Source organism: Polypterus senegalus, chromosome 2 (assembly GCF_016835505.1).
Source record: "Polypterus senegalus isolate Bchr_013 chromosome 2, ASM1683550v1, whole genome shotgun sequence".
NCBI classification, from domain to species: domain Eukaryota; kingdom Metazoa; phylum Chordata; class Cladistia; order Polypteriformes; family Polypteridae; genus Polypterus; species Polypterus senegalus.
The window spans coordinates 72304499-72448677 of record NC_053155.1 but is presented as its reverse complement, the minus strand read 5'-3'; the positions used below and the strand labels follow the sequence as shown (position 1 = coordinate 72448677).

Sequence of the window (144179 nt, the reverse complement as noted above, 5' to 3'; positions counted from 1 at the left end):
CATTGTATCAAATGACAACTATAGAGATTTGGCCAATGAAAAACCAGAATGGAAGAAGTTTATTGACGAGCGACTACTTATGTATTCCTTTGTTAATGACAAGTAAGTAAACTTTACTCCTCTAATCAGACATGACCTCTAGGGTTTTGGAAAAGCAAAATTAAACTCGATTTAACAGAAAACAATATTTGAATATGGTCATAAAGATGATAGGCAATAACCTGTTTGGTTACTATATGGGTAATGATTCAAATCTAGTCTCTTGGTTTAGGGTACAGTTTTACATAGTGTTTAAGAGATCATTCTTTCAGTATTAATTTCAAATTGTTTATTAGTATAAATAGTTCCAAATGTCACAAGTAAGTTTGTGTTAAGAACCATGTACGTTAATAACATAAAAACATCTTGATGCAAAAAGATATATTACTGAAAGTTGCATGTTAATTCTAATTTCTAAATGTAACTGTTTCTTGAAACTCCTCTGTAATTGTGCTGCTAGAGTTAGATGCACTTTGTCTTCCCTTTATAAAATTACTTTGAAACACAAACTGTTCGTTTTTTTTACCGGAAAAAACATTTATTGAAAAATATATTATGAAAAAAGAAATTCACAAGATTAACTAAATATATACTGTGGACATCTAATTTATATTGAAAGAGAAAATGTGGCATTATGAACAATTTCGAATAGGTTTTGATTTGAAAAAAATAATATAAGTGTATAAAAAACTTCTAACCTTTTTGAAGTAATCATTAGCTTTGGAAACTAAATATATGCTACTTCAGTACGCAACTGACTTTAGCTGCAGGTGGAAGCTCCTGTCGCAGTTTACGCAACTGTTGTTACGGTTCTGCATTTGACCAGAAACATCTCTATCGGCTTTATGACCTTAGTCTCAAAGTCTTTCTCCCATGGGATGACTGAAATCTTTTCCTGAATGAGGAGTGTTACTGCACATGTACTTTGCCAGCATGCCTATGTCGATCAAACACAGGATGCTCTGCAGCCTACTTGTGACTTCATGCTGTAGGAAGATAAGTAAATAAATCTAGGTAAATAACATTCAATCTGGGTTTTATATAAGTAACATATAAATGTTTTTCATATAAAGACCATCACAAACTGAACTTTGCACAATACCTTGACGAGCTCGGTATGCACTGCTAGCTCGTTGAAAGGCATGCATGTGGGGCAGATTCATTGGCAGGACGATACCTGACCTTTATGCTGCTTCCAAACGGTGCCATCTTTCGCCTTTACGCCCGGTGCAGCTGCGATGTTCCTATATGTGAGTGGACGTTTCTTGTAAGGGGGGAATGGGGGCTTCTGTTCTCTTTCTCCGATATAGAATACTGATCTGAGTTCACCTCTGTTATAGCATGTATTTATTTGAAAGCAGCAGTGTCAGATCGGAGGGGACATAAACGTGACTGAGATAACAAAACAATTTAAAAAAACAAAAAAACTAATCTTTACAAGTACCATAAATTTACACTGGTTGTTACAGACTCAAATCAAATGTATGTTTTTATTGTATAGTAGTAACAATAAGAGCAGCTCACTACTCAAAGTGGTAATTCTGAGAAGTGGCCACAATTGAACCCTCAACCTGCTGATTATGAGACAGCAGTTCTTAACGCTGCACCAGCCAATCTGTTGTGTCAATGTCGTACCCTAACCCGATTTCGTTTTCTATATTCTTGAATAAAAGCACACTTGTTTTGTGTTATGTTTACCTTTTGTGAAAGTGTTTATTTGAATACACTTCATGTCAAAATTCTGTCGTTAGTACTATAACATGAAAAAAGTTTGATTTTAGGTATGTGTTCAACATTTCTTGCATTTCTATCATTTCCTGTCATCCTACATTTAAATAAGTCCTTGTAGACACGGAACAAACATGAAATGCATGTGTTCCAAATAACGATATATTATTTACCCTATACAACTCCAGGCATCACACATCTAAAGAAACAAGACTCGAGCTGGGAGAACTTTTTGTCCTTTCTGCAGTGGTGCGGTTTGGTGGGATAGCAGGCTACTTGTGTTGATCGACACCTTTACAAAACAAAAGAAGCTGATGGGGGAGGTGTGAAGGAATTTAAGGTGGCCTGGGATTACAGTTTTTTTTGTAGGCTTCAGGGATTCTACTGTTAAGAGTTGCTAGTATTAACATGAGGAATCAGAGTTGGAATACTGCCATGTGCAAATATAAAGATGAACATTATTTGTGGAATTTACATTGTTTTTGATTGCACCTCCTTATTTATTTACAGTACTGATCAAAAAGGTCTACAAAGGAAATTGTTTTTGAAGTAGTTATTTTCGGAATGTTTATTTGTGTATTATTTATTGACACAATCTAAATTGAGCCTATTAAGGAACAAACTAAAGGATTTTATCAAAACACAGAAAGGTGCCTGCTATCTAAAATATTTTGTTTGGATTGATAAAATGAGCTTATGCCTTATATTGTTGAAGGTTGTATATTGGCAGTTTTTATTTTATTTTATTTTTTTTAACTTTTTAAGAACAGTTAGTGATTTTTCTATGAAAAATTGAAGTATTGAGCATTGAGTTACTTAACATGTGATTGACGTTTAGTTTAGGTATTATCTTTGCTGACTTGTATAAAGGTATTTTAAAAGAGCTGACACAAGTTTATTGTGTTTATAACACAATATATTTCTTATGAACTCTTAGGTTTATGCCACCTGATGATCCTTTGGGTCGCCATGGTCCAAGCTTGGATAACTTCCTTCGTAAAAGGCCTGTCATACCAGAACACAAAAAACAACCTTGCCCATATGGTATGTTTAGACTATGTGTTTTGTTTTCCCTTATTTCCCATCTGAATACATAACTGATTAGAAACAGACTTTCTATCCTAAGTAACTTAATATGCTTAATTATAGAACAAAAATGGGTTTTTTTTTGTTGTTTGTTTTTTTTGCAGTTCTAAACAATATAATGTAGTTAATGTAATGAGGATAAGGATTTTGCAAGTGATGACTTAATGAACTGTTTAAACAAATTTCACAGCTCCTTTAAAAGTGTTTTAAAAGCCAGAAGTACATTTAAAACTGTGACAGCTTAAGTTTTGTTTGTTTTTTTTTGGCTAAATACACACACACACTAATATGCCAGCTGCAAATGTAATTTGTTTTAAACTTAAATCCTTTACAGCAGTTTTGACACCTGCACCGAGCTGGGTGGATGTGGCTATGGCAGTTGCACGTCGGATGTCACATAATCTGAACAGTGCTGCACAAAACATGCAAATAAAGTTAACAGATTAATCTTTCTGCCAGTGTAGCCCCAGGCTGTAAATTTGTCATAAGCATATTAGAGCTATGCATATGACTGTTGTTTGATCTTATTCCGTCATATACTCTGACTGCTTCCGTTCTCTACATTGTTTTCTATTGAACTTTGCCCAGGCTATGAAATAAACATAATATAAGTAGTTTAAAATATGTTAACAGTGGACTCTTATTTTTTAAAAAAAAAAAAAAGTCTGCCATGTTGAGCAAGCTGCTAAAAGCCTTTACCAGCTACACAATCATAGGGATGAGTGTCTTCACACATACACATATTCAACACAATATGCTGGTTTTTATGCTAACAGGCAATAACCTCAGTTACAATTGGTTTTGCCAAGGAGCCATAAACAGAATTCCAATTGTTTAGCTACTTTCAATAGGGATGTAAATCCAGTAAAAATCTGATCTGACTTCCCCATCTTTCTTACTCTTCTGTTCTGGCCAGTTTTAATTGCCCTTTACACATCTGTGTTCTCAATATGCTTTGAAAATCTGAAGCTCAGAAATTAAATCACAAAAATAACTGCAATTGGATTACAGTTGAATGTTTAATATGTAAACAAGCCTCTGTTTTTTTCAAAAAGTAGTGCAATTTTTACTTGAGTTTTATTGCACATTATTGGGAAATTGTCATGTCACATTTCACAATATTGACATCAATTTCTTGCCTGCACGGGAATGAAAAGGTCCTATACCCACATCTTTTTCATTGAGTCTTCCTCTTTATTCACTAACACCCTTGTTTGTCGTAGACTAGGAGATAAACATCTTAATTTAGAAACCATACTGTAAAATGATTAATCATTGCAGATTAGTAAAGTCTCATATAAAAAGTATATTTAGAAACTTGGCATATACTATAGCTGGTAAATGCAGCAGACTTGTTCTTTATACTGCTTTTTGCTTTATGAAAATAGATAATACAGAATGATTTTACCTGTTAAGAAAAGTAAACTCCAGTATTCATATTGTGTAATCTTTTTCTCCCTGGAGAGAGTCACAGTAAGTTATGTTTTATGAATTGTTTTGATTCAGTGATACACTAGTGTTACCTCCAAATACCTTATTCATATGAAGAATGCCCTTTTTCCCCTCACATAGAAAATTCTTAGATATCAATAACATTTCAAAGAGCTGTTTTACTATAATATCTCATTTAAAGTGAATAGGGCTAGAAACTATTGTAACTTTTTTCCTTTGTCTTTTTAGGGAAGAAGTGTACATATGGACACAAGTGCAAATTTTACCATCCTGAAAGAGGATCACAGCCGCAACGCTCCGTAGCTGATGAGCTTCGAGCCAGTGCTAAAAGCACTGCAGCTAAGACTATTACTGAAGCAGGTCTTGTAAAAAGTCACAGTATGCCGAACAGCTGCAAAATTGAGAGCAGCTTTGACGTCAAACGCACAGCTCCAAAGAGGCAATCAGATCCTAGTATCAGGACTGTTTCCCATGAGACAGAAGAAAAGCAAAGTGCCAAAACCAAAGCTGAAATTCGCTCTGCTCCCTCACTTCTGAATAAAAATAATAATCCCCTTCAAAAACCTCAGCCAGCTCCTCCATTAAATAATGTCCTTACTCCTTCTATTCTGTGTTATTCTCAGGAACAAAGAACACCTATGACTGTGTCCAAAAACCATGGAACGGCAAAATCGTATAGTGAGCAGTATCCCAAATGTGATTCCCCGGGTGACATTAGCTATTACTCTATGATAAGTGGCTATAACAAGCTCAGTATTTCAGGACATCAGAGCCCTGATAGACACTTCTCTGTTGATCGAATTAGTTCTGTTGCTTCTGACTGTAGTAGTGAGGGGAGTATGAGCTGTAGCAGCAGTGATTCTTTTGTAGGGTACAATGAACGGTCTTATATGAGCTCCCCAGACCCACTGGTAGATGAAAACATCAAGTGTCATCATCACCATCATCATCCTCGTAGCCGTGCTTTATCACAGCCATTTTCCCATAACTACCATGATGCTTTGACGCGGGTTCAGAGTTACGGACAAGAAGAACCTAAACTTCGTCCTAAGCCACCTGTTCCATACCTTCCACCAAATTTGCAGCATCCTGCAATTAGTGCCCGCTCTAGCTGTCCAAGTGAGTATAATGCCACACAAACTCACCAGCAAGCTCATCAGGCATGTCACCTAAGCAGGGCTTTGGTTACCACAAGAATTGATAGTATTTCAGACTCGCGCCTTTATGAGAGCACTCCACTGAGACAAAGGAAGCCATGTCCAGGTCAGGAGCGCTTTGGGAGTTGGGACAGTTTGAACTATGGAATGGATGCTTATGCCTACCACCAGCCGTATTCATTGCCCAACAAGCCCACCCAACCCTGCTATGAGCAGTTCACATTCCAAAGTCTACCTGAGAACAGGGATCAGGCTTGGAGGATGCCATGGGGTCGCAACTTATCCCAGCAAGAACCCTCCAACCCTTCACGTTACCAAGATATCCGAGACAAAATTTTTGTAAACCTCTGCAATATCTTCCCAGCTGACCTAGTGCGGCTGGTAATGAACAGAAATCCTGATATTATGGATGCTCAGCAGCTGGCTGCTGCCATTCTGGCAGAGAAATCTCAATCAGGTTATTGAGCGCACATGTACAATTCATAGAAGATACAGAATCTTCTGTTTGTCAGCATTAATTTTGAGGAAGGAATGCTTCGACAGCATTCTTCTGTTTAAAGTCTGCACTGACAAAACACTGTTGCAGGCAACTAATTTTTTTGAAATCTGTACAACGTCTCTGTGAAACTACGTCATCACAGCGTTATCTCCTTACATGACATGCCATGCTGTGAAATATGTGACATCTTCTAACCCTTATAAACTTGCATCAGGAGGTAAAATGTAATTATGGTGACAGCTACCCTCTGACTTTACAGATTTCATTGTGTGTATGTTTTCTTTTCTTTTTTTTTTTGCACTTTTCTGTTGTCTGATTGAGCACAGTTTTTTTTTTTTTTCTTTTTGTTTTTGGAAGCTTGCTCTGCAGAGGAGATCCAAGATCTGAGGCACTTTTATTCTGTTATCTAATTTGAGAAATGTTTTGAAGTTTAGGCAATCATTTTTAAAAAGGAAACTCCACTCATTTGTTTCAGGGTAATGGAAGCTAATGCGTGATTAGAACGTTTTACTTATACTCTTTTGCTTTGCCAGTCTTGTAAGCAGACTGTACTAATGCACTTTTTTTGTGAAATCACACTAGAAGCCTAACGGCCTTAAGACTGGGCTGGGATTGGGCAGTAGCTGAATACTGCTATAACTATTTAAAGAAAGGCCTTTATGGCAGGGGTGCTTAAAATTCATGTAGCATGAGGAAGGGTGGTAAGCAGACCTCTTCCAGCTCTGTACACGAGCTTATAAGATGGCAAGCCAGGCTAGAGTAAGTCAGCTTCAGGCGGGTTAAACGACGCTTTTAAATGGAGGAGAGCAATGTGTTCAGGTGCTTTAACGCAGCTCTTATTGTCAGCTTCCAAGAAAACAAGGTCCCTCTCTTGTCCCAAAGGGTAGAGTTTCGTATTATTCTGTTTGTATTTGTGTTTGTCTTATTATTCTCAAAGTACTTTTTGTGGTCTAATTATGTTTGTGTGCTACTTTTATTTTTTCCTTTTAATAAGAGCAAACACCATTGCAATCGCAAAAAGAAGCCTCTTGAGAATATGCAACAAAGTGTTTATAAAGCACTGTAGTACTTTTTAATTTTATTTACCTAAATGAATAAGTTATTATTTTATGATAATTATTTTTTGTACAGTATTGTCTGTTTGTTACCAAGTTAGTGACAGAGTGTTTTTTTAGGAGGTTTGAATCTTGCCATACATTTAGCAGTAGTTATCAGATAAGATGTCTGTGTACCTTAGTTTTAGTAAGGGATGTTCCTGGCATTTCACTTGTGGGCTTCTACTAGCTGCTATTGCAGCTCTTTCACTTCATCGAGAAGCCTGAATTGCACACAGATCCTGCTTCCTTTCCTCTCAGATCTGTGATGACATTTTGCCTGAAAAGATCGGTTTCTGTATTCCTTTTTACATGTCTGCAAACTTGTATTTTCTAAAGTTTTACTAAGTCTTCAGTCTGTTAAAGGGACATTCCTGCCTTCCTGATTATGAGAAAGATTTAAAATGTCAGCCTTTGTAAGATTCTGTTCAGTATTGGTCTTTTTAAAGAGGACAGCTTTCAGTTGCTAGTGGAATTGTACTTAATAATCTGAGCTGTCTGTTTTCTTTAATTTTTACAGAGTTTTGTAACTTTTTGTAACACTGCATAGCATTGAAGCACTTCTGATTTTAGTCTTCCCCATGGTCATTACTCACTACGGACAAGGCAGAGAATGTCCCTTTTTCGAGAAACATTCACCAAGGCCACTGTACAGTTTTCCGTAGCTGCTATCAGCATTGCACTTGATAGCCAGAAAACGCCTTTCTTGTTGATACAAATTGTATCTTTTAAATTAATGACAGATTTTTATATATAAATATATATGTAATGTACAGTAGATATTGACACACACTGAACTGTTATTAAAGATATTTTGGGCAACATTTTATCATTTATTTTTATTTAAATGGGCAGAATTTTCAATTACAGGAGAAAAAAATGCTGGAGGTGGGGGATTGGCTTTAAAATTAGTTGGGATATAATGTCCATCGGCACAGTGAAGTTAAAGTACAGTATTCTAAGCTCATTTTCACTAATAACATGTATTCAAATTCTAAATCTGCTGTTTTTTGGGGTAATATTGTTGGCTTTTGGGGTAACATCCTAATTTACTGGAGTCATCCCTAAACAAAAGCCAAGGTAAAATGCTGCCTGAAATAATGTCCTAGCACCTTCTTGAATAATATAACCTTCATTCTACCTGTGTGGCACTGTGTGTTGGCGCTGGTAGGTTTTGGGTATACAGTAAATGCTTCTACATGGCATTGTGTTTATTGACATTTCCAATAATCTGAACCATGTTCAGTTAAAATCTTTCAGGTGTTTTTTTTTTTTTTCTTTTTAACTGCTTTTTTGTTTTCCGTATGAAAAGTATTGTTGACATACTCTGACTACAGAGTGATTTGAAAATGCTGGCTTGCTGCATTGAATATGGCTTTCTGTTTGTTTTTTTCCTCTTCTAAGCTATGTGTATTTAAGTAACAATTCTGTATAATAAATGTACAAGAGGAATGGGTGGCCTACCTCGGGCATGCTCCTGCCTAGCATTCGACATTAGAGGATAGGCCCCAGGCTCCTCACGCCTCTTTACTGGGCTACGAGCGTTCAGAAAATGCATGCATGCCTGCATGAAAGAGTGAGCGGCCTGTCCAGTCTACTTCACATGTATACGGTGTGTCTGTCTGTCTTTTCTGTGCAGGATGGGAACCTTCACTTATTCTTTAAGTGTGTAATTTTATTGGCCTTTATGAAATTAGTCTACCAGAAACAGAATGTTATTCTAGTGTTTGAAGAAACATGGTAGGCACTATTAAAACAAACGTGCTACATTAATTGTAGGGTGGCATTCCCCTTGGGTTCTTGATACCATACAACCTGCCAGCCTATGTATTGGAAGGCTTCTGTTTGATATTATAGAGAAGAAATGATAAGAATCAGTTGTACATTATGATTGTTCAGTATATTTTATACTGTTCTTGCTACTAAAAAAAAAATGTTCTCACATCTTTGCAAGTTAATTCTGCACCTGTGATACATCTGCTTGTAACTTCCAACAAAATATGCATGGATTTTAGTATGTCAATTATTAGTATTAAGTGCTTTTTAATAAAAAAAACAATTAGCTTTAAATCCATTTGCTGCAAATGAAAATCAAATCAGCCAGCATTTGCTCAAGCTTAACAATAACTCATCAGAAAGTAGGATAAAGATTGTGTGTTGTTTTACTGTTAGTGTAAAGCAGGAGTGAACGGCCGCCTTATCTATCACACTTGACTCCTTAAAACGGTAAAAGTGATCATATAGTGCCTGCAGCTAAGCATGAGATCAAAGCCTTATTGTCGTGCATTTGCAGTATTATTCAGTGGCGCTTGTTACACTTTTGGGCGTCGTGTCCCGGAATTCATTATATTTGTTCTCAGCAGGTCAATTCACTTTCTGTTAAGAAACTAGAAAAGGCAACATTATCACTTAATTTTTAATGAATGGAGGAAATGTATAGAATGGATCTATTTAATACACTTATAGGAAAATGGCTAATTTATTGAGAAATTCATGTGAGAATAAAGTTGCACATCATCTGTTCCTTGACCCAGATGTACAGCTTGTTGTTGTTCAGTTGTGTTGTTTTTCAGCATAAAGTGATATGACATAAGTAGGATAAAAACAGCACAGCATAGAGCTGTGGAGACGTGTGAGCGTCTTGGAGACGTGTGAGACCGTTTAGGATAGAATTCTCTCTATTATGGTGCCACTTGAAATTCCTCAAGGAATCATTTCTCTTTCCAGAGTATTTTAAGCAGCTTTTTCTCAAAACTAAAAATTAAGGGGGCATCATGATAGAAGAACACTTGTGTGGACAAATGGAAGTGAAAATATAAAGTGAGATTTTTAAAAAAAAAAAAAAAAGACCAATAGGGAGGCAAATGCTGGCCTGAGCAAGCGACTTTCTCCCGCCATGATGTCCTGTAGTATCTGCGGAGGAATGCGCATCATACTCTTCAGTTTACACAACCTGTGCATCAGCTCATGTGTGCAATTGAATTACCGTCCGTATACATGCTATGCTTGCAATAAGAGTATAGTACTTGAATTAAGCCGTGCATTTAATATTAACATTAATGTCTGTTCTGATTTTTTTTTTTATTAAGCCAGTTATCTCAATGAATGGAGGTGTGTGACTGTGTGTGTTATGTGTTGCTTATACAGCAGTAAATATTTTGCACCCTGCTCCTTTGGCATAGTAATCTGAGAAAAGTGAAAGGTCTGTGGAGATGTGTGTGTGTGTGTATGAGGAGTTGGGGTTCGTTATCCTAACAGTAGACATTTGCATTTTATCACAAGTATTAACCTGCTGAATGCCATAGCCTTACAGTTATCGGGCAACCATAGCCTAATCTTTAAATGGCTTTTTATACTGGCACATAATTATTTTATAATAAAGAATTTACATGACATATTTTACTACCAAATGGACTTGAACCAAAATTTGTATGCAGTAACGAGTCTGAATGTGTATTTTTATATATACTGTATATAAAGAATGCTTCTTAACATCAAATCAAGCTGGATGTTTAGAGTCTTATTGGTTTAATGTTTAAATCATAGCAAGTGGTTACACTGTTGAATAAGAGGAGTAATACCATGGAATGAGAAAGTATTCAGACCCCTTTACTTTCTGCACACTTTTTTTTGTTGTAGGTTTCATTTTAAATGCATATATTTGACATTGTCAGTATACACGCATTAAATCAAAATGAAAAAAGTGAAATTGTTTTCAGAAAGGATATCAAAACCTCATTCATAAAATGATTCAGACCCTTAACTCAGTATTTTAGTAGAAGCCCCTTTGGCAGCAGTTACATCTTTGAGTTTTCTTGGCTAAGTCTGTACAAGCTTTGCATGTCTTGATTTGGGCTTTTTTTTTTTTTTTGTTAATCCCATTCTTCCCAGCAGATCCTCCCGCTCCATTAGATTGAATGGGAAGCGTCTGCAAACTGCCGTCATCTTCGGGTCTCTCCATAGATGTTCCTTGGCGTTCAAGTCTGGGCTTTGGTTGGCCCACTTGAGGACAATCTGAGGCTTGTCCCAAAGCTACTCCAGCATTGTCTTGCTATGTGCTTTAGGTCACTGTCATGCCAAAAGGTAAACAGTCATGTTCCCCCTCTCTGTATTTCACAGCATACTTTCTTCCCTCAGTTCTTATAAGTCTCCATGTCTCTGCCACTGTAATGCACCCTTGTAGCATGACGCTCTCACCACCAGGCTTCTATGTACGGATGGCATAAGAGATATCGCTTGGGGTTCTTCCCAAAGAGTTCAGCATCAAACCAGTGCAAACTCCAAGTGGGCTGTTGTATGCATTTTCCTCAAGAGTGGCGTCCATCTAGCCATGCAGGCATAAACAACTGACTGACGGAGCGCTGCTGAAATGGCTGTCCTTCTGACAGGTCCTCCAGTCTCAGCAGAGGACTTCTGAAGCTCGGTAAGAGAGAACATTGGTTTCTTGGTCAGCTACATGGTCAAAGTCCTGTTACTCAGTTTAGAAGGATGGCCAACTCTAGGAAGAGTCCTTGTGGTTCCAGACTTCTTCCATTTCAGAATTGTTGAGGCTACTCAAAGCTTTAGAAATGGCTTTATATCTGTAATTTGATCTGTGCCTCCCCACAATTTAATTGTGAAGGTCTCCAGAGATTTCCTTGGGCTTCATGGTTTTGATTTTGTCCTGACATGCAGTGGGAATTGTGGGGCCTTAGATATGCAGGTGTGTGTGCCTCTTGAAGTGATGTCCAATCAAATTTTAGAGCAAACACGACACACCCGAGTACTTATTTGAATGAGAGATTTCAGTTTGTGGTTATTAATGAAATTGCAAACCTTTCTGCGAACATGTTTTCACTTTGTCATTATGGGGTATTAAGTGTTGATTGATGGGCAGAAATGTCAAATTACTCCATTTAAAATGAAATCTACAACACAGTAAAGTATGCAGAGTGCAGAAAGTGATGGGAGTCAGAGTACTTTCCAAATCCACTGACCCAAAGCAAATTTTCTGAGTAAACCCTGACATGTGAATTTGGCAGGTTATCAAGGGACGGACTGAACTGTAATGCTGCACATCCATTCATCTGCTATGTGAGACTCTGAGGTCTGAGTCAGTGCTGTGAAATGGAGTGCAAGAGCCACGAGTGTCAAACACAGCGTCTGCCTTTGAATTCTTCTCATGACTCGTTCTGGGTGTTCATCTTAATGACCCACCAGAAGTCACTGCATGCTGTGTGTTTAGTGTTTGTGGGAGAAAATAAAATGCATTACTGCAGAAAACCATGGAGTCGTATGTTTGTTTTGTGATTTTATTGTTTCAGATCTTTAAGTTAATACATGATGCATACAAGGAGGAGGAGGAGGAGGTTGGGAGCAGGCGCTGATTACAGTGTGTTGTCGCACCCACCACACGCTGACCCACCTGGATGGGGGACTCGAGTGCAGTGGGTGACACCTCGGCACTACACTGGAATAGTGTCAGGTTTTTTTTATGGTGGTTGGAGTTCCAATCCTGCCACCAACCCCCACATTTTCCCGTTAAGTTGGAGGACCTGCTTGCAGCGCTTGATGCAGGTTAAGTAAGGTACAGCATGAAGTCAGATTACATTAGAAATTGAGGCAGGGTTGGGGAGCTCAGGCCCACACAGTGGAGGTCTTATTTTTTAGGCCTCAGTGCTCTGTGTGAAATCTACCAGTGGGCCAAGTCTTACCAGGAGAAAGTGGGCTTCACAGTTTTCTAGGAGTTTGGCAGCGATGGCTTTTAACATATTTAATGAGAAGGCTATGTGGGACATTGCAGCCCTGTTTAGCAGAGTCGGTCCTGATAGAGTGATTTGTGGCTGCCATGGGAATGTTTCAGACATTCTTTTGATGAGTGTGAGGCACAAGAAGAAATGGAGACTTCACAAGTATGTGTCACAGGTTAACAGATGGGAGGCTCAACTCCTGGCTGGTGATCCCGTTTCAAGAATGAAAAATGTAACCCATGTGTTTTATCAGCAATGAAAGAACTGAATGCTGCAGTAGACAATAGTTGTACAAGGAATGAGGAAGATGGCTTCTTAAAGGTTGAAGGCGATGGATAAAAATGAAGAGGGTCTCAGACATACCAAATGGAATCTGTCTTCAGTTTGAAACGGAACACGATGTGCAGTTGACTTTTCTCATTTTACTGCGTCCGACCCTACCAGCTTGTGACAAACGTCAATATCGCACGACCTAACAAGGTTTAAATAAATGTTAGCAAAGATAATATGCGTCTGCAGTGCACCACTATTCCATGTCAAAAAGATGGATTCCAAACTTTATCCGTGGTATTATGAAATGTAACGGACCACCTCCAAAAAAAAAAAAAAAAAATTTCAGGAAGTAAATGCGCTTTAATTTACTTTACAAGGCCCCCTGGTTCGGCGCCCAACCCCCCAAGTTGCGGCTAGAATTATAAAATTCTAGAAATATGTAAAAGAAAAATAAATTATTTAACGGAGCAAAAATCATGAATTGAGAATACAACATGTACTCTTTTACCAATTGGAGTATTCCCGTTAAACTGAGGTCCATTATGCTCGATGAGTATTTATAAGAGACTAAATAAACGATCCATTCGTTTTAGCTGACATTCTTATAGATAAAAAAAAAAAAAGTTTTTTTTTTTAAAAGGAATGACTCATTTAAATAAGAGGAAAAAAAATCACGTGAAAACTAAAGTGGTATGCAATGGTTCATCACAACTCAACCTTCAGCTGACTAAATCACCTAAATACAAACATTGGTATTATAAATAGATTTTTTTTTTTTAAACAATTTCTGTGAAAGAAAGTTTACTTGATCAAAACTAATGTAATTTATTTAATGAAATTGAAATAATGATTTATTGAAATTAAAAACCACGACTTTCTTGATATTTTAGTTTATAATTTAAAAACGGAATAAGAATCAGAAAAATCTAACAACATCACATTAAAGTTCGATAAATTCTGAAAAGAATCATACCAAATGTATATATGTTTATATTAAAATAAGCCTGATTCGAAGCATGACATAAAATCATCGCACTTTTAGGCTTAGGATTTTAAATACAGTGGTACCTCGGTATACATCCGTAATCCATTCCAGGGGCCTCATGTATAACGTCGTGCGTAGAACTCGCACTATAACTTGGCGTAAGCACAAAAGCCGAAATGTGTTTACGCACAGAAAAATCCAGATGCAGGAATCTGTGCGTACTCCAACTTCCACGTTCTTTCGTTACATAAATCCCGATCAGCGTGAAAACTAACGCTCGTGCACGCGCATTATGTAACGCCCTAACTCCTCTCAGAATTACGCCTATTTGAATATGCAAATCAATATAAATCGCCCTTAAGCGCAGCCTTCTGTGAAAAGACAATGGGAAAAGCACGGGGGAAATATCAGAATTTCAGCGAATACCAAGTGGAGGCAAAGGAAAAACATACTATTTGTTCAAATAAACCGTGGTATAATCAACAAAATTAAGTTGATCGAGTGACATAGCGTGTTGGAGAAACTTGAAAGCTCACATTCACAAAATCGCACAGTGCCGGAAATAAAAAAAGAAGTCACATATCAAAGTCGGCGTGAAAAGCCGAGTTGTAAGCCCACTGTCTGAGTGTCATATGAAAGCTTATTAGGGTACAGAGAAAAAAGGCACACGGTGGGGAAAAAGCACGAAATGTCAACTTTAATCTCGAAATTTCCACTTTAATCACGTAGTTTATTTTGTCATTAAAGTAGAACATCATAAACTTCATCTTAAAATTGTTTAATCAACCAGTTTCTCAAATCACATCGTAATTAAAGTAGCACATTAAATGCTTTGTTTTGTATTTGATCTTCTTTGTGCTCTATGTGTGTGAATCACTACTTGCTTCTTAAACCGGCTCTCTTCCTCCAACTGGACACAGAGTCCATTACATTCGTGATATTACAGCTCTCTGAATAACTAAAATACTGAGATGTATACGTGATATCATTTTTATGATGATAGGAGTTAAAGCACGTTATTAAACATGCGTTTCACTTCGATGAAATAATTTATTGCAGCAGTACTCCGGGGCGGCTCTAGGCTTGTGGTGGCACTGGGCAGAGGAAGAATCGGTGGCTCCTTCGCCCGCCAATGTCAGTAAGGAAGCTTATGCACAGTGGATGGCCATGTCCATTGCAGACACTGCATAGCCGCCTCGTGCTCATGACACAAGCATTTAACTTTTGACAAAATTTGTTGCTGTGTTGTTATTTTCTCTTTCTGTTTTATATTCAATATATATTGGCGTAGCCGTCACTGCAGTCAGTGCTTTTCTTTCCCCAAGTAACCGATCGCCATACAATCAGCTCTGTAATAGACGTTAAGCCATCTGTAAGCTTAGCACCGATTCTTCAAAACGTTTAAAGAACATTGAAATATCTTCGTAGTACATCTTTAATTATTCTATCCTTCACGACACTCCCAGTGAAGAATATAGATTATTTAAATGAAGTTAAAGTTTTATCTGTATAATTTAATAAACATATTTTGCTGAATTTCACCTTATAAATGATATCGTTTCTGTTTCTGAACTGCGAGGTCTGTACAGGAAAGGCTTTAAAACATTTTGCAGTGGCTGAGACAGCGTGTGCTTAATGCCGTATACCGATAATTCTCTTTCCGATCAGCTGCTGCTGTGATTCACACTCAGATACAGTGATATAAATACTCCGAGTGGTGCAGTGAGAGTAATATGGAAAAAGATGATCCGCTGTGGCAACTCCTAATGGGAGGAGCTGAAAGAAGAAGAAGAAGAAGTGAGAGTAACAACGCTAAAGCAGTTATGGCATTTGGAATACTATGGCTGTTCCCTGGACCATTATATTGTTACAAGTTAATTACAATCAGATGCATTACACTAATAAACAATATGCGGTTAGTTTCGGTGTATTTATAAAGCGCGTCAGGAAAATAAGGTGTAACCACACAGGAACAGTAGCACTGCTTTGACGCTGGGTGCCGCCAGTCTGCAAAACCGAGCGGAGAACTTGCGAACGACAAGGCATGAGGTACCGTGGAAAAGTGTGTGGATTTACGCCAAGTGTAGGTTTTATACATCGCGATTTGAACGTGGAAAAGTTCTTACGCAACGTTTCTGTGTGTACGCACCGTTTATACATGAGGCCCCAGGTGACTGTGGAGGCCATTTTAGTACAGTGAACTCATTGTCATGTTCAAGAAACCAATTTGAAATGATTCGAGCTTTGTGACATGGTGCATTATCCTGCTGGAAGTAGCCATCAGAGGATGGGTACATGGTGGTCATGAAGGATGGACATGGTCAGAAACAATGCTCAGGTAGCCTGTGGCATTTAAACGATGCCCAATTGGCACTAAGGGGCCTAAAGTGTGCCAAGAAAACATCCCCCACACCATTACACCACCACTACCACCAGCCTGCACAGTGGTGACAAGGCATGATGGATCCATGTTCTCATTCTGTTTACGCCAAATTCTGACTCTACCATTTGAATGTCTCAACAGAAATCGAGACTCATCAGACCAGGCAACATTTTTCCAGTCTTCAACTGTCCAATTTTGGTGAGCGCGTGCAAATTGTAGCCTCTTTTTCCTATTTGTAGTGGAGATGAGTGGTACCCGGTGGGGTCTTCTGCTGTTGTAGCCCATCCACCTCAAGGTGGTGCGTGTTGTGGCTTCACAAATGCTTTGCTGCATACCTCGGTTGTAACGAGTGGTTATTTCAGTCAAAGTTGCTCTTCTATCAGCTTGAATCAGTCGGCCCATTCTCCTCTGACCTCTAGCATCAACAAGGCATTTTTGTCCACAGGACTGCCGCATACTGGATGTTTTCCCCTTTTCACACCATTCTTTGTAAACCCTAGAAATGGTTGTGCGTGAAAATCCCAGTAACTGAGCAGATTATGAAATACTCAGACCGGCCCGTCTTGCACCAACAACCATGCCACGCTCAAAATTGCTTAAATCCCCTTTCTTTCCCATTCTGACATTCAGTTTGGAGTTCAGGAGATTGTCTTGACCAGGACCACACCCCTAAATGCATTGAAGCAACTGCCATGTGATTGGTTGATTAGATAATTGCATTAATGAGAAATTGAACAGGTGTTCCTAATAATACTTGAGGTGAGTATATGTACAGTGGTGTGAAAAACGATTTGCCCCCTTCCTGATTTCTTATTCTTTTGCATGTTTGTCACACAAAATGTTTCTGATCATCAAACACATTTAACCATTAGTCAAATATAACACAAGTAAACACAAAATGCAGTTTTTAAATGATGGTTTTTATTATTTAGGAAGAAAAACAAATCCAAACCTACATGGCCCTGTGTGAAAAAGTAATTGCCCCCTTGTTAAAAAATAACCTAACTGTGGTGTATCACACCTGAGTTCAATTTCCGTAGCCACCCCCAGGCCTGATTACTGCCACACCTGTTTCAATCAAGAAATCACTTAAATAGGAGCTGCCTGACACAGAGAAGTAGACCAAAAGCACCTCAAAAGCTAGACATCATGCCAAGATCCAAAGAAATTCAGGAACAAATGAGAACAGAAGTAATTGAGATCTATCAGTCTGGTAAAGGTTATAAAGCCATTTCTAAAGCTTTGGGACTCCAGCGAACAACACAGTGAGAGTCATTATCCACAAATGGCAAAAACATGGAACAGTGGTGAACCTTCCCAGGAGTGGCCGGCCGACCAAAATTACCCCAAGAGCAGAGACGACTCATTCGAGAGGTCACAAAGACCCCAGGACAACGTCTAAAGAACTGCAGGCCTCACTTGTCTCAATTAAGGTCAGTGTTCACGACTCCACCATAAGAAAGAGACTGGGCAAAAACGGCCTGCATGGCAGATTTCCAAGACGCAAACCACTGTTAAGCAAAAGAACATTAGGGCTCGTCTCAATTTTGCTAAGAAACATCTCAATGATTGCCAAGACTTTTGGGAAAATACCTTGTGAACTGATGAGACAAAAGTTGAACTTTTTGGAAGGCAAATGTCCCGTTACATCTGGCGTAAAAGGAACACAGCATTTCAGAAAAAGAACATCATACCAACAGTAAAATATGGTGGTGGTAGTGTGATGGTCTGGGGTTGTTTTGCTGCTTCAGGACCTGGAAGGCTTGCTGTGATAGATGGAACCATGAATTCTACTGTCTACCAAAAAATCCTGAAGGAGAATGTCTGGCCATCTGTTTGTCAACTCAAGCTGAAGCGATCTTGGGTGCTGCAACAGGACAATGACACAAAACACACCAGCAAATCCACCTCTGAACGGCTGAAGAAAAACAAAATGAAGACTTTGGAGTGGCCTAGTCAAAGTCCTGACCTGAATCCAATTGAGATGCTATGGCATGACCTTAAAAAGGCAGTTCATGCTAGAAAACCCTCAAATAAAGCTGAATTACAACAATTCTGCAAAGATGAGTGGGCCAAAATTCCTCGCTGTAAAAGACTCATTGCAAGTTATCGCAAACGCTTGATTGCAGTTATTGCTGCTAAGGGTGGCCCAACCAGTTATTAGGTTCAGGGGGCAATTACTTTTTCACACAGGTTTGGATTTTTTTTTCTCCCTAAATAATAAAAACCATCATTTAAAAACTGCATTTTGTGTTTACTTGTGTTATATTTGACTAATGGTTAAATGTGTTTGATGATCAGAAACATTTTGTGTGACAAACATGCAAAAGAATAAGAAATCCGGAAGGGGGCAAATAGTTTTTCACACCACTGTATGTGTGTGTATGTATGTATATAGATAGATATAGATATATGGAATGGCATTATTAGGCCACGTTGAGGAGTTTGACATTTCAAATCCGGCCTCATGGGATTTGTATGCAGAGAGACTGAAATTTTTTCTAGAAGCTAACAAAGTAACAGACGCTAACCAGAAGCGTGCAGCGCTGCCAAGTGTGATGGGAAGTAAAACGTTTGAAAATGTTAGGTCGCTCATCTCCCCTGCTAAACCCAGTGTTGGGTCGTATCAGGAAATTGTAACATTGTTAAAAAATCATTTTGCACCCACACCTTTACAAAAAGTTCAGTAATATCATTTTAATAGGAGGAACCAAAAAGCAGATGACAGTATTGCAGCTTACATTGCAGAACTTCGAAGGCTGTCTGAAAACTGCAATTTTGATAACAGTTTGGGTTCCTTGCTGAGAGATGGACTTGTATACGGGGTCAGTGATGAGGCTCTTCAGAGGCGGCTCAAATCAAATTTAACCTTTGCCTTTGCTCAGGAAGAAGCACTTGCACATGAGGCTGCATCAGTACACTCAAAAGAAATACAGGAATCATCTATTAAATTGTACACGTCAGACCACCCGTCAGCTGCAAAATAAAAACCCTATTTCTTACACTCGGACATTTTGGACCCCGCTCAAGGAAATTGCAATAGTTGTGGGGGGAATCACAGATGTGACTGTCGTTTCAGAGAAGCTGTGTGTCATAAATGTAAGCGTCTGCAGAGAGTATGTCGCCAGGGGGCTTATCCAGTGAAAGGCAAGCCAGCAAGTGCAAGTTCATCTCGCAAAGTAGAACAAAGAGGCAGTGCAGCTGCAGAGAGTTTTGAAGATGGATGTGCTACAAGTGTCTATTCAGCAGAAATCATCAACAGTGTGGGAGATCGTTCAACGAGACACAAGACATATACTCTTGTCACATTACAAGGAGGGCCGTGCAGGATGGAAGTGGACTCAGGATGTGAGTATTCCTTAATCTCAGAGGAGACCTACCACACATTATGGCCAGTGAATGCTCCTCCTATCGTACCCTGTGATATTCAACTTGTGGAATATAACAAACAAAATGTTACCGTGTTGGGTGCCTGCTTGTCAAAGTACATTATAGGAAGGACAGGGGTTATTTACGCCTTATTATTGTTAAGGGACTAAAGGCCAGTCTACTTGGTGGAGAGCGGTTTAATCCCTTAGGTATTCAGTTAACAGGAATACACAGCCTTGCCACAGACCCAATACAGTCAGTCCTGAACGATTTTAGTTGTGTGTTTGAAGAGGGTGTGGGCAAATTTAAGGGTGCACCAGTTGTTTTTCAGTCGGACCCCAATGTAGCACCCATACGTTTAAAACCAAGACCTGTTGCTTTTGCTCTCCGCCCCAAAATAGAAATCGAGCTCGACCGTCTAGTGAAGCAGGGTGCACTAGTTTCAGTAACTCATCCCATTTGGGCCACTCCTATTGTTCCTGTATTAAAACTGAATGGTGAGGTTCAAATATGTGCTGACTACACATCCACAATTAACAAGGCATTACAGGAGAACCCATAACAGGTTGGTTCCATCAATCAAATACTTACTACATTAGCAAAAGGAAAGTTTTTGCCAAACTAGACCTGGCACAAGCGTACCAACAATTGCCAGTGGATGATGTAGCCGCAGATGCATACACCATAATTACTCACAAAGGTGCATTCAGAGTTACTCGCCTGCAGTATGGGGTTTGTATTGCTCCTGGGATTCTTCACAAATTGATGGACGACCTCCTTTCACGCTTCCCGGGAGTGATTCCTTATTTTGATGATATTTTAATTGGAGCAGAGACTGTGTAAGCCTTGGCTGAAAAGTTGTATTTAGTACTACAAGGATCTGCAAATGTGGGCTTGAGGCTAAACAAAGACAAATGTGCGTTTGGTGTACCAAGTGTAGAACTCCTAGGGTTCAGAGTTGATGCTGAAGGACTTCATCCAACTACCACAAAAGTTAAAGTTGATCCATGAGGCTCCAACACCAAGTAATAAACAGGAACTGCAAGCATTTCTGGGACTGCTAAACGTTTATCATTCATTTCTAAAAGATAAGGCCACTGTGGCAGAGCCCCCTCACGGACTGCTGGATAAAAATACCGTCTGGAAGTGGTCCGACACCCCTGAGAGAGCTGACAATGAAGTAAAAAAGTTGCTAGTATTGTAGTGCATTATGACTTGGAGAAACCACTTCATCTCACCTGTGATGTTTCCTCCTATGGAGTAGGAGCTGTTCTGAGTCACACAGTAAGTGGTGGGCAAGAAGCTCCAATTGCATATTACACGAGGACTGTGACCAATACAGAAAGAAATTATTCACAAATTGATAAAGAAGCACTGGGCACCATTGCAGGAGTTAAAAACATTTCACGAGTAGCTACAGTATATGGTAGGAGTGTTACAATCATCACAGACCGCAAACCATTATCGGGGCTGTTTAAAAGGAAATGGGCTTACGCCACAAATAATTTCACCTTGCATGCTCTGGTGGTCATTACTGTTAAATGCGTATGACTATGAACTTCAGTATCGCCCAGGGAAAGAAATTACTAAGGTGGATGTATTAAGTCGTTTACCCCACAGGAACCCAGGATTTAAAATTCCTCCAGTATCGGAAGTTCTGATGCTAGAATTTATCTCCAGACCCCCCTTGCAGGCATCTGATATTGCATGCATGACGACGACAGCGGATCCAGTGTTAGCCCGTGTACTGAACTGGGTGTGGAAGGGGTGGCCAATGGAAAAATCAGGGGAGGAGTCGAAGCCATTTGAAAGGCGTCAGCATGAGCTCTCTTCATACAGGGGATGTCTTCTTTGAGGAAACAGAGTAATAACTCCACAGAAGGCACAAACCTTAGTGCTCGCTGCTCTACATGAAGGTCATCCTGGTATGGTAAATATGAAGGCTCTTGCCAGAAGCTATGTGTGGTGGCCTATAATGGATGAACAAATATAATGATGGGTAGCTAGCTGTACTTCATGTCAAACCACACGGCATGCTCCAGCCAAAACTGCTAGTCAGCCATGGGAGGTAACCAAGAGCCCATGGTCTCGATTGCACATTGATTTTGCTGGACCTTATCAAGGACAAACCTTTTTTCTCGTTGTTGATTCCTTCTCAAAGTGGTTAAATACAACTGCGGTCATTCAAATATTGAGAAAGTTCAGGATACAATTGTTTCTGATAATGGTGCACAGTTTACTTTGGATGAGTTCTACACATTATTGGGGTGTAACCTCATAAATCATATCGAGACGGCTCCATTTCACCAATTGTCAAACGGCCAAGCCGAACGCATGGTGCAAACTACTAAAGACGCACTTAAAAGAATTGTGGTTGGAGACTGGCATCTTAAGACTGTCAAAGTTCCTGCTGCAACAGCATGTAACTTCTTGTTCCAGTACGGGATACAATCCAGCAGAACTACTGCTGAGCAGGAAACTTGAAACATGCTTAGATTATCTCCACCCAGATCTAGCGTCAGACTTTTAAAGAAAGGAGGAGCCGCAGTTTTGTAAAGTTACACACGGTCCAACAAGGCCGTTTAAAGCAGGGGATAGTGAGTATGCAAGTAATTATGCAACAGGGCTTCGGTGGATGCCAGCAATGGTAGTGAGAGCTATGGGGTCAGCATCTTATGAGGGCCGAAAAATTGTAAGACACATCGACCAACAGAGGGCGAGTAACTAACTCAATGCCTCAGAAGACTGAGAGCCACATGGAAAAGCATGAAGAGCACAATAACACACAGCCAGCTACGTCCCAACAATCAGCTGATGATAATTCTATGACACCTGATCAGATTCAGGAGGAGCCCACTGACGTTACCCCAAATGAGGGCCTGTCAGATGTTGAACTTGAGCGTCCTAAAAGAATAACTCGCCAGCCAGCCTATCTAAAGCAGGGGTGCCCAATGTGACGATCGCGATCGATCGGTAGATCGCAAAGGTAGTTCTAAGCAGATCGCATTGCATTCAAAAAAAAAAATTTTTTTTAAACGTTAGTCTATCATATCTCCTCCCTATTCATTTGCCACTTGATTGACATACAGGGCGGCCAGTCTGAGATCTCTTTTCTTCTAACACACTGGTCATGCCGCACGCACAACCAAACGCGTGAGCCACTGCAAAACTCCGGCTATCTAAGTGATCTAGTTAGCCTTCCAATTTATATCGACTAAAGAAGGGATTACAAAAACATTGTTTGGGGAGGGTATGGGCTGGATGTGGAATTGGAAGGGGATTTCTTTTCTCACAGTGTCACAATCGAAGTGCGTTTGTCTGATCTGTCAATCTATCATTGCTATTCCAAAGAAGGAAAATGTGGAAAGGCACTTTCGAACTGTTCATAAAAACTACGAAACTGACTTCTTTCCGAAAAGCGATCTGAGAAAGAGAAAGGATAGGGAACTAAAATCGCAGTTAATCGGACAGCCGTCATTTTTCACTCGGCTGAATTCAAAAGCTCCTTGACTGCATTATTCAGCTTTACTTATTTATGCGAGTCAACCTTTTCCCACATGAAGATTATTAAAGGACATGCTAGAGAGATGACAACACACTGACTGGCCTAAAGAGAAATGGCGTGACATTTTGTGAACTGATGAAAGCAAGATTGTCCTTTTTGGGGAGTCTAGGGGCCGCAGACAACCCTCACACACTGAATTCAAGCCACAGTACACTGTGAAGACAATGAGGCATGGTGGCGCAAGCATCGGGATATGGGGATGTTTCTCATGCTATGGTGTCGGGTCTATTTATTGCATACCAGGGATGATGGATCAGTTTGAATCCCTCAAAATACTTGAAGAGGTCATGTTGCCTTAGGCCAAAGAGGAAATGCCCTTGAAATGGGTGTTTCAACAAGACAACGCCCCAGAACACACCAGTGAAGCAGACCAACAAGATCGATGTTATGGAGTGGCCAGACCTTAATCCAATAGAAAGCTTGTGGGGTGACACCAGAGGCAAAACCAAGAAATGCACAAGAATTGTGGAATGAAATCCAATCTTCTGGGGCTGGAATACAGAAGCTGGCTGACTCCATGCAACACAGTACTCAGAAACAGCGGTTACACAACTAAATACTAGTTCAGTGATTCAAAGGAAAGCAAAATCCTGAAACATTTTTTCAGTTTACAAACTGTGTAAAGAATGCAGACACTGCTATTTTTTGAACTGCACTTTTTATCACTTCCTGTAAAGGACTAACATGAATCCGATACATTTTTCTTCATGTTTTGATTTGGAATAGAATGTGCAGTGTTCCCAATGCATTTGTGTGTATGGAAATAAAAGCTGTTAAGATTTTTGAGCTTTATTCACTTTTTCAAACACACTGCTATTATTCTGAACACAACTGTACCCTATTGTGAGTTGGGTTGCTATGATTCGCCATCTCTACTGGCAGGGCACAAGGACAGCTCTGTAATTGTTGTGCTGCATCTAGTAGACCGTGGGTTATCCTCTGCAGGATCAGGCTTACTGCGTAATGTGCTTGACATAGTGGGCTTTAGTCTGTTCTTCCTCACACTCTCCTGGGTCTGCCACAACAGTGATTCCGAGCCCCTGGTGTTCTTCTAATTTGAAGAAGGGAGCTAAAACAGGACAAGTGCCCATGTCGTGGCTGCTATCTCATGTGCTTCAGTGCTGAAGTAACAGCTCCTGTTTAGAATGAAGTCTTGAGACTGTACCTTCCTTCTCTATACAGTAATAAAGTATCTGTATTTTCCTAGGAAACCTGAAGTCACCAAGTCTATAACCCAAGCTTGACAATACCCGCATTTTTAAAAAAAAAAATGCAAAAAACATTCCTTAGACCTTAGATATAACTTTTTTCACAGAAATAAAGGTATGAACACAGAATAAAAAAAAGAGATGTTAGACAAAGGTGTGATTCCGAATGCTTTCGCCACATCATTTTTCTTCATTCTGGAATCTTTTTCTAGGATTGTTAACTTTTTTTGCAGTGTAAACTCATGCCTTTTTTTTTTTTTTTAAAACCGCAAACAAGACTTGAAAAGCACTATGAAACTCAAACAGGGCAGAGCACTGACTGTGACTTCAGCTATACCTGCATGGTGTTGTGTCTGCGCTCTCGTCATGCCTCACCAAGGGCCTCATGTATAACGCCGTGCGTAGAACTCGCACTACAACATGGCGTAAGCACAAAAACCGAAATGTGCTTACGCACAGAAAAATCCAGATGCAGGAATCCGTGCATACCACAACTTCCACGTTCTTCCGCTACATAAATCCCGATCAGCGTGAAAACTAACGCTCGTGCACGCGCTTTATGTTACGCCCCAAATCCTCCCAGAATTACGCCTCTTTGAATATGCAAATCAATATAAATCGCCCTTAATCTCAGCCTTCTGTGAAAAGACAATGGGAAAAGCACGGGGGAAAATATAAGAATTTCAGCGAATACCAAGTGCAGGCAAAGGAAAAACATACTATTTGTTCAAATAAACTGTGGTATAATCAACAAAAGGAAGTTGATGTAGTGACATAGCGTGTTGGAGAAACTTGAAAGCTCACATTCACAAAATTGCACAGTGCCGGAAATAAAAAAGAAGTCACATATCAAAGTTGCCGTGAAAAGAAGAGTTGTAGCCCACTGTCTGAGTGTCATATGAAAGCTTATTAGGGTACAGAGAAAAAAGGCACACAGTGAGGAAAAAGCACAAAATGTCAACTTCAATCTCGACATTTCCACTTTAATCACGTAGTTTATTTTGTCATTTAGTACAACATTATAAACTTCATCTTAAAATTGTTTAATTAACCAGTTCCTCAAATCACATCGTAATTAAAGTAGCACGTTAAATGCTTTGTTTTCTATTTGATCTTCTATATGCCTGTGTGTGTGAATCACTACTTGCTTCTTAAACCGGCTCTCTTCCTCCAACTGGACACAGAATCCATTACATTTGTGATATTACAGCTCTCTGAATAACTAAAATACTGAGATGTATACGTGATGTCATTTTTATGATGATAGGAGTTAAAGCACGTTATTAAACATGTGTTTCACTTCAATGAAATAATTTATTGCAGCAGTACTCAGGGGCAGCTCTAAGCTTGTGGTGGCACTGGGCAGAGGAAGAATCGGTGGCTCCTTCGCCCGCCAATGTCAGTAAGGTAGCTTATGTAAGGTGGATGGCCACGTCCGTTGCAGACACTGCATAGCCTCCTCGTGCTCATGACGCAAGCATTTTATCTTTTGCCGAAATTTGTCGCTGCGTTTTTAGCTGTGTTGTTATTTTCTCTTTCTGATTTATATTCAATATATATTGGCGTAGCCGTCACTGCAGTCAGTGCTTTTCTTTCCCCAAGTAACCGATCGCCACACAATCAGCTCTGTAATAGACGTTAAGCCATCTGTATGCTTAGCGCCGATTCTTCCAAATGTTTAAGGAACATTGAAATATCTTCGTAGTACATGTTTAATTATTCTATCCTTCACGACACTCCCAGTGAAGAATATAGATTATTAAAATGAAGTTAAAGTTATCTGTATAATTTAATAAACATATTTTGCTGCATTTCACCTTAAAAATGATATCATCATCATATGTAAATACGCGCTTTATAAAGTGGCCCAGGTTGTGAGATATTATAACTGTAGTGCAAGTTTACAGTGGGGTGATTGTACTTATAAGTACAAACAGTTCTACAAGGAGCACTTGACTGAGTGCATTTAAAGTTCTTGGGATGAAACTGTTTCTGAACCGCGAGGTCTGTATAGGAAAGGCTTTAAAACGTTTTGCAGTGGCTGAGACAGCGTGTCCATGAAACTGTATGCCGATAATTCTCTTTCCGATCAGCTGCTGCTGTGATTCACACTCAGATACAGTGATATAAATACTCTCAAGAGTAATATGGAAAAAGATGATCCGCTGTGGCAACTCCTAACGGGAGGAGCTGAAAGAAGAAGAAGAAGGAGAAGTGAGAGTAACAACGCTAAAGCAGTTATGGTATTTGGAATACTATGGCTGTTCCCTGGACCATTATATTGTTACGAGTTAATTACAATCAGATGCGTTACACTAATAAACAATATGCGGTTAGTTTCTGTGTATTTATAAAGCCGCGTCATGAAAATAATGAGTAATCACACAGAACAGTACCATTCCTTTGACGCTGGGTGCTGCCAGTCTGCAAAACCGAGCGGAGAACTTGCGTACGACAAGGCATGAGGTACCGTGGAAAAGTGCGTGACTTTACGCCAAGTGTAGGTTTTATACATCGCGATTTGAACGTGGAAAAGTTCTTGCGCAACATTTCTGTGCGTACGCACCGTTTATACATGAGGCCCCAGGACTGGAAATTTCACAACCGACTGTCTCTTTCTTTGAAACAGCCTGTTGCAGGGCTCCTGAGGCTTAGTGTGGGATTTTTGCAGTTTTTATCATAAAAGCATTTGTGCAATGGCATAATTGCACATTTGAAATATTTAAAGTAATATCCACAAAAGTCAAACTGCCTGAAAATTAAAATAAAAAAATAGGAGCAGCATTAAGTATATTTTGTTATCTCATTATTATCTTTGGTGCCTATTTTTGGTCAAAATAACATGTTATACTGAAATTTACATTTAGTTTAAACAAAATTCATTTAACTTGATGATGTTTGAATGTTTGTCTAGGCCCGCAAAAAGTATTGGTTATTCTAAAAAATTAGTTAAGTCTGTATTCGCTATAACATGATTTAACCTGTATATACACGGGTGGCCAAAAATAGGTTGTATAGGAAAAGGCATTTTGGTTATGATTATTACAATGGCTTTATTAACTCATAATATTGGCACAGTGCACTTCAGTGTATATAGGTATATGGAAAAAAAAAACAGAAGCATGCACGTTTGTTTTTTATTTAAATAGAAATACATCTAATGTCTCATTTTTAAATAAAATGTTTTGCAGTTTAAGAAGCACTATTCGTTATACAGGCATTGTCAAGCTTGGCTCACATAGTTTCACAAGGGACAGGAAGGTGAGACCAGGTTTCCAAGGAAAATGCAAGTTACATTATTACTGTATAGAGAAGGCAGGTACAGTCTCAAGACTTCATTCAAAATATGAGTTGTTACTTCAGCTCTCAAGATAGTAGCCTCAGCCCTGTTGGACTCTGGCAGTGATCTCTGCGTCATCTGACATGACATGCTCCGGCAGATATGTTCATGGAGATGTTAAATAAGAGTATGAGACTGTACTACTCCCTCTGAAATATAAGGGAAGGAATTTTAAAGTTTGACTTTTTAGTGAAATGAATACCTGGATGGAGCAGAACTCTTTAAAATTAAATTGCAACGAAACTGAACTACTGCAAATTGGGACTAAAGTGCAACTTAATAAAATGAGCTCCTTCCCAGTCCATCTTGGCAGTTATCTCATCAGACCTGCCTCTACGGCAAAGAATCTTGGTGTCATTTTTGATTCCTCCCTTTCTTATTACACATAAATCACATTAAGAAACTTTCTTACTTTCACCTCCATAACATATCCCGTGTTCACTCCTTCCTCTCCTTTTCTAATGCTGAGAAACTTGTCCAAGCTTTTATCACATCCCGCATCGATTACTGTAACTCGCTGCTGGCAGATGCCCCTTCTAATATCACAGCTTATTCAAAACTTGGCTGCAAGAGTCCTTACTCGTACCAGCAGCAGCGAACACACAACACCCATCCTGCTCCGTCTTCACTGGCTCCCTGTGTCATACAGAATCGAATATAAAATCCTACTAATAACCTACAAAGCCTTAAATAACCTCGCGCCAAACTACATCAGTGACCTTCTCCATCACTATGTGTCTGCCCACCCACTAAGGTCCTCTGATTGTGGCAATCTTGTTGTGCCCCACACTAATCTTCACTCCATGGGTGACAGCAGGGCCTTCAGCTGTATAGCGCCCAGCCTCTGGAATGACCTACTGAAATTAATCAGGTCAGCTGACTCCATGAATGCTTTAAAAAATCAACTCAAAACTCATCTGTTCAGGAAGGCTTTTAGCTCTACTTGACTTTATTCCCCTTCTCTCAGTTTACTTCTCTGTCAAGATGCTAATATAACCTGTATGTGTGTGCGAGACCATCAATTATGATGTCTGTTAGGCTTTTTTTTTTCTCTGAATTCACTGTCGTAATCTTCTTTATTTCTTTATTTATTTGGTTTGCACAATGCTATTTACTGTATACCCTGCCATTCTCTCTTATATTCTGTAAGTGCCTTGAGCATAGGAAAGGCGCTATATAAATAAAATGAAAGGCGCTATATAAATAAAATATTATAATTTTTAAGGTAAATTATTTTGAACTCTAAAGAAACTGACACAAAAAGTGTGTGATAAAAGAAAGTTGAAAGCAAAAATTAGCTAGAAAATACAACAATTTTATAAGGTTTAGTTGTTTGCAACTAACTTGTTACATTTACAAAGGACATGAGCATTAGTTTTATTTAATTGTAATAATGAATTGTACAAAACAAGACAAACACATTCCAACATAAATTTGCTGTTGCTGTGTTGTACTTGTATGATGACTGAGAGAATCATTAGTGACTAAATGTTCTTTTACCAATATTGTTACACTTTCAACAAAAAAGAATCCTAAATTGAACCAGTCTAGAGTCACAACTCTGCCGGTTCTTGCACATATGCTCTAAACGTCTAATAGCACCAGCAAAATAAACTCTGATGACATCATGCAGAAAATATACATACACTTTAGGATTTTTTTTGAGCACCACTAAATCCATTTGTTTGTGCTCTCAAATCAGTCTGAATGATTCACTGGAAGAGTCTCATTCAAAAACAATGAATTGTTCACGAGTTGCACTTCCCTGACTGTCCTACTGAGGTATCTCCCAGTTGTACCCCCTCCTTTAAACACTCCCAGAGTAGGGCACTGATATGTAGAAATATCCAGATGAGGAGCTCCAAAGGATTAAAGATGAGAGGAAATAGGGAGTGACGCAAAAGAAGTTAAAAAATAGTTGGTTTGTTAATACAGTAAAAGTTTGATGAAAACTGTAACCACATTATTTTCTTCATTTTACTTTCATATGCTAGATACACACATTTTTAAGCCAGATATAAATCGCCATAATGAGCTGGTATGGCAGAACCTAAAACAAGCACATCCTACGTGGCCATCTCCAAACGTTATTGCGTTGATGTTGAGAAGGACTTGGATTTACATGTGAAACAAAAAGCCAAAGTGACAGTTACTGCATATTCACTGCACCAGGTGTGCACATGGGGCATTAGAAATATGTATGGATTATGTTTATTCATTTAAGGTACTTTTGGCAGAAGATCTGATAATATACACTCTGGACACTGGATGAGAACAGTTGTGAATAATCAAGTAAACACTGCATATGACACGAGTACAGGTAACTATTAAAATTTCAAGACATTTAACTTCTGGAATAAAGTGAAACAATGCAACAAAAGTAAAGTTGACATATTTATTATTAATATTATATGTTATTTGAAATAAGTACTTGAATGCACAATTGAAATTTTGAAGGGTTAAATAACATTTGTTGGGATGTGGGAGAGAAGACAAGGACCACTGTTAAGGTGGAAGTCAATTTAAATACTCCATTCTGCCTGATGTCTATTATTACTTTATTTCCCCATAAAGAGCATATTATTATTATCTTTTTTTTTTTTACAAAAGAAATTATACTCTTTTACAGGTAAGTGCTAACACAGTTAATATAAAAGACTAAATCTGTTAGTTAATTCACTCTATGGAATATAAATAGCAAACTTAACTAATCTGGAAATTCATACCTTCTATTCACATTTTTGTACCAACAATGGTGTTTATAGCTTCGCTGGGAGATCTTTTATATATTTTTGTTATTTTTAACATACACAAATTGTAGATTTTCATTTTGCTTCACAAAATAACTGCTTTAAAGCCGGGCAATTGCCTTATTTAAAATGCATACAACACACCCAAACATATGTATCATGAATAAAGAAAAACAAAATTACATGTCTGTTCTTAAACATATTACGCCAAAAATGAAGAAAAAAAAAAAACTTATTTTGATCCAACTGTAAATAAAAGTTAATTTAAGATATGGATATTATTATCAATTTCAATGTCATTAATGCAGAGGTCTACGCGCTTAATAATAGCGAAGCTGAACTGGCTGTCAAGAGAGAGGAAACTGCTTTGGTTAAAGGGGTCTCTGTACCTCGATTCTTGTAACGCTGAAAGGAAGTCACCCCCTTATCCCTACCTCTCTTTTTTAATCGCAGACTTTATGATAAACAATTCTACACAAAACAATTGCCTGCTCTAGATAAAACCTACTTGCAAAGAAAACAAATATACATACAAATACACAAATTACTTAAAACTATTAATTACAAAGACAAATTCAAAGCTCAAAGTTAATTGGGTTGAAAAGATACATGGGCAGACTGAAATGGTGTGCTAAAAAAATATTTAGGTCTTACGATTAAATGAAAGTAGAGACCTTCAGGATTCATCTTTGAGATGTAGTAGACCGCTAGCATAAAATCGTGCAAAATCATTTCTTTGCAGTTGTTAATGATGTAATGCAAGGTATTCTTCTCTTTACAAATTGTCAATCCAAATGTAAAATGCCACCATCCAAATTGTTTTGGTATTGCTGCAAATGAGTAAGCACAGATCCCTCTCCAAAAATGCAGAGGTTAATTATAAAATATAAAATCCCTCTTCTAAATCTAATGAAGAAAATGTAGAACAATGAATATATGTTTAGATATAATATAGGCCTTTATACAGTTTTATAAAGATATATAAATACATTTCTAAGCAAACATTTTGCTGTTTTAAACAAAAAAAAAAAAAAAAAAAAACAAAACGTTCAGACACATTTTTAAATCAAAAATATTTCAGTCTCACTAGCTTATAACACTTTGATATATGTTAGAGTGTGTGCTTCTATTTATTTGAGTGTGTGCTTCTATTTATTTTTTCTAAATGTCTATGACTACCCTTTTTAAAGTTAAGTGACAACTTCTGCATTATGAAAAATATGGGCTTCTGCCAAAATGCACAGTTTCAAATGAGATGATCATGAAATGATGTTAAAAAAATAAACACAAACAGGTACAAATGAAAAAACGTTAGTGATGGATTAACAACAAGTGTTTCACTGGCCAGTCATCATGTCTTCTATTTTGAGGTAGTGAACTGTCCCTTCCTTGGGACTGATGTTTTCACATGCTCTCCTGCCAGAAAGGTATGGAAATTCACTTAATTTTTATAGAAAAAGAAATATTAAGTCCAGACTATGCCCCTCAATAAACACTTGCATTTAGCTTTTCTGTGCGTCTACAGCAGGCAGTACATACAGTCTGATGAGTCGATTTTTAATGTAGGTGCCTCAGTTGACATTCCACTTGATAATTTGAAAATCTACAAAAAAGCTAACTGCATTCCAAAGCCTTTGTGAGCAAGTAGGCAAAGAAAACCATCTACAATGACTGGACATTAAACACTGTACCTGCCTCACTGAAATGTGTAACTTATATTGACTTAGATATTTGCTTTAAAAAATAAACATTAAACAAAAGTAAACTGAACACATTCAGTCAGAACATATTTTCTGCTCCAATCATTAGTTAAAAAAAAAGGCTCCTTACATATTTTTACTAACATACAAACTTGAACCCACTTAAAGCATAAGGCAATACCACTTTTCTATTGTAATTGGCCCTTCTTACAATTAGGAATATAAATGTATGTATACAAACAAATTCTGTAGCCAAGTAAACTGAATAAAACATGGTCAATATTTTGGCAAGGCAAGGAAGTAGTTGGGATAGTTCGGCAAACCCTGCCCGCCTCACTACTGGCAGTATTCAGCAGTACACAAAAAGCAAAATGTAAAACGGACCCCAAGCTTTGTTCATGCTTCCTCTTTTTTCACATCGACTCAAACTCATCAATCCTTTGCTTTGTGTTCCCTTGTCGAATCTGTCTCAGTGTTTTGTATTTATCGCGGCCTGCTTTTACATTTTCTGCATGGAGGACATCGTTTTGTGTTTTCTTAGTATGATCACGGGCCTGGGCAAGTTCTGAGCTGAGTGCCTATTAGAAATAAAGAAAAAAAATAAATTAGTGAACAAAAAGAGAAAAAACACACACGCTACAAATAAGTGTTAATGTTAGCAAAAGTAAATATATTTTGCTATGCAACTCCCATAACTGACTGACAGGTTTTGAGCCTTCGTTTTGTGTGCTACATTTCACAATGAAGGCTATTGAATTACAGACACTCTCAGTGTGCTTTGCACAGATTCGAAGTTCAGTAAAACAGAGGAGAAAAAAAAAATATCACAGGAGTGCAACCTAACTGGATGCATCGGAGATCCACCACATGTAATGGCTATCGTTTAAGATATTCTCTTGTAGCTACACCAAGTTACTAAGGAAAAATGAATTTGTAGTGCAAGAAGGACAATGCTTTAATTATATTGGAACATATAATGTATGGTGTGTATTACTAGCTTCACCTTTACTGATAGTTGCTACGTATTCACCGATGTCAAAACTAGTCAAGCTTAAATTTGCAACACAAAAAAAAATGAGTAGAAGAAAATTAATTGAAGTTTAGTTCAGTGTTTTGGGTTTTTTTATGCTTTGTTAAGTTTATATAGAATTGCCACAACTGAAGACTCTCCTGTACATCCTTAACACTGATAAAGGAGGTCTTCCACGGAGGACGCTGTTCAAAGGTTGAGTGCCGAGGCCAATGATATACTTCCTTCTTCAACTTCATCCATCATATATCATGATGACAACCACCATCATACACATAAATCAGGTGACTTTTTGGCACAATGGATTCCAAGTCAACATTATCTTTCTTAATGTCAGCAAAACCAATGAACTGGTTATAGACTTTAGGAAGCAAGGCGAACACAACACCTCCATCTTCATTAGCAGGGATGTGTGGAGAGTGTCATCACCTTTACATTGCTTGGGTTAACATCCCTGATGACCTGAAGTGACCACAACACATCTTAGCTACAATCAAGAAGGAACACAAACATCTTTAATTCTTTGTGGAACACATTCTCGGTGGATGCATAATAATGTAAGTTACCAGCAGCTTAGCTCAGGACCACAAAACACTACGGAGGGTAGTAAAGCCGGCACAAAGTGTTACCAGAATACAGCTGCCATTTGTTCAGGTCATAAATAACACACATTACCCTTTAGCAATCAAGCCGTTAAATTCGGGGACAGTTTTTGTTCTGAGGTAGTAAGTTTACTAAACAATCATTTACAATTACAAAAGCATGATGGATTCTTGCACTATGTACAAAGTACATTTATATATTAAATTTAGTGTAGGAAGCTGTACTCATTCTAGTTTTTTTTTTATCTGTTGCTGGTATTGTATTATTGTTACTAGCCTGTGTAAGTAGTAATCTCATTGTACTAAAGTATGTTTACTATGTACACATGACAATAAAATAACTTCAAGTTACATGTTAGAATTCTGCCACAGGTGTGAAAACAAAGTGGAGTGACAACTCGTGAAATTTGGGTTTTTAGCCAGGTTTCATTTAAGCAAGTTTCCCCCAGATCTGACCACCTAGACTGTGCAAGTCACTTACAACTAAATGCAACATGTTTTAAATATTTCCATGATGGCTGTTTATTCCTTAATAGAAGATATGCTTCTACACAAAGCACTATTCCAAAATATGATCAGCTTAACTTTAAATTCTAATTCATTTTATTTTGAAAAGCTCAATTTAAACAAATAGAAAAGTGGTGGCTCTGAGGCTAAGGATCTGCGTTGGTATCCTGAAGGTTGCCGGTTCGAATCCCTGTCACTGCCAAAAGAGATCCTACTCTGCTGGGCCTTTAAGCAAGGCCCTTAATCTTCAATTGCTCCAGGGGCGCTGTACAATGGTTGACCCAGCGCTCTGACCCCAAGGGGTATGTGAAAAACCAATTCATTTCCTTCGGGATTAATAAAGTATAATAAAATTAAAAAGATAAAAATAAAAAATTATTCGAGCATTCAAAGTACATAGTAACGCCTGCACATGGGGTTATCTGGAATAATCAACTAAAAGTTATTCTGTCACTGAAGGTAACACCTTCCATAAGATTTAAGTACAAGGAAAAAAATGACTCAGGTTGCACGTTGTCCATAAAAAAGTTTCTACCTTTTCTAGCTCTATTCAAGTCTGTAATATACAATGCTTTTCCATGATACGTCAAGCAGCTATGCAAAATTGTAAAATTAACCTAACTGGTCAGTTAATTTTCTCATAATAAAAAGTGGACACAGAGAGAAGATTTAAAAATGACAGCTATCCTCAAGTAAGTTTTTAAAGTCCTATTAAAAAGGCTAAAAATGGAAAAAAGTCAAACCTGCAGCTGTTTCTTAACACGCTCGTTTTTCTGTGTTTCAGTAAGACGTTCCTCTTCACTACGGTGGTTGGCAACACCTTCATTGGAGAGTTCAGCGCTAGCTTCAGCACTATTCTCATCTTGTTCATCATTGTCATTTTCAACTGGTGAAACCACAGCTGCTGGAGGAGGTGGAGGTGGTGGTGGGGGTGGGGGTGCAGTCATAACAATCTTCAGTTCCTCCTTAGTTTTCTCCAAGTCGTCTTGTGCATTTATTGCCTGCATGAAAATATGGCATTAGATTAAAAATGTAATAACTAAATTGAAATTAACAGTAAACAGAAAATAAAGCAGAATTTCTTCTTACATAATTATGCACCCTTTACCAGTGTTTGGTCTTAAATGTTTGAAAACGCACGGCATATTGAGTTATATTCATTCACATCCCTTTGTTAGCATGACAAATATACCTAAAGTTTCATAACATCATGAATCATTTTGACCATATTAAACAAGTGCAAAAATAAAGGTTGTTGATTTATTAAAAGGATAAAATTATAAAAGCTTAAAAACTGGATATAAAACAGATAAACGACTAAAAATGTAAAAACAGAAACTTGCGTATCAAGAAAGCTTAAAATAAAATCATCATACTGGAAACAAAACAACTAAAATGTTTCATACATATTTAACCAGGGACTGCAGAGCTCAATAAAACAAAAAATATTGCAGAAATACAGATTATTGTTAAATAAAAATTACTTCATCACAAAAGGTCACTTTTGGTATTGAAAAAACAGTCTGAATATGGTTTGAGATGCGCAACAACAGATGTATGCAAACAGAAGTGCTTTATTTGGGTTCATCTTTATTAATTATTGTTGAGCGTAACAATATCTCAGCTCACCTTATGATATAATGCTACCCTGAAAGACAAGGCCTGATAAAATGGATTTCTTAGATCAATAACTATATTGATATATGGGCAGCAACGATGACCGCTACATATTGTAACCATACTGCTGATATGTTTTAAGTATTAGACTTTCCTAGAAAAACTCTTAAAAGACAAGAAAGTTTAACTGTATGATGTTTTCACATTAACATGTTTAAATTTAAACAGGTTAAATGACTTATTTATATATTCATATATTATGAACTCTCTGGTGATTACATCAAGTATGTAATTTTTTAGGGTATTGATGAATGAATAAATGAATTAATGCTCACAAATGTATAATCACCTGCATTAATGAAATTAATTAAACTGAAACGTATGAAGGTAAATCAAAGTAAAGGTGATTTGAAAATTACGCAGTAACCGCAATGGACAGAAATGGACACAATACAAATTGTGATGACTTATGGATGTTCCCAACATGCACAGTGCAGTTCTATGCCATTGGTCTATTTGAAGCCAAGGTCAAATGAACATGGTTGCTCTGCTGTAGGATTCCATCATTGTTCAACAATACACTGTAGTGAGATGTCTCTTGGTAGAAGGAGTGAAGCCTGCTGAAATTCACCAAAGAATGTTGGCTCAGTACAAAAATGGAAACAGCACGACTCGACTAAAAGTTTTTGAATGGGTAGAAAAGTTTAAAGCGAGAACAATAAGTGTAACCAACAAAGCTCGATATGGTCAACCATCAACATTACACACACAAGCTCACATGGACAAGGAGAAGACAGAGGGATTACATTGTCCACTGTTGTTGTAAATTTGGATATTATGGATCTTGACATGACATAGTGTTAAGACACCTTGGGGTACTATAAAGCTTGTGAAAGATGGGTATAGTTTAGTGATCTGCACAAGCCAGTGTTTTTGTTTGAAACTGATACCATTTTTAGTAAGATAAAATTACATTGATTTAAAAACATAGCCAAAAAAATTAGTGTTTATAATGGTTATTACTGCTTGACATTACTAATTTTTAATTTATTATTCACATATGGCTGCAAAGCTCCATTTTCAGCAGCAATTCCTTCTTTAAAGTAGTCAAAGACTAACATATAACAAAATCTGTGTAACCGTTTTCTCCTTCTTGAAGAGAAGCCATTAAATTTGAAAAAATATTTTGTGTTTGCATTATAAAATATTTTTTAAATGGAGTGTCTGTACCTTGATAACCATCAAAATTCTTTTATCCAGAATATACTCACTATTAAAAGACACTCCTTTGAATGGCACAATACTTTTTTTTTTTTTAAATCAAAGAATTCTTCAGGAAGAATGTGAATAAAATGCGTCTAATGTGTGCAAAAACAAGATTCCACTTTTGTGGTCCTGAAAGTGAATTAATGCCAGCAATTTCAAAAATCTTTCAAGATATTGCTCCAGCAGATGAGAGGACACCCTAGGAATAATTTCCTCAAGTTTCAGAATTTACACAAAACTCTTTTTTCACTGACAGTTGAATATGCAGATATTCCAAGTAACTTTATTTGTAAAGCTATTATTAGTGTGCAGTGCCCTCCACTAAACATTGTTACCCTTGGTAAATAAAAGCAAAATGGGCTGTGAAAATATTGTCTTTAGCCTCTGATCCTTCACTCAAATATTAACAAAAAACCAAACCTTTAAAATAAAGGTTCATAAAACAAAGACATGTATGCCACACGTATTGGCACCCAGTCTTTCAATATTTTGTGCAGCTCTGATTCATCTACAATACTTAATATGTTAACATTTGGCAAACTGAAGGCACTTGATTTTTTTCACTTGTTGGTAGATGAGACATTTTTCTGACCTTTCCAAACAACTTGTGGATACTGTAGGTGGTGTATAATTGTAGACGTGGAGACTTTCTGGCCCCCAAAACCCAGCTAATTCCTGAAATTCTCCAATTGTGATCTTTGAAAATTCATTGGCCACTTGAAACATTCTCCTTCCTCTCCATGGGGTCAATGTAGATTTCTAAAGCTAGTGGAGAAGTACTTAATGTTCATAATTATAAAACTATACAGCTGAGACTTTGAAAGCTGCTGTTATTATTTTCTATCTGTGAAGAAAACAAATGTTAATTTAATTCAGCCCCTACTACCACGCCACCAACTCATCAATCATGTATTATACCCATTTTACAAAAAATATTTGTAACTTTAACTGTTCCATGTAATAAGTCTGCTTTACTAGTTTTCTGATTGACATTAACAAATTTTTAACTTAAAGTGTGGGACACACAAATACACTGGGTTGTCCATCCGTCCATTTTCTAATCCTGGTTTTTCATTAACAGTGTTGATGGATAGGGAAGTCTATCAAAACAGCTTTAGGTATGAGGTAACCGGTCAACTTCAAGGTACACTGAGAAAACACACTAATTGTAGGACAGTTACTGTGTCAAGAATTAACTACCATACTACTTTGCAGATCTATCCCATCCAAAACATTTAAAATACAGTATTAGTAGTACCTTAAGCTGCCACTCTGCGGCCTCTTCTTCCTTTTTTCTCTTGGCATCTTCTAGTAAAGCAATTTTGGCAGTGAATTCTCCAAGTTCAGCAGCCTAAAAGTAGCATCAAGTTTAAAAATTAAAGAGTGAATACTTTCACTAAAGCATCCAGCTATATACATGCTGTTATTTGACATTCTTAAGCTAAGTGAACGTAAAAATACTATAAATCAAAAATATACTGAAGATAGTAACTTTTAAGAATACTGTATTTGGAAAATTTACACAAAATGCTTGGCATGTATATTTTACATTTTGTATGTTGTAACAATTCAGTAAAAGCATGTTTTATTATTTTGCTTATTTACAGACCAACAAAAATACAAACATATGTTGTAGGAGTACAAAGTAAAAACTTAAAATTACAAATTTAGTAAAGAACAGAAACCCATAGTAAAAAAAAATAGGATATTTTCTCCTTATATGGAACAGAGGTATAGACATTACATTATTTCATCAAATCATAAAGGTTTTCTATCTTAACGTTAATTAAATTAACAACACACTAAATATAACAATAACAGGCACAGTAACTCTCTGTATGTCTACATAGTCATGGCCAATAAAACTGGTGAATCAGAATATTACTTTTGAAACTTTGTAATCTATAGCATGTTTTTTATTTACTCATGAGTTACTAGACTTTACATGTTGAAAATATCTATGATCCAAAAGCAAATATAATTAAAAAAAAACATTAATAACACTATATTCGAATAAATAATACACTGTACAGTAACTTATTTAAGTCTGTGCTTTTCAAGAATGGTTAACTCCTCTTGTTTTTTGAGTTACATACTAAAGTGATTTAAAATAAAATATTATCTTTGAGTTTCCTCCGGTTTCCTCCCACAGTCCAAAGACATGCCAGTTAGGTGCATTGGTGATTCTAAATTGTCCCTAGTGTGTGCTTGGTGTGTATGTCCTGTGATGGGCTGGCGCCCTGCCCGGGGTTTGTTTCCTGCCTTGCGCCCTGTGTTGGCTGGGACTGGCTCCGGCAGACCCCCCGTGACCCTGTAGTTAGGATATAGCGGGTTGGATAATGGATGGATGGATAGATATTAACTTTGATGGCCTCATGGATCCAGTGTTTTGAGTTCTAATTCTTCACCTTGTTATCATAAGGATTTATGCACATCTACTCAAGGTAATGCTCAACTGCTTACACTTTCTGTGATGGTGGAAGTGTTGAACTATTACAAAGCAGCCCTTTCATTCAATAGAAAATGTCTTCAGCCTAAATGGTTAATCAGACTCTTATTTGTCAGGGTGCCTATTGTGTAGCAGCAAGCCATCGTTCTCCTTTCTCTCAGCCTTTCTCCACCTATCCCTCCTCTGAGTTAATCCAAATTATCCATTTGGCTCTGCGGAGGAATTGGATCAGGGCGTCAATACACAGGCTGCTCACCATAAGTGTGAGGGTGCCTGTTAAGCAAGTAGTATGCTTATACTCTCTCTTTCTCAGCTTTGCTACACTTGGCCTTTGCCCAAACAAATACATTAAGAAGGTTTGGAAATGCTATGCTTTCCTTTTTCCTACAGCTGTCCATGCAGCAGCAAGAGACGTGCTACAAACAGGACCCAAACATTTTCATAAGCGCTTCATGCTTTGTAGATGCACTCAGAGTAACAAAAAGTAAAAACATTAATAACCACATAGCAAACTACAGCACCAGCTGGCATTGCTCCCAAGGAGTCAAGTTTCCTTTTGGCGCTGCTTTAATGGTTCTCTGTCCTGCCAAGGACTTGCGCACTCAGTTATCAGTACTAGACTAAAAAGAGTGATGCTGATGCTTCCATTTTATAGGGTACACATGCTCTGGATTTTGATGGCCCTTATACAATTGCCCAAGTGCTACTAGGATTTTGTTTTGCTGTTGGTGTTTACTCTTGCTGTGATAGATGTGACCATTACCATGATAATAATGTATAAAAAAGTACATGTGACACCCAGAATTGTTAACTTAAGTTTGAATATATTGCAAAATACACTTTAATTTCAATAGCTGAACTTTATTTTTTGACTAATTTAACAGCCCTACTGCACAACTAACCTTTGCCTAAAATTTGAAAAAGTCCTTAATATTTCATCATGCCAAATATTTGAGTACTAGTGAAAGTTTTCGATTATAGTTAGCTTAAAAATTCTGTCAGATTCCTAGATCAAAGATGAACTCTGCAAGAAGCATGTGCTGAACATATAAAAATAAAAATCGCTCCAATAAGAGGTAGGAACAGCAGCATATGCACAGCATACTAATGCCAATAACTTTATTACAAAAATATATTCAGTATAAATTAAGATTCTTGTATTAAATTGTGTCTAACAAATGTGGGACCTTTCACTCAAAGAACCATTTCATTCATAAGAATATATAAAAATAGACAAATCAGGATCGGAGTTAAGATTTTTTCATAACATTGTGCCTGTCATTGTGGGGGACATGAATAATCAAAATTTAAGAGTTTGCGCAAAGGTGCATGACACCTTTCATACATCACAGAAATGACCCAATAAAATGTAGCAACTTGTTTAACTACTGGCTTTAAATTATAAAGCAATGCACTTATTGCTGTTGAAAGACTAAGAGGAGGTGGTAGTAAGTCTCTTTACTTAAAGTGTGAACAGCAAGGCTTTACTTTAGAGTGAGATCTTGGAACACTCAGGTTCACACTTAGTTGTGTGCTTACAGATCTCCCTCTTGAATCTAGATCACAAGTTTGCTATAGGATTCAATCTCAGACACAGATGGCTATTACAAATAATGATTTTGTAATCCTTAAAACATGTTTATTTTGATGAAAATGTGAGGTCACCATCATGGTAAAATGCCCATTAACAGTCAAGTAACAACCTCCTGGGAGAGAAAAACAGCCAACAGGGTAAAGTATTTTGATAATTATTAGAATTTATTATGTCCATGATCTTAACACTAGATGCACCACAATCTAAAACAACTGCTGTTTTTATTATTTTGTCAGTGGCCATGTCATTCATATTTCTGTCCCTCCTTGACTTTTTTCTAATTTGCTACACTACATATCCCCATGTTGTTGTAACCCTAAAAATATGCTCAGAAAAAGTGATTGATGATACTTTTTTTTTTTTTTAATTCTTTACCCGGTCAATGTGCCTCAGTTATAGTGCCAGGGCTTAATGGGACATGTAAGAAGTACTATGTAACTAAGGACTTTTCTGTATACAATATTTTTTTTTTTGCTTTCCTCCATCAGAAGACATTTTACCTCCATTTTCTGTTCTTTAATATCTCTGGTTTATTGTCCTATGCGACACCCCCCAAGTCAATAATGCTGGGCAATATTTTTTCCCAGTTTATAACTGTACTAGTTTCACTAGTAAGACTAATAAAAATGTTTCAAACTAGCTATGTTCATCAATAAAAAGGCTGTGAATTACTTTACATGCTACATTCCACACTTTATCACTGATTTTACATACATTTTGAACAGCTTTCTATGTTTTTTGAAAATATCTCTTTACAAAAATACCTAGAGTATGTTATATGGGTTGGAGACGGTGGCACTGACCATAAAGCAGGAGACAGAGCTGGAGGTGGCAGAGTTAAAGATGCTAAGATTTGCATTGGGGGTGACGAGGATGGACAGATTAGAAATGAGTACATTAGAGTGTCAAGTTGGACGGTTAGGAGACAAAGTCAGAGAGGCGAGATTGTGTTGGTTTGGACATGTGCAGAGGAGAGATGCTGGGTATATCGGGTGAAGGATGCCAAGAGCTGCAAGGGAAGAGGAAAAGAGGAAGGCCTAAGCCAAGGTTGTTGTGAGAGAGGACATGCAGGTGATGGGTGTAACAGAACAAGATGCAGAGAACAGAAAGATATGGAAGATGATGATCCACCGTGGCAGCCCCTAACGGGAATGGCCGAAAGAAGATCTCTTTACAAAAATGAAAATACTTTAGAAAAAGCCTGTTCTAAATAAATTTACATTATGTTCACATCACCCCCCAATGACTATTGTTCAGCTTCAGAGTTATGCATCCTGAAGCAAAGAATGTCGAATGTCAAACTAAATTCTCTTGGTTCCCTTCACACAAGACTGGGAAGTGCCAGACAGCTACATCCAAATTATTAACTTGATCAACATTTTTAATCAATAGCTTTGCTGATAATCCATCCATCCATTATCCAACCCGCTATATCCTGACTACAGGGTCACGGGGAGCCAAACCCAGCCAACACAGGGCGCAAGGCAGAAAACAAACCCGGGGAGGGCACCAGCCCAACGTAGGGCGCAGGCACGCACACACACACACACACACACAGGGGACAATTTAAATTCACACACACACACAGGGGACAATTTAAATTCACCAATGCACCTAACCTGCATGTCTTTGGACTATGGGAGGAAACCGGAGAGAACATGCAAACTCCACGCAGGGAGGGCCTGGGAAGCGAACTCGGGTCTCCTAACTGTATGCCAAAATCAATCAATATTAAAACAATAAAAGGCTTGAACTACTTCAGTTGTGTGTAATGAATCTAAAATATATGAAAGTATAATGTTTATCAGTACATTACAGAAAATAATGAACTTTATCACAATATGCTAATTTTTTGAGAAGGACCTGTACATCTGGACAATATCAATATCCCTCTCACTAGAGACATTTTATCTTGCCTGGAGAGTTTTGGATACCAGCAGCACACTGATGTTCCCACCCATTGTAAAGGACATATCTTGGACCCGATCTGCTGTTCTGGTGTTGTCCTTCTCGATCTTACAGCAGATGAACTCACTATAACTGATCATTTTCTCCTTTCATTTAATGCAAAACTTACTTTTTCTATTACTAAGTTCCCCCGTCTCATATCTTTTCGTAACATTAAGATTATTAGCTTGAATTCTCGGTTTTCTAGAATTGATTCCCAAATGGACTTTTATAATTTATCCACTCCCGAAGAATTGCTCTCATATTATAACACTGGTCTCAATGGTATTAATTCTCTTGCTCGGCTAAAAAACACATGTTTCTTTTTCTGCCCCCTGGTTTACGCCTGAACTTCGGCTTCTGAAAGCAAAGGGCAGGCAACTTGAACGGTTATATAAAAAAATAGACTCTCTGTCCACAAAGACATGCATAAAAATTATTTACTTTATTACAAGGACTGTATAACACAAACCAATCTAACTATTACACTTGGTGTTATCTTTATTACAAGAAATTAACTAAGTCTGTTTTCATTACTTAATGTTACACAACCTCCAGACTTTCTACCATTTCACCTTTACTAGACTGCTTTCTGTAATTCCCTTATGTCCTTTTTTAATGAGAAAATCCAGAGGATACATCAGCACCTCAGTCCAGATTCTCTCTGTATTTCTTTTCAACTACACTCACCTATTCACTCTTTTTCTAGGGACCCACTTTATTAATGCTTGTCGTTTGCTGCTCCTAAAAATATATCCTGTCAAAATTATACAAATTCAAATATGAACATGGTGCATAACAAAACCTGGAAATATAAATAAAATGTATTCTTTTCAGCAATAACAAATCAAATCATTCAGTTGTCTTTGCTCATATGTCATTTTAGAGCTGGACGCCTGGCATCTTTTTTTGGCAACAAGTTCGTTTCTGTTTGGTGTGAGGTTCTGTGTTGTGGAGATTCTCAGGATGGACTACAGGTGCTCATCAGTGAGGCGACTCCTGTGTGCTGTTTTGTTAGTCTTCATCACTGAGAAGAGCTTCTCACACAGATATGTGCCACCAAACATGCACAAGGTTTGAGCCGCATGTAGACGGAGCTGGAGCATTTGTGCAGGAATGGAGTGAATAAACTGTGCGGGCCGTGCAGTATCGTACTTTGCCTTCAGTGTGCCATTACACTGCAGCTCAATCACCTCCATCTGAATCTGCACAGGTGCAGTTTCCACATCGACGGCAAATGGGTTGCGAAACAACTCAAAATTCTTTTTTTGTTCTTCAAAGTCACCAAAGCGGTGTGCGAACTCAGTGCGCTCAGTTTATGAGCAAAATGCGTATTTGGGAACACCATAGTGTCGACTTGGTTCAACATTACTTGGCAACTGGGAAAGTGGGGCAAGTTGCACTGGTGCATTTGTGTCTCCCATAAAAGTAGCTTCACTTGAAATCACTTTGTGATTTTGCACGGGTAAAAACGTCTGCTGAAGTGTCAGATTCTTCTTTAACTCTTCTGCTTTCTGTATCTTGTGCACTGCATTCAGGTCTTTCAGGCTATCTTGATGTTTTGTCTCATAGTGTCGTCTTAGATTAAATTCTGTAATTACAGCCACATTAGCTCCACAAATGAGACACACGGGTTTACCGGCAATGTCAGTAAACATATACTCAGCCTCTCATCGGTTTTTAAAGGCTCTATGTTCAGAATCACCTTTTCTCTTCGGCATCGTGTGGGCTAGCTTCGCAATAACTTGCAGCATCATAAGCTAGACTTGATTAACGCGGTAAGTGTTCGGCAAGGCAGCTGAAGCGCTGCATTATGGGATCTGTAGTTTACTGTGTTACCAGCGCTTCAGATCCCCGGGCCATTAAGAACAATAATATATAAAATGATCTCGCGGGCCGGATATAATTACACGCCGGGCCGGATGTGGCCTGCAGGCCTTGAGTTTGACAAATATGGACTAAACAGAACTTGAAAAGATCTATTTTTTCAAATGTGATCGCGCAATTCAGATAGAGTTGACGCGCACTACAGTACATCGAGCCCGCGTGCTATTGTGGTTTTTGCCTGCGTGCCTCAATAAGTTACCCTCCCCTCGCTCTTACTTTTTTACCGTTCATCTAATGAATACACCGAGTATGGCTTTACCAAAACAATCATTGACCGCGAATAAAGTATCTATTATTTATAAAGCTTCAATTGGTGATCTGTCTTTCTGTGTTAACCTATTTTTTCATACGTCTCAAACCAAGGGGATGCGAGGCTAAAATTTATCGGGAAGCGCGCGTACATACTCAGTGCATCCCTCTCGGAATCGAACCCGGAAGCCGGCGCTAGAGGCGAAGCCTCTACTATTGCGCCACGGCGTGTGGTTTGTCTATTTGAGCGTAGCAGTGTAATTCGGTTTTTGTTCAGCACTCTTTGGAACTGTTGCTTTTTGTCTGCACACTGCGTCAGTTCACGTGAGCCGCTGAATATGGTTTTATATGTCACTCGCTCGCTTCTAATTGTTTCGCTGCCTTCTTAATTATATAATGTATGTTTTCTTCAGCGGTTTTTGGAGCTCTTCCTGGTTTTCTATGTACTGTGTGATTACGTGGGAGGCGTAATGATGTCACACGACACATCCCCTCCCCCCCGACTTTTGAGCTCAACTCCATTACAGTAAATGGAGAAAAATAGCTTCTAGTTATGACCATTACGCGTAGAATTTCGAAATGAAACCTGCCCAACTTTTGTAAGTAAGCTGTAAGGAATTAGCCTGCCAAATTTCAGCCTTCTACCTACATGGGAAGTTGGAGAATTAGTGATGAGTCAGTCAGTGAGTGAGCGAGGGCTTTGCCTTTTATTAGTATAGATTCTTACACTTCTCCATTGGAAAAGGTATCACTGACCAATAAAATATCAGCATCATTTTGACAATCATGTATTCTCTTTTTCATCTTGTTTGAGCTTAAACAGCACTACATGCAAGGCTCAGTATAAAACTGTTCAGGTGAAGGACCTTCTAAGGTGAACCTGATCAAACCCTTCAACATTAAGACATTTGGTAAATAATGCAATTTTGATTTTAAACTGTTTAATATAGCTATCGCAAGTGAGATCTCAAATACAGTAAACACTTGTTTATCGCAGTTAATCCGTTCTAGACTCTACCGCGATAAATGAATTTCCGCAAAGTAGGATTCTTTCATTTATAAAATCAAATATTTTTGCAGTTTTCCTGTTTACGACCTTCTAAATACATTTTTTAACATTATTAGAGCCCTCTAGACATGAAATAACACCCTTTAGTCAAAAGTTTAAACTGTGCTCCATGACAAGACAGAGATGACAGTTCCGTCTCACAATTAAAAGAATGCTAACATATCTTCCTCTTCAAAGGAGTGCGCATCAGGAGCGGAGAATGTAAGAGAGAGAGAGAGAGAGCGAGAGAGAGAGAAAAAAGCAAACAATCAAAAATCAATAGGGCTGTTCGGACTTTTAATTATGCGAAGCACCGCCGAACAAAGCAGCTGCAAGGACGGGAGCAATGTGAAGGTAGTCTTTCAGCATTTTTTAGACGAGCGTCCATATCCTCTAGGCCAGTGTGCGAACAGCCTCTCTGCTCACATCCTCTCCGTCAGGAGCAGAGAATGTCGGAGAGAGTGAGAAAAGCAAACAATCAAAAATCAATACGTGCTGTTCGGGTTTTCAAGTATGCAAAGCACCACACGGTAAGCATATCGTATATCATTGAGGAGTTTTATCTAATACGTAATATGTGCTGTGATTGGGTAGCTTCTCAGCCATCCGCCAATAGTGTCCCTTGTATGAAATCAACTGGGCAAACCAACTGAGGAAGCATGTACCATAAATTAAAAGACCCACTGTCCGCAGAAATCTGCGAACCAGCGAAAAATCTGTGATATATATTTAGATATGCTTACATTTAAAATCCGCGATATAGTGAAGCTGCGAAAGTCGAAGCGCGATATAGCGAGGGATCACTGTAAATATAAACCATTCCTGAAATTTGTAGTTACTTATTATAATTATATATACTTATTAAGAGTAACACTCTTTTGTCAAGATTACCTCACACAAACAACTGTAAGAGAGTTATGCAAAATGTCCTTTGATGAACAATCTAAGTAATATAAACTCTGTCTGGATAAAGTCTGGATCACAACAGTTGATTGAATGTACATTTTGTTCTCTGATCTCTCCCGTTAGGAGTACAACTGCTCTACTTGATACACAAGATAATGCTGGCTCTGTCTGGCTCAATGCACATATTTTCTCTTGTCATCATATGCATATCTTGTCACCATTATTAAACATGAATTTTATTGTGTTTAGCAATCCATGATATTGGCCATGTTTAAGCACAGCTAATCTAACAAGACTGTTTATAGCTGCACTAGAAGGAATGCCATGTGAATGAAGAACTCAAGCACATTATCTTTTCCAGTCATACCAGTTCTACAGTCTAATGACTGAGATGTAGTTTTCCTTTGCAGTGCCAATCAGAGTTTGCGCTTTAAGATCATCCACAAAGCACCCAATAAAATTCAGCACACGTTATGTCATTATCATGTCTTCAATACATTAAATTCCATACTTTTCTTCAGCAAGGGTTGCAATGCATATTTTGTGAACAGTAATTCCTCATATGTAACACAGGTTACATTTTATTTTCGTTTTTTTCTGTTCTTTAATAAAGCCATTCTTTGCTAGTCATGGTCCAAGCAAACGGTTGTCTCCTTTGGAGGACACTTTGCAGTAATACAATCAGCAGCACTTTTATGCATCTCACCATCTCCGTGTGTGTTTTTTAGAAACAGCCCTTTGTTGAAGTGATTCCCCCCATGGAGAAAAAAAAACCCCAAAAAAACAAAAAAAAAAAAAACTTACCAACTGTTCCTGATTTTTCAGTTGATCAGCAGCTTGCTTTGCTAGTTCAGCTTTGGCTTCTTCAGCAGAATGTCGTTCTCTTTCAAGTCTCTCTGCTTCTTCTATGGCCCGTTTTCTCTCCTGTTCCAACTCTAGAGCCCGGCGTGTCTGGTCTTCTAGTTCTGAGTAATCATAAACAAAATTAAATGTCTCCATTTCAGGAAGATAAAACCAAGACAGAGTAGAAAAAAAAATAATAGATAACTTCCTATAAAACAAGTTTACAGACTGTCTTAAAAAAACAACTACTAAGGAATGACAAGTTTTTCCAGATATATTTGCATCTCTATATATGTTGGTTCAATTAAGAAACCACTTTGTAGTAGAGCCATTACTATCTCAAAGTCATGTTACATAAAAATGTCCTGCATATCCCGTGCTTGAAATAATGACATCCTTTAGTTACTATGGATGTAAGCATTCTTAACACTATTATTTATAAAATCACACCTACAGTGGTGTGAAAAACTATTTGCCCCCTTCCTGATTTCTTATTCTTTTGCATGTTTGTCACACAAAATGTTTCTGATCATCAAACACATTTAACCATTAGTCAAATATAACACAAGTAAACACAAAATGCAGTTTTTAAATGATGGTTTTTATTATTTAGGGAGAAAAAAAAATCCAAACCTACATGGCCCTGTGTGAAAAAGTAATTGCCCCCTGAACCTAATAACTGGTTGGGCCACCCTTAGCAGCAATAACTGCAATCAAGCGTTTGCGATATCTTGCAATGAGTCTTTTACAGCGCTCTGGAGGAATTTCGGCCCACTCATCTTTGTTGTAATTCAGCTTTATTTGAGGGTTTTCTAGCATGAACCGCCTTTTTAAGGTCATGCCCTAGCATCTCAATTGGATTCAGTTCAGGACTTTGACTAGGCCACTCCAAAGTCTTCATTTTGTTTTTCTTCAGCCATTCAGAGGTGGATTTTCTGGTGTGTTTTGGGTCATTGTCCTGTTGCAGCACCCAAGATCGCTTCTACTTGAGTTGACAAACAGATGGCCAGACATTCTCCTTCAGGATTTTTTGGTAGGCAGTAGAATTCATGGTTCCATCTATCACAGCAAGCCTTCCAGGTCCTGAAGCAGCAAAACAACCCCAGACCATCACACTACCACCACCATATTTTACTGTTGGTATGATGTTTTTTCTGAAATGCTGTGTTCCTTTTACGCCAGATGTAACGGGACATTTGCCTTCCAAAAAGTTCAACTTTTGTCTCATCAGTCCACAAGGTATTTTCTCAAAAGTCTTGGCAATCATTGAGATGTTTCTTAGCAAAATTGAGACGAGCCCTAATGTTCTTTTTGCTTAACAGTGGGTTGCGTCTTGGAATTCTGCCATGCAGGCCGTTTTTGCCCAGTCTCTTTCTTATGGTGGAGTCGTGAACACTGACCTTAATTGAGGCAAGTGAGGCCTGCAGTTCTTTAGACAGTGTCCTGGGGTCTTTTGTGACCTCTCGGATGAGTCGTCTCTGCACTCTTGGTGTAATTTTGGTCAGCCGGCCACTCCTGGGAAGGTTCACCACTGTTCCATGTTTTTGCCATTTGTGGATAATGGCTCTCACTGTGGTTCGCTGGAGTCCCAAAGCTTTAGAAATGGCTTTATAACCTTTACCAGACTGATAGATCTCAATTACTTCTGTTCTCATTTGTTCCTGAATTTCTTTGGATCTTGGCATGATGTCTAGCTTTTGAGGTGCTTTTGGTCTACTTCTCTGTGTCAGGCAGCTCCTATTTAAGTGATTTCTTGATTGAAACAGGTGTGGCAGTAATCAGGCCTGGGGGTGGCTACGGAAATTGAACTCAGGTGTGATACACCACAGTTAGGTTATTTTTAACAAGGGGCAATTACTTTTTCACACAGGGCCATGTAGGTTTGGATTTTTTCTCCCTAAATAAAAACCATCATTTAAAAACTGCATTTTGTGTTTACTTGTGTTATATTTGACTAATGGTTAAATGTGTTTGATGATCAGAAACATTTTGTGTGACAAACATGCAAAAGAATAAGAAATCAGGAAGGGGGCAAATAGTTTTTCACACCACTGTATAAAGGCATTAAAACAGAAATATTCAGTGCATCTAGTAGAAAAAAAAAATCTCCACTTGTTGGTGATGTAGCAGTTTTTAGAATAAGTAAAATAATAGGAAAGCAGTGTATAGTTTCAAACTACAGTATATCCCAGAAGTTAAGCCAACACATTTATTAATTGTTTCATTTTTTTTTTTTAAATACATGAACATTTAAATGCAATATATTAAAAATAAAAGATTATGAAAGCTAACCTGCAGAAGTGCGTGTTAAATATTGCTAAAAAACCAAACGAATGTAAACTAAATGTAAACTTAAATACACTTAAGTTCTAAGAATGCCCATTGTTGGAACATGCGATGATATATAAACAGCTCTATCCATAGTGGCAAACAATCAAAAATCATTCACAAAAGCTCATTAAACTGTATAGCTAAAGGTTTAAATAAAAGTGCATGTAGCGTATTAACGAAGAAAAAAAACAAAACACTTCACAATTCAGGAAGCAAAGAACCAACATCTAATGATACCACGTTATTTCTAAATCAGTAATTGAAACATTATTGATGTTATAGTAGGCACATGGTGACCAAACAATTAAATGGCCTGAACATTTGATATGTTGAGATCTTGCATTAGCAATTTAGAAGAGAACTGTTCAGTTACAACACGGAGATGTTAGAGACAATGTGTGAATATTTCTCATGCACAACGTTTTGCCCTTTCTGGGTGTGCTCTTCAGTCCCTATTGAGACTGACTTTTTGAGCAGCACCTTCAAAAGATTCTTATTTCTTCTCCGAATTCTCCGGTACCAGGTGAATGTAACACTGTGGCTAACAGGCTTGTTCATTATGTGTCAGCTGTCAATAACAGCAGCACCACATGGCAGCCATTCTAAAAATGTATTGACTGTACAATAGAAGTCATTTGTCAGAATTCATGTACTGAATTGTAGAATTGTAGCCAGAGTTATAAAAAAAAAAACAAAAAACTACTAGTGTTCAACAAATCACTAAGTTCTGTGAGCCTGGCTGTTTTTCAATACACGTATATTACTAATATGTAAATATGTAACCTTAGCTAAGATATTGAATAAAAACTCCTAACTGAGACAACAAGCAGATGAACCTTTCCAGGCAGCTTCAACAATCAAAGGATTATGTTACAATAAAAGAGACAAACAAAATATACAAATGATCAGCGCCAAATCCATAAAAACAGCATCAAACTTCTATTTTTGGAGTCAAGGACTATACGGATGGTATAAAAGACAGTCACAGCCTTACTGAGGCTAAAAGCATGTTGAAATGAACAAACCAAGGACATCCTCTCAGGCCTCTGCCTAAGTAAATGCATCTAGCTCATCCAAAGATGAACTCACTATCGTGAAAGACACCACTGAAGAAGAGTGAAACAACTGTACTGTTCAAAAGCTTCCTTCACAGACAGGAATGACAGATGAATTTAAAACCATGATAAATATATCCTCTTTTTTTTAACCATACTTTGTCTTAATATGTATTTGCTGTGGATATCGGGGAGAGATATATGGCTCTAGTTAGGCAATAAATTCTAAACGAACATATTCCCAGGGAGTGTGTCTCCCCTGCTGGATACAAGAATAATCGAAGAATACTGAATTATTGAACTGTAAAGATAGACAGTCTGCTGCCCTAGGAATCCAATGATTAGGTTCAAATTAAACACAAGCTGGAGGATTACTTGTAAAATAAATTTTCAAGCAGTCGATTAAAAAAAAAAAATGAAGAAATACCTGTGAATCTTGTAAGAATGGTCAAGTTTGCTGATGACACCACTTATATGAGTCATGTACATATAGAGGAATGAAGTAATAAAATGGGATAAACCATATAGCTTCAATAATCATTGTTTAAGCAAACAATGTTGTTTAATGATGCATAACTCAATAACAGTATACCACTATTACTAATAAACCAATAGAATTAAACATTTAATGTGCTACCTTTGAAACAAATACTGATTAAACAATTTACTCGACTAATTTGCTGGCTATAGCATAAACAATGTGCAGCAAGGCTGAGGAAAAATGAACTACTTTCAAAAATGGTTTCACTTCAATTATGTAGAAATGGTACGGACTTGTGAAATATGACTTGAACCAATTCTTTGTAATTTAAACCCTTTGCTAAGATACTAATCACACAACTAATGGCAATACAACCAATCTTGCTAGCAAACTGAAACAAAAGCACACCTAACAGCATGCTTAGAGTCTTTAGTATATATGTATTCAACATATTTCCTGTGCTGCATCTAGAGTCACAGCTTGGCTAAGGTGGCAAATCCTAAGCAATCACTTCTCACCAAAGCCTTTGAAGGAATTACGCCAAGAATCGTTCACATAAACATTTGAAAGAGGTGACAAATGAAAGAACTTTTTATCTAGCCAAAGACAGTTTTGATCAAAACAGATCAAAAACAGGACTTCAGAAGACTGATTCAAATTGTTGATCCTCATCATTATGGCAAATCCAGCCACACAGCCTTTTAAAATACTGCTTTTCAGTGTCTGTATGTTGAATACAGAAAAAAGGCAAGCAAAATTCAGCGCATGGTAATGTCTTACATTAGATCCCTATTTGAGTTTAACAGTCCCTTCTATGTGCAGCAGAACCTGCAGTAACTATCTGTAAACAATGTAACTTTCCCAAAGATCATACTGGGTAATTAAATGCCCAGAACCATAGTAGCTATGAATTCTAGAAACTAGTTCTTCCTCAGAAATGAGTGTTTAGTACAAATGGTAATCTCATCATATGGCAGATGACAACTCTAAAGCCAGATAAAGTGGATAAATTAATATTCTTGGCTACAGCTCAACTATTTGTCTATGATGTCATTTATTATAACTCCTTTATGAAAAATGTAGTTTTCAGGACAGAAAAGTTTTAAACCACCGTCTGTTTATTTTACAAAAGATTTTGAATCGTAGTATGCATTTTAAACATACACTAATATCCCATAACAAATAATTTTATGCATGTCCCTGCTACAGTAAAAAAAAGATTTTATTTTCTGAGAATCTGAAATATTTCATTTCTAAAGTCTGACATAGCACCCATTAGGGGTATAGAAGTTATTGTTTAAATTTGAAACTTGAGTGTGAGATAATCTATTCTTTGTTTAATGTCAGGTATTTGGCTCTGAATACATGATATGGTAAAAACATCTTCGAGAGAAGTTGGCATTTTTGTTATATACTTGATATTTGACATGCTTTTTGGTACTGTACTCTTTAGGTACTTGTTTGCCATTCTTTAAAATATATTACAAAAGTACTTTTGCTTGTCTTACTGGTCTTTTAGTTATTATTATACCTTAATGTTACGAGCAGGGTTTCTTGTTGGAACAGATTGGCTCAGAGTCAAAAAATATCACCTAGCACCACAGTATATCAATGTGTCCTGAAGCAAAAGGGATGTTGCTAAACCCAATTTGAAAAGCCAAATTGCAAATAAATGTGTACTGAGAAACGAAATCAGCCTAAAATTAGATTTTTGAAAGTTGTATCAATAAAGGAAATACCAAGAGTAATATGGGATATGTCAGGTTGAGGTCATTAACCAAAGTAGCAACGTTAATTAGGGGTTGGGTGTCAGGGTTTTGGTTTTAACTAGATTACAGTGGTTCTCCACTAATGTTGATACATTTGATAAATAAAACCAAAACAGGCTGAGAAAAAAAGTCTTCATTTATCCTCTTTATCCTTCATTGAAGATGTTAACAAAAAATGTACCTTTAACTGAAGTAAAAAAATTGAAAAGAAGTGAATTCTCATCTTAATGCAAATATCTTTCAAAAACATACAAGTGCCACAATCCCGCTGGGAAACTCATGAGCTAAATATCACTTAAGTATATTCCCATTCATACTGGGTGTTTTTAGGTTCATTTGAACGAGTATCAACGCATAATATTAGAGGAGGGCAAAAGATGAATAGAGTAAATAAATTATCCAGTAGTACATTTGTCAGTCTCTTAAAGTCAGACAAGACCAGCCCAGGATGAGGGCGGAGTATTTAATAGGTCCTTCCCATTTTATCTGGAATGGAAAAAGACAGGTATCTAATGAAAAAGACATTAATGCTCACCAAAATGGACATTTAGGGCATGAGACCGCATACAAGGCCAAAGGCGACATGATTAAAAAAGTTGTCAAGATATTATGTACAGAAAAGGTTTCACCTCATAGACTTCCCTGAAATGCAGGAGAAAGTTGCAAAGATTTACAGGCAGACAGATAACTCGAAAATGTCAGTTAAACTGGTGACAATAATAATCTTGCAATAATTAGTACCAAGATATCTAACCGAGCCTACCATTGTGACAGTCGAAGACACAGAACACTAACAGAATTGATTTAGGTAGACTCACATAAACTGACTTTGTAGCTATACAAGGCCTCATAGGAATCTAATAAATTAAGAATATTAAGGAGGTTAAATAGGGAGCAATCCACAGAAAGTAGTTCATCTTGATAGTACAGGCACAAGATGCTGCACAAAATATTCTCTCAACTCACATTTCTCACAGACTGGATTTAATTTATTGGCAAACATATGTTTTATAATAACTAATACCAAACCATATGCTTTAGTTTCAAAGTTTTAGCTAAAAATGAGATCTTGACACAGGGTCAATGCATGGTATGCGTCTGTGACAGACAGAAAAAGTTTTATGTTGTCATTTTCAACAATTTAAATTGTGTATCAAAAGGAAATAATTACAAAATACAAATGTAAAGTTAAAGATTTTCCTTATATTAATGAAGACAAATAATAATGAAGAATACATTCAGAAAGGAATACTTTTTCCCAATTACCACATTATGGTACAGAAGTATTCCTTTGACATACTGCACACAAGGAAAATTCATTGATGATTAAAGACTATCAGACAAAATGATTTGCTTACACAGCGAGTGCACAAGGTGGAACTGAAAGTTCTTTTTTCAATCATTTACTGTAACAAATGTAAGATGAAATGAATGTCCAAAACCAAAAATACTTTGAAATTACCTTCTGGACTGAGCTCTGAGAGAAGCAAAATGTTAAAATGTAAAAGAACACAACATTAATTACAATGATTATCAAGTAATATAAGCAAATAAAATACAAATTTACACAAACCATCAGTTTTTCAATAAAATGAAAAGAAAATAAATGAATACAATGCTAAAATACGTCTAATGTCAACCTAGTGAACCTACTTTTAACAACTGCAAGTAAAGCACTGGCCCCAGGTACACAAAGTTGACAGTGGCAGTAAAGACTCAAGGATGGCACAGAAGTGGGGACAGGTGGAAATTAATTTTTGGGAATTAAATTGCACAAGGAAAAGGAGAGACATAAGAGATGAGAAAGTGGTGTGGTGGACGTGACAGAGCAATTATTTGTTTATTCAGGTACAGTAAGACCACAAGTCAGGTTTTGAACATACAGTCATATGAAAAAGTTTGGGAACCCCTCTCAGCCTGCATAATAATCTACATTACTTTCAACAAAACAAGACAACAGTGGTATGTCTTTCATTTCCAAGGAACATCTGAGTACTGGGGTGTTTTCCGAACAAAGATTTTTAGTGAAGCAGTATTTATTTAGTTGTATGAAATTAAATCAAATGTGAAAAACTGGCTGTGCAAAAAATTGGGTACCCTTGTAATTTTGAATGCATTTAACTCCTCAACCCTGATTACTTGCAACACCAAATTGGTCGGATTAGCTCGTTAAGCCTTGAACTACATAGACCGGTGTGTCCAATCATGAGAAAAGGTATTTAAGGTGGTCAATTGCAAGTTGTGCTTCCCTTTGACTCTGCTCTGAAGAGTGACAGCATGGGATCCTCAAAACAACTCTCAAAAGATCTGAAAACAAAGATTGTTCAGTATCATGGTTTAAGGGAAGGCTACAAAAAGCTATGTCAGAGGTTTCAACTGTAAGGAATGTAATCAGGAAATGGAAGGCCACACACACAGTCGCTGTTAAACCCAGATCTGCCAGGCCAAGAAAAACACAGGAGCGGCATATGCACAGGATTGTGAGAATGGTTATAGACTACCCATAGATCACCTCCAAAGACCTGCACGAACATCTTGCTGCAGATGGTGTATCTATACATCGTTCTACAATTCAGCGCAATTTGCACAAAGAACATCTGTATGGCAGGGTGATGAGAAAGAAGCCCTTTCTGCACTCGTGCCATAAATGGAGTTGCTTGTTGTATGCAAATACTCATTTAGAAAAGCCAGATTCATTTTGGAACAAAGTGCTTTGGACTGATGAAAATTGAGTTTTGGTCATAACAAAAAGCGCTTTGCATGGCAGAAGAATAATACTGTATTCCAAGAAAAACACCTGCTATCTACTGTTAACTTTGGTGGTTGATTTGCTGTGGGTTTGTGTGGCTAGCTCAGGGACTGGGGCCCTTGTTAAAGTCGAGGTGTGGTATAGTGGGTCCACAGATCTCTCTGAGCAAAGGCCAGTTTTAAATAAATAATCACCGCGCTTAGCATGGGAGTGTAGGTGTAGTGTGGCCAAGCTGTGGACTTGGGCTCCAGTTGCGTCGAGCCTTCCCGTCTTTTAAATAAATAATCACCGCGCTTGCGGCTTAGCGTGGGGGCGTGGTGGTTGTGTGGCTGAAGCAGTTCTCACTGGCGATCTGCGGTGTGGGCGTTTCGCACCTAAGTGCACAGGTGAGACTGTCCGCATCTGTGATTGTTCCTGGGGCTGCTAATTGCCGCAGCTGCCATGCCCCCTCTCGATATATAGAAGCGCGAGTCGGCTAAAAGGAAGAAAAAAGGGGAAGGAAGGAAAGAAAGACAGACAGACACCCAGGAGTTGTAGTAGTGGTTGCTCCTACTGAGTGATCGAGTAGCGGGAGTGACCAGTGAAGGGCGACTGGCAGCGTGAGTTGGGAGGCTTTGGTGGTGGATTCCCCAGCATGTGCGTCCTGGCTGTTGGGTGAAAGCCAAGCCTCGGGCCTGGGATGAGTATGTGACCGAAGCCAGGATCGGGAGGCCTCCAGACCTGTTTGAAAAGGAGAAAGACAGCTGCAGAGAGAGCATCTCGCCTGCTGCGGGGCCCAGATGGGTGAAGCAGCAGAGATGCTAGGTTAAAAGCATCGGGCTCTGAATGGTATTTTAAAGACTGCTTCCCGCGTTGTTTTTAACCTCGTTTTTAAGGATTGTTTTTTCTCTTTATTGTTTTTAACCTCCACGTTTTCACTTGCTTTATTGGATTATTTATTTCTTGAACTTTTGAAGCACTGCACTTATTTTGAACACTTTTTGTTGTAATTTTAAATAAAAGCACTTAGCATTTTTATACACCATCCCCTTGCTTTGTTGTTGCCTCACTGCTAAGCTCATCGGTAACATTACCGACGGTATAGAGTTCAAGGGCTCCCGAACAGCAGATGGGAGCATAGAGCGGAACCCGCATCGCTACGCGAGGGTCGGATGAATTCAACCCAGTATCAACAAATTCTTCAGGATAATGTTCAAGCATCAGTCACAAGGTTGAAATTAGGCAGGGGTTGGATATTCCAACAAGACAATGACCCAAAACACAGTTCGAAATCTACAAAGGTATTCATGCAGAGGGAGAAGTACAATGCTCTGGAATGACTGTCACAGTCCCCTGACTTGAATATCATCAAAAATCTATGGGATTATTTGAAGCAGGCTGTCCATGCTCAGCAGCCATCAAATTCAACTGAACTGGAGAAATAAGAATGGTCAAAAATACCTCCATCCAGAATCCAGACATTCAGCAAAGGCTATAGGAGGAGTCGAGGCTGTTATATGTGCAAAAGATGGCTCAACTAAGTACTGATGTAATATCTCTGTTAGGGTGCCCAAATTTATGCACCTGTCTAATTTTGTTATGATGCATACAGTGGAACCTCGTGTCACGAATGTCTCGGACCACATACAAATCTGTTTAAGATCAAAAAGTTCGCCAAACTTTTGCATCTGTTCACGACCATACACTCGGGTGATGAACAAGCCAGTTTCCCTTCTTGTTCGTATGCGCCGATGATTTCCCCACATATTCAGTATCTCCCTGTGCATTTGCTGTGAACTCTTTGTGCTCTATTTCGTTTCCCTTCCAGTTCGTACACGTTGGTGATTTACGCACATGTTCAGTCTCTCCCTGTACAGTACATTGTTCTCTGTCAGACGTGCATCGCGCAGAGGGACTTTGTGGTATAGCGGGTCCACAGCTCACGTCAAGAGGCCAGTTTTAAATAAATAATCGCTGCGCTACAGCTGCCATGTCCTCTTCATAAATAGAGGCGCAAGGCGGCAAAAGGGAGGAAAAAGAAAGACGGGAGGTTGCGAAGTGAGGAAGTAAGCAGGAGGCAGTGTGGAAAGAACCAGTGCGAGTGAGCGAGTGCTCGCAGGCAGGCAGCTGGACAGTGAGCCCAAGCAGGGGTGTTTGACTGACACTTGGTGGGGCAGAAGGAAGCAGTCCCTCCAGCTGAGTGATCAAGAAGCTGGAGTGACCAGAAGAAGGATGGCTGGCCGTGTAAGGCCGAGAAGGCAGCGGGAGTCACCAGTTAAAGAATGTACCGGACTTGTTTTTAAAGAGACTACTTCCAGCATTGTTTTAACCTCGTTGTACTGTATTTAACAAAGACTTTTTCTATTGGATTTTAACCTCCACTTCATTTGTTTTTATGGGATTATTTATTTATTGAATGATTCTGGAAGCACTGCACTTTACTTAAATTTGGACTTTGTTTTTGATTGTTGTTTTGTTGATTTTAATAAAAGCACTTTTTGCACCATCCCCTTGCTCCATTGTACAGTAGTGCCTAACTGTCGTGCTCATCAGTAACATTACTGATGGTGACGGGTTTAACGGCTCCTGGAAGCGAGATGCAGCAAACCTGCATCGTCACAGACTTTAACTCAAAACTGTAATCTCCTCTACACCCAGTTCCTCCTCACTTCCTTTATGCCAGAACTCAACTCATGCAAGGTTAGTTTTCTTGGTTCTTTATGGTTAGTTTTTGTATAAATTACAGATTTTTCAAATGTTCATTTTTTTTCCCCTGTGCTTAAAACTCATGAAAAAAAAGTGTTTACAGCGAGCGGTTCGTAAGGCTATGTGTACACTCCTGCAAGGTTAGTTTTCTCTGTTCAAGGTTTTCACAGTGTTATTCAATGTTTTTACATTTAGTTTACTATTACACTGTGTATTCTATAGTATAAGTAACTATTTTTGTGCTTAAAAATCTTAAAAAAAAATATTTACATACAGTTCGTACAGTCCGGAACGGATTAATTGTATTTATATACAATCCTATGGGGGAAAATTACTTCGGGTCATGACCAAAATCGGGTTGTGACCAGAGTTTTGGAACGAATTACGGTCGTGACCAGAGGTTCCACTGTATTGCATATTTTCTGTTAATCCAACAAACTTAATGTCACTGCTGAGATACTACTGTTTCCATAAGGCATGTCATATATTAAAAGGAAGTTGCTACTTTGAAAGCTCAGCCAATGATAAACATAAATCCAAAGAATTAAGAAGAGTTCCCAGACTTTTTCATATGACTGTAAACTTGTGGCTTTATTATCTTAAATATGACTAATTTATATATATTTATTATATTTACTGGATATACATATACATTTTACCACTTTCTTTTATTCATACTGAGGAAACATGCGCCAATTGTGAATTCTTTCACAGAATTAGTCAAGTTAAAATACTACTTACAGTAAGACATTATATGATGGATGCTATAAGCTATTTTTAAAGTAAAGAATGAACAGAGCATCAACTGTAAACACACTGGACTTAAAACCTATTCAGACCCCTTTGCTTTCTTCATATTTCATTGTGTTCTAGCTTTATTTGTAAATGGATACGTTCGCCATTTTTGCATATCAATATATACTTAACACACAACAACAAAGTGAAAACTTGTTTTCAGAAAGGTTTGCATATTTAAAAAAAATCTAAAACTGAAATCTCTCATTCATACAAGAATTCAGTACTTTTTAGTAGCCTCTTTAGCAGCAATTACAGCTTTGGACCTTCTTAGGTAAGACTCTACAAGTCTTTCAAACCTGGATTTGGGTAGTTTGTCCCATTCTTTCAAACAGATCATCGCAAGGTCCAATGTATTAGAACCATTAATAAACTGCCACCTTCAGGTCTCTCCATAGACATTCCATACGGCTTAAGTCTGGACTCTGGCTGAACAATTCAAGGTCCCCAAAAGACTTGTCTTGAAGCCACTCCATTGTTGTCTTGGCTGTATTCTTCTGACCACTGTTGTGCTGCAGGGTGAACCGCTGCTTTAGTCTGAAGTCGTGTACACTATGATGCAGGTTTTCTTCACGGACCTCTAAGTATTTGGCTGCATTAATCCATCCCTCAATTCTAACCAGTCTCCTGGTCCCTGCTGCTAAGGAGCACCCCACTAGAACAATTGTGCCATCACCATGCTTCACTGTAGAGATAGTAACAGGAAGGTGATGAACAGTGCCGAGTCTTCCTAAGACAAAGTGGTTAGAGTTCTGCCCAAAGAGATTTTTGTCTCACTAGGCCATACTCTTTAAATAACATTGACAAACTCCAAACAGCTGTCACACACTTTTTACTGTAAAGTTGCTTTCGTCTATCCAGTTTGCCACAACTGCCCAATTGACGGAGTGCTGCAGAAATGGCCATCCTTTTTAGGACAGGTTCTCTAGTCTCAGCAGAGGACTACTGAAGCACTGTTAGTGTGAATACAAGGTTTTTGGTCACTGCCTGGCCTGTTGGTTCCAAACATCTTCCATGTTACAGTCATTAAAGGCCACTGTACTCTGTGAACACCCAACGTTTTAGAAATGGTTTCATACCCAAGCCCTGATTTATGTTTCATCATAATTTTATTGCAGATGTCTACAAACAGGATTTCATGCCCTGGTTTTTGTCCTGATAAGCAGTGTAAATTGTGGGACCATATATAAACAGTTATGTGAATTTCTAAACAGTGTCCACTCAATGCAATTTGCTACAGGTAGACTACAATCAGGATGCATCTTACCACAATTTGGTGTGCCACAGCAAGGGTTATACAATATATAAAAATTTCTAGAACGTAATGTAGTATACAATCCATCCATCCATTTTCCAACCCGCTATATGCTAAGTACAGGGTCACTGGGGTCTGCTGGAGCCAATCCCAGCTAACACGGGGTGCAAAGCAGGAAACAAACCCCAGGCAGGGTTCCAGCCCACCACAGGGTAGTATACAATCAAGTAAGTAAAATCTGTGTAACACATAACTTCAAAAAATAAAGCAAGAATTCAACCCCCACCAGAGACAGAGAGGAAAGCCTATATCATTGGGGTGGAGGATGAATGAATAAATATTTTTTAATTAAGCCTTGTACCTTTTTAAAAAAATAAAATTGGACAGATGCTCTAAATGGTAAATTTGTTTTTCAATTTCAAATACAGAATGTCAGTTACCATAAATACTAACAAGATTTCAGTTTAAGATTTTTAATGAATTTACAAAGCCATTCCAAAAGCATGTTATCACTTTGTTACTAGGGGTGTTACGGAGTGTAGCTTGATGGGCAAAAATGGCAAATGTATCAATTTAAAATTAAAACTACAGCACAAAACTGCACAGAACGTGAAGGGGTTTAAATACTTTCTGAATCCACTGTAAAATGTACATGATCATCATTAAGTCCAAAGCACTACTGATGCCAATGCTAATGATACTGATACTAGCTCATTTTCAGGTTAATTCTTGTGCATTTTGCTGTTAGGTTATATTGTTATGATTCCTTTAGTCGGTTCACCAACAAAAGCGCGATAGACATATGCGCCCCGACAAAACCGCGACGGACAAACGAGTGGTGACAAACCCGCCAGCTGGTTTTCGACAAATGCGCACCGACAAAATCGCAAGAGAGACCAAAAGAGTGGGACGCATACGTGCGCATTATGTACACATTGTGTGTTAGGTTATAACGGAGGATGGCATGCCGCGAACAAATAACTCAGTCGAGGGTTGGCATAACGCGTCGTATACAAAGCGGAATTACCAGCAGTCAGGCAGCCAGCAAGTCTAAATACGCTCAACTATCAAGACGTCTTGCTGCAATTCTTCCTACATATGCAGGGCATGATCTTAAGGACTATCTGCGTTCCGTGCTAATGGCATGCCGCGTCTCATAATATCGACTTCTAAAATAAACATTATTATATATGCTTTAAACTAGTAATTCATATTTAATGAAACTTTCGCGATTTTGTCGGGGCGATTTTGTTGCAGCAATTTTGATGCCACGTTTTAATCGGCGATATTTTGTCGGCGCTCATATGTCTATCGCGCAAATGTCGGGTCACAGTCTAGTCCTTGTTTCATGTTTAGTTTTTTATTCGCTTAGTTGAACTGGTCAAAGTGTTTAAAAGGACATGCAAACTGCATCAATACAGCTGTCAACAGAATACTTCTGAGGTATTTTACTTGAGGTGTTCTGTACTTTAACCAGTCAACTGTGAAGATTTCTCCTTTAGTACCCAGTTTCTACACCTTTAAAGAGAAACATGTAGACTTTAATGTTTTCATGTCAAATTTGTCTACAGTAAACTAAACCTTACCAAAAATAAGTTAATGCGGATTCTCAGCATAATGTATTGGGTATTTTAATTATTTTTTTAATTAGTAAGAAGAGTGAACTATATGAAACATGTCTCACTGATCAGCCACAGATTTATTCATAGTACCATAAAATATTAAAATATATAGAACCACCTATATAGCTGAAAGCAGAATGTTAAACAAATCCCTAAGAAAAATCAATGTTCACAATTCACCTACCTTTTTGGGCCCTAAGAGTCTGTTCTTCAATCTGTTTCAGCCGTTCAATCAATTCATCTTTTTCTCTTTCTATTCTCTCTTTCTCTTTTTCTGCAAACTCTCGTTTCTTCTTCTCATTTTCTAGCTGTGCCCTGTATTGTGGATTAAACAATTTAACTTTGACAGTCTAATCAGAAGACAGTAAAAGTACTCAATAGTGACAATGATTAATGAGAATTTTTTTTGACTGAACACTTACTGATGTAAATCCTGAGGCCTTGATTCTATACAACAAAACATTTTATCTTAAAAACATACTGACTCAAAATAAATGCACAATCAAAAAAAAATGTGAATCAAAATTACCAAGAGCAAATGCACACCTCTCATAGTGTAGAGTTGTACCTTGGCAGGGAAGTAGAAACCACTTGGAGTCTTGCATGGGCTAGCAGATTTGAATAATGGAACTTGAGGTCAGTCTTTCCTGTCATGGCACCACAAGTCAATTTAAAAGGGAGACAGCAACTAGGAAAGGCATTTTACCTCCAAAGAGGACTGAACAAATGTATAATGCTAATCTACTACAGATTCAGACACAGGCTAGTGCCGAGTCTGTTTAAAGCCAAAAAGAAAGACAACAATTGCAGATCTCCATACTGCCAATAACTGCAGGAACTGGTATTTGATTTAGGCCCAATTGCAAATACTACCAAATACCTGTCTTAAATGAATCCAACTTCTTGAGAATAGAAATTCTATTTAAATAATTAGCTTTTTGATTGGTTGAGAGCTTTCCAGCTTTTTGATTGGTTGAGAGCTTTCCAGCAGTCATATATAAACATACAGTATACACACGCATGCTCAATTATTTTTTGAGAGAGTATCCAATTACAATAATACCACAGTTATAACTGTGATGCAAACAGATCATTTAGCCCAACAAAATAGTTAATCTGGTTCACCTACTTTCTCCATAGTAACACTTTAAGAAACATTCAGTAGGAAAAATGTACAACACACAAAATACTGTTTAACTGCAATGTATATAAAAAGGTGAACAGATGTGTTACATTTTGTGCTTAACATAGGTGTCATTGTGGTATAGCGGGTCTACAGCTCGTTTAGCAACGGCCATTTTAAATAAATAGCAAGGGGGCGTTTGGCCATAGCAAGCCACGGGTCGATCTGCGGTGTGGGCGTTTCTCACCGAGTGCACAGGTGAGGAACTGCCCACATCCGTGATTGCGCCCGTGGCTAATATGCTACAGCGGTTATGGCCCGTGGCATTATAAAAGAAGCGCAAGTGGGAAAACGGAAAAAAAAAAGAAGGGAGATCAAAAGGAAGTAAAGAGAAAGAGAAGGAAACGGAGGTTGGCAGTAGGAAGCAGTAAAGTGAGAGCGAGCAATTCAGTGCAGGAGGAAGCAGGCGAGCAAACGCTCGCAGGCAGCTGAAGGCAGCCTGGGTGTTTGGCCAACACCCAGGAGAAGTGGTTGTGGTCACCCCCGCAGAAGTCTGTTTTGCAGGACGGGAGTGACCAGGAAGGTGCAGGACTCTCCGCGGAAGGTAGCGGGAGTCGGGACGCAGTGTCCCTAACGTGAGAGCCTTGGTCGTTAAGGGATTCCCAAGTCGCTGTCTGGAGGAGCCGACCGGAGCCAAGGATCGGTATGGCAACTGACAGCGGATGCAGGCATAAAGGTCAGCTGCAGAGAGAGCGTCTCTCTTGTTGTGGGGCCCGGATGGGTGAAGCAGAGACGCTAGTTTTAAAATAAGGCACCGGGTTTGTCAATTGTTTTTAAAGACTGCTTCCTGATCGTTTTAACCTCGTTGTTTTAAGAAGATTTTCTATTTATTGGTTTTAACCTCCACATTTCTTTTATGGGATTATTTATTTATTGAAGAACTTTAGCACTGCACTTTATTTTGAACACCTGTTTTGTTGACTCTTTGAATAAAAGCACTATGCACTTTTTTCAGCCATCCCCTTGCTCAGTTGTTGTTGCCTGCACTGACTAGCTCATCGGTAACATTATCAACGGTGTTGGGTTGAAGGTCTCCCGAATAGCAATGGGAGTGTGGAGCCAGAACCCGCATCGTCACAGTCATGACTTACTGGTAATTTATTAATTACAGTTTGATAAATGAAACTTGGTATCCTTGGTTTTATAATACACCATAGTATGTGTAGCACTCAAAATTGTAATCTACATTTGAATGGACAGTGAATTACTGGTTAAAATTTGCTAGCTGTACCAGATATAGTACATTCCTAATCAATCAATTGAAAAATCCAAGCAAATGCACTTCCACATTACTTACTAGAGAAACTATACCTGGAGGATGGAGAGTTCAAGCAATAGGAGAATAATCTGTACCATGAACTTTATTCACACATTTGTATGCATTCAGTCTTTTCTGTATCATCTAGTCTCTTTACTGCAAACACAATTTTTTAAAATTTGTACTGTGTAAAAATAACCAATAATTCTAATATTGAACCAGTTTCACAAAATCAAAAAATAAAAATATCAAGTTTGGGAGCAGTTCTGCACATTAAAAATGCCATTATATAAATAGTAATGGAAGATATACTGTTTTCATGCTGTATATTTTCTTCAGTAATTAATATATACTGATGTCAAGTTCCCCTTTAACATGAAAGATGTGGCCTCAACTAGGGCTGGGCAATATATTAAACGTTCAACTTGATATTCAAGAAGAATTCATATGTAGAAGACAATATTGTGATGTTCAGAATTTGTATCTGATTTTTCACAACCACTTCTGCAATTAATGAAATATGCAAAATGTCCACTGCTCTTTCTAATCCTGACTTAGTCAACTTACACCCAATGTTGCCGGATAGTGATAACTGTGAGAATAAAGATGGAGGATCAGAAGACAAAGAGTTTAGAACAAGTAGGAATAGCTCTGCTTATTGTTAAATGGTTTGGATGATAGTTAAAAAAGGACTACAGCTAAAGACAAACTACATTACTGCATAAAAAGAGGTAATTCTGGCAAGTATGGAGCCTGTAATGTGCCCTTGTGACTCCTAGGGAAAAACAAATTTCTGCTAAGCAAAGTGTCATAAAATGTTCTATGTTGCATACTGTAAGAGCTGACAAGCAGCAGGTGGAAGGCAGTAACATTTGGACTGAAGAAAAGAATTTGCCCTTGCTACTTAGAAAACACTGTACTGTCAGCTTAAGAGCCATATTCATCGTTTTACCTGTAAACTTGTTAAATATGTTAGCATAATTACAAGCCAAAATTCTCATAATTACAAGTATTTTCTTTACTTTTAATGCATATGTACTATTTTGTGTATGTTTTATTAGTTTAAAAAATATGTTTTAAGAGGACTGTATGGGGATTGTATTTATTTTAGTATTTTAGGGTCGCTGAATAGTACAGAATAGTATAGTACAGAAATTCACTTTGTGTAAAAAAAAAAAAAAATCAGAGATAACACTTGTTCTGTGCAGTTTATTTTTAATACAGAACATAAGGTTTCTACATGGTAAAGTTATGCAAGAGCTAAGTGTAAAAAATATTACAATTAAAAAGAAAAAAAAATCAAAATCAGTTTTAGGATTATCCAATTCTTAGTAACATAAAATTGGTGATTGGTATCAACCCTCAAAAAAAAAAAAAACGGATCGGAGGGCCAGAATAACATATTATGATGGGTCTGTAGTAATAATCTAGGAAAGGTTTTATTTAAACAAAACAAAAAAAAAAAAAAAAAAAAAAAAGTGAAACAAACAGCAGCAGTACCTTTCAAGCTGTTTCTGATGCTTTTCCTCTCGGGCTTGAGCTTTCATTTGCTGGACTTCAATGGTATCTGGTTTCCTTCTTCTCATGTACAGTTCATGATTTCCCATACACAGAGCCAGAATACGTTTGTTAATACGTAATCGAGGAGCATAGAAAACAAAATCCTTTGGGCAAAATTGAACAAAGATAAAATAATTTAATTTTTTAAATTTTTTTTCCAGTCAGAAATCTTTTGCAATTACAGATGGCCTTTATTAATAAATTCTGTTCCTACCAATGTTTGCATGCCAGGTTTGCATGTATGCTAGAACCTGCACTGAAAACATCAGTTTATGTTTTAATACCTGTTTTTCAAAAAAAAAAAATGTTGCAAACTTTATATTAATAAAGTTACATTAAAGCCAAATTAATCAAAACACACAAAAATTTAACCTAAAATGAACACAGGTATGTATGGTATGTTAACCTCACAGTTAAGCATCCTACAGTTTGTAGTAATATGGTACCAGAGTTGAAAAAGGTATAAAGACAACACAAAACCCATCACTAACTTGATGACTAATCCCTCAGCCTTGATATGCTGTCATTGCTAACGGATCGCTAAGAGTATTATTTCCCCCTCCCAGCAGCTATACTATTTGAGATGGCATAACTTCAACATGTATGTAGGACAGTGGGAAATACAAGCAGTTGTTTCCATTGTTCAGCTAAAGGGCTAGCTGAAGATCAACCTGCTTATCTGTAACTGAGCTTACTGTGTGGTTGGGCCTGCTGTAAATTACTTTAGGCAACAAGTGTACATGAAGGCATACAATGTCCAAAAGTGGAGGCAGAGTCCATATTGTGCAATACTAGTCCTCATCATTAGTGAAGGCTGTTACATATTTGCAACAAAACTTGTTTTCTTCAGTTGAAATTCAACTGAAAAGAAAAATTTGTGGGTTATACGTGCTGCTTCATAACTGTGCATTTGCTCCAAAATCTGCAGGAGATGCCTTAACCTGAGAACTGGCTATTAAGTACTTCTCAAGATACAGAAATTGACAAATGCAATGAAAGGTAAGAATTAAGAAAATGTAAAAATATTAGTTTAAAATAACTCTCTCTCTTTAACATTTAGAAGGAATGCTTTAATAAAATTATAGCTCATTGCAGATTAGACATATTTAAGAAATCTTTTAAATAATTTGAAAAGGGCAAAACTGATTTGTTGTAATTTACCTTAGTATATATAATGCTGTTTTAATGATACCAAAACCTTATGGAGATTATGTGGGCTATTTTGTTTCTATGACATGATGTGGTCTTTCTTGGCTCATTTTGGATGGTAGACTTGATTGCAGTGTTCTATGGACCTTCATAGAGAAAAGTGTAACTCTTACAGATGCTTTGTTAATGTAATAACTATCTTGAACATCACACTCAAATTTCTTAAAATAAAGCTTTGGGCTCAGTAACTGACAATAACCAGAGCATGGAAGTTCTAGTCTAAGAGGTAGTATAGCCCAAGGATTTGATATGGACCTTCCAGCTCTCACTGAAGTACAGGGAAACAAATGCACCTAGTTTATAAAGGAAAGCATAACTTTTGACTAGTTGTATCAGAATCCACATCAGTGTAAATGTTATATGTCTGAGTATGCCCATCAGTCTAGGCATGAGGTCCAACTAATATTTAACTAAAAGTGCTGATAATCTGAAAAAAAAAAAAAATTAAGAAAGCAAGCTAGACCAGCATAGTCTAAGGTGTGTGGTGGGGTTGGAGCAGAAGGCTCTTCGTTCACCTTGGCCATTAAAATAAGTGTTCATCTAGTATGCAGGGCTGGTCTGCCAAACTGGCTTTCTATATTTCTTTAGCAAAGAAGGCCAAGCTTGTCACTGAGCCAAAAAGGTAATTCTCATTTAGTCCTTTAGTGGGAATAACCAAGTAATTGTGGAAGTTTTTATTTTATTTGACTACGTATTTTGAACAAATTGTACAGGTATTTTACTTGATATAATAGTATGTAATTTGAGAGGATTGTGGATTTCGGAATTTTAAATAGATAATTAGGAGTCCTGCCGTGTGCAGGCTCCAAGCAGGTGCAGGTGCAAACATGAGCAAGTTAGTCAAGAGCTTCACTCACACCTCAAAGCGGGTGGAGGACAGCATCTGCACCCAATTAGTTGTATAGAGGAAGCCCACACGGCAAAATTGGTGGGGTAGGAAAAAAAAAAAAAAAAAAAATTTTGGAAAGAGAAGTTAAATGAAAGCATGATGGGCACAGCAGGAGCCAAAAGGGCAGCACCAGCTGAGCATCTTGAGGAAGCTGGAGTGATCTGTTGCTCCGGGGGGCTCTAGCATAAGGCTAGGGAAGTGGCAGAGGGAGTTGGAGGCTTGATGTGCCACCTTGCTGGGAGTTTGTAATGGCTGCAGGGGCCTGAACTCAATTTAAAGGTTGGCTGTGCCTGTCAGAATGACATCTCCTCTGCTTATCCCTTACAGGATCCTGCTTCCATAGTTTTTAGAAGGATGTACCTGGAATTGTGAGCTTGTAAAACTGTTTCTTGCCATGTGTTTTAACCTTGTTTCAATGGATTATTTATTTGAACTTTTTAACCTCCACTTACACTTGATTTTTACTTGATTATTTAATGTTGACTAATTATTGAAGCACTGCCCTTTTGAACACTATTTTTAAGTAAAAGCACCAAAACTCTTAGGACCACTCCTTGCTGACTGTGTGTGTCTTCATTTGCCCAGCTAACCCCTAGATATGTTATCAACAGTTCCGAGTTAAAGAGACTCCCAGAAGTCACAATGGACTCTGGAGGGGACCCAGACCATTACATAGCAACAATAAGAATAGTAACAGTAGTAAGTAGAATTGTCACATGTAAAGTGAAATTCTTGCTTGATTTACAGAAACATTCAATTCACTTAATTCTTGAATATTTCCACTTGGTACATGCCCAGAGAGCTGAAACAACATAATATGTCACACCCTCTTCTCTGGCGCCACTTCAAAATATTTATTTAAAAAAGCGAGAATTCTAAACAAAGTCTGTGCAAGGAAAGCACTTCAAGCGAAAATTAAAAAAAAAAAAAAAGATTTAACCAGGTTCATAATGACAAATGAAAATGAAAAATTCAATGTTGGCATTGCCTGTGTGATCATTTTCAAGCAATATACAACCATATAAAAGCAAAATTATTTCCAAAGAAAATCCTAAAGAGCAAGATCAAAAAGGTTTTTCAAAAATAAGAAAAAAAATACAAATGCCAGTTTCATGGCTAATAACAAAACCATGACATAATCAATATTAACTACGATTTCATTATTAAGTGATAAAAATAAGTAAGCCTGAGTGTAATGTAAAAGGACTGTTGTAAATAATGTGACACTTGCCAGTGAAAAGAAAGGTACACTAATTGTAATCCTGAAAAAGGTTTTAAATTTTGTTACACTAGTTTTTTTTGCTTACCGGAGCTTTTTTGTCAATCGGCTTAATAACAAACTTTTTGTCATTAAAGGAAATATTTCGGATCTCGCTCCATGGAAAGCCAATCTTTGGTGTCAATCTGGAAATAAAATTTGTTTTTACTTTAACAGTTTACATAAAAATTACAATTTCAATAAACTATATTTTTTATCTATATGATTTTTAAAACTTACTCCGTCAACTGTATTTAATCAATTTACCAATAGACTGCAATTAATGTCTCTTACCCATGTCAACAAAATGAAAAAAATCTAAACCTGTGCCAACAGCAAAACATCATTCAGACATTAAACAAGGAACTGCAGCAACAGACAACAACTATTTCTTAATTAATCTGTTAAGTATTGACAAAAAAAGATGAGACTAAAACAACTAAACTTACTTGTCTCCATGTTCATAAATGTTAAGTCCTAAGGCATCAACTCCAAGCCACAGCTCTGTCCCCTTTTTGTTCTTAATTTCAAAGTAATTCACACCGTACATCTCCAAATCTTGTGCAATCTTCAAATATTCCATCATTGAATCCTCTCTATTAAAACAGTATTAGTAATATTGTCAGAATATGGTGTAATGTGTACAATATTTAATCTGCATGTGTGCATAGTGAACATGAAAATGGCAATCCATTAGCATTGAAGATAATTTCTGTAAACAACCACCTAAGATTAGTATCAGTGTGTTCTCCAACCTTATTCAATATTACAGGAAAAGCGTTTCTTCTGTTGTCTACACCAAGCAAGAGTGGATCAAAAATTAGACAGGCCGGGTACAAAAATTTAAAAACAAAAATTTCTGAAGAAAAAAAAATAGATTACTCATTCAAAGTATACAGTGTCCTCCATAACATTTGGGACAAAGACACATTTCTCATTAATTATCACTTCTGCTTCACAGTTTAAAATAAAAAAAATTAAAACAATTCAGACATAATTAAAGTGCACATTGCTTACTTTAAGGGGATTTATTTGCATATGCTTCTGGAGAAAGACAAGGCCAAATGTCAAATGTGTGGCACAAATGTAAAACTGCCCACACCTCCAATAAGTACTGGTGAAGAACGCTGATGGGGCGTTTCATTAACAGGGACTAGACATCTGGTTGAAACAGAATTAACCTTATTTTGCTCAATTGAAAGAATCTGAATCCACTTTTCATAACTCAGTGAGAAAGTGGTGTTTCACTGCTATATAATAGCTTATAGGTTCTTTGCTCAACTTTTGCTATTGTGTTATAAAGAAATGCTTTAAGAATTTTTAATACTGTATAACTTTGACATGTGGAGATTAAAAAGTTGTGTGTTTTATTTTTCATTTGATGGATTTTTTTTGTAGGAGCGCAATGTTTTAACTGTGACAAATACATGAGTGTAATATTGACAGAATTCAGTATTACTGTATGTGGCTTCATCTTAAACAAAGAAGAGCTACCTGCTAAAACAATGAAGGTTGGGTGTTAATTCAACTTTCATTAGGACAATGATCCTAAACACAAGGCCAAAGTAACCTTGGATTGGCTCAGGGATGAAAGGCAAAAATGGCCTAGTTAGAAGCCCTGTTCTCATTCAATTTGAGAATCTATTGCACCAGTTCAAAACTGTAGTAAGTAATTGTCATTTGACTAACCTGAAAAATGTGGAAGAAATCTGCATGAGAGAACAAAGGAATCTGTGTGCAAAACTGGTAAATTCTTCCCTGAAAACTTATTTGTAGACCCACTTTTTGCAGCTTTACCAGCTTTAGGTACAGAAACTGAATACTTATAATTTCATTCTAGCATTCAAATTTGTAAAATTTGAAAACTGGAAAATGGCCTGAAAGCTATGTATTCAATGTCTATAATTATACATGACAATATACAGTGGGTATGGAAAGTATTCAGACCCCCTTCAATTTTTCACTCTGTTATATTGCAGCCATTTGCTAAAATCATTTGAATTAATTTTTTTTCTCATTAATGTACACACAGTACCCCATATTGACAGACAAAAAAAAGAATTTTTGAAATTGTTGCAGATTTATTAAAAAAAGAAAAAATGAAATATCACATGGTCCTAAGTATTCAGACCCTTTGCTCAGTATTTAGTAGAAGCACCCTTCTGAGCTAATACAGCCATGGGTCTTCTTGGGAAAGATGCAACAAGTTTTTCACACCTGGATTTGGGGGTCCTCTGCCATTCCTCCTTGCAGATCCTCTCCAGTTCTGTCAGGTTGGATGGTAAACGTTGGTGGACAGCCATTTTTAGGTCTCTCCAGAGATGCTCAATTGGGTTTAAGTCAGGGTGCTGGCTGGGCCATTCAAGAACAGTCACAGAGTTGTTGTGAAGCCACTCCTTCGTTATTTTAGCTGTGTGCTTAGGGTCATTGTCTTGTTGGAAGGTAAACCTTCGGCCCAGTCTGAGGTCCTTAGCACTCTGGAGAAGGTTTTTGTCCAGGATATCCCTGTACTTGGCTGCATTCATTTTTCCCTCGATTGCAACCAGTCGCCTGACCAGTGCTTCTACTAAATACTGAGCAAAGGGTCTGAATACTTAAGACCATGTGATATTTCAGTTTTTCTTTAATAATTCTGCAACAATTTCAAAAATTATTTTTTTTGTCTGTCAATATGGGGTGCTGTGTGTACATTAATGAGGAACAAAATTAATTTAAATGTTTTTAGCAAATGGCTGCAATGTAACAAAGAGTGAAAAATTGAAGGGGGTCTGAATACTTTCCGTACCCACTGTGCATATTTACATTCAAATGCATAAATATTTATAAATTTACATTTTGAAGCAGTTACCTAAATTGCAATGGAGGGGAGCTGGTACCTTTTCCGGCAGTACTTGGGTATTAAACAAGAATTGGCCTTTGATAGGATCTGTGTCTATCTGACAAATAGGCAGATACAGACTGTAGGCCAAACAATACACAAAGTTATGGGAGGAAATTAAATACCCTGAGAAACCTACACAGTGGTATGATTTTGAATTGAACCCGGGTCCCTAAACCATTTAGCACAGCACTGAAACAGTGTTAACACATGCCACCCTAGGATTAAAATAAATTGTACACCACCAATCCATTCATCATTTTTTCATCTCACTTAGGCTTTAGCTCCCAAGAATCTGTAAAATTGACTGTGTGTGATACAGTATAAAGAAGAAGAAAAAAAAAACAAAACAAAACACTAGGGCACACTCATTCTTCTCCAGGGTCCTTTTCTTACACAGAATACCAGATAATTAAACTACCATATTAAGAAAAATAAACACTAATTTGTAAAAGCCATTGCCTTAGCATGCTCCTATGCTCTTCATGCCATGTCTGAATCCTATCTTCCCATTGTTCTTTAGTCAATTTATGCTGCTCCAAAACCCTAAAACAGATTAAAGAACACATACATTATTATGGCTAATCAGTTGGTAACACTCGTCTTTTTTTTTTTTTTACTTCAACAAAGTTAAAGTGTACATCTCCCATAAATATAGTTTGAAACAACACTCAAACAACAAATAATCAGGAATACAGTTACACACTGAAAAAATGAACAATAAAAAAAAGCAAAAAATTCTAAAAACAGACCACATAAAATATTCCAATATTTATAAATAAAACGGGACGCTTTGTGTAATTAACACATCTAAAAGCCACTCTCTCTCTCCTATCCTGAAAGTGAATTATAGAGGATGAGATTCTGAAAGAATGTACTCAAATAAAATACATAAGCCATTTTAACTGCGACATTTATTTTGTAATAGTTTTAAGTACAATTTATTAAAGTGGTATATTCATAAGTTTTAAACCTAATGAACAGTAATGTGCAATGAAAATTAAGACAGATTCTTTTCAAATTAGTGCACTCTTAATGAACAATTTAGAAAACACATTTATACTTGGTCACTTTCAACTTTACCAACAATATGACACCTAGATATAAAAAAAAACCATGAGAAAAAATACACTTTGCAGGAATTTGCATACAAAAATGTAATATCTAAGCTAAACAATTAAGCTCATCTAGTTATATCATAAGCAAACTTCAGTTTTTAATCAGACACTTCTATATGTATTAAAGCTATCCTCACCGTTGAGGAAGTAGTCGATCATTAGTTAAGTAGCCTGGTTTATGCATTTCCTTGTTGAAGTCTCCATATTTGGCCTGCACTGCATATGATGCCAGCAGTACTGCAGTCTCTGGGGGGCAGTAATTTTCATCATTTAAGATGGCTTCTTTGACTTGCAGAAAGAACAGTCGTTGTGTTATTTCTTGTATCAGTTCCTCAGAAACATCTTCTGGAAAGAATTTTGCACGAAATTTGAACTGCAAAGGATTTTCTTTTCTAACATCTTGTTGAGTTACCTTTTACAAGCAAAAAAAAGAACAAAAATATTAAACTTTTAGATTCCAAAAGTTTAAGTAATTGGACCAACAAACAAAATTGATTTATGCAAAATCAAATCATTTGCTACCACTTGATCAATTATATATGATATACATAATGCTGAATCTGTTTATTCCTGTAGGAGCTGCCAGGTCTATCTGGAGTGTCGTGGATTTTAAATGTTGTATATTTTATTTTTTGCTCACACAAACAAAAATGAAATTAATTGTAAAAGAACAGCTAACAAATTTTATTACTTTAAAACAAGTATTTTGCTAAAATGGACAAGATAAATTTAACACTTAAGAAGGCATGACTGTTTTCCTGAAATGTACCAATATCAATCACAGTAGCATCTATTTAAACGGTGCTGAAATCCAGGAGATGCCTCAAGCTGTGGATGGGCAACTAGGACTAAAATTGGTTTACACCTTGGGAAAGGAAAACAGGACAATTCTTAAGGCTGTTTGGATTACTTTATAACCTGTGAATGGATGAGCTCCCGGAACAAAGAATTACCAAATTGTTGTACAGCTTGGGAAAGGAAGACATGCCGGAAGAATTGCACATGGAATTGTAAAATAAATAAACCTCATCTGAATGCGACATCGTAAGAAGAGGAGGAGACAATGAAGACAGAGCGACATCAAAAAATGCAGAAAGACATGCAACTGTTTTCATCCGATCGCCAGCTAAAGCATTTCATGAATATTGATTGCTAAATAAATGCTGCCCTGGGACATTCACCTGACATTTTTAACTTTTCATAAGCTAAAGACTATACAGTGGATCCTCGGTTTGCGAGTAACTTGGTTTACGAGTGTTTTGCAAGACGAGCTAAATTTTTAAATAAATTTTGACTTAATAAACGAGCGACGTCTTGCAATACGAGTAGTATGTATGTATACGCTTTGTCTGCTGAGCGTCATGCAATCACAACTGAGCTGAAGGTTCTTCTCTCTCTTGCTGCGGGATTGTGGGCAATTGTCTCCTATTCTCCTTCTGAATCAGCGTGCCTCGCTCATATAGTCAACATCCGTACGAGTGTATACTGTTTACTACAGCATCGTGACTGTGTGTGTGTGTGTGCGTCCCCGTCTTGCACCACCAGCTTTATTCAGCTTGAAAGAGCAACAGCACGGTTATTTATTGCAGTAGGATCTGCCACTCTCCTATACACAGACACAGCAGTCAGGCAGGGTCGTGGCCAAGTAGTACTATGCCCTGTGTGTTTATAATGTTCCTTGTATCACTCACTGACGGCAGGTGCTTACAGCATGTCTGTGATCTTTCTGGATTCTCTTTTTACAGCGAACTGCTACAGCGCTGGGAGACTGCGATTGCTTTGGGACGTTCTTCCGCATGTCGTCCCGTTGGGTGGAATCCCACAAGAATTTAGAAACTCACTCACACCAGCTATGATTCTTTTCAAAGGTAAAGTGCAGGTTAATTTGTTTTATGTATTTTTACTTTATATTTTGTATTAATCATTTTTATATGAATAGCTGTGGGTTGTGGAACAAATCATCCGAGTTCCTTATGGGGAAATTCACTTTGATATACGGGTTGCTTTGGACTGCGAGCACATTTCCGGAACGAATTATGCTCGCAAACCGAGGTTCCACTGTATATATATCCAGACTTTGCTATCCACATTTTCTTTAATGCTTTTCTCTACAGGTATTATTGTTCTTTAATAAATACCACATTGCTTTCAACTTTCTGTGCTTTGCCTTAATATATACAGTGACTGAAGTAATAAGGTAAATATTTAGAGCACATGGAGCAGTAAGGAAGTCCCATATGATCTAAATTGTGAGGTTTATCGGGCTGAGGATGAAGAGCTCTGTCCAATAATGAATAGTACATTAAAGTAAGACATTCATTGGTTGATAAATGGCCTACAGCCAAGGATGTTGAGCCTTTGTATGTTTGAATATATATATTCTTGGCGACCAAAAGTAATTTAGATCCGAGATATATCTAAGACATGATATGTTGTTTGTGCCAAAGATAAACTAAGTCTCTAGAATGCTAGAGATTGGTGCATAATTCATATAGTACTTATTGTGTGGTTAGGGTCTGTGTGTATGCTTCTATCTATGTATGTGTGTAGTGGTGCATAAGCCATTCATACGGCACATTTGTAGTTAGATATCTCTATTCATATGTGTGTTAATCTTAAAGGTGCGACCAGGGCCGGATTAAGACCCTTTGATGCCCTCAGCACTAAGTAATTTTGGTGCCCCCTTACACTAGTAATTCAAAATATTAAAATAACAAACTAGAAAATAAAATTTTATTTTATTATCGAAAATTCAAAATTAAAACATTTTGACATAAACCGTAGATTTACCATTTTGATTATTTAATTTATTGCTTTTGTGTCAGTTTAGCAAATCTAATTACACGGATTCTTAGTACAAGATTTGAAGAATATTTTGTGAAAAGTTTGTTAATAAATCTTTATTAGTAAAAAACGTTTTAAACAATCTTATCCAATAGTAATCAGCATTACGATTTTCACTTTTACATAATGTAAATGAATTTTAAAATATCCAAGAATAGAATTAAATACTTACCAGAATATTTTTTCCTCAAACTGGGACGATTTTCTGTTTTTGCTTAAAACAGAAAACTCTTTCTACGCACTAGAAATTTATTTTAAGTTAAATAACAGATAATTCATGAAACACAACAATTAGGTGATAATAATTTTTAATCGACTACTACTATTTAAAAATATAAAAACATTTGTTTTGAATAGAATTATTTTCACAATATTTTGACATAACATGGCGTTTAAGGGAAATCACAATGAAATGGGAATTCCCCATCGTAGATGGCACCAGTATGTATGCACAACGCACGGAGTAAGGCGCACAAGGTGTCTACGAACAGTGACGGCATAGGGAGGTACAGGGAGGCAGTATTCATTTTTCATTCAATTTTGAAAATGGCTATAAATTTAATTAATTTAATAATTTATTTGATAAATTCGGCCGTGAAAAATTTTGTGGTGCCCCCTTTACCCTTGATGCCCTATGCATGTGTTTGCTTATATGGTTAATCCAGCACTGGGTGCGACAATAGACCAACCTGGGAACGAATGTGACGAGTACACTTATTCGTGAAGAAAATAGGTAAAGGCAAAGTAGAGCGGAATATCACGATAATACACCATGCCACTAGTATTAAGAGCAAGGAACGAACTATTCCCCTAAATGGACATCAGTTGACTACATTGCACATTCACTGAAATTCCCAACATTACACATAAAGGACCAAATATAAAGTGTCCAGTTAACCTATGAGGACACAAAGTTGAATGAAAAACATACAAAAGCCAGGCTGGAATTTGCTAAAATTAATATTGATAAGCCACAATGCTTCGGAGGAATGTCCTTTAGGCAGATGAGACAAACAGGAAGTTTTTGGAAAGCCACATCAGCTCTGTGTCTACAGATGAAAAAAATTAAGCTATCAAAGAAAAGAACACCATAACTAAATGAATCAGAGAGGAGGCCTGATTATGTTTGGGGCTGTTTTGCTGTGTCTGGCAGAGGGTACCACGAATCTGTGCAGGGAATAACGAAATCTCAAGCCTATCAAGAGATTATTGAGCAAAAGTTCTGTCTCAGTTGCAGGTCATAGATTCTCCAATAGTTCAAGTGGATAATGACTTAAAACACACATCTAAAAACACCATCAAGAATGGTTAAGAACAAAACATTGGACTATTCTGAATGGGCCTTCTGTGAGCCCCGATTTGAATCCTATCAAACATATATAGGAAGAACTGAAGCATGCAGTCTTGAGAAGGCACCCTTGAAACCTGAAATGGCTGGGACAGGTGGCTCAGGAAGATTGAGCCCCTGATGACAAGTGCAGAAGTGATTGAAGGCTACACGAACTGCTTGTTTGCAGTGATTGCCTTTAAAAGATAGTGCAACAAAATATTACGTTAAGAGTGCCACCATCATTTCTATACATGCCATTTTCCATTTGTGTTATTATTTGAAATATTCTGTTGATTAAAAACTCTACAGTCTGCGTTTTGATAAATACGGAATAAACAATGATGGGTTCCAATAACTTTTGTCAGTTTGAAGTTACTTCAGACACAATTTTGGGTTCTTCAAATTTTTCCTTGTCTGTATATAAATATTTAATTTGCTGTACTGTCAGCATGTGCAAGTCCTACTCAGAGTAACCTAATGAATACATCCAAAATATTCATCAAATAAATGAAATGCATGCATAAATAACATTTTATTTACAAAATGCAGTTTTGAGCCATTCATTTAATTTAAAAACCAGAAAGACAACTAGGTAGAAAAACAGAAAAGATAGATCTCATACAAAATTATAGTAGTATCTAAAGTTGAACAAACTATGAACAGCTGCAGTGTGATTTAAGACATACTGCAATTTCTTAATTCTGGTCCAGGGGTTTTATTGCTGAATATTTACTTTTTAATTTCATACCCTGAGAATCTGAGTTAACACATATCTTGCATTAAGTGGACTTGATACTCAATTCCGGCTGATGGATTCTGCCAAGTGTGTTCAAATCTCTTTTACTATAGATTACTACTAATGCAGCAAAACTAAGCTGGATCTTAGGGCTCGTTTATACTTCATGCTCAGAATGCCTATGCGCACATATCATGGCTGCCATGTGTTTATTTGACGTGTCCTCTGAGCAGGTCCTCAGAAATTAAACGCGACGCATGTGGGAGTTGCAGTACCAGCAAAAAGTCGAGGGGCACAGCATAAAGTTGGAATGTGACGTCAGACTCTCTGTTTACTATCTACGTGACAGAAAGCCTCTAGGCGGATGATGTGCGCTCTTTGATTTTTGATGAATGGTTTGATGTGGTGAAGAAAAATGCTGACGTACAGATGCATTCGTGGTGCTTTTATATTCCAGATCGTAATGACACAATACATTTTAAAAGTCTCACATTCCATCTTTTGTGTCGTTTTTTTTTTCTGGGGCTTCCTCCTCACCTGACAAATGTATGATATTCCAACTCTCTGCACATTTAGAATCCTTAGATTTGTACTTGACATCACTTTCATGATGAACTGCATTAAAGTATGTATGTTACATTTTACAGATAAATCGTTAATTTCATTTAAATAATGAACACTGCTAATAAATACACACATGGGGGTGACACGGTGGTGGAGCATTCGTGCTGCTGTCTTGCAGGGAGTCACATCGCCCATATTCCCTGCTTGGAGTTTACATGTTTACCTGCTGGGTTTCCACAGTGTGCTCCAGTTTCCTACCAAAGATATGCAGATTTGGGGACATATAAATGATACTAGTGTATGCGAGTGCTTGTATTCACCTTGTGATGAACTGATGCCTCGTCCAGGGATTGTTTCTGCCTTGTGCCCAATGCTAGCTGGAATGGACACATCCCTGGATTGGTGTCATCAAAATTTAATGGGTGTTCCATGCAATTCATATGGGTGTTCCATGCAATTCATAACATAGCAAAGCCGAACCTGTTCTCACCGTGATAATATCTTGCACTGCCACCTGGTGGATTCCTCCCGATTTGCGTAAAGTACGCGCGCAAGTATAAACGCTTGCGTAGCAGGAGCATCCGCTGCATCATGAGTCGGGTGAAGTATAAACCCGGCCTAAGACTGAGGAAGTACCCAGCTTGGGAACTTAATGGATTCATCCATTTACAAATGATTTTTTCCTTTTGGTCCAGGAATCCAGAAAATACTAGAATAGCTGGTAGCCAAGTGATGCAACTGGGATGAGACTCGAGACAAATAAATCGGAGGTCATGGTCTGCTCCCTAAAAAGAGTAGTATGTTCTATTCAGGTAAGTAGTGAACAAGTGAGGTGAGGCTACGAAACTGACTGGTGAGTTGGTACATTGGCAGCAGTTACCTGGACACTGTACTGGATTCAACAGGGAGCCAAGTTCTTTGATGAAACTTTCAGTTTCATTGTTTTTCCTCATTAACAAAAACTAAAACGCAAAATGTTGTTAGTAAAAACAAAACAAAAAAGATCATTAACTAAAACTAAAATAACAAAAAAAAGTAGTTTTTGTAATTTAAATTTTTATCATACTCGTCTCTATGCCAGTGTATTTATTAAAAAGTATTTATGACAGTACAGTTGTATTTAATCTATACTAATAAAATGCAAAGCCCTCACTGACTTACTGACTGACTGACTCACTCACTCATCACTAATTCTCCAAGTTCCCATGTAGGTAGAAGGCTGAAATTTGGCAGGCTCATTCCTTACAGCTTCCTTACAAAAGTCGGGCAGGTTTCATTTTGAAATTCTACGCGTAATGGTCATAACTGGAAGCTATTTTTCTCCATTTACTGTAATGGAGTTGAGCTTGAAAGCCATGGGGGGCGTAGTTTTGTGTGACACCATCACGCCTCCCATATACTATGTGGTGCCAAACAGGCAAATAAATGAAATTGATTTTGTGAATATATAAAGTCAAAAGTTGAATATATAAAGTCAGCGTCGGAATTTATGAAGTCATTCCTGATTAAATAAAGTCAAAGTCAATCTATTGATTGAAACGACTCTGAACTGAACTAAGTGAAAAAAAACATATTCAGAAAAATAAATAAAAAAAAAAAAACACTGTTTGGCTAATGTTTTGAAAATGATGCATGTGCCCTGCCCAGGATTGGTTCCTGCCTTGCGCCCAGTGTTGGCTGGGATTGGCTCCAGCAGACCCCGTGACCCTGTGGTCGGATTCAACGGGTTGGGAAATGGATGGATATTCCAGCGCTTACTTTATATATTGAAGTTTTGACTTTATATATTCCAGCGCTGACTTTATATATTCCAACGCTGACTTTATATATTCCGAAATATTCCAATGCTGTCTTTATATACTCAGGTTTTGACTTTATATATTTGGGAATGACTTTATATATTCAAGGTTTGACTTTATATATTCCAGCGCTGACTTTATATATTCAAGTTTTGACTTTATATATACCAACACTGACTTTATATATTCAAGTTTTGACTTTATTTATTCCGACAGTGACTTTATATAATCAATTTTTGACTTTATATAGTTAAATGTAGTCATCATTGCATAACTTTTTCTTTACCATAGAAATTTAAAGACTAAATTCAACTTCCATTCCTAACAAAGATATTTCTGCTGACTAAATAGAACCTTACTTATTTCCAAATTCGAGCTATTGAGCTGTCGCCTGCCTGCCTGAATAAGTCACCCTTGCTTCGCTCTTACTTTTTTACCCTTCATTTAATCATGGCTAGTGGCGGAAAAATTATAAAATGGGAGGATTACACTGAGTATGGCTTTACCAAAACAATTATTGATGGCGAATCGATTATTCATAAAGCTTCAATTGGTGATCTGTTTTTCTGTGTTAACCTCATATTTTTTCATACTTCTTCTCAAACCAAGGGGGTGTGAGGTTAAAATGAATCGGGAAGTGCTGATCAATCTGTGTACCAGGAATTCATGCATTGAGAGAAGTTCCCCTTTGCATGGAATGCAAAGTGTGATTAAATGCGTGATTTTTTAACGCGTTATGGAGCACATGCATCGAAGCTTCTCAGCTGTGCTTGTGCTAAGGAAACATTTTAAAAATAACGTAACACGATTGTCAATGTAACCTTTTGTAAGAAGTGCCTGGACGATTCAGTGTGGAGAAACTGTAGAGACAGCGTGTGTATTAACTTGTGGATTTTTCTGTGAGTATTTGGTGGCAGCATCACAAAGTCGCTCCCGTAACACTGCGTGCGTTAGCTGTGGAGCCGAGCTCAGAGCGAAATGAGGTGAATGGGAGGGGAGATGATGACGTGACTCCCCCACCCGCCTTAACTGTCAATCCCCCACAAACACAGTCTCGGAATTTGCATAAGCACAGCCCTTCACGTGCAATTTTAACTTAGTTACAAAGTGATCAAAACTCCCGTTTATATCCTGCGTCCTCTCATTAAACTTGTAACCAGCATTACCCGTGGGCATGACAAACGCCAGCAGCAGCCTGTCTATGAACTTAATTTAAACTTTAGGTTTACACGGTGCTTTGTTTCCGAAGTAGCAGCACTCATGAATATGGTTGTATATGTCATTCGCTCGCTTCTTATTATTTTGCTGCCTTCTCAATTGTATAATGCAGGTTTTCTTCAGTGCTTTTTGGAGCTCTTCCTGGTTTTCTACGCACTGCATTGACAGTCCGTTCACGTGATTACGTGGGAGGAGTGATGATGTCACACGAAACTCCGCCCCCCACGGCTTTCGAGCTCAACTCCATTACAGTAAATGGAGAAAAATAGCTTCCAGTTATGACCATTATGCATAGAATTTCGAAATGAAACCTGCCCAACTTTTATAAGGAATGAGCCTGCCAAATTTCAGCCTTCTACCTACACGGAAACTTGGAGAATTAGTGATGAGTGAGTGAGTGAGTGAGGGCTTTGCCTTCAAGCTGTGAGATTTGAGACAAGATTACTTTTCACATGTCCAACTGTACGTTGCATACTCAAGAGTATGCTCAGCGCACAGCTTGGTCATATTACAACTGAAGGGCCAAACTGACAATGTGGTATTCAAAGAGATCCTTAAGAAATAATTATTGGTATATTTTTCCCTCAGTTTAAAAAGGTTTAATTTTCTTCTTAATAAACATTTTAAGGTAGTACTTTGCCACTGCGAAGCGTGGGTATTTTGCTAGTAGGCTAGTTTAGAAAATAACATGGATACATGCACATGTGCAAGTACCCCTCACTGCCGTAGTCTGAATCTGTGGATTTCAATGGTCATTTTATCCACCAGTCCACTTTGACTTCTACAACTGAAAACAAATATTGAAGCCTCATCAATTGTCAATGATTTATTCTCTGGATTTCACAAGCCATAACTGACCATCAGTCACAAACAACCAGTTGCCAGCAAATGGTTGGCAGCTTTCAAGTTAAAACATGCAACTTGTTACATTATAAGATGCATTTAAAAATTTTGGAAATTAGAGCCATGGAAGATTTGTCAGGTTAGAATTGCCACCACCATACTTCAGGTTCAGACAGTAATTAAACTGGAAAAAAAAAGATCTTTATACACAAGAAAAGATAGGAATTTCAGACTTACTTCATATAGCATACTTCATGTTTGACAGCAAAATGCCCTAGTATTGAAAAGTTTTTAACAGTGATCATGATGAACTATGCTGGACAGTTCATCAACACTGTTAATTCTGAGATCCACCATCCCTCTCAGGATTTACTTTAACAAGAACTAGGGGCTCTCTGTGCTCACCCACCCCCGGGTTTGTTTTACCAGATATACAATTTAATGAGATTATTTTCATGGGAATTGTTATATATGCATTATTTTCACTTTTACTTTAAAACTTTTGTAAAAACAATACTTGTCCTTTATTTCCGGCCCCGGTCGTGGTTAAATTTCTTTCTCACAGGACGTACAATGCTGCTCATATTGTGAAGGGGGTGCGGATGAACGCACACTAAGGAGATGCTGTTGGATCATGTCTAGCTGCTGCTGTGGGCAAGCTGCGCATCTATTATTAAACACCTGTACAGCAGCTGTCATTTTGCCACTTTGTGTCTCTGCCACTTGTGTTGTGAAGGGGGGTGGGGGGTGTTTTGGGGCCAAACGAACGCTAAGGAGAAGCAGTCGGATCATCTGCTGGCTTGCTGTGTCTTCTGCTTGTCGCTTGTCGTTTTAAGAGCTGGGAGCACATGAAGCATGTTTGCCAAAAGCATTCCAACAACTGCTAGGTTAGATGTCCACGAACTTGTTTTAAATGTTGCCTCACTGCCTTGTCTCGCAGGACGTCAAAATGTCTTCCGAGAAGATAACATCTCGTCTCCCTCCCAAGATAACGTATTAAATCTTATCTATACTGAAATAAACTCTGGAGAAAGACCAACGGGCAACAAACTTACTTTATTTAACATTGCCTAACATACAACCCATTAATGGTAAAGTACTAGAACTATCTGATTTACTGCAGTCTGCAATCTTGAAATGTCACAGCAAATGGAGTTAGGGGGTTTTGGGGACTATTTGGGCTGCATGTCCAAGTGAGACCATTCTGGTCTAAGTGTTTACTTTGCAGCAGCTTGGAGGTCCAGCTGAGATTGTTGAATATGAACTGAACAGCAAAAATGAATAGACAAATTTCTGATGCCCTTCCATAATAACAAAATCTGCCCTTTTCCTATGCTATGTACAAAACTGGTGTTTATTTGTTCATGCTTCTCTTCTTTTTTTCCTGCTTTTTCTTAGTCTTATGCAAAATTGATTTTAAAATATTAAGCTATTATTCTTACCTTCGCTACTTTTTTTTTCTTTTTAGCATTTCTCCACGACTACCATGAACCTCCCTTCCTCCCACTCCCCTGCATCTAAATTGGTATATATAAATAAAGAAAATTAATACTAATACCACATACTGACATGTGGCAAGGAGTTGTGAAATATGGAATTTGAAACTTTTAAATAAAACTTTCTCAAATTTTTTAAAGGTAGTAAGGGGACAAGTCAATTTCTATCTTTTAATAACGAAAAGTACTCTTTGATGTAGAAAGAAAAAAAATTCAGAGCATGAAAGAAAAAAAAAAAAAAACACAAACAAAAAGTGGATGTTTTACCTTTTTGTTCAGTTTTAGCCATGTTGTGTAGCCTTTAGTGTCTACATATTGCAGGCCAAAGAACCAGACCTCACGAAGCCCTACTGTCTTCACAACCTGGAATAAGTATATGCAAAGTAAAGAAAATAAAATATGGAAAGATATGGACTAATAAAGTACAGCTCAGTTTTCTCTTATGTAATAACAAAAGTTTATACTTTTTTAGATAAATACATTTTCCATTTCCACAAACTGTACTTTTCTAATAATAATTAATTCTTTACATTTATATAGCGCTTTTCTCACTACTCAAAGCTTTTAGCAATTGCAGGTTAAGGGCCTTGCTCAAGGGCCCAACAGAGCAGAGTCTCTTTTGGCATTTTTATAGGATTCGAACCGGCAACCTTCCGATTGCCAGTGCAGATCCCTAGCCTTCGAGCCACCACTCCGCCTAGCTATAAATCGTAGCTAAATTAAGCAGTCCTCTTAATATTAAAGCATGATGAATTAAAAATGAGTACGCACATCAATAGCTTTAAAGAGGGAAAATGGCAATCAAATATTCAAAGAGTGATAAATATTTGCACTTTAAATTTAAAGATAATTGCAAATTAATGTTTACCTGGTCAAACAGCTGCTTGCCGGTTGTATTTGGCTGGATGGCAAATTCCAGCTCTGCATCCATTGTAGTAACCCTAACATTGACCTGGAAAAGATGACAAATATTTTGTTACTGGAATAAAATGTCTTGTCTATTTAACCACTCTCTCGTTTTATTATTGTCAATTTTATGGAGATCTTGTCTGTAGACATAATCTTTGTCATAATACTGACATTTCCAATTGTGATAGAATGTATAGAAATGTATTTGATATCTTTTTTAATACAACATAATGTGGCAAGTAGGGCTCGGTATCAGCACGAATGTCCCGATTCAATATCAATTTTATCTTGATTAAATTAGCATACACTGATATATTTGAAGTGCTAACTTTGTTAGAGATTATGTGACAAATTTTTGTTGCACATTATTTGAAGAAAGCCTTCATAACATAAACATAAGCATAATGCTTGTTAGTAATGAACAGTTAACATCTTGCAAGATGTGGAACAAAATATCATTGCTCTTTAAAAAATAAAAACCACATTTTATACAACAACACACTCGCTCAAAATTAACCATACTTTAACATACAAAATTAACCATACTTTAACATATGTTCGTTTCTCCATATCCAAGTCCACAAATATAATGGGGGCTCTTTGTTTTAATACAATGCAATGGCAACTTAATTTTATAAAACATCTACATCATCTTGCTAATAATATTATAAAAAAATCAAGTATTACTTCTAAAATATTAAGTATGCTATTCAGTAACTTATTCATGTGTTATAAATGTCGATGTAGGCTTGCTTCAACTGAACTGTTTGCCAAATTTATCCCCTTATTGAACATTTAAAATAATCCTGAATTAGTCAAAATTTAAAAGGGTGTCAACCAGCATGTTTAAAGAGGCAAGTTCTGTCAACAGAAAATTAATTTTAATAAATTCTGACCTGAGCACATTTTCAAATGTATAACCAGGCATTGACTATATTATTTTAATTAAAAAGTGAACTGTGAACAAAGTGTGCATGGTACACTGATAGAAATGATACACTGGTAGAAATTTGTCCACAGGTTAAAATTTTCACGAGTCATTTTTACTGTAGCTGAACACATCAGGAAGGTGCCTATATTGCTTGTCCTTCCAACCTAGTATAACTTAGACGATTAATTAAAAAAAAAAAGTTAGACAAAGCAGGCGAGGCTGCCCACATATCCATACAAGAAACAAAATGAAGAGACGGTTAGGAAAAAAAGTGTGTGCTCAATACACACGTGCTTCAACATGCTGTACTTAAATCTAAATGTTCACAGAAAATGAAGAGTCATATAGCATACACATCCTAAAACTGACAGTGTCTTTGTTTCAGCAACTGAATTTATATAAACACGTACAGTGGTGTGAAAAACTATTTGCCCCCTTCCTGATTTCTTATTCTTTTGCATGTTTGTCACACAAAATGTTTCTGATCATCAAACACATTTAACCATTAGCCAAATATAACACAAGTAAACACAAAATGCAGTTTTTAAATGACGGTTTTTATTATTTAGGGAGAAAAAAAATCCAAACCTACATGGCCCTGTGTGAAAAAGTAATTGCCCCCTTGTTAAAAAATAACCTAACTGTGGTGTATCACACCTGAGGTCAATTTCCGTAGCCACCCCCAGGCCTGATTACTGCCACACCTGTTTCAATCAAGAAATCACTTCAATAGGAGCTGCCTGACACAGAGAAGTAGACCAAAAGCACCTCAAAAGCTAGACATCATGCCAAGATCCAAAGAAATTCAGGAACAAATGAGAACAGAAGTAATTGAGATCTATCAGTCTGGTAAAGGTTATAAAGCCATTTCTAAAGCTTTGGGACTCCAGTGAACCACAGTGAGAGCCATTATCCACAAATGGCAAAAACATGGAACAGTGGTGAACCTTCCCAGGAGTGGCCGGCCGACCAAAATTACCCCAAGAGCGCAGAGACGACTCATCCAAGAGGTCACAAAAGACCGCAGGACAACATCTAAAGAACTGCAGGCCTCACTTGCCTCAATTAAGGTCAGTGTTCACGACTCCACCATAAGAAAGAGACTGGGCAAAAACGGCCTGCATGGCAGATTTCCAAGACGCAAACTACTGTTAAGCAAAAAGAATATTAGGGCTCGTCTCAATTTTGCTAAGAAACATCTCAATGATTGCCAAGACTTTTGGGAAAATACCTTGTGGACTGATGAGACAAAAGTTGAATTTTTTGGAAGGCAAATGTCCTGTTACATCTGGCATAAAAGGAACACAGCATTTCAGAAAAAGAACATCATACAAACAGTAAAATATGGTGGTGGTAGTGTGATGGTCTGGGGTTGTTTTGCTGCTTCAGGACCTGGAAGGGTTGCTGTGATAGATGGAACCATGAATTCTACTGTCTACCAAAAAATCCTGAAGGAAAATGTCCGGCCATCTGTTCGTCAACTCAAGCTGAAGCGATCTCGGGTGCTGCAACAGGACAATGACCCAAAACACACCAGCAAATCCACCTCTGAATGGCTAAAGAAAACCAAAATGAAGACTTTGGAGTGGCCTATTCAAAGTCCTGACCTGAATCTAATTGAGATGCTATGGCATGACCTTAAAAAGGCGGTTCATGCTAGAAAACCCTCAAATAAAGCTGAATTACAACAATTCTGCATAGATGAGTGGGCCCAAATTCCTCCAGAGCACTGTAAAAGACTTATTGCAAGTTATCGCAAACGCTTGATTGCAGTTATTCCTGCTAAGGGTGGCCCAACCAGTTATTAGGTTCAGGGGGCAATTACTTTTTCACACAGGGCCATGTAGGTTTGGATTTTTTTTCTCCCTAAATAATGAAAACCATCATTTAAAAACTGCATTTTGTGTTTACTTGTGTTATATTTGACTAATGGTTAAATGTGTTTGATGATCAGAAACATTTTGTGTGACAAACATGCAAAAGAATAAGAAATCAGGAAGGGGGCAAATAGTTTTTCACACCACTGTATATTGAAGAAAATGCATCTATAACCAGGGGTGCACATAACTTTCAATGACTTATTCAGGTGATTACCAGGAGATGGTGTTTGGTACTCACCCCATAAAGCGGGAAAATTAGGTACTGAACGCATCATGTTTGTCTCAGAAAATAGATTTCTAATGGGGCTACGGACATGAAATTTTCACCAGATGTCGGCAACAACCCAATCAAACAAGTAAGTCCATAAATCTACAAAGAAATCAAAGAAATAAGTCTATAAATCAAGTAACGTGTAATAAAGTAATAAATTACTTGAGTTGTTTCTGACATCTGGTGAAAATTTCATGTTAATAGCCCCATTAGAGATATATTTACTGGGGAAAAAAAAGTTGAAGCGTTCAATACTTAATTTTCCCCGCTGCATTAAGCAAGGTCTTCGTAAGTACAGTCTTCATCTGTGTCCTCCTCGGTGTCTACCTCACAGTCCTCTACCTCCGCTTCCTCCATTACTGATGATTAAAAAGCTGCAGATGCATCTCCCTGTACCTGGTTGAACCTCGACCTTAGCGGTCTCCATCCACAGATCAACAGCTGGTAAGGGTTGGATGTCTTTGTGGTCTTCTTTGACAGGTGAATGCGCATCAGGACTGTGAGGCGAGGATGTGACAGGCAAGATCTGTACTTTTCTTATTATGTTTAGATGTGAAAATCCCCTCTCACAGACTGCACTGTTTAAAGGCCATGCAAGAGACAGTTGAATTACCTTGATCATATTGGAGTAAGAATCTAGATTGCTTGTATTTTTTATGTGGACCAAGCCATACACAGAGGATGCTGCCAAGTGTTTTCCTGCTTGATTTAAGCACATGCATTCGACTGTGGTGTCGTCAAGTTGCAAGGTGACATTATATTTCTGAAGAACTTTGCAAACTGTTGTGTTGCCAAAATAGTGGAGGTCTTGCTTTTCCTGAGGCCAAGTTGAAGGATCAAATACCAAGAAATGATCACATGATTTGAGTCATACCTGATTTCAAACTCATCAATTAACCCCCTGAGTAAGTTTGTCTTATCCCTGTCAGCATCAGCACATTAGAAAAAGCTTGTTTCCTGAAGTGGCCTTCACCTTCAAACAGAAGCGTGAACCGTCCATGGCTATCACAAGTTCATCCTTACATTCTCCAATGGTCATCTTTTCCTTCTGAAACCTAATAGATTTAGTCCTCAAAATGTTGCTAATGTCAAGCATGCTGGCCAAAAAAACACTGAAAACTTTCTGTGCAGATATGCTGCAAGTGAATGCTATCACTTGTGGACAGCTGCATTTGAATGGCTGGCAATAGTCCGGATATTTTTAACAGTGTGTCATGCCTCCATGCAGACCATCTGATATTATGAAACCTACTCAGTTTCACAAAGGAAATCTCTTCACACAACTTCAGCACAACCGTGTTTTTTGCTTCATCATTTTGTAAATAAAATTGCAGCAGCTTGAGTAATTGGAGGTCTCACAGTAAATGTTGTAATCAGCTGATTTTGCACAGTTCTCCAGTGTGTATGCGGTGCACAGAATGTACATAAGAGTTTTGGCACAATTCTGTTGTACATACCAGCATTAACAGCAGCCCCGCCTGTACACACAGCGACCAACTTTGTCGTCTAGTGATCCAAGCCTGTGTCCTGGAAAAGCTTCACAAGTCTGCCCGTTATGGACTTTGTAGTTCAGTCAGTCCAAAAAAAGTCTACTGTAAACTCTCTATTGCTGGATACAGACACAATGTAAACAATCACCTGTTCAGTTTTAGTGATGTCCTCAGATCCATAAAAAAAAATCAGTCCCCAAAATTCAACAGACACCAAGCTAGCTCTTAACTCTCTGCTGATACTGTGTGCAATGGTCTGCATGATCCGCGTTCCCCCCTAACATGAATGATATGCACCTCCGACCTTTACTCCTAGCCACTGCAGTAAATGAATATCGTCAGCAAAGGAAGACATGGGATGTGCGTGCTTAATATTTTTCTCCTCTCCTTTCATAAAGCTACACACAGCTTGCCACTGTCCTTCATTCGGCTTGTTTCGCCATCTAGCCAGTGGGCGCCTGCATATTTCTTCTTGACTAGCTTGTTTATTAGAAATAGCTTGTACCACATTCAAGTGCTCCTTGCTTTTTTCATGTCTGTCAAACAAAGGATGATTGAAATTCTTTGAGACTGTGTAAAATGCACTTGTTTTGTCTGCAACATATATTTTTTTTTTTTTATACAGATGAATGGAAACGATTCCAGCAACTACACAAAATAATCTTGGTCAGCTCAAATAAGAGCTATCACGTGATTATGCAATAATTGTGATAGGCCTGGATGCCGGGTCATTTGATAGGCACTCCGTTTAAACAGTTGTGTGCAACTGTATTATCATGGGGTCTGCAAGTTTTAACAAGGCTGGTCTACTCCCACACAGAGATACTAGCTAGACAATGACTCTAGTGCCAATTGCCTGTCAGTCCACAATATTCCACAAAGGATCCCTTCATTGTAGTAAGCCCTTATATTTCTTAGGAAAGACAGATTAATTCTTGGTCAAAGGTTTCAGGTAGAATATTGCTGCCTTTAGCTCTTCTTTTATTAGCAATATTTATATAAGCTAACTTGAATTTTTTTTTTTATAAAATTCTAACGGGAAGCCATCAGGCCTTGCTGCTTTCCCACTTTTAAGTGAGTTTATAGTATCTTGAGGTTCTGAGAGTGTCAGAGGTTTATCTAGTTCAACACTAATAGTATGTAACTGTTATCTGTCAAAAAACTAATTAGATTCTGTCTTACCTTCTTTAGACTGAGTAGAATTTAGAATATGAGGACTTCTAGTACTCTCTAAATGTGTGGGCCATATTTACATGGTCAATTATTTTATCTCCATCTGTGTTGGCAATTACTGTTATTGAACTGCAGACTTACTGCTTGTGGATTTCTTGGGCTAAAATCTTAACGGCCTTCTCTCTGTGTTCATAATAATGACGTAATGATTTAAAGATGAGCTGTCCGGTTTCTTAAGTATTCAAAAAGGAAAAATTCTGATTGCAAAATCTGTCTATTCCTATAAAGTGCCTCATTTGGAGACCTGGCATATTGTAGATCTATTCTGGTAATTTCGCCGATTAACTCAAGAGGCCTTCTTGGTTTCCAATTTATTTTTGTGAGGAAAGATATTAAATAATTTGTACTCTTAAAAATGCCTTCAGAGTTTCCCCAGAGTATTCCAGCAGAGACCTCTCTGAGGATGCATTTTTCTTCAGAAAAGTATCAGTTTGCTTGGATATGAATTCTGTACAGTTCTCATCAGCTAATGACAGGGGGCTTAAGATACCAGCTAGGAGACGAGTGTGTAGGGTATAGTGATTTAAGCTCCATGATCACAGGGGCGTGGTCAGAAATAACAATAGCGCTGTACTTGCAAGACATCACGATCATCCTCATTCAGTGCATAGATATTTATCAGAACCACTTTAATATTAAATAAATTACCCAACACCTTGACACATCGCCCTTCAGTATCAGATATTATGTCTGACACAATAGAGATGTAATAGCTTTGTGTATTAAGATTCCTATGCCCCTTGTTTTGTTTGTATAGCTGGAGTGAAAACTTTGGCCAGACCACTCTCTTTGCAACCGAAACTGGTTCTTGCTTAATAAGCGAGTTTTGGCACTTCGACCTGTTAGTGACAGAGTATTTTCTCTTTAATTCATGATTAATGACATGACATTCCAGCTCAGAAAGTTCACTCTACGGTCATAAAAACTTTGCTTCTGAACTTTTGTTGACATTTTGTAGTCTTAAGATAAGGTAGTACATTGTTAAATATGACAGTTTTGAGCTAGATTTCACAGTATTGCCAGGTTTGGGGTAGGGGATAATAGCCCAAAGGCTCTATCAAAAACGCATTGGTACACATCACCCCATTTATAAATTTATTTTACAGTCCCCACCCATCCTACCAATTGTAAAATCATAAATTAATTAAAACGTCTATCAGTTTGTTCTAAAATATCCCAAGTTATAATTTTAAATATGTCCAATAAATTACTAAAACGTATTATTTAAATATTTGCTTTTTAATAGAGGGTTAAAAAATATAAATAATCCCCCATCAATCAAAATTAAAATATTTAAAACTAGTAATAAATATTACAGTTATTGGGATAGAAATGATAAATAAGAAATAGCAATGCTCTCCTCACTCCTGCGTCATTTTGCCTCCCTGAGTGAGGCAGACCACACTTTACAAGTCTCAGTACTCTGACATCCCAACAGACAGAGTATGTTGAGAACAAAACAAATTCCCCAAGAACAGTGTAGAAAATGTTAAAATTGAGATGTCTTTTGAAAGTACAGTTCAAATACAACAATCCTAGGATATGACCTTAAACAGTTCCAATACAATAAACTTAAGAGAAAAATATTAAATAGTTCCCATGGAGACTGAGATAATGTATGATAGTACATTTCCAATACAATAAATCAAGGATATGAACTGAGGAAAAAAAAAATCCACACACAGAATGTACATCGCTAGTTACTGAGTTTGCCCAAAAGTATAGAAAAAAAGAAAAGTACCAAAAGAATGCATGCATACGGTTTTCCTTTCCCAGGCTATGAACAAGCTGAAACAGTTGCATTAAGGTTATACATTATAGGTGCAATACAAGAAAAGTGAATTGACCCTGTAGTTAAAATGAGTTAATAATTTAAAAGTAAATTGACAAAAATAAAACTTAATATAAGCAGTCTGCAAAAACAGAGATTTTCCAGGGCAGCAATATTTCTGTAGTAGTACAGAGCAAGCCTTGAGAACAGAAGATGTTAGGCAGTCAAAATGTTACTAGTAGCCCAATCAGTAAACAAGATTCACCAATTTGATCTACAGCTGAATGCAGAACTCTGGAAAGGGAAGAAGAAGCAAATGATTTTGGCTATCCCCCACCCACCCCCAGAATGGTGTAGAAGATGTAAAACAATTGATGCAGCCCGATTACATGCATTATTACTTGCTTTTTTAGATTATGCATTGTACTGACTGGACCATGATTATGGAAATGTTCCAGCACTGATGTCCTTAAAAATATTTAAAGATTGTTGCTTTAGGAACACTTTTTATCGCCGGAACTAATATTAACCTTGTGTGTGTGTGTCTTTTACTCAGAGTATTAGACAACAGGTGTTCTTGGCCAAGGTTAAGGATTCCTGTTCTTGAACATATTACCTGATCTTGGTTACAACTATTGACAGGTGTTCTTTTCCTTGCATGATTACTTAAAAAACAAATACTTTAAAAAATAAATAAATAAATAAAATAAAAACATTTATAAGTCAAAATCAAGTACCACATTTCTCAAGGTTATTGTGCAAGGCTTGGCTAGCGGATTGGGGTGGGGGTCCCTTTGATAGGTGATCCCTTGTAGTTTTCAGTCTGCAACATGCTTGGTCCAGTGCACACCATGCTTTCACCATCTTAGTGTTCTTCAAAAACAACAAATCCATTAACACTACGCAATGCGCCTTCCGAGGTGCCAAATAGGAAAACAATTCTTCAGTGGGTAGCGAAATTTACACAGACGAGTACAGCATTGAATAGAAAATCTCCAGGCCTTCCTCCGATTGTACAAGCACCTGAAAACATCCAAGTTGTAAGGGCATTTAGCACGCAAACATTCTTCTGCCTTAGGCATTTCCAACACGTCGTTGAGGAGGATTTTGCATGAGGACCTTAATTTACATCCATACAAAATGATGATACAGCAGGAACTCACCGAGAGAGACTGGGAGAGCCATAGACAGTTGTGCACGAACATTCTTCAAACCGTTCATCGAGAAGCCATCATCATGTGCCGTGCCAAGGCACATTTCCATTTGAATGGTTGTGTAAACTTAACTTTCACTATTGGGCTGAAACCAACCCTCATGAACTTCATCAGAGACCCCTGCACAGTAAGTGTGTTACAGTTTGGTGGGCCATTGCAAAATTTGGCATTGTAGGCCCTGGCTTTTGGGAGTTCGGCAATGGTCACAGTCAATTCAGAACATTACATTGAAATGCTAGAAAACTTTGTGACTGCAACTGGAAGAAATGGATGTGGTGGATGCCTAGTTTAACAGAATGGAGCAATAGCTCATACGGCACAGAGATCCGTGCAAGTTTTGCAGGAGATGTTTCCGGGGAAGCTGACCTCCCTGGGCGGCAATGTTCTCACAAAGGTTATAAAACCAATTAAACTTAATACAGAAGTTTCAAAAAGAGTTTCTTTCCATAGATAGTAAGGTTAATAAACAGTCATCTTAATAAATGCTGTATGTGTTCTCGCATCGGTTTACTGTATATAATTGTATACATAAATGTAGCAGTAAACTGAAGCACTTATCAATCACGTGGTGCCAAGTACCTACAGTATTACTGCAGGTGAACATACTGCACTTACAGATGAATTTGAGCCAGCTTCCTGATCAACAGAGAACTCCATAGACGTATTCTGTTTCATAACTTTCCAAGAAGTACTGTCCAGGGGTTGGGCATCCTGCAGCACATGCTATTAAAACAGGAGCTCCGTAATGGTCAAGAGGTTCTGGTGTTCCAAGTATCAAGTACAACAAAGAGCAGCCTGCATGAGGAGGAGGAGCTCCATGTGGATGACAGATGCATGAAATAGAACAAGTAATAGAATGGAAATGTGCAACTAAGCAGTTAAAATGCAAGTGGTTATGTAGAAAATATTTGACCTTTTTTAATGGCTTAAGAATATGCATTGTGATATACAATATTATTGGGCAGAGTAACATATAAGCTATTCACAGTATTCGGGAGGCCACATTGATTTCCATCCTATGACAGACAGATGTTACATTTTTGTAACATTGATCCTCTTATATGGAAGCAATTTTATAGCATTTTCAATTACACAAAAAAGTTTTCAAATGGTTATTCTGACACTCTCATTCACTAAATACTGAAAGATAATTATAACAATTCTCTCATAGATCCAATCCAACTAAATTATACAGGCAGTGAAATAGCAAATTCCCTTGATGTCAATAACCTTCCAGCGGTAACTATCAAGGAGGTACAAAATGATTTGTATTGTAAATCGTGGTGGGAGAACTGCAGTGTAGATTACATGGACTGAAAAAACAACAAATCATCAGAATAGATAACATTTATCTTTCAAGTACCTTCTGGTTTTAGGGCATCTGCACTGAGGGCAGGAAGCATTTTCAGCTTGGCTCTTTATATTAACTTTTACATAGTATATATTGTGTGTTTTGTGTTGTACCAAGGTTATTTCTAACTTGTATCTAGTATACAATTCTGCACTTATTATACAGATCAGTCTGAGTAATTTATTGCTTTGCTGACCAATTTCTGTCTTTTTTGCAAAGGTTTCCATGTAGCTTTGTTTTCGTAGCACCTGGTTAAGATATTTAAACAACAGTGTTCAGTCCCTGGCTAGGCAAATAATCTCCCGAGTTTACGGTGCCTGTATTACGATCAGCACATGTTTTCAGCTTGGTTATTTTCATTATTAACTTGCATATAGACTGTTGTGCATTTTTCATTTTGCTAAGAGGTATTACTTGTAATCTTTATCTTTTAAACATTTCTGTGCTCAGTATACCAATCAGTCTGTGTGTTCTGTTTGCTGACCAATTTGTCTTTTTCACGAGTGCTGCCCTCTTCCTTTGTTTTGCTAATTACTTTCATACTTAAAAGATGTACTCAGTTGTTCTATACTTGAGTTCTACAGTGCTGTCGCAAAGCATCAGCTCTTGTGTACAACTTTCTTCGTGTACAGTGGAACCTTGGTTCACGACCACAATTCGTTCCAAAACTCTGGTCGTAAACCGATTTGGTCGTGACCCAAAGCAATTTCTACCATAGGATTGTATGTAAATACAATTAATCCATTCCAAAACATACAAACTCTATGTAAATATATATTTTTTTAGTTTTTAAAGCACAAATATAGTTAATTTACCATAGAATGCACAGCGTAATAGTAAACTAAATGTAAAAACAGAAAAAACTAACACTGCAATAGTTTGCGCTATAGTGCTAGGAACCGCTTGCTAAAAACTTTTTTTTTTAAATGAGTTTTAAGCACAGGGGAAAAAAATGAACATTTGAAAAATCCGTAATTTAATAAACCACCAAGAAAAGTAACACTGCCACAATGCATGCTATGAATCGATTGCTGTAAACAGAACTGAAAATAAAAACAAGCCTTTTCTACCTTATGCGCCCAGCCCTCCCTCTCTGGCTCTCTCTTTTGTGTGTGCGTGTCTCTCTCTTTCGCGAGCCTGTGTGCGTGTGCCTCTCTCGTGCGCCTCTGTGTGTGTGTGTGTGTGCGCGTGTGTGCACGCGTGTGCCTCTCTCGTGTGCCTCTGTGTGTGTGTGTGCGTCTCTCTCTCTCTCTGCCTCTCTCTCGTGTGTGTGCACGTGCCTCGCTCTCGCAAAAGCTTGGCGAACTTTTTGGTCGTAAACCGATTTGTATGTGTACTGAGACATTCATGAACCAAGGTTCCACTGTACCTACTTGTGTAAAGACTGCTTACTCTTATTCAACCAGGTAGACTATTTCTTAACTCTCTTGTTCCTCAGGATGTTTTTCCAGTACATTTCTGTGATTAATGCTAAAATGATTCTATCGCCCCATTAACAATAGAGGGGCATAATGCAGGCAATTTTGGACCACTTTCTCAAGATATCCTATAGACTCCAAGGTGAGGCACTGACTGAGACATGGATCCTACCAGGAAAGAAAGCAACACCAACAGCCTTTTCCTTTATGTTCCACTTCACTCATACCTGTCATCCCCCCTGAAAGAGGTGGAAGGACAGGTATACTAGCTTCCAAGAACTGGAGATTCACAACCTTGGGTACTGGCATGCAACTACACCCCTTTTGAATATCATGCAATCACTTTCTCCAGTCCTTTTCCTCTGGATTCCAGTGATGATCTTTCTTGTTACAACACTTTGATACTCTTTTGCTAGAAGAAAAGTTAACTTTGCCGATTTGACCCTGATTCCCAGCACGTGCATGAGTAGCGAAGAGCAAACAACTTCTAAAATGGCATGTGGAGAGATACCAAAGTGAATGCTCAAAGCAAAATCCATCCATCCATTATCCAACCTGTTATATCCCAACTACAGGGTCACGGGGGTCTGCTGGAGCCAATCCTAGTCAACACAGGACGCAAGGCAAGAAACAAAGCCCAGGCAGGGCGCGCCAGCCCACCGCAGTCGAAGCAAAATAATCTGTGGATGCTTTGTTTTCTTCAAATTATCGTTGAATCGGACTTTGATTTGTCAGACTCCAATTTTGATGCAAATGATCTGGAGATGTTGATTGAAAACTGAAGTGAGGTACCAGCATCAGCTGATCAGTCCCCAGCTGATCGTGGTGCCAAACACATTTGTGTAGCTGATGCACTTATGGGAACATTCGCCTGGGAGGACAGACACGATGACAGAAGGTACAAACCATATTGCATCTCACTGCCATTGCCACCCTCCCGCACCTGTCTCACAAAGACAGCCAGGCAGCCAGCTCACCATGCATTCCTGCTGGCCGACAAGCTGCGCCCCGCGCAGGAGCTGCTGCAAACTGCAAACAGGCGCTGACAGCAGGTATAGCAACAGACGTTTTATGTCAATTTATGTGTGAAACCATTGCTTTGTGCACTTTTCAGAAAACTAAGTTTTTTGGAAAAAACATTAGCCCTCAAAAAGTTTCTACTGATCACAGACTGTTTATGCTGCTCCCTGATAAAAAAAAAAGTTTTTGCTGGTATCTGTTCAGATAAAAAAAAAAAGAAAAATGGAAATGTTAATTTGCTGTTGCTCGCATATGCACGCATTTAGTGTATATCCATCCATCCATCCTCTTCCGCTTCTCTGAGGTCGGGTCGCGGGGGCAGCAGCTTGAGAAGAGAGGCCCAGATTTCCCTCTCCCCAGCCACTTCTTCTAGTTCTTCCGGGAGAATCCCAAGACGCTCCCAGGCCAGCTGGGAGACATAGTCCCTCCAGCGTGTCCTGGGTCTTCCCTGGGGCCTCCTCCCGGAACACCTCACCAGGGAGGCGTCCAGGCGGCATCGTGATCAGATGCCTGAGCCACCTGATCGGACTCCTCTCGATGCGGAGGAGCAGCGGCACTACTCTGAGTCCCTCTTGGAGGACTGAGCTTCTCACCTTATCTTTAAGGGAAAGCCTAGACACTCTGCGGAGGAAACTCATTTCAGCCGCTTGTATTCGTGATCTCGTTCTTTCGGTCACTACCCATAGCTAATGACCATAGGTGAGGGTAGGAACGCAGATCGACTGATAAATTGAGAGCCTTGCCCTACAGCTCAGCTCCTTTTTCACCACGACAGACCGATGCAGAGCCCGCATCACTGCGGACGCCGCACCAATCCGCCTGTCGATCTCACGCTCCATTCTTAACTCACTCATGAACAAGACCCGGAGGTACTTGAACTCCTCCACTTGGGGCAGAATCTCTCCCCCAACCCTGAGAGGGCATTCCACCCTTTTCCGGCTGAGGACCATAGTCTCGGATTTGGAGGTGCGGATTCTCATCCCAGCCGCTTCACACTCAGCTGCGAACCGATTCAGACGGAGCTGAAGATCAAGGCCTGATGAAGCAAACAGGACAATGTCATCTGCAAAAAGCAGTGACCCAATCCTGAGTCCACCAAACCGGACCCCCTCAACACCCTGGCTGCGCCTAGAAATTCTGTCCATAAAAGTTATGAACAGAATCGGTGACAAAGGGCAGTCCTGGCATAGTCCAACTTTTACTGGAAACGGGCTCGACTTACTGCCGGCAATGCGGACCAAGCTCTGACACTGGTTGTACAGGGACCGAACTTATCAGGGGGTCCGGTACCCCATACTCCCGGAGCACCCCCCACAGGATTCCCCAAGGGACATGGTCGAACTCCTTTTCCAAGTCCACAAAACACAAGCAGACTGGTTGGGCTCCCATGCACCCTCCAGGACTCCAGGCTAAGGGTGTAGAGCTGGTCCACTGTTCCGCGACCAGGACGAAAACCACACTGTTCCTCCTGAATCCGAGGTTCGACTATCAGACGGACCCTCCTCTTCAGAACCCCCGAAGAGACTTTTCCAGGGAGGCTGAGGAGTGTGATCCCTCTGTAGTTGGAACACACCCTCCGGTTCCCTGTTTTAAAGAGGGGGACCACCACCCCGGTCTGCCAATCCAGAGGCACTGTCCCCGATGTCCATGCGATGTTGCAGAGACGTGTCAACCAAGACAGTCCTACAACATCCAGAGCCTTGAGGAACTCCAGGCGTATCCATCCACCCCCGGGGTCCTGTCACCAAGGAGTTTTTTGACCACCTCGGTGACCTCAGCCCCAGAGAAGGGAGAGCCCACCTCTGAGTCCCCAGGCTCTGCTTCCTCTTTGAAAGACATGTTAGTGGGATTGAGGAGGTCTTCGAAGTACTCCCTCCACCAACCCACAACATCCTGAGTCGAGGTCAGCAGCGCACCATCCCCACCATATACAGTGCACTGCTTCACCCTCCCGAGACGCCAGACAGTAGACCAGAATCTCCTCGAAGCCGCCTGAAAGTCATTGTCCATGGCCTCCCCAAACTCCTCCCACACCCGAGTTTTTGCCTCAGCAACCACCGAAGCCGCATTCCGCTTGGCCTGTCAGTACCTATTAGCTGCCTCCAGAGTCCCACAGGATAAAAGGGTCCGGTAAGACTCCTTCAGCTTGACAGCATCCCTCACCGCCGGTGTCCACCAACGGGGTTCGGGATTGCCGCCACGACAGGCACCGACCACCTTACGGCCATAGCTCCGGTCAGCTGCCTCAACAATAGAGGCATGGAACATGGCCCATTCAAACTCAATATCCCCCACCTCCCTCAGGACGTGGTTGAAGTTCTGCCGGAGGTGGGAGTTGAAGCTACTTTTGACAGGGGACTCTGCCATACGTTCCCAGCAGACCCTCACAACACGTTTGGGTCTACCAGGCCTAACCGGCATCCTCCCCCACCATTGAAATCAACTCATCAGCAGGTGGTGATCATTTGACAAGTCTGCCTCTCTCTTCACCCGAGTGTCCAAGACATGAGGCCGCAAGTCCGACGACACGACCGCAAAGTCGATCATTGAGCTGAGGCCTAGGGTGTCCTGGTGCCAAGTGCACATATGAACACCCCTATGCTTGAACATGGTGCTCATTATGGACAATCTGTGACGAGCACAGAAGTCCAATAACAAAACACTGCTCGGGTTCAGATTGGGGGGCCCATTTAGTGTATAAATGGATATAAATAATTGCATGTAAACAATTGGCCAAAATCTGTTGTATGTAAACGATACTGTTTAAAACTTTGTTTTTTTATCAGAAAACCCGGTTTCCACGTCTACTTGTATTAGTTTAAATGGCACTTTTACCACTCGCAATAGGGCGGACGCTCTGACTTATCGTGTTGACTGGGCAACAGAGTGAATACGCTGTCTATCTATAGATGTCTGTGTTTTCCGTAGCCTGCTACAGGAAGGTACTCCCTCGACCATTGGCATTGGTATCACTCCTTGCTATTTTCGTTATACTGCGGTGGTTTCCTAAGCCTTTGTTATAATGAATTCCTTTCTCACCGTTTTCCATTCCTATTCTATATAACTTTTTGTCCACTTTTACCTTACTACGTTACTCTGATAAATTTTGCTGGTCACAATTGTTACAGCAATTATTAAACCAGAAAAAAAGCTACAGTTACACTATCTACAGTAAAACATGGGATTCCCATACCTTATTGAAATTTATGGACAAGAATAATCTGGGATGATTTTCAAATGTGTATCGCACCCAATCATCTACGCAGTTGCTCCAAGCGCACACCACTGGAGCTCTCAGAACAAGACAGGGCTGGATGTTTGAGATACACAACCAAAGACTTGGGTATTTCCACAGATGAAGCAGCTATATTGCTATACACTGGGGCTGTACGTTTTACTGGCAATAAAGGTACCGAAAAAATCCAATTTTTGAAACCGTTCAGTACCAGCATTTCCTTAATTTCAGCACCAGAAGCAAATGGTAGTTTTCAAGCAATTGCACTCCGTCATTAATTAGTGAGATAGCAACTCCAAAGGGGAAACCCTGCTGTGAGATCAGAACTCCAAAGGGGAAACCCAGCTCTTCATTATTTAAATCAATATTCTTAACTACACCTAGAATGAATTGAATTGAATTAACCCCCCACCACACACAGGTCTTCAAATATACAGTCATATGAAAAAGACTGGGAACCCTTCTCAGCCTGCATACTAATTTACTCTACTTTCCACAAAAAAGATAACAGTGGTATGTCTTTCATTTCCAAGGAACATCCGAGTACGGGGGTGTTTTCTGAACAAAGATTTTTAGTGAAGCAGTATTTAGTTGTATGAAATTAAATCAAATGTGAAAAACTGGTTGTGCAGAAATTTGGGTACCCTTAATTAAATTTTGCTGATTTGAATGCATGTAACTGCTCAATACTGATTACTTGCAACACCAAATTAGCTCATTAAGCCTTGAACTTCATAGATAGGTTTGTCCAATCATGAGAAAAGGTATTTAAGGTGGTCAATTGCAAGTTGTGCTTCCTTTTGACTCTTCTCTGAAGAGTGAAAGAATGGGATCCTCAAAGCAACTCTCAAAAGATCTGAAAACAAAGATTGTTCAGTATCATGGTTTAGGTACTCAAACGGCGGACCGCGGTCCACAATCCGGACCGCCAAGACGTTTTTGGCGGACCGCGATTGTATTCTGCGTAAGTCAAAAGTCAGAATATAAAAGCACCAAAATTATTGTGGTTTTATTATTTGCCAGGAAACGGTAAGCGTGATTAAAAGCGGCAATGTAAAACAACATTTTGACTACAATGCGAATTATCCACCAAAGTCAGAGCTCCGTTCGCATAAGATCGACCCCCGTAAGTCGTGGTTGGTAGAGAGTTCATCACTGATGACGAAAGCGACCACCACACAATCAAATGTTACAGAAGCTTCGCTACGCATTGTTTGGGTTCTTAGCAGACATAAGAAAGCATTTACTGATGCAGAGGTTGTTAAAGAATGCATGATGTCTGCTTCTTCGGTTCTGTTTAGCAACAAAAAGTGTGTTGAACTGATTCAACAGATACCATTATCAGACAGTACTGCTAGTCGTTGTGCAGATGACCTTTCTGACAATGTCGGTGGTCAGTTAATATCAGATCTTAAATAGGCTGAATTGTTTGCTCTCGCGTGCGATGAATCCACTGATAAAACTGACATGTCTCAACTCTGTGTGTTCACAAGATTTTTTTTATGGCCATAATTTTGTTTCGGACATTACTACCGCTAGCAAAACAGACCCACGGTGAGGACGTGTTTTCAGCATTATCGCAGTTTATGCACGCAGCTGGATTGGATGTAACAAATATGGTTTCCCTTACAACAGACGGGGCACCAGCAATGACTGGTAAAGATAGATGACTTGTCACTCGTATGAAGGCACTTCAGCCAATCCTTGTTGCTTATCACTGCATCATTCATCAATCGCCCCTCTGTTCAAAACCTTGTGACGAACTGGCGGAAGTGATGCCTACTCATGTGAAATTAGTGAATTCTTTACGATGTAATTCGTTTCTGCAGCATCATCTGTTTCGTTCTTTTCTTCAAGAGATTTGCTGCTTCACAATGACGTCAGATGGTTAAGCAAGGGCCGTGTGTTGGAAAGGTTCTGGAATCTCCGTGAAGACGTAGCAGACTTCCTGCAGTCCTTGAATACAAAGAAAGCTGCAGAATTTTTAACATTTATTCAAGACAGTGACAAGGTCGCACTGCTGGCATTTCTTGTTGGTATTATGAAACATATAAATACACTGAATTTGTCACTTCAGGGTGCAGACAAAACCGTTGTTGAATTGCAAGAAAAATGTTGTGCCTTTGAAACAAAACTGAGCATTTTCATCGATGACTTGGAAGGTGGCAAGATGCTGCATTTCCCAAACCTGAAGAGCTGCATGACAGCTGATCAACAGGCATGTTTTCAGTTGATTTCCACATTTCTACATCATTTGAAGGTCGAGTTTGATGAAAAGTTTTAAGGATGTCAGAAAACTGAAGCCTATGTTTTTGTTTGTTGCTGATCCTTTCATTGTCCCGCCCGACGGTGAATGGACATCTGTGGCTGCCTCAATTTTCCCGTCACTGTTGCAAATGGAAGCAGCGGATTTGCAAGCTTCTCACGTTTTGAAAGCAAAATTGAACGAAGTCGGCATAACAATTTTTTGGTCAAAGTTTGTTCCAGATTCTCTGTATCCTGCTGCAAAGAAACTGGTGATTTCTGTGCTCACTATGTTTGGTTCAACATATTCTTGTGAGTGTGCATTCGCCACTATGAACACTATCAAGACGAAACATTGAAGTGTAATTACCAACCAGAACCTCAGGAATGCAATGAGAATTGTACTGACTGGTTACTCACCGAACTATGCTGCCATTATGAAATCGAAACAACAGTTTCTCACTTCACACTGAGTGACAATCATTTATGTACCACCTGTTGTAATTGGTGTGTTAATTGCAAGTAGTCATGTGACTTTTTTGAATTGTTTTCCATGTTTTGTGCATGTCTTGGTCTTCTGTAAAAAATTTTATCATTTGCGTTGAATCTATTACTAGCCTCCTACAGACCTACACCTACAGTCCTACACGGTAAACCTGGCTACAGCGGACCCCGATGGTTGGTGGCGAACTGAATGTGGACCAGCATTCAAAATCTTTGAGTACCCCTGGTTTAGGGGAAGGCTACAAAAAGCTATGTCAGAGGTTTCAACTGTAAGAAATGTAATCAGAAAATGGAAGGCCACATGCACAGTTGCTGTTAAACCCAGGTCTGGCAGGCCAAGAAAAATACAGGAGTGGCATATGCGCAGGATTGTGAGAATGGTTACAGACAACCCACAGATAAGACCTGCAAGAAAATCTTGCTGCAGATGGTGTATCTGTACATCATTCTGCAATTCAGCGCAATTTGCACAAACAACATCTGCATGGCAGGGTGATGAGAAAGAAGCCCTTTCTACACTCACGCCACAAACAGAATCGCTTGTTGTATGCAAATGCTCATTTAGACAAGCCATATTAATTTTGGAACAAAGTGGTTTGGACTGATGAGACAAAAATTGAGTTATTTGGTCATAACAAAAAGCGCTTTGCATGGTGGAGGAACACCTTATTCCAAGAAAAACACCTGCTACCTACTGTCAAATTTGGTGGGGGTTCCATCATGCTGTGGGTCTGTGTGGCTAGTTTAGGGACTGGGGCCCTTGTTAAAGTACAGGGTTAGATGAGTTCAACCCAATATCAACAAATTCTTCAGGATAATGTTCAAGCATCAGTCACAAGGTTAAGGTTATGCAGGGGTTGGATATTCCAATAAGGCAATGACCCAAAACACAGATCGAAATCTACAAAGGCATTCATACAGAGAGAGAAGTACAAAATTCTGGAATGGCTGTCACAGTCCCCTGACTTGAATATCATTGAAAATCTTTGGGATGATTTGAAGCAGGCTATCTATGCTCGGCAGCCATCAAATTTAACTGAACTGGAGAGATTTTGTATAAAAGAATGGCCAGAAATACCTCCATCCAGAATCCAGACACTCATCAAAGGCTATAGGAGGCATCTAGAGGCTGTTATATATGCAAAAGGAGGCTCAACTAAGTACTGATGTAATATCTCTGTTCGGGTGCCCAAATTTATGCACCTGTCTAATTTTGTTATGATGCATATTTTCTGTTAATCCAATAAACTTAATGTCGAAATACTACTGTTTCCAAAGGAAGATGCTGCTTTGAAAGCTCTGCCAAAGATAAACAAAAATCCAAAGAATTAAGAGGGGTTCCCAAACTTTTTCATATGATTTTATAAACTTAAATAAACATGGAGGAGACTGAAAGGAGTGACCACAAGGGGAGGCATGTGACTGTGTGGCAAAGCAAGGAGTAGTGTGTGCATTTGTGGGCTAGGGGAATGAACTGCTGACATGGGGGTTGGGTGGTGGAATGGAAGGTGCTCTGCTATTTGCTTCAGAACTGTTTTTGTACTGGTACAGAGGTTTAAAAGCTGATATCAATGCAAAAGTCAAAATTTTACTCTTGTTGCAACAGACACGATCCTCACTGCAGCATGTCAAACAAGGTGAAGTTGATCCTCAAGGTGTAGCAAGATAGGCTTGTGTGTTGCTTACATGTCTACCAACATTAATCTGTGCTCTAAAACAGATTGTGGACTAGCTAGAAAAGATTGGGGATGGGGGATTACTCAATGTAAAACTCAAGTTATTAAAATCTAGGTAAAGTGCTTTAACAAACTTTATTAGGATTTGTTTTGAAGACTAATATTGTCAGTTCTCATGTGCAGTAGTTCTGTGTTATCTGAACAAAAAGAGGTAATTTTGGGGAATGGAAATAATTAAAAATATTTTTCATTTAAGTCAGAGGTTTATGTACACTTAGGGTAAATTCTTTAAAACACGCTTTCTAACACCTCCACAGATTTTATACTAAAAAACTATAAATTTGGCATAATATTTAAGACATTTACTTTGTGTAGGGCAAAAGGATTTTTTTCAACAATGATCACTGACAGATTTCACTTTTTACTGAATATATCACAATTCTAGTGGATCACAAACTTACATTTTGTTAACTGTGCTTTTAAACAGCTTAAATTCCCAAAAATGATGTCAAGACTTTAGACAATTGGCTTCTGATAGAAACATGTGGATATATGTTTATGCCTCTTTGCTTGACAAAATGGGAAAATCAAAACAAAATCAGCCAAGGCCTCCAAAAAAAAACAAAAAACAAAAAAAATATGGTGGCCCTCCGCAAATCTGGTTAATCCTTGGGAACATCTTCCGAATGCATGAAGGTCCCATGTTCATCTGTAAAAATAATCCTCAAGTATAATCACCATAGAACCACACAGCCGCATTACGTCTCCTGGAGAAGAATGTACCTTGGCACAAAAAGTGCAAATCGAATCCCAAAACAACAGTAAAGAACCATGTGAAGATGCTGAAGGAAACAGGTAGACCTGCATCTATATCCACAGTAAAAGCATTAAAGGGCTGCTAGGTCAACTGGAGTGGTATTGGCGGTCAGAAAAAGGGGCAAGCACATTTGCATCGGAAGATTAACGTTCAGTCAGTAAATGTGACATATGGCATTAGTAAGGATGTGCCCCTAGTGTTTCAATGCTTTGAAGGACAAAGTTTTATTTTGGTATTAACAGATGGAGCCGCTCATGTTATCCATGCGAGTTCCTCCATGACCATGAACTACATACACTAGTTTGAAAATGGACAGATTCTTGGACTCATGAACATATATAGAAGTGCTCATTACAATCAGAAAATTAATACAAAACCTCCATTGATTTATATGTACTGTGTTGGACACTATTAAAAAGCAATTACGTCTGGTTATCTTTTAACATTCTTTTACAAATGCATGACAATACAACTCAAAAGACTATACCAGGGGTGCCCAATGCGTCGATTGAGGTAGTGAAGGTAGATCGCGTTGCATTAAAAAAAAAATTATTTTTCTTTTTTTTTTTTTTTTTAAATGTTAGTTTATCATATCTCCTCCCTATGGCATTTGCCACTTGATTGACATACAGGGCGGCCAGTCTGAGATCTCTTCTCTTCTAACACACTGGTCATCCCGCATGCACAATCAAACGCTCCAGCTACTGCAAAACTCCTAAAGCTACTGCTGTGATCTAGTTAGCCTTCCAATTTATATCGGCTAAAGAAGGGATTTAAAAAAAATTGTTTGGGGAGAGCATGGGCGGAATGTGGAATTGGAAAAGGAATTTTTTCTCACAATGTCACAATCGAAGTGCGTTTGTCTGATCTGTCAATATATCATTGCTATTCCAAAGAAGGAAAATGTGGAAAGGCATTTTCGAACTGTTCATAAAAACTATGAAACTGACGTCCTTCCAAAAGGCAATCTGAGAAAAAGAAAGGAGAGGGAACTAATCGGGCAGCCGTCATTTTTCACTCGGCTGAATTCAAAAGGTATTATTCAGCTCTACTTATTTATGCGAGTCAGCCTTTTCCCACATGACAATTATTAAATTCAAACAGAGTAGTGACCATAAATGTATTATTAATGTGTTATTGTGCTATATATATAGCATTTTTAATGCAAGTACTGTGGATCATTTCGACCTGGTCATTTTAGAAGTAGCTTGCAAGCCGAAAAAGTGTGGGCACCCCTGGACTGCACCTTATCTGATCAGTAATGTTATCTCAAAGCACATGCAAATCTATTTCTGAATGATTTCCATAATGGCATAAAAGGGAATAACACAAGCCTGTGTATGTGCCTTGTCTTTTTTTTTCCCCCTTAAAAAATACATTAACAAGTACAATTCCTTACAATTAAATTCTGTGATTCTGTACACTTAAAGCACTTGGCTCGAAATTTGACAGCAGACTTAACTTCTGCGGCTTTTCTTTTTGACATGGATTAATGTGGTGCTAACACTTACATATGAAGCTTATCTCAAGATTTTCTCACATATTTATTGTGCCTTCCAAAGTAATTTGTCTGTTTACAGTCATGCATTCATGGAGGATTATGGTGATGAATTCTTCAGTACAACTAATACTGTACAAAAGCTAGTATAATTGTGTTTTCAGAACTTTAGTATTGACTTGGCATCAAAAATTTGACTTTTGTGACAACCTTATTTGAGTACAAACAAAAACAAATGATAAATGACTACATTAAAAACAATGTTCTGAATTAGAAGAAACATTAAATCAGGATAAAAAAAACAAATGCCAAAACAAAAATTGATAGAAGAGGACCATGAACTAATAAATTATGCAAGGGAGATGTTAAATCACCCACCAGGATGACATTCTAGGAAAGAGGACTTAAAAAAAATACTTGAGCCAAAATGAAGAACCATATTTCTCAAGGTCACTGCGCGAGGTTGGGGTCCTTTGATAGGCAATCCCTTGTAATTTTTAGTTGGCAACATGCCCTGGTCTGATGTGCACTATGCTTTCGCTGTTGAAGCAGTATCAGAAACTGCCCACATTAAAGTAGTAAATGACTTGCAGGTAAATGCAGACAGAGGCCATTTATCTGTTCTCATCCTCATAGATCCGAGTGCCGCATTTGATACCATTGATCACAATATTCTTGTGAATCGCATATCGTCAGTGGGTGGTACTCTCTGGCAGTGTCTTAACTTTGTTTGAGTCTTACTTGACAGGTAGAAAATTCTTTGTAAGTTGTGCTAATTATACTTCAAAGACACATGATATTCTATATGGTATTCCACAAGGATCTATCCTGGGTCCACTGTCCTTTTCTATATGCTTCCATTAGGTCAGATTATCTCAAGTCATAATGTAAGCTACCACAGTTATGCTGATGACATGCAACTGTATTTATCAATAGCGCCTGATGACCGAGACTCTCGTCTCACCGACACAATGTCTTACTTGTGTTCTTGAATGGATGAGTAGTAAGTTTCTCAAACGAAATAAGGAGAAATACGAAATCTTACTGATTGGCAAAAATGGATATAATGAGGGAATTAGAAAGTAACAAGTTAAAAGACAAAGGTAAACAAATGTAAACAATTTAGGGGTAATTATTGACTGGCCTAAATTTTAAATCATGAGGACCTTAATTTACACCCATACAAAATGAGGGTAAGTGAAGGAACTCACCGAGACAGACAGGGAGAGCCATAGAAACTTGTGCACAGATATTCTGCAAACTGTTCCGAGATGCCATCGTCTTGTGCAGCGCCGAGGCACATTTACATTTGAATGGTAGCATAAATAACCAAAACTTGCATTACTAGGCTGAAACCAACTCTTGTGAACGTCATCAGAGGCCCCTGTACAGTAAGCATGTTACAGTTGGGTACGCAGCTGCAGAATTTGGCGTTGTAGGCCCTTACTTTTTTTAAAGAGGGAAAGCAACGATCACAGTCACTTCAGAATGTTACATTGAAATGCTAGAGAACTCTTTGTGGCCCCAACAAGAAGAAATGTATGTGGTGGATACCTGGTTTCAACAGGATGGAGCACCACCTTGTACAGCATGAAGATCCATGCAAGTTTTGAGGGAGATGTTTCCGGGGAAGCGGATCTCCCTGTGCAGAGATATCGAGTGGACTTCACATTCGCCTGATCTCGCTCCGTGCGGTTTCTTCTTGTGGGGGCTATCTCGTCAAATGTTCTATAGTACCTTTCTAATATTGTGCTAGCGGTGTATTGTACCCAAGCAGTTGTGAGGAGTGAATCCTGTTAACTACGTTGGCCGCTCAGCTGGAGAGGTGAGTGGGGCATATTACATTGGGCATTTCTACCACTGTCATACCAAGTACTAATCCTACAAAAAGTCTTGCATCTCTATTTTCAACAACAGGTACTACTTGGAATAAAACACATCTTTCAGACATTGTCTTTGGCTTAAGAGGCATTTTGTGCTGTGTAGTAGGCAGCTTTACCAAAACATACTAAGGTGCAAGATATCAAACAATAATGAGAATGTTGTCTGGAAGCAGTTACTTTTAAGTGTTCATGCCAGACATATAGAAGAGACCAAGAGGCTTTTTATAAATAGCTTTGCAAGTTTGGCAAAATCACTAAATGTTCACGAATTATGCTGAATTCATAAAAAAATCAATTGAAGTCATAGGGAAAGGGAAGAAACTGAAATAAATTCCTCCATGACATTGATAAATATGTAGGTTAAGTTAAAGTTCTAAATGAAACCAGGGTGGTTTTGAAAGTGATTTTTCAGATTTGAGAAGTGATCAAAAATTTGTTCTTGAAGATCAGAATATATTGGAATTTGATTCTTATAATCACCAATAATGCTGATTATTTCAGTGATCATCTTGTTTTACCCTAGCAATCCTAAATTCGAAGTGCTCAATTTTTAAAATAGTACCAATTTTCATCAGATAACTTTCTGTAGTCCTAATTTGTATATTCAAGGAAAACTGCAATATCATTGAGTAATTCTCAAAATATTTGAGGAAATTAATCCTACTAAGTCACCTTACATCTGTATATGGTAATAGTTCTGGAAGTCCCTCAAATCTTGTCTGGAAAAGATGTCTGAAGGTACTGTCTCCTTATTAAATCAATTTAAAATGTCCAAAAATCTTTTTTGGTATTTGGCCTCTTACTGGCTAACATTTGTTGATGAATTATACAATGATAAAAAAAATGGAAATTCATCTTTAAGACAAATTGTCTCCCTGCACTGAGAATTTCCTATTGTTGCTTTTGCATTATCAGTGCTGACACCAACTTATAAAGAGGTAAAAGTTTATTTCAGATATGAAATTTTTGAAAGCATTGTAAATCCCAACATCTGGCATTCTTTCAAACTAATCATCTATAGCAGGGATGAATGAATACCTTTTTCTCAGACCAAGTATGACTACTGTACTTGTACATACCGTATATACTCACATATAATAATTCGGGGCTTGAAACCCGAAAAACTAATCATAAAAATCAGACCCCAACTTATATGCCTGTTCAAAAATTCTTCTTGTCTCCTCCAATCTTGCATCAGTTCCTCAGATGCATCGAATTTTGTTGCAGCAGCCCAGTTACCAATTTCTTTTGCTACTTCAACAACGTTTAAATTTAAAACCAGCTTCATATTTTCTTCCGATCGAACACTCCATCGCAGATAAAGGATGCTCTTACGATAAAGGTGTATGAGATACACACAAAAAAAAATTAGTGCAAACATTGCTTCGAGCAGTCACTTGGCAGAGAGAGAGAGAGAGAGAAAGAGAGAGAGAGGTTAGGAGCATGTGCTGATACCACCCCACCCATATAGAAAAAAAAGGCAGTGTGCTCTGTGGTTACTTTCTCAGGTGGGCGTTAGCATATCATAATCCTTGTAACAATAAAGTTTTCCAAATTCAATTAATACAACCAACATTATAAAACATCAGAAATTATACTGCAAAAATCAAGTCCCAACTTATCCGTGACTACATACGGTAATTGTTTTTTAGTATTCACCAATACCATTGTAGTGAGACTGAAAGCTGAAAGATAACAAATACTATGTTCATCAACAGTCAACTTCACTGTTAACATCAAATGGAAGGCTCATAACTTGGAATAAAATTTAAAAATTGAACAAATAACTAAAAGTAAGGTACACCGATTACAACATCATTTTCAAAATGGCTCAAACTTTACAGAAACAAAATCATGTACAATTAAATATATGTAAACCAAGCCAACAATGTTTCAAGTCTTTTGACATGGTATGTAACAGTAAAACAACAGTGTTCATAGGAATTTGGCTAAACATTACAAGAACATTTCATTTACTGGTATCACATTTTTTAAGACAGCTAGCTCAGTGGTGTAAAGGTATACAGTTCAAAATTAATTCACCAACACCTGCTACTGGATGTGTCTATGATTCTTTTGGGAAATTAAGTGAAAGATTCCTTCTGATGAACAGAATTGAAACTGCTTTGCACAAAGTATAACCCGCTGGAGAGCAATATCGTCATCTATTCACTGTGCAGTGAAGCAGATGACAGACGTTTGACAAATACTGTTACTCCAAAGGTCAGTGGTGAAGTGGACAGCTGTTATGTTGTGCAATAATTTTTTTTTACAAACTCATGCATCCTTGTTTACACGATCTCTCTGATGTGGGTACGACTTGAAATGTTGTACTTGGGTTCCAACACATTCAGGAGAAGCCAAGATCCCACGTTATGAACAATTTAATAGTGGTTGATCAACAACAATAATATACTGGACCAGCGCTTCAGTTATTTTGACTGCCCACAGGTTATCGTTTGACATTTCTTCTCTCCTTACTTGAGTCAGCTGCAATGTCGCCACGCTCATTTTTAGCTTTACTTTCGGGATGTTTTCATTGGGTTACTTGTGTGTATTAATTTGTTTTTGTACCTCCTCTTAATATTTTAGCAGAACACATTTTAAAATTTAACAATGAAAGCAAAAGCCTAGTGGACTCTAAAGAACTTTCACACCACAGACATTTTGTGTTCTCTGTGGTCTTTTGCTCCATAATGTTCACACAATCACATGTGCACGTTAATAGTATCAGTTATAAGCATCAGTGTATTTGTACAAGTATGTAAGCACTGTAAGGTTGGGGGGGTTTATGGGAAAAGAAAACACAATACCAGTACTCTCTATTCGAGGCATTGAAAGTATTCCAAGAATTTTAACTGTCCAAGAGCAGATTTTATTTTTTGAAGTCTTCAAAAAGAAAAATTGCAAATTTCCAGGAAAACATATTTTAAGAATTTGCAGTCTGAAACCAATTTAGCTCTTATTGCTATAAGATGGTGTCACACACATGTGCATGGGAGGCATCTAAAGGGCTCAAATGAGGGCAATTCCAGGCCAGACCAGGGAATGCCGCAGTGCACTAACCCTTTCTCTTTTTCCTCTGCAGACCAGTTACGGGAAATCCCAGCTGGCCCCAATGACGTCATTTCCTCTGCCTAACCATAAAACCACCATTTTGTTATATGCAATCAGTTCTGTTTTGGACTTGAATCTGTATACAACTTACATTCAATTGCCTAATTTTGCAGCCTGATTTCAAATATACAGGTGGTATTTGTCAGTTTATTTGACAATGGCCATCACTGAAATGATGAGATGGTGACTCCTTTCAATTTAGGGCAAAATTCCATTAACTGTTTTTGCTGTACTAATAACAGACCACTTTTTTGACTTTAAAATTTACCTCACTTATGTTTCCAAGGGAAAACTAGATATATTTGCTATGGAGAGACACACGGTGTCTTTCTAAATGTCCTTTCTTAAGTATGGCTACTGAGGAATTGCAAATGTGGCAGCAGCACCTCCTTTTTACAATTATGAAGTAGTCTGCAGGCTCTCCATTCTTCATAAAAGTTACATGCTTTAGATATTTTTGAGGGACTTGTTTTAGGATTAAAAGAAAGCACTTTTTAGACACAAAACACAGTTCAAATTCACCAAAGTTAAATGCTACTGCAGCATTTCACATCAAGTGCACATATTTGTAACTTCAACTTTACTGTCATATGTACTCGGTACAATGAAAATCTTATTCTGAGAGTCCTCTGGCAATAAACAAGAATATACATCAACAGAAAAGAAAACACTTCGGTGCAAAAAAATGCAAAAACAAACAGAAGAGTGCACAAGCAAATAAATAAATGATTCAATATAAAGCTCAGGCATATATGGTCTCAAGATGGCCTTCCATCCTCCACACACAAGCTAGCCTGCAGTGCAGAGGGGAGGGGCAGTGGATGCATTTTATTTATAAGCCCGATGTCAGCCTTATTGTTCTAGCTGCTATACTTTTGTAGCATCTCCAGGAGTATGAACATTCATGTTGTTGATGGGTTGTGTCCTTAATAATGCTATGTGCCGCCCTGAGAACTCTGGTGTTATAGATATCCTCTAGTGCAGGGTGTTCTGTTCCAATGGTATTTTGTGCCAATTTTACCATCCGCTGTGTAACCTTGCAGTTCTATGCTGTATTGTTCCCAAACCACACTGTGATGGAGTAGGCAAGGATGCTCTCATTGTGTATTTGTAGAAGTTGTGGAGGATAGTGCTAGGCAAGCCAAACTTCCTCAGCCTTCTCAGGAAATACAAACACTGCCTGGCTTTCCCTGCCAGGTCTGTGATGTGGTAGGTCCAAGCCAGATCTTTAGATGTCAATACTAAGAAATTTAAATGCTCTGTCTCTCCAATGTATAGTTGGTGAATGCTGTCCCTTTCTCTGTGTGTCAGCCAGTGCATCAGCAAGGGCTGAAACGCAAGCTTTGAGTGCATGTCCAGCGATGTTACCTGGGCTGGCTAGGTGCCTTCCACGAGTTTAGACTAGTACCCTTCCTGCCCATTGACTCAGTGTTATGGGCCTCAAAGTGGGCATGGAATTCATTAAACTCATCCGAAGAGAAATAGCTGTCATTAGTCCATCGTCTACTTCTGTCTCTGTACCTTGTGATGTTTTCCAATTCCTGCCAGATACAGTACTCAAAAGAGTATCTATCAGCAGTAGTGTAGTGACCTTACAGTTTATGTCTATTTCTTCTTGGCTTCTCTAATAGCTCTGCATAGATCTATCTGGATTTTTTTGTACTCGCTGGCATTGCCCAAGGTATATGCATTGGAGCAAACATGAAGGAAGTGACCGGAAGTGATCGCTGGCGTCTTGTCTGCCACTGCTTGCCGGTGCTCTGTTTGTGTAGTTTTTCCTAGTTGCTTTTCACTCGTTTTTTGCCTTTCGCATCGGATCTTCCTTCGCCTTTGCATTGGATTAAAAACTGAACATATTTGCGTCCCTTGCCTCCTTCGGCCTTAACACGAGCCCTCGTAGAACTGTTCTTTGCTGGCTGCAACCTGTGTCGGTAAGTGGAAACTTTCTCACTGATTCTCTGCTCAAGTAACTAGCCGAGTACTTGCGGAAATCCCAGTGGTGACGGTCTACTGGAAAACGTGTTATTTTAATTGGGCTGAGTAGGTACACAAGGGGTACATTGCTTTGCTTCCAATCTGGAATTTGCTTGGGTGACTTTTGGAAGTCTACTGTGATAAACTTCAATTGGTTATCATAGATTATTATGTCTACTTTGCTATCTAATGCAGTCACATCTTTAAAACTAAAATACTGTATTCACCAGATGAATTGAACAAACTATGAATTGCCTGCTGATCTCCTGCTGCACCGCGGCATACGTTCACAGGGGCTCTCGTCATCGTTTTTGCCTCAGCAGGAGTAACAGCGGGTCTATTCCTTCCAGAGTTTGTCTGCATCTCCAAATCCTGTTCTTCGGGGAGGGGAGGTGGTCTCACAATAATACACCTTAAAGACTTAAAATTATCATCGATACCTCTTCCAGCGTATCCATCCTTTGAACTGTTAGCTGGCAAACTCTGCAGACCTTCACCTATTATAATTGCTGTTTTATATAGTGTTTTTATTGAACTTTTTACTGTTTTAACAACTGTGTGTGCAGTGTCTACTAATGTCACCCTCACGGGTGATTTTAACTACACGTTGACATGCCAACTGATGCACTCACAAATGATTTTAATGAAATCCTTGACTGTTTAATTCAATATGTCAACTTTGACTTATAACAAGGGTAATTTTTTTAGACTTAATTTGCTGCTCTGGTATCACACCTCACAATCTTATTCCTACTGAATTACCTATCTCAGATCACACAATGATCACATTTGACGTTTGCTTACCTCTCAGTAAATCAAAGGTTCAGCGTATAATTTCATTTGGTAATGTTAAGCATGTAAACCCAGAGACCCTTATACATTTATTGCAATCCCAGCCTGTTTCTCCTTCCGCTATCAAACCATCAGAATTAGTAGACCACTACAATGCTGCTCTGTCCTCTGCCTTTGATACACTAGCTCCCTTAAATACATGGACGGTTTCTTTTATTCGCACTGCTTCCAGGTTTACATCTGAACTCCGCCAGCTCAAAGCCATAGGCAGACAGTTGGAGCGCCTATCTAAAAAGATGGGTCTTGTTGTACACAAAGAAATGTACTCAAATCACATGTTAAAATACAAAAATGCTCTCTCTGCTGCCAAAACTGTATACTATTCTAACATTATCAATTGTGGAAGACGAATGTTCTCTTCGTTCCCTTGTACTAATTCATGTCTGAGAAGTAAGCTTTACAAAAATATGTAATAGCATGCTTTGTTTTTAGCAAACAGAAAAATATTTGTGCAAAGGACTCAAGGTCTGAGCATTCCACACGAGTCTGCCTCATCACGTTTTCCCTTAGCTTACATCTGAACGCCATAACAAAAGGGGCCAAGAAATCAAGTTGCATTGAAGGGGCTCAAGGATTGTGTATAATAAATTGTTGACTGTTACATTTTATAATGATATTAAATCACGCATTCTAGGGGTATAAAACTGGACCCCACCCAACAGACGGGTTTCAGAAGAGCCCGGACGCTGTCATGTACATTTGATTGTCTGCTTTTCTGGAACGCTTCTCACCGTGACTCTGAAAATAAAGCTGCTTTATAACCATACCTGCTGTCGGGTCGGAGTTTTCGTCCACACAATACAGGAGGGAAAAATACTATAGCTCTTTTTTCTACAATGAAAAGGATAACTACACCACCAGAAAGTGTCGCTCACCATAACCTTTGTTAAATACTGCTGCACTTTTTTGCCAATTTTCAAAAATTGAACAAAATCCACCAGCAACTTGCTTCCTCTATTTCTGCAGAAAATGACATACTCTCCACTATCACCCATATTCCCCTACCAACCAACCTATTCTCAGATTTCAGTTTACCAGCTGAAAATATCTAGGAGCTTATAACAAAATCTATTTCCACATGCCAATTAGATCCAATACCTACAAGCTTTGTTAAGTCTTGTCTGTCACATATTTCTCCCATGATAACTACTATAATTGACTCTTCCCTTACTACAGAGATGGTACCCCTCTCACTAAAAACAGCCTCAATTACTCCAATTCTGAAAAAAACTGGTTTAGACCCAAATATCCTTAACAATTATCAGCCTATTTCAAATGTTCCATTTATATCTAAAGTTCTTGAAAAGATAATTGCCTCTTAACTCCAGTCCCATCTTTCAAAAATTAACCTTTTTGAACAGTTTCAGTCTGAGTTTCGCCCTAAGCACAGCACAGAAACTGCCCTGGTCAAAATCACAAATGATTTTCTCTGGGTAGCTGACATGGGACTTTTATCAATTCTTGTGCTTCTTGACCTCAGCTCTGCATTTGACACCATATCCCATCAGATACTTTTGAAACATCTAGCTAGCTTTGGAGTCTGTGGCCTTGTCCTCCAGTGGTTTTCTTCCAACCTCACTGATAGGAAGCAATTTTTCAAATAAAGGGCTTTAAATCTGAGAACGCAGTTGTTACTCAGGGAGTTCCGCAGGGTTCTGTTTCAGGGCCGCTTCTTTTTCTCATTTATATTTTCCCCAATACGTAGTATCTTCTGGCACCATGGTATTAAGTTTCATTGTTATGCTGATGACACACAGCTATATCTATCCACTAAATCCACTTCTGTTTTCCGTCCAGATGCTCTTATGGTATGTCTCCACGACATAAAAGGCATGGATGACTCACAATTTTCTCCAACTAAATTTCAATAAAACTGAGGTGCTCCTCATTGGCTCTAAACCTACACCTGCTAAAGTTAACCATTCTTTCATTTTAATCCACAATATTAACACAAACATCTCTTCCCAAGTTTAAGAGCCTGGACGTTATTCTTGACAGTACCCTCTCTTTTTTCTTCTCATATAAGTAATATTTCTCGGACTGCCTTCTTTCATCTCAGAAACATTTCTAGACTTCGTCCTGTTCGTACACAACACAGTACTGAAGTATTGGTTAATGCCCTAGTCACCTCACGTATGGATTACTGTAATGCTATTCTATCTGGCATCCCACAAAAACGTATCCATCGCTTACAACTTCTTTAAAATTCTCCTGCCAGGATAATAACCTGTTCTAAATCCACTAAACATATTACACCTATTCTCTCTCAACTTCACTGGCTCCCTGTTAACTACAGAATATAATTTCTTTCTTTTGTGGTTCGTCCTGCGTCCACTTCAAAACCGGTCCCGCCCACATGCAGCCGACACGGCATTTCTCGATTCCCATTCGTCCTCTTCCACACCCTTCCCCATGCTGCCCGCGGCTTCCCATACACCCCCACGCCGCTTTTCTCGATTCCTATTCCTCATTCAGACTACCGCGTTCCTTCCTCTTCAAAACCAGTCCCGCCCACGCTGCCTACGGCCTCCCAAACACCTTGCTATTTTCATTATAGTGTGACAGTTGTTTCCTAAGCCTTTGTTATAATATGAACGACAGGATCTTCTCTGTCGATGGGTTTTTGTACAACCTCATCTCTATTCTGCAATCCGGCAACTGCCTGTTCCTATCAGTGGGTTATTTCTTGACACAAACGGTTGACGAAGGCAATGCACCGTTTTCCGTTCCTATTCTTACACCGCAGTATGCTACGGCGGGCGTCGGCTATCTAGTACAAAATACTGCTCTTAACATTTAAAGCTCTCCACAACCTTGCTACCCCCTACCTCACTGATCTCCTACAGACTTACACTCCAGCTCGCTCACTCAGATCTTCATCTGCCGCTCTACTTTCTGTACCACACATCAAACTCAGTTCTATGGGAGCTTGAGCATTCTCTCATAGTGCTCCTTAACTCTGCAATTCTCTTCCCTCTCAAACAAGTCAGCTCAATTCAATAACACAATTTAAAACTGCCCTCAAAACTTTTTTTTTCAAACTGGCATACCAATTGTGAATTTTACACTGTTACTGTCAGTTATCTTTGTTTGTTTGCTAATTATTGCTTTGTGATTTATCACTCTCTTGTTTTTGTTTTACTAATGTTTAATTTTATTGTAAGGTGACCTTGTGTGCTAAGAAAGGAGCCTATTAAATAAAATGTATTATTATTGAAGCACAAAGTGGACCTCTGAATTGATCCATGGTTTATTGTTTGCATATGACCAGATGTGTTTGAAGGACACAATAAAAATCAGTTCAAGTGCTTATGTAGCTGGACACTACTACACTATAGTCATCGAGGATAACAGTGCCATCCTCATTCATATTAGCAGTCTTAAAATCAAACCACTAAGTACACTGAAAGCAGTCCTGAAGCTCCTGCTCAGTTTCTTCTGTTCACAATTTAACAGTTTTCCTTACAGTGGAAACTTGTTTGAGGAGCTGTCTGTATGCTGAATAGAGGATGCAGAGATATGATCGGACCATACAAAGTGAGGGCGAGGTACAGACTTATATGCCTCCTTCACATTAGTATACTCATGAACTAGTGTGTTTTTCTCCCATGTAGGAAAAGTAACGTGATGTTGGTATGCTGGCATCACAGTTTGTAAGTTACAATGGTTAAAGTCACTAGCCAATGTAAAGACTGTTTGTTTTCTTGTACATTTAAAACCTCATACAATGTCCCCATGGCAGCCAGGGAATATTGTCTGAAAACCAGGTTTCAGTGACAATCAGCACGCAGCAGTCTCTCACTTCTCGCTGGGACAAAATCCTCGTATTTGAGAGATCGAACATTTCCAAACAGAAAGCTGGGGAGATGTGGTCTGCTGACCCTAGCCGTCAGCTTAGCATGTAATCCACCTCTCTTGCCTCACCACCACTTGGGTCACTCCTTCCTCCGTCTGTGTTCTTCACTCAGCTCCTTTCTTCTAGCAGAGGAAATAGTCGTCGGTGTTGTTGTTTACCAATCTCTGTCATAAATGATCAGTGCAGATGAGGTATGTCCATCTAAAAACTGAACAATTAGCAAGACAAACAAAGATGGTTGCAGGAGGAGTACACAGAGACCTCAGCCATGTTGGTAGCCATCTTTAGTACAGGTACGACTTACAAACAGGGCTGCAGCTGCGACGCATGCACCTCAGTGACTGCTGCTCCGTCATCTTCGACCTGGGGACGCTGCAAGCAGTGACTGGACGGAGGCTGCAGGGGGGCAATTTTGCTCGTGCAGTACAGTGACCCTCAGGCGGCTCCCAGCGGTGACCTGTGGTCCATAGCCACCGATGCCACAGCCATCGCTCGTGTGCAGGATGGAGGCTTGATGGGGTGGTTCGCTACCCGCTCACCACGCCGCCGCAGCTACTGCTCCTGACTGGACGCAGGCTGGATGGAGCAGAGTGGGCATTTCACTGCCCGTTCACCACACACAGCTGTTCTGTAGTGTGCCTTGGGTGTCTGCCTGTTGAATGGGGGCAGTGGTGGGCGATTCACTACCCGCCTTTGGCCGCACCGTGTTAGTTCTCGGTGGGCAGACGCTGCAAGCAGCATACTGTAGTGGAGATGACTGTGTGGTGGGCAGGTGGTGAACCGCCCCTTGCCGCCCCCATTCATTCTCAATAGCAAGCCTGCTTATACTGTTACGCACATAGCAGGAACTTTTCTCTTGTCAGTATATGAGACGTGTTGACGATGGGTGCCTTCCTGATGTGATAGTGTGTACACTGCTGTGCAGAACAGCTCATCTTAACCTTTTGTCTTCACCCTTCAAGAATGTCTCTGAAACACAAATCTGATGCAAGTGCTGGTGAAAAACCATCACCATTGAAAATAAAGTAGAAATAATAAAAAGGTCAGAGACAGGTGAAACTCCATCATTCATTGGCAGAGCACTTGGTTACAGTCGGTCAACAATAGCATTTATTACATACATATTCAACTTTAGTACAAACCTACAGTCACTATCTCGTACATAACCCGGGGACCGCCTGTATTTAATCTTTCCAAATTTGTGACAGCATTAGCAAAAAACCACCATAACGAGCTGACCATGGAAATATTACACCCAAACAAAAGCCAAATTGACCAATGCTCACTAAAGAACACTGACATTCATGAACGTTTCTGTAATACTAGTCCATGTAAGAGTATAAAAAAGTAAGAAACACAAAAATTAGGGAAGAAAACCATGCTTAATTAATAGACAGAAATTTTTCAAAACTGAATTTTGGTATTTAATTCCTAAATTGTGAGTAAAGGTTCTCTGAAAAGAGCTGCAGCATCAAATTTCATATCCAAATGAGAAAAGAATATAAAACAATTGTAAAAATGTAAATAAAATCGTATTTACCAAAGAAAGAACTAGAACTTTTGGGATCCAGTTCAACAAAAACAAACTAATTTAGAAATGATACTTACTAAATAACACCACAAATGCACCTAAAGGGTCAACCATCTAACAGCTGGGAGAGAGTTAGACTCATGCCTGACAGCAGTTTTGCCAAACTGTCAACACTTGGAAGGGTAGTAAAAGGACACAATTTGCTGATATGTTTGTTGCCACAAGATTTAGCGTTCAATTCATCCACTGCAAAACCTCTCTGTTTTTATCAAGAGCAAAACTAATCCTAAAGTGTTTGAGTAAACCAATCGATTGCACCTATATGAAAAGGGTGACACCTTCCATAAAATGTTTTGTTTTAAAAAAAGTTAAATAATCCAAGAATGAATGCAAAAAATGAATGCAAGCGAAAAATGTTTTGAGATCGATGTGTTGCCTTCACCCCCACAAGATAGCACGGACACATAATTTGACAAGGAAACTACAAGCCAAAATTTGCACAAAATTATCCAAATCACGTATTGTTAAGAAAACAACTTCTGTCAGACCAAGGTGAAATGGGCAGTGGAAGCCTCACCTTGACAGTCCTCACGAATTTGTGTGCTCTAATGATGCATACAATGAAGACCTTATAAATAAGCATTCAAGCACCTATACCTTTTATAACATTGCTTTTGAAGCAACAGTGTGGTTATTGACAAGCAGAAGCAAATAAAGCAGATTGAGAAAATGCATACAACTTGGTAAACAGACACTAAAGTGTGTCATTTAAAATGGCAAGTACAATAATCAAAGTTTACCACAGTTGTTAGTGTCATATCATTTGACGTTTTAACCATTCTAAGCAAAAGACAATGGCATCAGCAGTAACTTTCAAAGTGTTTTAACAGTAAAGAATACCCTTATGAACCTCAAAACCTAGATTGATGAGACAAGAGTACAAAATTGACAAAAACCAAAACTATGTTCTACAACGTATCTACCTATGGAGGTCCTTCGGAAAAAAATATTTTCTCACCCAAATTACACTAAGAACTCTCATTGAGCCTCTCAACATTTTATGAAATCACAAACCTTTTTTCTTGCTATGTGGCTTCAGAAGTGTACCAGTGTTTGAGGTTTCAGTCAGACTTTTTATTTTTTTCATGAACTATGGAAAGCTCAGGATATATTTTTGCAGACACTTAATGCCCTGAAGTCTTTTAAATATGCTACTTGTCTCTTAGTACATGTCTATTATTCTGCCATTCATTTTGAAAGGAAAATCTAAACAGTTCAATGCCTCTGGTGGAATCAAGCACATTTCACCTCTTAAAAGGTTTAGAACATGAATGATATTTCAGATGTTTAGAAATTGCATTAACTACAGACTCAAACACAAACATGGAATGCTAGTTTATTAATCAATATTTTGGTTAAACACATGTGTTTAAGACGTTGTAAGCATACAACTGGATGATTTTAAACATGGATTAAGGAACACAAGTAAATTGTTTTGTAGAGGTTTTCATATTGTTTGCTGTTGTCCAAGACTATTTTATCAGAAATATCATCTACATTCCATACGAAAGCATAACATTAACATTTTTTCTCGGCTATCATTGCAAACTATGGGGCAAGTAACTCACAAAAAAATAATTTTGGGTGTAGTATTCCTATTAAACATTACATCCAATAATGTTGACAGTATAGAATAATCAGATAACCATATTTTTAAACTACCCCTACCAAAAAGTACTTTTAAAAAAATGCAAAGGCTTCCACAACTGTCAGGGAAAGGAAACTGCTTTGACAAGTGCATTAATTTTGGAAAGAATAAAATCTTACCGGTTTTGGCATCTTTCGTTGCCTGTTCTCTCTTCAGCAAGATTAATAATGAACTTCTTCCCATACAGTGGCAAAATCTTTAATAAGCTAGAAAGGAAGCAATAAAAATACCTTAATTTTCTACAAAGAAACATTTGTTTGTGTAAAATGGAAATTTTATGCTAAGTAGAAAAGGAGCAATAAAACCCCAATTTGCTAAATGAATAAAGGTGGTTTAAAAACAAAAAGTAAAAAAAAAAGTAAAGATTAATCCTGCTTGGAAAAAAATATGCAAAGAAAAACACAATTATAATCAACTTATTTTGTACAAAAGCCGTTATTGCTGTAACAATAACTTAATTGTCAAATTTTATTCCCATTCTTTTATGTAAGTTGGATGCAAATACCAACTTTGTGCTAACCATTTAATATACAATGCATAGCATAAGCCAGCAAATCATGCATGTTCCTTTGTTGTGGAAATGGTGGTGATCCAATTCCAGTCAGTCAAAGAGAGATACGCACAGCATTACTGCATATAAAAAGTAATAGAGATCCACTATGATCCTGAAAAGCATATGAAACTAATGTTTTAGAAGTCAACAACCTTGCAAAAAAAAAGAAATTTGCCTTCTTCGTACATACGTTTCTCCGGAGGATGCATTAAGTACTTGTGGGAAATGCTGTCACAAGCCAAAGACAATCCTTCAAGCTGGCAAGTATGCACATCAACAGCTAGTTGCACACACACACACACACACCCCATCATCCAGAGTTTACTCATCTGCCATTAACAGCAGCCAGTGGCAAAAAATACAACTGTTGGAACAGCAAGCTGAATATGGGATTTTGGAGCATAAAGCATATAAAGATAATTTATTGTTTGACAATGGTAACAGCTCTTCAGGACTGGCCAGTAATAACATGACATCTTCTAGATCAAGTGATACTGAAAATTACAAAAGTGATTTTTGCTTGAACATTAAACTAGGATGCCAATTTGGAATGTGAAAGTTTTTGCTTGAACATTAAACTAGGATGCCAATTTGGAATGTGAAAGCTTATCACAAAAGTGCCAGGTTGTAGTTCACTGGATCTCCTAGGCCCAAGTGAAATAAATAGATCAAGTACAGATGATCCTTTGCAGAATTTTAGTTTATTCTAAATGAGAGCATATTGGATATATAGTTGTGACTGAGCCCAACTTGGGCACAGCAACTGATCTATCAGCACAACTAAAACCAAAATACATGGTGTCTAAGTGCTCCAATGTCAGGTGTGATACGCTGCTGGCATTCTTTGCAATTGAAGGCATAAGCCTTACATTGAAATGTACTGGTGAATAAAACTTTTACATTAAAAGTCTTATGGACAGCAGGTCACAAATTAAAAAAAAAAAAAAAATCATTTTAGCCTACTTGTCATGTGCCTGTGTTTTTGCCTTTTTCAAATGGCACAATGCGGTTCTCCCAGTTAGGTTGTATATGCTCAGCAACTTGAAGCTTGTTTTTGAAAAAACAAACACAAAAAACAATTTAAACATAGGATATGAATCATGGAGTATGTTGTAACAGTATTTACAAATATTATACAACATTGCATCCATATTACCCACACCTAGGGGCAGGCATGTAGTATCCACATATCAGACACAACATTAAAACCACCTGCCTATCACTGTGTATGTTACCTGCCAAAGCAACTCTGAACTGTGGAGTCCATGCCTCAACAAACACTCTGAAGGTGTCCTTTGGTATCTGGCACCAAGATATTAGCAGCAGTTCTGTTAAGCTCTGTTGGTTGTGAGGTGAAGCCTCCATGGATTGGGCTTGTTTTTCCAGCACATCCTACAGATGGCTCAAATAGATTGAGATCTGAGGAACTTAGAGGTCAGTCATGCCAACACCTGGTACACTTTGTCATGTTCCTCAAACCATTCCTGAACATCTTTTTTCAGTGTGGCAGGGCAAATTCTCCTGCTTGAAGAGGCTACTGTTAGAACAGTATAAATATTGTTGCAAAAAGGGATGTACATTGTCTGCAACAATTTTTATGTAGATGATTCTCCAGACCACGCCAGCTTCTTCCATTGCTCCATGGTCCTGCTCTAACACTCACGCACCTAATGTAGGGATCTCCAACAATGGACGGGGGGGGTCACCATGGGCACTCTTACTGGACTGTGTGGCTATGCAGCCCCATTCACAGCAAGCGGAGATGCATGGTGTGATACCTTTCTCTCAAGGCCAGCAATGTATATTCCAGCATCACTTCCGAATGGCAGGAGCCATTTTCATGAAACTTGGTAAATATGTTTCTCATTGATTGACTAAAAATACTGTAGGGAGAAATCAACCCTAACCCATCCCCCTTCTGGGTGGGGTGGGGGGTGATCTTACAGTCTTATATGCATGTTATCATCCAGTTGACATTCTGAACCACCACCAGAGGGCAAACTGGAGGCGACTGCCAGCATTCTTTATGTTTGAGCACCACCGCGTGCCTGTTGCTTTAGAAATTAAACAGAGTTGGCCGGTGCAGGGCATCAATTATAGTTTTATATTTAGTATATGATAATATACACACAAGACTGTACGACAAGCACATTAGTGAGTCTTCATTGCTTGTTAATTTATTTTTAAAAATAAAACAAAACACTGTTTTCCTCCCAGGCAATGCTGGGTATTTCAGCTAGTTTGCTCTATAGTAATGCTTTTGTAAGATCAGAACATATAGGCTTGTCATCATTCCCACATGCATCAATGAGCCTTGGGCACCCATGATCCTATCACTGGTTCATCAGTTGTCCCTCCCTTTGGCACTTTTTATAGATACTACATACCAGGAACATCCCACAAGACGTGCAGTTCTGGAGATGCTCTAACCTAGTCGTCTAACCAATCACAATTTGGCCCTTGTCAAAGTTGCTCAGGTCCTTATGCTTGCCCATTTTTTTCTGCTTTCAACATATTACCTTTAAGAACTGGCTGTCAGCTTGCAAGCTGATATATCCCACTACTTGACGGGTTTCACTGTAATGAGATAATTCAATGTTACAGTGGACACACTATCAAACACACTACTCACACCATGTTATACAGTGTACTTTGTACATACAGGATTAATACTGACAAAGTGACTAATCTTTAAAAACATCTAATGTTAGAAAGAAACACTGGAGCACATTTTGTGGAAAAGCAGAATGCAGTTCAACCATACTTCAGATACAGCTTACTATGCAGAGAAGTGTAAAATTTTGGTGGAATTAAGCAAATTCAAATTGTATTTATTTTTGCATTGTTTTTGAAGCAAGTTTTATTAAAGGCAAAGCAGAACTAAAATAAAATTCATAACAAAGCATCTGTACAGTAAGCACATGTTTCAAGCGGATAACAGAGTTGAGCCTTCTTGCCCTCAAACAACCAGGTCACAGGTTATTACTGAGGCTATATGTGGAAAGTATACACTATTCCCCATATCCAAATGGGTTTTCTCTGGGTACTCCCTTTTCTTTTCATATTCCAGAGTTGTGTAGGTTAAAAGCAAACTTAAGTAAGTCTGGTGCATATACAGAGTATAGTAAAGTTTATTACCTACATGTGCAACAAATAGTCACTCTCTGGCACTGTGATTAGGAAGTATGTAAATTTGCAATTCCACAACAACTGAAAATTCAGCAGTGCCATACCAGTTCTTGATTTAGATCTCTTAAATAGAGTCATCTATTAGTATGTTACCAATCTGATTCCTGATAAATGTAATTAATTATTATATATATATATATAAAATCTCAATGTATACATTACACTGCATAATGTTTCTTGCCTTGTGCTCCAAGTAAGATAATTGTGATCAGAGATTTTTCAGGTAAGGAACACAGATGTTTCAGAGCAAGACAGTTATTTAAAAAAAGACTATTACTTGATCTTGTATGTCAAGGTGTACTCACATTGGCAATTTGTTCTGTGCCTGAGCACGTTTGTCCACATGTAACCCCACAAGGTCTAGTCTGTTTGGCTTGTGTGATTGCTCCATGCCAGGCCAACCATATTGTGCCCTGGCCTTCTTGAAAGAGGTGGGCCCAAACACGGTTCTGTAGCATTCAGGAACAGTGTGATCACTAAACTTGCCCGAGCATGGAAAACAGACAAAACTTCAATGATGCAACAAGTCAAAGAGTGCACTTCTCATTTCATTCAATATCTTTTGAATTAAAAACAGGATTTTATTTTCATCTTATAGATGAACGTGAATTGTAATTGGCAAGAAAAGCTACAAATTCCTCCCTAAACATCATTGGTCACAGTAAAAAATCTTGTTGTATGTGCAGCACAATTAAAAGCAAAGTGCTGTGCCGCACATAAATCTTTAGGAGGATAGAGTGCTGTCCTGCCCTACATGACTCCAAAACAACCACAAAATAAGTAAAATCGTTTTGACAAGATACTGTCACTCCATGTTCGGATCTTGTTTTGGCTTTACACAAAGTCACATGGTCATGACAAAAAAGTGTGCCCGGCCCGAGCCATGAACATTAATTAAGCGCAGTGCGAGTGCAAGCCAGCAGGGGAGTGGGGAACAATTGTGCTTGGGCACGGTACGGAACAAACATGACTTGTGTGAGTACACCCTTAAAATGCATTATACAAAAGAAAGGAATGTGAGCTGATCTGAAAAATTCCAATATTATTAATGAGTTATTGTTCCTCTGGAGCTACTTTATCTTTAAACAGCTTTAGGTATAATCTGCTGCCAAACTTATGTTTTTACTTTACAACTGGAGTTTATGGTGGACCATATTGTGCTAAATTGACAGTAATTGTTGATAACTGGATCACAAAGAAAAGCATAGAAAGACGATTTTGTACAAGATTTCCTTTACAAGGCTACCAAAACACAGCCAAATATGTAAAGCTTTTAACCCAGTGTTTTCAGAAAAATACTGTACATTGCAGCGTAGCAAATCAATGCATTTGAACTTGTCTATTCTGTACCCTGCACTTGAACAATATTACCCAAGCTACTGTATGTCACAGAGCTTATAAATCAACACACTCGTTATAACCACAGGCTATCTATCCATTAAATTCTTTTAAAAGTATTTTTTCTGGTCAGGGTCATAGGAAACCTAACAATACTTTTAAGAAATAAGGACTAGGCATAATTCAGTTTTAACTACAATACTTGACACTCATTTAAACACTAACAATCACATACACAAAGACAAACATAAGACCTCTACTTTCCTGACAACTTAATGTATTAGTAGGTCTTTTAATAACTTTGTTAAACTACTACTGTTATTTATCATAAACCATGATTAAATTAAGTCATTTTATTATCTTAGGTTCTTCTGGGGTTTTGCGAGACTATCCTGATACTATTAAATAGGAAAATGATTGAAAGAAAACTAATGAGTACAGTTAAAATGTATAGCGATTCACTTAACCGAACATCACCAATAGTCACTAAAAGATTAAATGTTTTGAAGCAGAGTCGCAAGGTCATTGGTTTACTGCAAGAAAAGGGTCATTCACTGCACATCATGACCTACATTATCAACAAATGAACAACGCTTTGATACAGTATGTTCAACAGTGTTAATCCAAAAACACTCAGATATGGAAGCCACTTAGCTTAGTACCAAAAAGGAGCAGCACAATATTTATAAAACAAAAACCCGTGCACAGATTCTAGGTTTACAAGATAACTTCACTAAATGTATTTTTAACAAAACAAAAATGTTTGAGAACAAATATTCAGTCATTGTTGTCTCTCCCAATTTATAATAAAGATTGCAAATACCCAAATAAATTAAATCTGCCAAACTACAAGCAAAAAGGGGACGTTTCAGAGAAAACCACAACATCAATGACACAGCCTCTCAGTTTTGGCTTATTTTTTGTCCAGAGTTTGCCTAAAGCTGCCAATAGAGACTTAAATTACCTGCTAAAGTTTAGTCTCTAATGCAGAACTACAAATGTGCAAAGCACTCCTTAATCGTGCTCACATGCAACTGCACTGTAAGACGTCTTACTTGCAGGGCTGTAATATTCTCTAGGAATTGTGCTACTTGCAGCTAATAGGCAACATATGCATCTTGTTTTGTGGTACCTAAGTGTATCACCTGCATTTCTATTATAAACAGATAATGTTGTTGAAAACTGAAAATAAAAGTTTCAAGGTAAGGTTGCTACGCTGACAGATCATGGCAACAGAGTGACAGTGTTTGTTACATTCGGAATTTTACAATACACTCCGTACTATAATGAACTTCCTTAACAGATTTTCAAAAAGGCAGCTAAGAAGAACAACAAATTAAACAAAACCACAATACTGACATTACAGGAATACTTACTCTACCTAAATATTAGTGAAAGCAGGAAATTTTACCTTGGTCTGCAAGATTTACTATTACAATACTGTAGAAGTTAACTCTGTCACAGTACAACAGTCAGATAACCAAATTGCTTGCTCCATCACAAACAAGGCTGCATGCCATATGTGGTTTTCATAAAATGTTTAATAATTTTACTTTTTGTTTATTACCCTATTTCTGACAGGTATCTTTGCAACTGTATAGTGTATAATAAATTGGTTAACTGTTGGTAAGAGAAAAGCTCACTTTGCTTCAAGATCCAACACAATACCCAGAACCCAGAAAACAATCCTTATCTCATCCATGGACTTGACTCACATTTTAATAAAAAACAGGTACAAAAAAATAGATCAGTTATTACAATTTGATACATCTACATCACATTAAAAACTAAAGTATCTAATTATAATTAAGAAATGTGTCATCAAAAACATTTTTAAACAACAGAACCTAGTATAAAATAAAATGAAAAGCTTCAAAGGTAGTTTTTACATATTCAAACAGCATTTAAACTAAGAAATGTAGAGTGTTACAAGTAACTAAAGAGGAAACCTTAAAATTACCTGTTAAGGATACAAACAAGCATTGAGAACATGAAAACAAGTTTAATATACTAACACTTTATAAATTATACATATCCGGTTTTCTAAAAAGTGTGACTCCGTGAAAAGCGAACAAAACGATATATTTAACAAGTAGTACAAATGTACAAATTTAAAACAGTGACCTGGTTTAGCCAAGTGGGATGCTCCCAAAGTGTTTTGTCGCTAAGGGGTGACAAACACTGACACCAGTAGACATACAAATGGACAATGAAGTTGTTCGGGGAATTTTTGTTATCGAGGACACATTTTGAATGCGTAGGTAAATACTGTACAGTATGACGCTGGGGAAAGTTTTTCTCCATCACAGGTACCTACATGTTTTCACCTGATCGTTCCCACCAAATTTAACAACGTCTAGTTTAGGAAAACAAACAAGGAAAAAAATCTACCTATCGAATTAAATGATGCAGTCGTCGATTATCCACTACAGCTACAAGAGTCAGAATAAACACTAAATCCAATTTCCAGCTCTCTCTACGTGAACACTCGCTCACGCGACAGCAGAAAAAAAACGGCCAACTGCATCACCTCCACAGAGTTCAAGTGGGTGGGGGCAACAAAACCGCCCCACAACGTGCTTGACGCAAGAAACCATCGAGCCAATCGAACTTCAACCGTGGAATACGCAGCCAATCGAATGTAGCGCCGTCGTGCTCCCTGGTATATTCCAGATGGAGCGGATCCCGTACAGCGGAAATGGTATGCAGCAAAATTTTACGCTGAATTCTTAGCGTGCGCCGCTCCAACTACATGCTACAAGCTGCTCGAGTACGGCGCAAAGTGTTTGTCATTTTCCCCTCAATAGAAAGAATTTGAAGCCAGACTTTGCGTTAGAGACACGTTGCCTAGTCAATCACTTTCAAGGATGTTTGCCAACACACTTGAATCATTAACTTTCACTTCACGTCTCCAATAAGTGACAAATCATTCCATATTGCCGAATTTTACAAGTGAAATTCTGTAACATTGCTTCAAGTTTTTCAGGAGGAAGCAGACGAAAGGTAATGAGTATAATATAGGGGGTCTCTTCTCCTCACAACTCATCCGGACACCGCTCACCTATAAAAGGTGCCACTGTAGTACACGCATTAAAAACAAGATAACATTAACGGTATGTGACCAGAAATAAGCTTACCGTTTCCAGAGAACTACTACTGCAGGCCAGTTGCTTTAAAACACATTCCTATTCAACTGCTGCAGGCCAGTTGCTTTAAAACACATTCCTATTCAACTGCTGCAGGCCAGTTGCTTTAAAACACCTTCCCATTCAAGAGAATATAGGCTGTTTTCGGTCAAGAATGTCCCTGTTAAATAATAGCGCTAATAAGTCTCCTCCTTAAGCGCGCGGGGATAACCGTCCCACTGTCATTCCTTCAAACAGTACGGAGAATGGGGGGGGCACTTTAAACTTTCGATACGTCATTAAACTTTCAGCAAGCCGCGATCCAGTCTACAATGCACACCACTGTTACACACTGTATGATTACCAGAAAATTCGTTCCGCGGATATTTGATCCTCTATACGGCGTGTCAAGGAAACTTTCTCAGTCTCCCAAAAGCACTAACTGGCCTGGGGCCTGCAGAAGCAACATCGGTAGCCGAAACCCGGCGCAATTGTCAAGGCTAAACACAGCAAGAGACACACGAAGATGCACAGCAGGGACTTACCGTCAAAACACCTATACTCTCCAGCGGAGTTCAAAGAAGACCAAATAAATATGGTAAATAAAGGTATGTAAAACGGACCACTTCCCGCTTTCCGCTTCACTCTCTCACTCTCTCCCTTTACACTGCCTCCCCAATGCGTGGCGCTGGTCGTGGTATTGAACTCCCGTGAGGTTCACGGCTGTGCAATTGGAGACATGGAGCGAGTTACCTTCTCTGCAATATGGCCGTCCGGTGACGTGAGGCGTGGCGGCGAACGGGAGTGGGAGGGGGTCGTTGGCTTGACCCCTACTCTAGCACTCCGGAGCAAAAGCTACGCCGAAATTTCGGAAAGGATAATTACAGCGACGTTAAAAATGAAGAATAATGGTTGCTTGACTTATTAAGAAATGCGTGCTGTAATCCTGTGCATAGGGCAGTAAAAACAATAATACCCAGTTATCTACAGTGTAGTTATGTAGTTTAGAAACACGTTAATTTATGGAATATATTAATATAACATTTATATGTGACTGCTAACATTGTAACAGACACAAATACTAAATTGAAGGAACTGACTGGACCTAACCACCGGTTGAGGTACCTTCTGTACAGTTTGCATGTTCTCCCATTGTTAGTGGGGAGATTTCCTTCAATGGTGCCTAGACATGCTCTGTCAGTTTGATGTGTGAACTAAAATGGGATTTGCATCAGTGTGATCTTCAATGGACTACCAGAAGATTCATTTTTGTATTGCACACATTAACACTAATATAAGTGCAGTCTCCCATTGTTGGTAAAGACAGCAAAATCATTGAAAACGTGGGTGGCATAGTGACTCATTGAAAAACAAGCGTAGCCATAAATTTTTCACCCTCATTGAAAAATGCTTTGATACTTCCAGTGGACTGATCATAGATGGCATTATGATTCATGTACTTTCTCATCTTCATCCATTCATCTGCTACACTTGCCTTATTCTAAACAGGGTGACAGGGAAGCAGAAGCCTATCCCAGCAAGCATATGGTGCAAGGCAGGAACAGTCCCTGGACAGGGCGCCAGTCCATTGTAGGGTAAATACACTCACACCAGGGCCAGTTTAGCATTGACAATCTACATAAGCTATATATACAGGGCGCCAGTCCATTGTAGGGTAAATACACACACATCAGGGCCAGTTTAGCATGGACAATATACGTAAGCTACATATCTTAGGGACAGTGAGAGGAAACCGGAGAACCCGGGTAAAACCTCCACACAGAGAATATGCCAACTCCACACATGGAGGACCCAGGACAGAAACCCTGGTGTCCTTACTCGTTGAAGTCAATTACTAGCTATGCCCTTAATTTAAAAATGCTGCTTCTTAACAGATTTTGGACCAAAATTTGTGTGTTGAGCAGATTATAGTCAAATGCATGCATCTTAGCTTGGCTGGTAATTCTTGAGATTCTGTGACATGTCATCCAGATATGTTGTATGCTTGCCCACCTTGTTCTGGAAAAAGCAGGTTAATAAAATGAATATATTCCTAATATACTGCCATGCTATTACATATGGCCTACTGTGTTTTACGAGCCTTAATAAATCGTTATTGTGCTCAGCAAAATTAACAACTTAAACTCTAATTTGTGTTCTACAGGACAAAAATATATTTAAATTGATTACGCTATAAGTAGAACAACATTAAAATGTAATACAAGCCAAAGAAAAAATATACTATTGATGGGAACTTAGAGGAATGTTGAAAGGAACAAAAAGAGCACTAGGAAAAAACTAAAGCACAGTGGCAACATAAAATTCAGCCATGAAGTAACATTTTGCAATCAAGTAAGAATATATTGGGTTTAAATTCAGAACATAGGAAGTGACAAAAGAGGGTGTTTTCACAATGTGTCTCATAGCATTCTCAAAATACCTTAATTAAATGCAGGATTGCAGGGTGTGAGTGCCTGTAGCAGCACTACATCTGGATTGGGCACCAGTACATCTTAGGGCCCACTCACTCACATAAACACACTCACACTAATGCAAAGCCAATATTAAATTGCTAATTGATATGTTATAAGCCTTTTGGAATATAGGAGAAAATTCATATAAATGAGAGAACATAAAAACATCCAGGAATAGGATACAAAACCAGGATATTGAACCAATAAAGCAGCAGCACTACCCACCACCCACATGTTTCCTATTAATATTATTATTATACATGGCACACACCTTTATTCAGGGCAACTTATAAAACTGAAATATGTTAAGAAGATATACACTTTTATTTATTTATTTATTTACAGTTAGATCTCAGATGGGTTAGATGGCTTTCTTCAAGATTTCAGTTATTTTATATGTTTATATGCACAGGAATTTTGAAGTGTCATATTGACAGCTTTCCCATTTGTAAACTTACATATGATTGGAAACTAGTGCTGTTAAAGCTGATGATGGATGATGTAATTATTATACAGTATTTGATTAAAATCTGATCTTTATTAACTGCAGTGTAGTCATGATGTTACTTGAAGACCACTCGAGTAACAACTGCAGTGGTAGCAATGACAGTGAGAGGTAATGAAGGTGTAATTCTTAATGACATAGTATTTCTCTGTCAGTGTCTTGGTAAAATGTTTGTTCATATGACTGCTTTTAAATTGTTTATTTTATTAGAAAATCAATTGTTTTTTGGACATTCATGTTTTACACTGCTTGCAGTGATACTGCAATACTTTTTTCAGTGGTTTACTCTTCAGATCATTAACTACTGCAGCCTGCACAGACAGTAACACAAAGTCCACAGAAGAACAATTCGTTCTGGCAAAGAGAATTACATAAGTAAGTTCTTCTTCTGACTGTAACAAAAACCATGTCTTTTAGGTACAACACTACACACAGGGACATTACATTTTTGAACAGAGCTGTAGTTACACGTGGAACAGAGAATCTGTTTTCTTTTTTTTTCTTGGAGAAATATCAGAGTGAAGAGCCATCTGCTAGGTCAACAGTAAAGAGCCTGAGTCCTACTCTTTGAAATTGATACTTACAGGATACTTATTTAGTTAGGAGTTCAATAACATTGTTATTAGGAAGACAGCCACCAGACAACAATGACATAATGCTGCTGCAACTCTTACTTTGACAAGTTCAAGTGCTGATTTACAGAGCTTTTTAGGTGATTATTTATAATAAATTTCAGTAGTCTCTTCTTGCATCATTTTTATGCACTTGTCACTTTTGTTTAAATTAGAATAACATTTAATACCCCAAATTTTATATTTCCTTATTAATACATTAGCCACACTGATGAAAAAATAACTATGGAAGCCCTCTGAGTGCATCAGACTTGGAAACATTTAATTAGAAAGACACTTCATCATCACAGGAACTACCCCAATTAGATGTTACTTTACAAAAACCTAAAGCTAAATATTTTTGTTAGTATTTAAGCACTTATCCTTTACCTGTAGAAAAATGTTGGCAAAGTGATTAATGTTCCTGCAAGAAAGTTTCAGAGACTAGGGTTTTAAACCCACTGTAGTAAATATGTTAGGATTTTCTCCATGTACTCCAGTTTCTTCCCACATTCAAAATACATGCATGGTGGGTTGATCTGATACACTAAAATGACCTTGTAATAGTAAGTGTCCCCGTAATGGACTGGGACCCCCATCAAGGGTTGGTTCTTGTAATAGTAAGCGTCCCCGTAATGGACTGGTACCCCCATCAAGTGTTATTGTATTCACATGAAGCTGCAGTGGGCATTGTTCCTACTTCCAGGGCAGCAGTAAGCACAAGGTATGATCCCAGCTTGAATGAGATGCCAAATCATCACAGAATACACACTATTTCACTCCTACTACTCTAGGTCTATTTGAAGTCACTAATAATAGATCAGCCATGACATAGGAAATTTATATGATTATCTAGAGCATGGCAACGGAAGTCCAGAAAACCATGTCAGTTTTGATGTTGCAATGTAGAAATAAGATTGCAGTTTGTTAGCATACTGCCTTGCACTGCTGCTTCACAGCTTCAGATAACTAGGTCTAAATTCTGATTTGATTTGACTGTGTTTCTGCACAGTCTCTATATCTCCATGTTGGCGTCAATGTATAAAATGTCAGGATACAGTTGGTATGAAGAAAAGAAATAAATAATCATGCCTCTTTATCTTTTCAGTTGAGCAGAAGCAGGAAAAACAGTACAACTGAAATGGAGAAGGTAATGGAGCTACAGAGTAGCCCACAAGCATTTTCTTTGCCTCTTTAGCCTTATAAAGAACATCTATCCATCCGCTATCCAACCCGCTATATCCTACAGGGTCACAGAGGTCTGCTGGAGCCAGTCCCAGCCAACACAGGGCGCAAGGCAGGAAATAACCCCGGGCAGGGTGCCAGCCCACTGCAGGGCACACACACACACACACACAATTAATTTAGAATCACCAGTGCACCTAACCTGCATGTCTTTGGACTGTGGGAGGAAACTGGAGTAACCAGAGGAAACCCACACAGACACAGGGAGAACATGCAAACTCCATGCCGGGTGGACCCGGGAAGCAAACCCGGGTCTCCTAACTGCGAGGCAGCAGCGCTACCCACTGCACCACAGTGCCACCTTATAAAGAACAGCACTAAATTACAAAACACCAGTACGAAACACTGACTAACATGATGGAAAAAAGTATGGACACAGAAATAATACAGCAGAAAAAACAGCAGTTGAATAGAATATTATGAGATCGGAGGTGATTAAGAAGCACACTATTGTATTGTGTATATACTTACTGACTGCTTCACAAACTGCCAGATGTTTTATTTAAGACATTTTATACTTGGAAGTGTTTGGTATAACAAACATTATCAGAAATAATGATATTTATTTGAGAAGGATTTGCAGTTTCGGAATACTTCTGTGACTAGCATTGTTGTCGGAACTTTTGCTGGAGGAAAGTAGTAGTAGTAGGGTAGTTTGTATTTTTCCATTTGCTTTTCAATGAGTTTCCTATAATAGCTCCAATCCAATCAAGCTCTTTCTCCTGATGTATTTCTTTCAAAATAGTTGTTCTCAACTATTGTATTTTTTTCTTCGTTCATATAAATAACGTGGATTTTGGCAACAAATTTATGTTTACTGGCATAATCTGACATTTATGAACAAATTTGCTGCCTATCATTCTTCATAAGGAAAATTAGATTTTGTCATCTACTGTTATATGATACTCTGCGGTGGGTTGGCACCCTGCCCGGGATTGGATTCCTGCCTTGTGCCCTGTGTTGGCTGGGATTGGCTCCAGCAGACCCCCGTGACCTTGTGTTCGGATTCAGCGGGTTGGAAAATGGATGGATGGATGTTATATGATACTAATCACATTACCTGTCGATAGAATACATTTAAAAATATGTGATATCTGTTTCTCTACTTGTACTGTCAGCACCTTTTCTCTGTTGAGAGCTTTCCCATAAAGCCTACTTCTCAGACACTGTCCTTTGGGGGCACCTTCCTCACCTTCTGTCTGCTTTTGTACTTGCCATCTTCGAACACAACTTTCATCATGTCTTCTATGTCTTTACTCCTCACCGTGTGTCTCACACTCCCACTTCCTGTTTTGATTGTCACATACCGTAGTATTTTATAATAGATTATCAAATTATGTTCTTGACTAAATTACTTATTTACAGCTTATTATATCAGAAATTACATGTATTAAGCTATACGGGAAAGTCACTAAATTGTCTTAAATGTAAGAGTTCAGACAAGATCTTGTAGTGTCACATTGGTTAGTACTGTTCTACTACTCCTCTTAGACTGTGAGCGTAATTCCCTGCCCAGTCACTGTGTACATGGATTTCAATATTTCTTCTGTTTAGCTACTCTAGTTATTTTAAATTTACTGCTGAATTTGTTTTTATATAAATTACAAGTAAAATCAAAATGCTTTTCAATTCTGAAATCTGATGATAGCCTTTAGAAGAAAACTGCTTATTCCAAAGAGAATGTTCACCAGACTGGATCCTGCTGTCATGCTTCACTCTCTTGACTTCCTGATCAATGATGATATTGGTCATTTGGGTATTATCTGAAGTTATTTGGACTCAATCTGTATCATTTTTTAAAATGGTAACTTAAAGTGGCCAGTTCATTACGCCACTCACTCTCAGTTTTGCTTTATTTACTTTCAATCTTTATGCCCTTTGTTTTGGGACTTTTCAAATTCATAAGATTGTTTTGCTTGTGTTACTTGCATATTCTGAGTTAAGACTGTTTTCCCGTGTCTTTATCTCTTTTTGATATGGTTGTTGATTTAATGGTCTATCAGCCATTACACCTAATCATGCTTATCCTGTGGCCAGATTAGTCTTTTAAGAATTCTGTAAAAGAAGTCAGATTATTTAGGCACTGTATGACTTGAAATCTGACATAGAATTTATCTATAAACAGGGTACTAGTCCATCACATAGAAGACATGCATCCATCAATTTTCTAGCCTACATATGCAGTTTTGAGTTGAATAAAGCAGAAGTCTATCCCAGAAGCACTCAGCACAAGGTGAAAACAAATGTTTAATTGGGTGTCAGTGTATTGCAGGAGACATTCATTTTCCTAGGCACACTCACTCATAATGAACCAATTTAAAAATTAACCTAATGTAAATGTCTGTTTAATATGGGAGGAAATCCCCACAAATTTGGGGAAACTGTATAAACTCCATAAATGCAATGCCCAATCAGGAATTTTTAGAGCTGTGAAGCAGTACCACTGTGCAGCTGTGCCACCTTAGCCAAGTTACTAAAAAAAATTTAAAACAATTGGTTTTAGTCCAAGAGCCATTCAACTAACATATATTTTATTACAGCAATATAACGTTAGTTTTTGAAAGTGTAATAAATTACTGAGCATGTTAATGTTTATTTTTAAAACATGAACCATTAATTCACCATTTCCATTTTCTATGAATCTGCATTCTCAGCATAGCACAATCATCAGCAGAGTGGCTGGAAAACTAGAAGTATTGCATCCTATTTTCAGCATGTTTCTCACCTTCATCCAGCATTCTCAACTGCATAAAAAAAAAATCGAAAAAGCATACAAATCAAGACAGACAGAGTAATCTTAGAACAGTGATGTGCTTTGGATGCCAGCAATGGACGCACTCATAATAATACAGGCAATATTAACTAGTGACACTTTTCTGAGACCTCCATCACACTGATTTGGATTAATTAGGTTTAAGACTGTTGTACTGTGTTATTTTTCTGAGATGTTGAGAAGGTCGGATTTAATCTGTTTCTCTGATGTTTCATATTAACAACTTTCAATAGCATAGATTTACATTTCATTGAGTAAGCTTTTGAAATTTTCCGAAGTGGAGAGAGAGAGAAAATAAAGAAGACTCAAGAAGTACAAATCAAAAACACCACAATAATTTTTAAAAATGAGCAATTGTTAGAAAACCCAGTTAAAGCTGACAATTTTAAAGTGCTTCGTTCAGGTAAACGTAATGTTAGTTTTTAATCAAAGGTTTGAGTTGTTGACCCCTTTGAGAAAAATATATTTATTTGGATTGTTGACAAAATATTATATTTCTCTATTCCATTTTCTAAAGCAATGAAAAGGGTTAATGAAATTTTGTATTGAAAGGTTAATGAAATGTTTGGTTGTATCATTTTAAAATAAAGAAAAATTGTGTCCAAATAGTATAATGTGATATTGAGACCATATCTTATGTTGTTCACAATATGTAGGGAAAGTCTTTCTCTGACTGGCTTATAAATGTATTTATTCCATTTTTTAATGTACATTTTATAACATATATAATATGTATAGTACAGAAATCATTAAGTGCCTCCAGTGTTGACTTTTGGTGGTGTTAATACTTTCCATTACTGTACTTTCTATTTTAAACCATCAAATGTTCCACGGATGTTGGGGGAAATTCTAGACATAAAAATTGGCTCTACAGGCTATTAGCTGCAATTTTTGCCTAACTTGCTGTCATAATAGTTTTGTCCATTCTTCCTGTTGTGTCATCCCTTAAACCCTAGTCACATTCAACTTAATAGCATTTTCTTACAAATACTACTTTGCTTACCTTATTTAAATGGTTGAAGGTCTAAATGACAGTGAACAGGTGTTGGAAAAAAAAAGTCCCCAAAATAGAATAGTGTTTACACACGCCAGACATATCCATTGCCATCTGTACCTGGGCCAAACATAATAACGGTATGTTTACAGCCATAACACACAAAGTTACTGTATGGAATTTAACAATAGAACAGTTTCAAGCTTTTATTATCCAAGTTTCAGTGTGAAACTGAGTCAAAACAATTCCAAACAATCACCAGTCTACTAAATTTAATGGGCATAGTTATACACTGGCGTATGCCACAGTCCTTGCTAATCCTCAAGCAGTCATTGGTTTTAGATGACTTTATGCACCTAATAGATAATATGCTCATACTCAACAAAATGATGCTTTATAGCTTTTGCAATGGAAAATTATAACTTTAATCAACTAACATTAATCCAGACCTAACCATAACTGTTTTTGAATGATGTGTTTTTATTTATTGAAACTTTATAAAATTTTTATATAGGCCAACTTCTTTTTTTAAATATAGTTATATCTTCCACAACACACGTTTATTCTGAGAAGTCTTCAAGGTATTTCAAGGCATTTCAAAGCTTAAAAATCAATTTACTTGAGCAGTGGAATTTCTTTTGTTTTGTGTCATATTCCTTGTTTGAACCTTTGCCACTTTTGTACAGAACCTTTGCCATTGCTGTACAATTGTGAAAACATTAAACAAATGCAGCAATGCAATTCCAGAGATGGAAATGAAGAAAAATAATTCAACCAATAATAATAATGGTGCTGTGGATAATATTAATATATTCTCAATTAAAACTGAGTTATTATAAGAAAAGGCCTTTGTATTTTTCAGTTAAAGTTGATTGTTATTTTCTAAATGGGCCCTTTCTAGGTAGGGGTTTCTGCATTCTCTGTTGTATCTTTTACATAGCCATATTGCAGCGGAGACAGAAAATGTGTTTATGACATGATATTCTTGACTCTCACTGGCTTCTTACCAGCATTATTTACTGTTTGTCCCCTGACACCATATGCTTGCAGAATTTTTAATGAGCCGAACATCCATTTATGTTTACAACAAGAGACAAAATGTCTTTCTAGATTGTTAATGGCTGACTGCTTCACCTTTTCTATGCCAGACTGAAATGTTATGCTTATTGACAAAGTGACATTTTCATTTGTCCCAAGAGAATTAGATAGCTGCCTGACCATTAACCCATTCAGAGTTGTTCATGACTAAAAGGTTAATAAACCTTTTTTGTACAAGGAAAATACAGTAACAACATCGTGATGCAGTGGTAGCACTGCTGTCTTGCAGTAGGGAGACCAGATTTCACATCATGGGGCCACTCTGTGTGAAGTTTGCATGTTCTCCCTGTGTCTGCCCTGAGTTTCCTTCCACAGTCCAAAGACATGCAGGACTGGCAATGCTAACTTGGTCCTAGTATATGTGGTGTATAGATGTGTTCACCCTATGATGGGCTGGCACCCTGTCCTGGGTTTATTCCTGTCTTGTGTCCTGTGCTTGCTGGGATAGACTCTAGTGCTCCATAATCCTGCTCAGGATTAAGCAGGCTTAGTAAATGGCAGGATGTGTCATTTTACTCCTGGGATATCATGTACATTGTTTTAATTTATGTCAGACATTATGAAAATTCTCAGGTTGGCCTTATTCTAGTTTTATTTTATTTTCTCTTATCTATGTTACATTCAGTATTTGGCAGAAAATGTCATGTCAGTTTAGTTTATTCTCATATAGCACTCACAGAGCTTGCATAGGTTTACAAAATTGATACAGCAGAAAAAAACTATATACTGAATTTACATACATAAGCACAAACATCTGGTTAAATAAGAGTACTAGAGAGGAGAGGCTTATAAACTTTGGTTCAAATAAAATGAAAATGTGTATTTCTTTGCAAATGTGTTTGATATTATTGGACGTTTGCCTATGTTTTGTTAGATCAGTTCTTATTTTTAATAGTATGTGTTTCAATGTTTACCTGGTTTAAACATATTAGACATGTGACGTCATTGCCTGCTTCTGTTTTTGTAATCAATAACCTTGATATTAATAAATGCTTGATTACCTTTTCTCACTGTTAAACTTTCTGTCAGGTTACTTTAGTCATATTATTGAGCACAAAAATATTCTCTCTTTTAGAACCTCCAAATGTTGCTCTCTTTCACTCAGAATGCTATTAGATCCTCATTCATATCCAGGTAGTACTAAAAGGTATTTAATGTGGACAAATCCTATCAAACTTTAATGTGCAATTATTTCACAAGCAATATCATCCTTCATTCAGCTTCTTCTTATATTGGCCACATCCTATTCATCTGAAAAAAAAAACAAGCAAATAAGAACTTCTTGCAGTTGTCTCTTATTCTACTGTAGTGTGTACCATTTCAAGTAAATAAAACTGTATTTGCAACCTTGAATTCATTTCACATCCTGCATCATTTATATGGGGCTTGGCTCTGGACTTTAAGACCATTCTAAATCATTTAACTCCTTCTGAATTAGGCTAATAAAAAGCATGAATGTCATCTAATCGTTTAAAACCTGCTGACCACCCTTTTAATATGCTGAAAATTAGCCTTTTTGATCACAAAGCACACCAACGCAGCAGGACTCATTTTATGCACATTCACCTGAGCCATATTGGTAATTCAAGAGACAGGAGTGACTCATTGCAATAGAGATCATGAGCTAAGAATAAGGTCAAAAATTAACTATGCATTTGTATTATGTGCAAAGTAAATGTCAGGAGCAAGCATCAGGTCAAAATCACAAAAAGGCACAGATTAATCAGTGTTCCCTCTTGTATTTTTCCATTCCATACTTATATGTGACTTCTACTTTATAGTTGTTATACAGCAGAGCTCGGAGCATACAACACATGGAACGAAAGTTTGGTAGTGTGGGAAAGGAGGCATAGGAGGCTTTAAGTTTATAGTTTTTGTGCTCCTGCCTGTCTTATGGAGACTTCATTAAAGGAGTAATGACACTCATTTCCTAACTTGTGAATGGAGTTTAACTTGCTGTTTATCTGCATCAAAACACCAGTATGAAATTACAGGAATTAGACTTTATTGTTACAGAAGATTTCTAACTCACACTCTACCAACAACTGTACAGAAACAGTACCAAATGAGTCTCAACCCGTATATATACTACATGACATCATTAAAATGATCATGTAATATTTGTTAAATATAATTGAAACATTATTCAATTTCTGGAGGCTACAACATTAAGATTGTGCCTTGGTACATCATGTACTTTTATCTTGTTTCTCATCCAAAATGAAACATAAGCTAGAGAAACTTACTTCCTGACCTTTTCCTCTATCACCATTTAACTTCAAAACAAAAGCCTCACACCCCAGTACCAACAAACACACAAAAAAACAGTAGTCAATGCAAAGGACAAAATACTTCCTTATCTGGCATTAACAAATGACACTATATACCTAATTGAACTTTTACTTCTTTGAACTTTAAATTCTCTTTTCAAAAGAGTAACACAAAACCAGATATTGTTCTAAAAATGTCCTAATAGTACTTTGGGAGGCTGTCCTGAACGTTAACCCTTGAACATTCCGATCAATGCTATGAAAAGTTTAGGCAACTAATCCCATGGGTCATATAATTTGAGGCAACTAGATTTGTTTCAGTAGTACATCATTCCTAACTTGCAGGTTTCAATATGTTTTGTGCAGCTTACACCTTGATTGAAAAGTATAGAAC

At 38.1% G+C, this 144179-nt stretch overlaps 2 protein-coding genes across 3 annotated transcripts in view; one reads left to right on the top strand and one right to left on the bottom strand.

Moving 5' to 3' along the window:
• LOC120523027 (probable ribonuclease ZC3H12C) overlaps window positions 1-12307 on the top strand; it is a 98235-nt gene extending 85928 nt beyond the window's left edge. For both annotated transcript variants that reach the window (XM_039743951.1, XM_039743950.1), the window contains exons 4-6: window positions 1-102; window positions 2705-2811; window positions 4534-12307. The exon at window positions 1-102 is cut by the window's left edge and continues 133 nt beyond it. In XM_039743951.1, the coding sequence (XP_039599885.1) occupies window positions 1-102; window positions 2705-2811; window positions 4534-5927 (1603 nt within the window). In that variant the 3' untranslated portion in view covers window positions 5928-12307. The remainder of the gene's footprint in view (window positions 103-2704; window positions 2812-4533) is intronic.
• A 17981-nt stretch (window positions 12308-30288) lies between these two features.
• Window positions 30289-132565, bottom strand: LOC120523026 (radixin). Its single transcript, XM_039743949.1, has 14 exons — window positions 132361-132565; window positions 123730-123816; window positions 86096-86179; window positions 85495-85590; window positions 74535-74809; window positions 73742-73825; window positions 70851-70997; window positions 70451-70547; window positions 66986-67149; window positions 63229-63359; window positions 48264-48424; window positions 38638-38730; window positions 35240-35497; window positions 30289-32935 (listed from the first exon to the last, which is right to left on the bottom strand). The coding sequence occupies exons 2-14, from the start codon at window positions 123739-123741 to the stop codon at window positions 32771-32773; spliced, it is 1767 nt and encodes a 588-aa protein (XP_039599883.1). The 5' UTR covers window positions 123742-123816; window positions 132361-132565; the 3' UTR covers window positions 30289-32770.
• Between the last annotated feature and the right edge of the window lie 11614 nt (window positions 132566-144179).

Coding starts and splice junctions, on each gene's coding strand:
- LOC120523026 (XM_039743949.1), bottom strand. Junction 74,810..85,494: donor GGCTAAAACTGAACAAAAAG/GTAAAACATCCA, acceptor TGCTTGTAAAAG/GTAACTCAACAAGATGTTAG. Junction 63,360..66,985: donor CATCAGAAACAGCTTGAAAG/GTACTGCTGCTG, acceptor TCCACAATACAG/GGCACAGCTAGAAAATGAGA.